The sequence below is a fragment of the Bactrocera tryoni genome, unplaced genomic scaffold, assembly GCF_016617805.1.
Source record: "Bactrocera tryoni isolate S06 unplaced genomic scaffold, CSIRO_BtryS06_freeze2 scaffold_243, whole genome shotgun sequence".
In the NCBI taxonomy this organism is placed as follows: Eukaryota; Metazoa; Arthropoda; class Insecta; order Diptera; family Tephritidae; genus Bactrocera; species Bactrocera tryoni.
In genome coordinates, this window is record NW_024395970.1 from 304356 (window position 1) to 448534 (window position 144179).

Below are 144179 nucleotides of genomic sequence, written 5' to 3' on the forward strand. Positions count from 1 at the left end.
ATACTGGGGTACACATATTCGGTATCTAGGGTCTTGAACAGTTTTAGTTGGATTTGAACAATTTTTGGTCGTAAGGTGGCATACCTTAAAGGCATTTTTCGGGCAAAGTTTTATTCTGTTACATTAATTACTTCTTGATTTGTACACTGGAAAGTGAAGAATCAAATTGAATTTTAAATTGTGTTATATGGGAAGTAGTCGGGGTTGTAGACCGATTTCGCCCATTTTCACACTGTGACTTAGGAATGTGAGCAAAATACTACGGATCAAAATTAGTCAAAATTGGTGGGGCGGGTTCCGAGATATTGAATTTCATCCAAAATTGGGCGGTGCCTCGCCCATCAGCTCCCATAGCCCTCTAATACCACCTCGGGTATAAAATTTAATGTCTCAGGCACATTTAGTTGATTTATCGTAATTTTAGTAGTTTTTAACGGTACCGTTATATGGGTTCTAGGCGGGATTATCTTTCAGAGTGTCGATAGTGGTGCTAAAGGGCCTTGTCGTGAGCTAATTGTAGTTTGTGTGGTTTAGGAGATACATATGTACATTGACCCAAATAGAAGGGTGATGTCTCGCCCGCTTTTTCAAAATATTTTGCCCACAGGTGCCCCTTGCTACTGCGATCTCCTGTGCCACACTATAGTTTTATGACTTAATTTAGTGCTACGTTTCCGATTAATGGCGTTTTATGGGCGTGGCAGTGGTTCGATTACGTCTATCTATGAACTCCGCCTTACTTTTTTGCTAAGGAACACGTCCACCAAGTTATATCAAGAAATCTTAATTTTTACTCAAGTTATAGACAGTCATCCAGATGTCAACTCATCTCGTCATCCCGATCATTTACTTATACAAGGTGCTCTCCAAAGTACTTTTTGAATCTAGCGCCCCCTGGTGACGCCATCTATATGTCGACTGGTGCGTTACAATCTGCTATCTTTATCGATTGTCCAGTGAGAATTTCCTGACATTTTATTGATTGAAAGTGAAGTTATTGTGTTTTAAGTGTCAGTATGTTTGTGTAATCGGTGCGAAAATGAGCTTCGAACAAAGAGCCAACATTAAATTTTGTTTTAAAATTGGTAAAACTTTTACCGAAATGTTTCAATTGATGAAACAAGTTTATGACGATGATTACCTATCCCGTAGCAGAGTGCACGAGTGGTTTCAACGTTTTCAAAGTGGTCGTGAGGACATGTGGGCCAATCAAAATCCGTGATCACCGAAAATTCCATCGAAACTGTGCGTGAATTCATCGAAAATCAGCCGAAATTCAAGTAAATGGAATTGAACATCTCCAAAATATTAATTTATCGCATTTTTACCTAACATTTGGGCTTACGAAAGGTGTGTGTACGGTTTGTTCCGCACAAATTGACTGACGACCTAAAATTGCTTAGAATCCAACATTCGAAGCACAATTATTTGACCAAAAATCACATTTTAACCATTAACCACTCCCCGTATTCACCTGATATGGCACCGTACGACTACGAAAAATGCATTTACTCATGAAAGGAAAGCGTTATGCAGACGTAGAGACCATTCAAAAGGATTCCACTGGCATACTGGCGGCCATACCGGCCAACAAGCTAAAACACTCGTTCGGCATGCTTTTGGACTGTGCAAAAAGCTGTATTGAAACAGAAGGAGACTATTTTGAATAAAATAAATTTATTTTGCCAAAAACACCATTTAATCTGTTTTTTTAAGTCCTGTTTACTTTGGAAGGCACCTTGTTTATATGTATTTATCGGTATAGATGATATTCTTTGTATCATATCATTTATGTGTTCCTATATTGCGAGAAAATAAAAAACTGAGCATATGTCACTCGTTTTTATAGTCCAACAACCGTTGTTGCACACTAACAACTTATATGAAAAGAACAAATAATTTTTTAACAACACAAAAAATAGTTATAATCGCTATTTTAGTTAAGTTTCTATAATAAAACGATATTTACGGATATTATCCTGTGGTGACTCCACAAAGGAGGCGTATTCCACATGACATAAAGTTAAAAACATAAAAAGTATATAAAAACTTATGATATAATAAATTAATTATGAAGAGAAAAGCTGTTGAATGCAACAAGCAAGTACCTGCACGTTAGAGATTATACGACGTACACAAACATACATGCACACACAAGTATGCGTGCACGCGCCAGCGATAGTTAATGATGAATGTTTATGAAAAAAACTTAAATATCTAAGATAAACACAACAGTGTAACATTTTTTAACCACACCACCACACAAGCAAGAACATATATATATATGAACATACATACACACACAAGTGTATAAAACTGTGTTATTACTGCAACGCTTCGACATAAATACACACGCGCACTCACACTAACGTTCGCATGTCAGCATGGACGGCGAGGGCGTATGAGCAACATCCCACCCACAATGAAACAATCAAAATCGCCGCTGGAAATGTGAGCCAATGGCAATGCTGCTTATTTAATTCCAGCATCCAAAGCCGAGTTCGTTCGTTGCATATAAAAAGACGTATCCTGTTTGCGGTAAGCATCATTCAAACAAGTGTGCTTCTACGATACAGTTGCAATAACCAAATAACTTCCACTAGTCCTCTTATACGAGTCGAGCACAAGTGACAGTTACTTTTGAATTCCTTCAGTGCAACTCACAACTGTAAACACAAAAAGCAACAGGTGCGTAAAATACAAGAATATTGTTTGGTTTCTAAGGTGTTAACGGCCAAACGGGTGTGTGTGTGGTTTTGAAGAGTTTAAAAATTATGGAGAATAAATAAATGCTCCTTAGCAGAATGTTTTGCTCATATTTTTGCGAATTACATGAAAAATTTTGGGACTTCACAATAAAAATGTGTTGTTTATAGAATAAAAGTGTAAATATCTACGTACAACTGATATTTAGCTAGTTAGGAGCCACTAAAAATATGTATCCAAAGAAAGAGCGTAAATATAAGTTATTTTGATTTGAAGTTTGTGAAGAAAGTTAATATAGATTAGAATAGCGTAGTAAGCGTTTTTCAAAGAGTTTTGAAAAAATTCCAAACGTACATATTTATATAAATATAATAGTAAACTGATCAAATAGATTTTGCAAAAATTAGAAATTTTTAACAAGGAAGGAGTTTTTATAAACGAACTATGTTTTCCGATAATTTACGCATATATTTAAGTTAAAAAGTTTATTTTCAAGAATGAAATTAGTAGTAAGTTAGTTATAATACTTATTTTTATTCATGTTCTGATACCTTGATTTCTGAGTGTCATATTTATATGCTTCAATGCAGAACGCTGACATTTTTCTTTCCACAAATGCCTATTTCTGGGCAGACCCAGAGGAAAACTGGGCCGACTGATAAATTCTGATTTGAAATAATATTCAAATATGAGTATATTGAAATTATGAAGCAGTTATCAGTTGAAGTTGAGTTGCGAAAGTTGCATATTGAAATGAGTAGCAGTTATCCCAGAGAGATTTAATTGCATTGAAATTGTATGTATGTATGTAAGCAGCTGCACATTTATCGGAACTGCCAATATGGGACCATATAGCTGCCATACAAACTGAACGATCGGAATGAAGTGATGGTATGGAGAACTTTTTCATTTGATATTGAGATATCTTCATTAAATTTTGCTTAGGCAACGTTGCAATCTCTTATGAAATTGTTAAGATCAAGTTACTATAATATCTATAAAGTTTCCATACAAACTGGTCGATCATAACAACTTTATTCTTGTAAGAAATAGAAATTGTGTGTTTTGAAGGGTATTTTAGCTTCGTTGCAACCAAATTAACGTTTTTTCTTGTTTCTCACTAAAATTTGAAAGGAAGAAATTGAACTTATTATTTAAATATGAGTATTTTTAGGTTTTTGCGGATTATCTACTTTACATATGTATATCTTAGTTTTTGTAATTTTGTTAAATAATACAAAAAAAAAATTTTTAATTGTTTTAGGAAAAAAAAATTTTAAATTTAAAAAATTTAATTTTTTTTTTGAAAATTGTTTGAAAATTTTTGGAAATCACTTCACTACACTTTATATCACAGTTTTTGTATATCTGGTTTCTATAAAAAATTAAATTAAAAAAAATTCTAAAAATTTTGAAACAATTTTTGGATATTTTTTTTCAAAATTAAGTTTATGTAGTAGTTTATGAAAAAGTAAATGTTTTTGAATAGCAGAAGAAAAATTACGAATATTTTCGTTTTTATAAACAGTTTTTGGAATTGAACTTATTGTTTAAATATGAGTATTTTCAGGTTTTAGCGGATTAAAAATTAAATAAAAAAAATTTTTTTAATTGTTTTTAGGACATTTTTTATTTTTGAAAATTGTTTGAAAATTTTTCTCTACACTTTATATCACAGTTTTTGTATATCTGGTTTCTATAAAAAATTAATTTTTTTTTCAATATTTATAACCAAACGGTTTTTTGAAAAAAAATAGATGTTTTCGAATCTAAAATCGTTATTATTTTTAAGATACCGTTAATGAAAAACATAGCAGAAGGAAAATTATGAATATTTTCGTTTCAATATTATTTAAAGTATGATGACAAAGTTAATTTAGCGAAATTTTCAGAGTTTTTGAAAGCACTTAAATATTGAATAAGGACTTCAAACTTCAGACTTCTCTTAATATCATAGTTTTTGAATATCTGGTTTAAAAAAATTAAATTTTGCAAAAAAAATAATAATAATCTGTCGAAAAAAGAATTTAGAATTATTTTTTTTTTTCAAATTTATAAAAAAATTTGAATACAGGTAATTTATAACCATTTAGCGTGTTTTTGAAAAAGTAGGTGTTTTTGAAACTAAAATCGTTATTAGTTTTGAGATATCGTTAATGAAAAACATAACAGGGGAAAATATGGCTATTTTCGTTTAGCTTATTATTTGAGAGTAGGACGACATTGTTAATTTACCGAATTTTTCAGATTTTCGTTGGAAGGGAGCTTTTTATTATTGAGGAAGGACAGTTATGTGCATACAAAACCTCACTGCATTTTGTGTTTATCATTTGGTTGTTGTGGTATAGAATTAAACCAATAACTTATGTAGTATACGATTTCGTTGAAAATTCCTTTCAATTACTTTTCTCCAATGCAAATGTATGTAGATACATAGCATGAAGGTAGCCTAAAATGGAAAACAACGTATCATCAAAGAAATTGAGTTTTATATTTTGCATTTTAGGTGACAATATATTATATGTAGCATAGATTTTTCAGCTTCCGCTGTCAGACCATTTTGTAACCAAAATTCAACTTTTTTTCAATATGAGTAATGTCTTTTGTAACGCTTTTCCTTCACCTGTGAACTTATAAAAAGTGAAGTTACATTATTTTGAATTTGAGCTGACGATACATACATATATTAAACACAGCATATATGCTTTCTAGGTACGTTTGCCCTACGCTGCCACAGTTTAATTATGTAAGGCACTCGAAACTACAGGAATTTATGCAGGTGCATGCATTGGGGCATATATACATACATATGCATATACAAATATCATATATTTGTATGTGTGCTTAAATGCGTTGGTACAGCACAAACGGAATTTCATTCTAAACGTGACAAATGCCTACGAGGTGTCAATCAGCACTTCTGTCAATATGCTTCTAACCCTTTTTCGGGCAATTATAACACGCACCGAATCACGTGAGCGCATAATTATGTGGGTATGCGAAAGTGATTAAAAGCCACGAAGCTGGTGGAATTAAATACAAACAAGGAAATTACTAGAGAAATTTTGTTATAATTTTCATAGATTACAAAACATATTATGATAATAGAAAATGTATTTGTAGCAGTATTTACCGCTATAAATATGCTATAATAAGTGATTTGCATTTTGAAGCACGAAATTAGTTCAATTGTATACTTTTTGGCTTTTCACTGCCACAAAATTCACTGAACTTCTGCCTCCGCCCTTACTTTTCAACATTTATCACACATTTGCAATTAGAGTTGCATTACAGAGAAAGTTCAGTGGAACGCGGTAGTATTACTTCCAAAATTACTAGAAAAAAACAAGAGAAAACGTTAAGTCGGTACACCTCAGTAGTGCGTTGCGATTTTTACAAGGGATAAAAATATCGAACAAAGAATTTGTCTCGAATTTTGTATTTCTAACTAAATTTCATGTGCGGAATCATGGCAAATGTTGGAAAAGGCTTACGTGGATTCGGTTTTAACAAAAACATAAGCCTACGTGATCGTTGAAGACATGCCTCGTTCTGGGCGACCTTCGACCTCTTCAATTGATGAAAATCTTAAAAACGTCAGGAAGTTTTAGAGAGATAGCAAGAGAGCTCGACATCTCTCACGAATCGGTTCGAATGATTTTGGTGGATATTTTTGGTATGAAATGCTTTCTTGCTCGATTCGTCCCGATAAAGCTGAATATTTTTCAAAAAGAGTACGTTAAACAGGTCTCTTTGAACATGCTTGATCGTGCGAATTCCGATCTCACATTCACGGTGAGCATTATAACTGCCCACGAGATGTGGGTTTATGAGATTGAAATGCAAACAAGTCTACAATCATCGGATGGAGGGAAAAAAATCGAGCCGAAATAAAAAAACCACGGCAAAGTCGCTCAAAAATGAGGGTGATGCTCAATGGTTTTTTCGACATTCTTGGTTACGTCCATCATGAATTTGTTCCGGAGCGACAGACGCTGAATAACGAATTCTATTAGGGTGCATTGAGGCCTTTGTGTGAGAACATCCGTCGAAAACGGCCGGAATTGTGGAAGAACAATTCATGGATTTTATACGATGATAACGCACCATCGCATCGATCCACGATTGGGACCAAATTAAAGCCAAAAACGCAATGAATACCAAAGATCAACCACCATATTCACCAGATTTGGCTTAGTGTGATTTTTTCTTGTTCTCCGAACAATCTTTACTTAGTAGAGTTTCCAACATTTTCCTTCGTATAAATGTTTTGGGTATAATTATTGCGCAGCCGTCGAAATAACGGGAGAAATGCTTTAGTTGACCATATTACTGCCCCTCAATGGTAGAGTGTTCAGGGTATAATTATTCCACAGTCATCGTAATAACGATGAAAACGCTTGAGTTGACCATATGACTGCCACTCAATGATAGATGAGTTAACATCCCGGCGGAGACGAATATAAAAAAACCCTCCCAGTAGCATATCTAATAATAATCCAACATTCACCAAGTCAATTTAAAGCTTGTAAGGATGATCTACCAGTTGTAAGCGACTTTGAGCGTGGTATGAAAAATACGACTATACATGTTGCGTATGCATGACCGCCAAGTAAATACTATTATTATATACATATAAGTATATATTTTTATATGAATAGAAAAGGCAGTAATGAGATTACAGTCAACCTTCGCATTCGTGTTTCAATCATTTGCATGCCCTTCGGCCTTTTAAGCGACAGCTGTTCGTATTATACGCAAAGTAAATCAAATTGCTGGCATTAAATACGCCTAATCTGCTCAAAGTATGCAACACAATGTTGTGATCGCTAAGCAACCGATAATGACGCGCTAATGCGCCATAAAGTATGCAACACTTTCATCATTTCACACTATACCAAGCGCAAATCACGTGCACGAGCCGGAAGCTGCGCTTAAGAGCGGCACTTTATTAAGATTATTGCAGAATTTAACTTCCAGTTTCTAACTTATTGTCATTAGCACTCGTCTTTCCTGTTGTACGCCTTTGCGGCCGTTCCGCAACACCACCTGTACTGTGTAAACAGCATATTGATAGCGTGCAGGTTTCGCAAAATGCAATCGTGATGGTAATTTTTATCCATTATCCTCTTAACCAACCGTCTTAGTGCCGTTAGAAGTTAGTGGCAGACGAACCTTCGCACTCATGTGTATTCGTAGTGCGTCGTATGTCATTTGCCAGCTGTCAACAACACACAATACAGTTGTTTGCCGGCAAGGAAACGCGTGCTGTACTTATGTGTGCCTTGACTATGTTGATATTAGTCCTTGCGGGCCAGTGAGCGGTAGTTTTTATTTTAGAAATAAAGCATTTATGGCAAATTTAAACTCGTTAGTGACTGGGGTTTAGAGATTTTATTTTTTATTGAGAGTATAATGAAGCGAAGCTTTGTTGAGTAAATGCTAAAGTTTGAGTGTCACTTCTTTTATTTTATTACAGGCCTTTTGTTGGTATTAGTCGAGTTTTGAGACACTAAGAAACATATTGTTTAAGCATTCAAAAGAAAAATATAGTAAATTAATTAGCTAGCTATTTTTTGTACTGAAAGTTAATTTATGTATTCATTATAATTTCAAATACACACTATGCTTTACAATATACATGCATATGCAATGCGAGGAAATGCTTTTGTTTCGAACCAGCAAGTATCTAATACCTCTAACTTTGTTACTGGTTTATGAAAAATTTTCTACCAACTCAGAAAAAAAGCGCATTAAATATTGTGATGCCGTGGAAAGTTTAAACTGTTTCTCTCTATAAAACTTCGCTTGAGTTTAGAAGTAGTAGGAAGTAGTAATGAAACTCAACGGGCGATGAAGTGTACTTTAACGACAGCCATTAGCGAGTTATTACATCAGCTAAAGCCTTACTTAGTACTACTATTAGCGCTACACTCTTTATTGTCAATGAAGAATAAGATCAGTGGTTACTACAAAATGGTGCGGAGTTGGTTCCATATTCCAAAAATACATGTTTTAGGTGCCCAACTAGCTTACACTTTCCTACCGGGTGTCTACTGAAAGCGTGTATGCGACTGGCACTGTTTGTTGAAGCTCCAAACTGTCTCGAAAAAAGTCTAAGTCTAAGCATATTTATCAGCCTACAATTTGTAGCTTTGAGTGTAAGTCCTTCTAAGCTGCACTATGTACATAAGAGTATGTGCAAATATACATATGCATGTCGTTGCGCACGTTCTCGCTAGTTGCTAGTTGCATTATCTATATTTTCGTTCGGCATTCACCTGCATAGGTGTGGTAGATGCATATACGGTCGCATAGGTGTGTAAGCATTGTAACAGCGCCAGCCTTGATTTGATGGATCATTTGCACTTGCCTGTGTTGGCATTTGCTCTATTGACAGTTAATCCAATGCAAGCATGAACAGACCGGCATATTACCCTGTAGCATTTTTATGACGTGAAGGAATAAGTCCTCTTTACTAAAATAAAATTTTATAGGAGCGATCATAACTCATGAATGTATTCAAAAGAGAGTTGTTACGTCATCTTATGATAGAAATTTAGTATTTAAAATAAATCCAATTAAATTATGCACAATATTTGATGCGCATTGTCATATCATTTATCTTTGGTATACTAATATTATAAAAAGCAACGATTTGACTCTTTTTTTGTTTGTATTGAATAGGCTCCGAAACCACTTGTTGGATTTGAAAATTTCTTTCAACGTGGGTTAGCTACGTTATCTCCGTTGAACATAGGCTATGTTACTACTATGAGCAAAAAATAGTAAGATCTTGTTCATAATTTTAATTTATTCTTCAAAATATATGTATATTGTCTCTCTCAAAGTAATCCCCTTTGGTCACAAAATAATTCGTTTTCCAATCCTCGAAACAGTTAAAGTAAATTTCCGGAATAACCTTCAATGCGGAAGGCAGTTGATTGAGATTGTTGAATAGACAGAAGTTACACGGAGCTCAATTTGGCGAATTCGATGTTGCGGTACGATATTGGGTCAAATTTGGCGAAAAACTCACGATTATTCAATGCAGTATGCGACGGTGCATGATCCTGGTGCAAAAACCAAGAGTTGTTGGTCCATGATTCCGTCTTCTTTTTACGAAAAGCTTCGCGCAAACGACGCATGACACTCAACTAGTATTTCTTGTTGACAGTTTGGCCGACCGAAAGAAATTTGGAGCGCACACTTCGATAATCGAAGATAATTGTCAACAGAAATTTGATTTTTAACCTGCTTTGACGTGGTGTTTTCGGTTTCGGCTCACCTTTGTGACGATATTCTGCCGATTTATCGTCTGTTTCCGGGTCGTAAACATTGATCCAAGACTCATCGCCAGTAATAACACGTTGTACGACATCCTGGCAGTCGGAAAGCATTGTTTCACATACGTTAACGCGAAAAAATGAGTGATTTTGAAACCAAAAGTGCTTTTACTTTTCTTAGGCCCGAATGATCTTTCAAAATAGATTTCACTGATCCTTCCGATATTCCAACGACGCCAGTACGATCTCTGACTGTTAACCGTCGATTCTCGAGCACCAATTCCTTTAGGCAAAGATGTCACTGACATTCATACCAAACCTAGAAAAAAATATTTCGACGAATGGGTTTTCTCGCGAATTTTAAATTAAAAATCCTTACTATTTTTTGACCACAATAGTGTGGTCGATTTTTGAAAATCTTTTATATTAATTTTATATATTTATATTAATTTTAAGTTAGAATTATTAAGAATCCCGAGTGGCAGTTGATTGCCTTCAAAATAGCAAATGACAACATGTCACTTGTAACCTTTGAATAAAATACCGTTATATGCTTCACAACTATATTTATCTTAAAGGGTTTGCATAGCATAGCAAATTGGCACACATAACCTCCTTCGTTACTATAGATTGTGCATCTTAAGTTAATATTCTTACCTATTCAAGAAATATAGTGACGTAAGAGATTTTTTTTTGTCACCATAGTGAGTGAAAAAATCTGGAACTATGAAGTGTGAGGGCCAAAAGTCAATTAAAATTGAAATTAGTAAATTGTTATAAATAAACTACTGTCTGATTCCTTCATTTTCTGAAAATCGAACGTAATGTGATGAGCAGCATTTAAACCGTAGAATCTCTTGGTTTTTGTATTCAAAACAAAAAAACAGGTTCATTGTATGTCATTATAAATATATTTTGCCTAGCAGAAGTCTTTATAGAAATATTACAACGTGCTGTATATTATATTAAATCTTAAAATAATTCATTATTGCATGGGACTTTTGCCACTCTGCCTTTTGTAGATATATGTATAAACTGATTAACACATTTATATTAGGCGCCTTCGATTCACTTCTTCTCTGCTCGTTACGTGTGAGCTCTGCATGCTCAAACAACTAACTAATAACAACAATAGTTGTGGAGTCAAATTTAATAGAAGTGAAACGTGTAGAATTAAGCTCGCTCGCTCTTCCATCGCTGTTTGATTATGTCAGCCTACGTATGGGCATAATTCAAACATTGCTTGTTCTATTCGCTTATTTCCAAGGTATGGCGTATCGGAGACAACTATTAACATTTCTCCATATTAGCCTCATGCAATTAATAGTCGAGTCTTTATGGAGATTAGATGATTTATTTATGGCATATAATCAAAGCTGCATTTGCAACCGACCCAGCGATGAATAGTGCTAATATATTCACATATTTAGTAGAAAATGAGCAACAAATTAATGTAAATGCTATTTGATTGAAATGAAGAAAAAATTTGAAGAATTTAAATTGCACATACTTTCAAATATAGAAAAAAAATGCAATTTTTTTGCATAACTTTCTGAGAAGTGTGCTAACATACATTCATGTATGTAATATTATTATTATATTTTTATTCTAATTGCAAACTAAAACGAAGGGAAATATTTCTACAAGTTCAAATTCTAGTGTAATTTATTCCCAGCAGGAAAACAAAGATAAATCGAAGGTTAGATACAACAGCAAAGAAAGCTGTAACTTCCCCCCTCATTTTGCATTGGGGAAGCAAGAAAAATAATATCCTTGTTGCACCAAGAAAAGGAAACTTTAAGTATATTTATTGTGGTAGAATTGACAGAACTAGCACAAAGTATGCAAATAATACCGCAAAACAGACAAAGGAAAAGTTTACTTAAATAGAAAGGAACGAAGGGGTGATGTTCATATTACATTACTGTTATTTTTGTTGATTTATGATTTGTTTATACATACACATATGCTGATAGTTTTCTCAGCATTTCTAACTGGAGGCAAAAACCATGACCTAACATTTTCTATTAATAACGGTCACATCGTTTCTACGAATACAATGGATTAAGTGGCTTTATACACTTAGATTAATGTTTTTAAGGAGCACCAAAACAAAGGTCATAAATAGAAGGAGTTCAGGTGTAAGGCAGGAGCGTTAACTGTAGTAAAACAGCTGCTTATGAGTTAGAGAGAGAGAAAAGGAGCGGGCATGTTATTTACCTTTGTGGAGGCTTAGATTTTTTTGTCAGTTTTGTTTTTTTTTTCGATGAACTATAAGCATAAATTAGACGGTAACGGTAATACCTACCGCATTCACCATGCGCCAAGTCTTGAAAAAGACCCGTGAAAAGAGAATCGAGGCACACCACCTCTTCGTCGATTCGTCTTCGATCGTGCTGCTTTTGATAGCACGAAAAGGAGCTGCCTCTATGCCGCGATGTCTGAATTTGGTATCACCGCAAAACTAACATGGACCTCAACAACCGCGCCGTTAGTTCTACTTTATCCAGATTGGATAAGGAAGCGAAACAAATGGATCTGGTAGTGAACGAAGGCAAGACAAAATATCTCCTGTCATCAAACAAACAGTCGTCGCACTCGCGACTAGGCTCCCACGTCTGTGTTGACAGTCATAATTCGCGGCTTCAGTTCTTGCCTCAATTTGAACTTGTAAGGATGTAGGCCAAGACCTTTTCGCAAAATTCGCCACAACGATGTCACAGAGATGCCCAACGATTGAGAAGGTGTGAGAGACTCATTTCGGTCTTCCGCACTTCTTTGTCTCACTGGCATGGAATCTTTTTGTGCTGTGCCTTTGAATTCAAACTCTTCCACTAGACGCTCAATTGTTGATCTGACAGGACGATTTAAAATTGAGGCCACTGACTCCGAATTTCGGTAGTAAATTTTAATAGTTGAAAAACCCGTTACATAAAATATTATTCGCTCTTGCGAAAAAACTTTTTATATAACAAAAAATTAACAGTATATTAAAAAAAAAATATTTAGAACTATCACACAAAAGATAGTGCTAGGTAGCCATTACTCAAAAACAGACATCTTTTTTTATATGCTTTCAGCATGTCAAGCCAAATGTTCGTAATCGTTTGCTTCGCCACCCTTTTGATCGCCGCTGCGCAATCCAGCAACGCTATGGCTGTGCCACCATTCTGCCAATCGGGCATGGTGGAGGATATGCCACCACACATCCAAAAAGTCTGCTCGGCACTCAACAATTCGGAACAATTGGCTACAGCGTTGAAATCGTACTTGAATAGCGAGGCTGCAGGTAAAATATTTACTTTTGAGATTTTTGAAAATTTCATAATGAACTCATGCGCTAAATGAATGCTCTCTCACATTAGCTCTGCTTACCGATCAGGCGCCCTTGAAGCGTTCCGATGTTGATCACGTTTTCTTGCGTTTCGGCAAAAGGCGTTAAATTTCCAGCGCCGATAATGTTGCCACCGCCACCAATACATATTAACCAACAGTTGACCGTTGATGGACGCTATGATTTGCAACACAAACACACACACTCAAGCACGACCGCCATGTGAATAACCAACAATAACAAACGACCAATTATTGCAAATGAAAATTAAAAAAATTCGCTTTAATTTAATCAAAATTATTTAACCATAAAATAAATTAAAAATTATAGCAGAATTTTATGGCAAAATAAAAAATGCAAGCACTAAATTTGCAAACAAAAATATTTTTAAATAAAAAAAATTATGAAATTTATTAAATTAATTATTAGACTAAACAAATATTTTGTATGTATGCATAATACAAATTCTTCAGTTGATCTCTTTATAATGAATTACAATTTTCTGTACTTGTGCATCTGGAATATATGCTTATATATAACATACGCGTATACACATCAGAAATGTTGGGAGCTTGTAAAAATCGAAAAAAAAATAATTATAAAACAATTTTTAAAACTAATTGTTGTTTTTATTGTTTATTGTGTTAGGCAAAATGAAAAAACAAATAAAGCAACGCATATTGGAAAACAGAATTAAAAAGAAAAATAAATTAAAAATATATTTGCTAAAAATATATAATATAGCACGAGGGAGCGGAGACCGCAGATATTTATGAATAAGCAAAAACATATATACACATATGTATATACATATATCAACGTTTGTACTCACTAATAAAAGGCATCATTGAACCCAAAAAATTTTACATTTAACATTTTTGGCGCATATAATAAATATGTATGTAGTTATAAGTTATCGGAAATAATGCAGACCCGCAGATAAAGATGTATTTTGCAACAACTAAATATAAACATATGTATATAAATGTAATAAAGTTATTATTTTCAATAAAGTGAATTGTTTCCTCTCAAATATTACAAACAAAAAAAGTTTTTTTTATTTTGGTAGAGCCACTAGATAATCGATAGAAACTCACAGGCCGACAGTATATCTGACAAACCAAATCCAAAAAAATCGTTCTTCTTCCTTTCTATTGGCATAGGCACCGCTTAAGCGGTTATAGCCGAGTTAACAACAGCGCGCCAGTCGTTCCAAGCGAAGTCTGGTCCTTTTCCACCTGGTCCTTCCAACTGAGTGGAGGTCTTCCTCTTTCTCTGCTTCCCCCGGCGGGTACGGCGTCGAATACTTTCAGAGCTGGAGTGTTTTCGTCCATTCGGACAACATGACCTAGCCCGCATAGCCGATGTCTTTTAATTCGCTGAACTATGTCAATGTCGTCGTATATCTCATACAGCTCATCGTTCCATCGAATGCGATAGTCGCCGTGGCCAATGCGCGAAGGACCATACATCTTCCGCAGAACTTTTCTTTCGAAATCTCGTAACGTCAACTCATCAGATGTTGCCATCGTCCTCTGCACCCTATAACAGGACGGGAATAATCAGTGACTTATAGAGTTTGGTCTTAGCTCGTCGAGAGAGGACTTACTTTTCAATTGGCTATTCAGTCCGAAGTAGCACCTGTTGGCAAGAGTTATTCTGAGTTGGATTTCGAGGCTGACATTGTTGGTGGTGTTTACGCTGGTTCCAAGATAGACGAAATTATCTACGACTTCGATGTTATGTCTGTCAACACTGACGTGGGAGCCAAGTCGGGAGTGCGACAACTATTTGTTTGATAAAAGGACATATTTCGTCTTGCCCTCGTTCACCACCAGACCCATCTTCTGGGTGTCCTTAGCCAGTCTGGAGACTGACGCGATTTTTGAGGTCAATGAAATCAATATCATCCGCGTACGACAGCAGCTGTACACTCTTATAGAAGATGGTACCTTCTCTATTTAGTTCTGCAGCTCGAATTATTTTCATCAAGAGTGAAAGAAGTCACACGATAGAGTTTCATCTTGTCTGAAACCTTATTTGGTATCGTGTGGCTCCGGAAGATCCTTCCCGATCTGACGGAGCTTTTATTATTGCTTAATGTCAGTTTACATTGCCGTATTAGTTTTTCGGGGATACCAAATTCAGACATCGCGGCATAAAGGCAGCTCCTTTTCGTGCTTTAAAGCAGCTTTGAAATCGACGAAGAGGTAGTGGTCTTTCACTGGTCTTTTCCAAGATTTGGCACATTGTGAATATCTGGTCAGTTTTTGATTTTCCAGACCTTAAGTCACACTGATAAGGTCCAATCAGTTTGTTGACGGTGGGCTTTAATCTTTCACACAGTATGCTTGCTAGAACCTTATATGCATTGTTGAGGAGGTTTATCGCACGGTAGCAGGCGCAAATTGTGGGGTCTCCATTTTTGTGGATTGGGTTGAGCACACTTAAATTCCAATTGTCGGGCAGGCTTTCATTCTACCATATTCCACAAAGAAGCTGATATATGCTCCTTATCAGTTTTTCGCCGCCATGTTTGAAAAGCGCGGCCTCCAATTCCTCGGCTCAGGCTGCTCTGTTGTTCTTCAAACAATTGATCGATGGAAACTCACAGGCCGATAGCATATCTGACAACGAAAAACTTCCCAAAAAACCATTCGTACGCATGCAGTACTATCTAACTCATAACATCGAGACAAATGCATGGAGAATAACAAAAAGCAAGACTGAGAGTTTCTGCCAAAATGCTTGAAAACAATGCAGTTTATAGGTTATGCCACTTAGGCGTAATGTACTGTCTACTTTGTTGTTGCAGTATTAAAATAAGGAAAAACGTTATATCCGCTCATCGAAGCTAGAATACGCTTCAGAAATAAGACAGTTTCCATACAAGAACTTGATTTTGATCAGTCAGTTCGTATGCTACCTATATGGTATAGTGATCTGATCTAAAAACAAAAAATCGAAAGTTGTAACACTGGCTGGGATAATGTTCTAGGCCAAATTTCGTGAAGATATCTCGTCATACTTATAAAAAAGTTTTTGGTTATGATCACTAAATCTTTACCTATAATTAATGAAATTACGTATAATTAAACACTTCGAATATAAGATTTTTTTTTTAATTCAGCTAAATACGAAAAATTTAATATTAAAAAGATGGACATTAATTATACAGCTAGACATGAATAATATACGGATAACAATACTATTACAATACATACATAATATATCTAAAAAAAACTTTTTTTACGGTTATTTAAAATATTGTCATACGTTTTTAGGATTAACACTAGTAAATATGAAATATTTGACTACTTATTCATGTGGTAAGATGTGGTAAGTAGATATTAAGAATAATAGTTTTAGTTTGGAGACGATGACATCAACACAAACATAACCCAAAAGTGCAAGAGGCCAACATACATGAGCACAAATATGCGCATGAGCGGATAACGTCGCAGGAAGGCGCCCAAACGTATACCAGCAGAATCGAGTGAAGAGTAGACACGTTTAACACGACGAGCCACACGATTGTCGAAGGGATTCTCACGCATCAGAAGTGGAAACTGTGCTTTAACTACAAATATAAATAAAGTGTAAGATAATAATGTGAAAATCTATGTAAATATACATAGGTGTACATGCAGGTACTTACTGTCATCGGTTGTATTGGAGAGCAATGAATTACGCGAAACTGGCTTATTGTTATATGCATATTGCTGTTGCAGTTGATCTTGCATTTTCTCCAGTTGTATGCGTAAAGCATTCCGCTCGGATGTGATGCGTTCCACAGTTTGTTGTTTATCCACCAATGTTTGTGTGAGCACCTTAATGCGTTCATCAAAAGTATCTACCGCTGCACCATCTGCGACGTGCATTGTTGCGTGGCGCCGTTGTACCTCAGCACGTAGCTTTTCTAATTGTGCATCCTTTTCTTGAAGCCGTGTCGCAGCTGCAGCCATTTGATTACTGAGCTGCTGTCGTAATTTTGCCAACTCTTGCGCTTGTATACGTTGTTCGGATTCAGTTGCGAGTAAACGTTCACGTTCTGTACGCAATTCTTTTCTTAAGGTGTCTTCTGCGGCGCGTGTACTTGCAATATATGTGGTGTGTTGTTCATTAACCATTTGCCAATCACGTCGTAATTCTTCTAATTGCATACGCAATGTACGACTTTCATCTACGGTTTGCTGATGTTCATGCTTTAAATCGTCCAGCTCCATTTGTACCAAACGCAAATCATTTTCCTCTTCGCTTTTTGTTGCTGAGCCAGCCGACACGCCATTTGCCTTTAGTTCGGCTATAAGATTGTCCTTCATTTGCAGTGAGTGCTGCGCTTTATGTCGGTATTCTTGCAGTTCCTTTCGGAGCTGCTCTGTTTCCATCATTTGCATTTGTAATTTATGCGCCGTCTCCAAGTACTCTTGTTGCAGTTTAGCTAAATTAGTTTCGAGCTCTGAAATGGTGTGGGCATTTGCATTGTTAGCACCCTGTGCTTTGCCCAGTTCGTATTGTGCTTGATCACGCTCTTCGGTTAAACGTTGTAATAGTGTCTCCAAACCTTGTATTTTTGTTAGAAATGCGGTTTTTTCATTATCACGGTTTATTTTTGTCAAACGTGCCTTTAAGTCGTCACGTTCGTTTGTAATTTCGTTTAATGCAATTTTAAATGCCATCAACTCTTGACTTTCATGCGTTCCAGTTAGAAGAGTTCCTTCAGTAGCCACCTTATTCAGTAAGCCATGTTGCGGACTTGTTTCCTCCACTTCAATCGCCACAGCATCGGGGCGTGAATTAATGGAACTGCGTCGTGAAGAGACAGCAGAGTTTATGTGCCATTCAACCTTATCACTTGCTTCCACTGATTCAGGCAATGCAGTGCGATATGAAGCATTTAATACATCTCTATCACCTTCTACTGATGTACTCATATTGGCATTAATATTGCTTTTTGCTTTGATTGGGGAAAATGCTGCTTTCAATGACAATTTACTATTGGATAAGTTGCGCCGCATCGTTTCCAAAGCACTACCTTCGCCACTATCACCATCGCCACCTGAAGTAGCTGCTACTTGCAATGCTGTAGCGGCATTTTGATCTAACTTGTTTAAAATGTTTTCGGCTTTATCTGCTAAGCCCGATATCCAAGCCATTTTTGTGTTGTCGTGGCGTTAAATAGTGAATTTTCGTTTTTAGTTGAAAGTAAACAAAATATGTTTTCAGTTTGACACTATCAAATTGTTTTTATTTTTTAATGCGGGTGCCAAAAGGGGTATTTAGGAGAATCAGCTGATTTTGGGAAATACTTAAACTTGTATACTAATGGTGCAGTTAGACTTCACCGTATACGCAACAGACGTAGTAGAATGAGCAGAAGTTAGTCTAGCACTTCATTATACAGTGGTTGCCATATTGCTTGCTTAGCTTTTATTTTTATGATGACCAGGTCTATTTAGTGATTGTTCAGTTGTACCACACACCTTAGTTTTTCTGTTTAAAATGTTCATTATATTTTCCTTATTTGGCATTATGAATCCGAAAAGGTAACTTATGATTGGTAAACAGCTTGAACGAAAGAAGCTCATATTTCTTGGTATTTGCTGTTTGTTTTTAGAATCTTACTATTTGGATGATGAATTGAAAGTGGAACTTGTTCAACAGCACACTAAGGTGTCAGCGTCGCATTATTATTTTAGGGTTAAACATTTTTTATTGAAAATGGGGGATAAGATTTTATTGATTCTATTCAGCCCATTTTTCACATATTATTTTTAGAAAAAGACTCCTTTCGAATTTCTATAATATAAATATCTCACAGATTTACCAATACTTTCAATAAGTAAGTTTTTGTCATAAGATTACCCACCCCAAACGCACTTATCGTGCAACGTTTTATCCCGTTATATTAATACAAAGACCAAACTCTACATGTCCCTCATCATTCTCGTCCTGCTATATGGTACGGAGGCATGGATAATAGCATCATCTAGTGAGTCAGAGGAAGAACTCCACTTCGCTGAAGAGATAAGACGGAGAAGGACCACGCTGCACTTGGTATCTCGAATTAACGCCAAATATTGAAAAGAAGTTGTTAACTCCGCTGTAACCGAGTAAGCGGTGTCTACGCTAGTCAAGAAGAAGAGAAGGAAAATGAAGGAATCATATGTAATTTAAAATTGTGTTATATGGGAAGTAAGCGTGCGTATAGTTCGATTTCCTATAACATATTAATTACAGAAAAATTTGGTTGAAATCGGTCGAAAAGGTTTCGACATATGTGATTTCACCTAAAAGTAATTGGAGCCATGCCCATTGTCCAAAATTGATATTGGCTCTTATAAAGCCATCTCACACCAACTCTAGTATACAAATTAATGTCTCTAGCGCAGTTATTTATTGATTTATCACTGCCAGTTGTTTATAAGAAAATCGTTATGTGGGGAGTGGCAATTTATTTATTTTCGATTAATGGCATTTTGTGGGGGTAACTGCAGTCCGATTACGCCCATCTACGAACTCGTTCTTATATTGCCACAGAACATGTGTACTAAGTTTCATTAAAATATTTAGATTTTACTCAAGGTACAGCTTGTACGGATGACAGAAGGACCGACAGATAGTCAACCGGATTTCCGTTTGTCCTGCCATTCTGATCATTTATGTATATATATGTATAACCTTATATCTGATTCGTTTAGTTTTAGGAGATACAAACAACCCTGGCACACCATTTGCTTTCATCGTTTCATTGTTTTAGTATGAACTGTCATGTAAAGCGAGGAAAGTTGTATGTGAATGAGCCTTTAGTTTGTCAACCAGTGATCTAGGATCTAAAAAAATGTTAATTTTAAAATAATTTATTTTTTGTTCTTTATTATATGTATGCTTGGGATTAAATTTTAGTTTTCAAACCGGTATCTGCAATTAAAAATTTTTAATCTGGTTTATGGGAATACGTTTTTTTCAACCCGTATTTGGGATCAACATTTATTTTTAGTTAAGATTTTCGGGATTACAAATTAAAAAAATAAATTTAATTCAAATGCTCATTCTACAAATTTTTAAGCATTATTTGCAACTCTGTTATGAACATATGGTCATGTACAAATGCTTACCTTATTACGTTAGCAGTTGCGGACAAAATGTTTATTTTAAAATGTACATATATATTAATTTAAGTTTTATAAACGTTATTAAAACCACGAAATTGTTTAAAAATATGTTTATTGAGTCATCTGTAGTACAGGTGTTATTTATTTTTTTTACACATAAACGAAAAATAGTAAAAGAGGGATAAAATTAAACAAATCGACTCATAAGAACAAAAAAAAATTTAAACGAACTAAATAAAATAACTTTCGTTAGAAAAAATAAAGCAATAAATTCGTTTCAATCAGTAATTTTAAGTTTGTGTCTTGAATCTTTAGTATTTTAATTATTTTATTTCAATTTATAATGGTTTAATATAAATGTGTATATAAATCAGTCTTCATAATAGCTTGTACGTATTATACGTACTGGAGTGCTGTTGTTTTCGATCATTTGAAATAAACTTTCACATTAGTACATTTTAGGTAAGAAATTTTTGTTCAGAAGTTTAGTCAACTATTTTTTTTTATGAAAAAAGCGATATTATTCAATCGAGTAAGCTTTACAAAATGATCTGCTTTTCAACTCAAGTTTTTTCTCTATTTTTGAACATCTTTGTTTTATGCCATCGGGTTTTTATGCAGGCGCTTTAAGAATATTTGTGCTATATGTATTATTTCCTAAGAACTCTTTCTAATAAAGCAATTGTTGGCAATTACAGCATTTGCTGCGTTTTAAAACGTTTATCAAAATGTGTGTTTTCTGTTCTTTTAAGTATTTTTTCTTTGTCAGTTGTAATAGAAGCTTTGCGCTTTGTTATTATAATTTTTTTGTACTTCTTCATTAGATAAATTTGTTGTTTTCATATTTCAATATTAAAATCAGTCTTTCACTATATACTTAGTTGATATTTTCTTTTTATGAGCTTAATCGCCAAAACATTTTTCGCAGAGAACGTCTGTCAGACATTCAGTATATGTTGCACCCGAAATTAGTTGATTCGTTTCTTATATCTTTTTAGTTAAAATTTTGCTTGTAATAGCAAGCGTGTTGCAGAAATGTCTTTTCAGATTTTATATTCAGACAACCATTACTTTTGAGCTGTTTTGTTTGTTGTTATGAATATTTTAGTAACAATAGCACGCTGTTATTATTTCTCATATGTATATTTTCGTTTCTTAATTTTTTATTTAATTCATACTGTTTATCTATTGCACTTATCTAATGTCTTGGTTATTTTTTTGATCAAAAAATCATAAATTTGTAATAATAAATCAATGAGATACAAACAGAAACAGTTGTAAACTTATATATTGGCATAATTTTAACAAAAATTAAACAAGTTCAACAAAACATATAGATATGTATGTATGTAATTCAAAGGAATTTAAAATTTACCATTCCTTGGTTTATCCATTTTTGAATTCTTTCTTGCATCCGGGTTGAGCAAATATTTTATTTTTTGTTTTTAATTTTTTTCTTTGTTTCGTTTATGGCAAAACTTTTTTATATCACTTATAACGCCTTTTCAGCCTGTAAAGCAGAGAACTAAACTAAGAAGTTATTTTTCTTATATGTATGTATGTATGTAGGGAGCAGTGACTTTGAGCATTGCGCTCTTCAATTAATCACATTAATATCACAGTTTGTTATTTGCACTTACCATTCTTCACTTTCTATTAGTTAAGTAGATTTCTTTAATATATAATTTTCGTTCAAAAAAATATACATATAACTCGTTACAGAACGAGTAAAAGTTTCGTGAATTATTAACAGTTAAAAAATAAATATGTCTGGTACACTGTATGTATGGATCATTTCAAGGTAATTTTCTTAGATAGTGTTCTGATATTTCCAAAAATTCAATTACCTCGTTAATAAATTTCGGGATTTAAATTAAATGAATCCTTTGCTGCATATTTTAAATAGTACAATAAAAAATTTATGCCCATATTGGATTTCAAAAAATAAAAAATTACTAATTCAATAGATTTTGCAATTTTACGATTTTAACACGAATAGTTCTGTGACAATATGTTACAAGTAGTTAGAGGTAAATTTTTTTGATCTCTAATAAAAATTGAGCATTTTCAATACATAATTCGTTGCTTTCAACTGCGAGTCGCGAATTAAGTAAATTGGAATAACTTTAATTGCCGCCATTAAATAAAGCCGACTTACGCTACTTTAACCTACTGTTGATGTAATCAATATTGGTATAGGTTTCATTCCGGGCTATACTTTTCCACTGTGTTCAAATGGATTGACCTTGATTTTTTTTGATATTTTTAACACATGTTTTCAGTTGAGTTCAGGCTCTAATCGCATATTTAGCTACTATGAAATTTCAAGCAGCAATTAATATTTGCAAAACATCAACGTTACACTGAAACTTGTTTTTTATGATACATATTAACGTTGAAACACACTGTTTCTAAGTGTTTCGAGTATTTATAAAATATATATTTTCACAAATTCGATTAAGGTGTTTAATACTGATTTATGTAATTTCATGTTCTTCATAATCTGTTTTTAACCTTAATTGACTTTAAAGCACTTTTTTCGAAATGTTTTTGTTATGTATTACTTATGAAAACTTCCAATTTTAAAATATTGAATGTTTCTTCATGCTCCTTTGTCATATCTTGTTATGGCAACGTATAATTATTGAGATAATTATATCATTAGATTTTTTACAACCCCAAGATAAGAAATTAAATTTCAATAAAAATATTCAAAAAAAATATATATATGTTTGTACGACCAGATAATAAGACTCGGTGATCACTTAAATTCTACTGTAAAATAGTTCTTCTTTGAGAAATTTGAGGGTTAAGGAGGTCTGCTGTATAACAGTGGTGGCTTGATTTTTGTCAGCACTTGCATAAATTTTTTTTTGTTTTGTTTTTTGTGTCCAAGGATTGTAATTTCAAAACTTTTTTAATTAGTCTAGATCAGGATTACAAATCTTTTACTTCAAAATTGTTACTCCCAAAATCGAACATTTTCCAAAATGTGATTTGAAATTAGATTTTAAATTTTTATAAAAAAAATTTAAATTGAATATTTGATTTTTAATCCAAGATGTTTGGGATTAAAAATGTGATTTTTTAAATTTAGTAGTGAAAATTGTAAATCTTATTTTTAATATCAAAATCAGAATTAAGTTTTGGATTAAATATTTTTTTTTAATTATAAGCATGAGATTATAATTTTTTTTTTTTTAATTTTTAATTACAAGCTTGGAATTTTGCACTTTTTTCTTAGTTTTCAACTCGGTTTTTGAATTAAATATTAATTTTTGCGATTAAATTTTTTTGAATCTCATATTTCCGGTATTTGGTACAAGAAATTTAAAAATCACTTTTAATTTAGATTTTGTGGATTACAAAAACATATTTAATTCAAATGTAAACACAATTGTTTTTTGTATTATTTGTAACCCTGGTCTAAATCCGACTTTATGTAAAATTGTTTATTAAATTAAGCGGAATCTCTAATGTAAATGCGTTTAGCCACCTTTTTAAGCGTTATGCTGACTTTTTTTTTCAAAATTAAACTATTTTGTGTAATTTTATCACAGAATTGTTGCACTCAAAGCACTTATTCTAAAAGTTAGCATTATAAAATTAATAAAACAAAACTGACATAAATGTAAAACATAAAAGTTTGTGAAACTTTGCTTTCACACTTATTTTTTGCTATGCCAAAGCGAATCGTTGCCGCTGCATTCACAAACATATTTGCATATATTGATTGCTTAATGTAGGCGCTGTTATTTGCGCATTTATTATCGTTTGTTGGTTTTTGTAGTTTTATTTTGTTCTTTTTTTTAAGATGGCTGTAATTTGGAGTAAAATTAATGAGTTACAACAATTTGGGTACTACTAGCTTTTTATTGAGTTTTAGCTTATAGTTTCTGTGTTTTCGTAGTTAATATTTGAAGTTCTAACTTGTAGCATTTCTAACATACACGTTGTCCGACTTGGATTAAAATAATTGCTAAAATGTTCTACAATGCGTTTATGTTTTGAAGTGTGCTTGCTTTATATTTTCCCATATAATATATACGTTTTTAGAGTAACACACCTGCATATTTTGTTTAACAGTGTGTTATCAATTATTTTATATGTGTGGAAAATGAATTGAATATTTTAAGTTTTTATACAAAAATGTATGTATATTGTTAAGCCATTAAACAAAAATAAAACATAGTAAATTTGTCAAATTCTCTTAAAACATACAATTTTCTGACAATTTCCGCGCAAGAAAATATCAATTTTAGCTTAAAACTAAATACCTATAGCAATTTTGAGGTCACTACAATTATTAACTAGTCTATTAGTTTAATACATTCGTTCATGCTTTCGGCAAAAGTTGCTTAAATAATTTAGCTTTTTCTTTAGATTGCCTGAACTGAATTATGAAAACAATAATAATATGTTATTTACTCCTGAAAATTAAAAATAATGAGTATAGGTGCAATTCATGTGTTGTTTATTGCATAGTTATTCAATAAATTGTATTCTAGTCAAAATTTTAAAATATATATCGAAAATCAATTGTCAAAAGTTAGCCTTAAATATAAGCTAAAATAATTCATGAGAATTATCTGGTTATTTGCATAGCAAGTTACTTCTTTTGTCCGTTTAGTTTTTGCTTTTTTTACCGGGTTTTGTTAGAGGATTGTTTGATTGATTGGGACGCGAATGGAGGGAAGAGTACGGGACAAAATTCGTTTTTATTATGTTGTAAGTTATGACAAAAAAAACTTGATTACTTTTCTTTCTTAACATTAAACATCTAGTAGATCAAATGGATTATACATTATGTTGCTAGAAATTGCATATGATATCTTAATGCACGTACACACATATGGATATATTTAGGGTTTTCATTAACACAAGTACTTTTAATTCTTGTATGCTTCACCAACAATTTTTTCGACGTACTATAGTATAATCACCCATATACATATAGTTTTTTAATTGTTTCAATTTTACTTAAATCTAAACGTTAAATAATGAAGTTAATTTATATGCTCATCATATTTGGCATAAACTCTTACGTGTTTTCACTTTCACATTCTATTCACACAACAATTGCAACAGTTACCGATTCCTTCCTGCAAGTATGTATAATTTGGAAGTCTTTTTACGCACAGCGTTGAATTGTGTTTCATCGTCAAAACGGTTTAGATTTTTGTTTTAATAATAGCCAGCTGCATTTGAATAACCTTGCTGATACTGTGAATCTGTTTTTAGACGAGTTGGAAAGAATTGTCAATAGAATTACAAAAAAAAAATTAACAATGTTTAAACTAAATAAGATTCTTCACAATTATATTATTTTTACGAAACTTGATTTAATTTTAACTTATGTAAGTGAAACTTACCATAACCAGCATAAGCGCGTTCATCATAAGCTTGCTGTCCATGCTGCGAGTAGTCTGCTTGTGGTGCTGTATTATAATCAACAGCTGGCGCACCATACTGCTGGGTATAATCTTGGCCGTACGTCTGGTAACGCGTATCTTGTTGCGTACCATAACTACTAGAACTGCATAAATAACCAAAAATATATACACAATATTTTAACCACAGAATTTATATAATTCATACCTATAAGTCTGATATTGGCTTTGATCGTATTCGGTCCCTTGTGTGGAATAAGCACTACTAGCCTGTGGTGCCGCCTGTGCATGTGTAACATACCCACTTTGTCCATAGCCATTATAAGATGATTGTGCGGCTGGCGCAGCATACGATTGAGCATACGGATCGACTGCTTGGGACTGATCATGTGTGGCATAACTATGATGGCTATATATAAACATATGAACAAAATTCATAAGTTTTATAAAGGTTTAATTTTAATAATGTATACCTTTGTTGTTGTTGATGGTGACTAGGTGGAGCACCATAACTAGATGGTGGAGCCATTGGAGCTGCATGTTGCATTGGTTGATGATACTTCGGTACCATTGGTCGTTGTGAATATGGACCACCCTCATAACGACCACGCTTTGGTCCAGGCGGACCACCTGGTGCACCACGTTTCAATGATGGTACCGGTGCAATTTGTGTATTAGCGCTATGCGGTTGAGAGTGCATAGGAGCACGTGAAATCGATTGACCATAGCCACCACGCCCACGTGGTGGACCTCCGCGTCTCATCGGCATTTGACCATGTTCTCCACCAGGACCCATGCCATGCATGCCACCATTTATGTGTGAATTATATCCACCACGTCCCCGAGAGAAGGATCCGCGTCCACGAGGTGGTCCTCGAGATGGCATACCGCTTACACTACCATTAGAACTAACTGCAACCGGGGCTGCAGCAATGACTTCAGGTGCTGTAGCGCTACCATTATTTGTTTCTGCCAATTCTGGAGCTGCGCCGTCAGCTGCTGGGGCTGGAGTGGCTGAGCTTGCTGTTGGTACAGGTGAAACTGTTTTATTGTTTTCTGCACCCGTATGTTGCTTTGCTATTGTGTGTGTATTGTGAATGATTTCATTGATATAAACAAAAATCTAATATATACTGTTATACTTACGTTGAGCATAAATGGGAGGTCGGCCACCACGCATTGGTGGGCCACCTCCGCGTGGCATATAACTTCCACGACCCTGATAACCTGAACCTCTTGGCGCACGCATACCACGTCCACCCGGCCCCATACCTTGAGGTGGAGGTCCACCACCTCCCATCATACCACCACCACGACCCATATAATGGCCCCTACCCATGCCTCTACCGCGACCGCGCTCAAAGCTTCCTCGCATTGGTCCACCTCTGCCGCGATAACCACCACCACGTGGAGCTGGTGGACCAGAGGGCGCAACCATTCCTGCTGGGGGTGCTTCCATTTTTATTTCACTTCAAATTTTAGCTAATAAAACCTGTAAACTGCTTCTTATAACAGAATTATTTTCTTTTATGTGTACTTTTATGCATACAATCAACCCGGCAGTTGTTCAGAATGAAAAATTTCTTATGCAATTATATCCTTATAGAATTAATTTGTTGCGCACTGCTTACTTATGATGCTAAGATATACACTTATTAGGACTTTTAATATAATTTAAAGTAATTTTCTGCACTTTATTCCACAAAATTAGGAGATTTATTGGCAGAAAAAATTGCAGCACTTAAGAACTTTGTGAAAAAATATGGCGTCGCACTTGATATCGATTTTTGCTTAACAGGGATGTATTTAATGCATAAAGACCGCCTCTCCAATAAGGTTGCCATTGCCATACATCAAGGTTAAAAATTCATGTCTATTTTTTCATTTTATTTAAAAATCAAACAAATATTTTGATAAAGGAGAGAATGCATTTAATGTTTGCTTATATGTATATCTCTATATATTTTGTTAATATAATTAAAACATATGTAAAATTTTATTTATTTATAATATTTGGAAACTACGTATGTATGAATTAATTTCCTACATGGCTCTCTTCACTGATCCCACTTTTGACAGCTTTTATTAAATATTTTGAGAACAGTATGCATAGATTTTCCTCACAATAAATTTCCGTGTTGAAAGGAGGTGCGGTTTTCTTTTAATTTCCAAAAATTTGTGCTAATTACTTTTGAGTATTTTACCATATTTCGTTCCAGGAAACCGAGGGTTTTCTTACTTTTATAAAGCAATTGTTGTAGTCGGCACACATTGCTGCAAGAAAAGGAATTGCTTTAAGGACTGCTAGCAACGTGTGTTATATCGTTCGCCAAAATTCAGAGCCATTTGTGTCTGTATGTTTGTGTAAAATAAATTTAAATAAGTCAGGAGGCGGGGGAGCACCTGCAGTGATAGTCAGCAGCTGTTAAAATGCCAGGCAAAGTCGGTGTGAAAATTAAAGCTGGGCGCAATTTGCCCGTAATGGATAGAAGTAGTGATACCACCGACGCTTATGTGGAAATCAAATTGGGCAATGTTACACATAAAACGGATGTCTGCCGTAAAAGTTTAAATCCACAGTGGAATACTGATTGGTAAGTGGAAGTTGCGACAGAGAACCTACAGGTTATATGAATTTACTTCTTTTATAACTCTCCAAATTTAAAGAATGTTGCAATCTGTTCAAATTTGATAACTTGACAAGATAAGGTACTCTAAGCGCAGAGATAGTTATAATATCGATATTGTTATTGTTTTGTAGTGGTTAAATAAATAAATTCCACATTTCTTCATATCTTATTAGGTATACGTTATAAGTTTAGGAAAATGTTTATACCATGAACGACATATGTTAATATTATAAGTTTGCTACAAAGTAGGTAACATAAAGGAAGGGAACATAGAATAGATGATATAGTCATGTCGACATACAAACTGAATGCTCAGAAGCAGTTCTTGCCTAAACTTGACACGGATTGCTTTATATGGCCCACTATAGCATATAGATGACTAAAAACTGACCGATCGAAAACAAGTTTATGTATAGAAAGTTTTTTTTTATTATAGCAACCGAAGTTAAGTTTCTTGTACTAATTAAATCTTTATATAGGTTTCGCTTCGAAGTGGACGATGCGGAATTACAAGACGAACCGTTGCAGATACGATTGATGGATTATGACACATACTCAGCGAACGATGCCATTGGAAAAGTGAATATAAGTTTAAATCCCTTATGCTTGGAAATGTCGGGCCCAACGACACACGGAAAGGGTACTGTATTATCTGGCTGGATACCTGTTTTCGATACCATGCATGGCATACGCGGCGAAGTTAATGTGATAGTCAAAGTAGATTTATTTTCTGATTTAAATAAATTTCGACAGAGTTCATGCGGTATACCATTTTTTCACTGTAAGTTACATTTTATCGATTGTTTTTCTTATATTGAAGATGTTTTACATTTACAGCACAATGTATACCTTATGGGTATCGCGCACAGATGATACATGGTTTTGTTGAGGAGCTGGTCGTCAATGATGATCCTGAATATCAATGGATAGATAAAATACGTACGCCGCGCGCTTCCAATGAGGCAAGACAAGTGGTATTTCTGAAATTATCGGGACAAGTATGTGTAAAACAAAATAGGGCTAAATTTTTAAATATTATATGAGTTTTTCTTATATGTGTGACTACATATTTTACTCTGCTAAAGGTGCAACGAAAAATGGGTCTAAAAGCTATTAATATGGGAGCAAATGCTGTTATTGGCTATACGCAATGTTTCGACTTGGAGGGCGATGTAGGTGTGGTGGCGCGTGGAATTGGCACTGCAGTGACCTTGATCAAAGATACAAGCAGCAGCCAACCAGCTGCAGGCACAGCTGATAATACGCTAATTGAAGAGTGAGTATTTCCTTTTTATAGCTGGCGTCTCTGTACTTTAATAGAAATACATTTTATGTGCCTTTATTCGTACATATGTGTTTCTTATATGTTTTTCCACATACCTATGTTCACTAGGTGTGTATATTGATATTTATGTGCGTGTGTGTATATATCCCGTTTGTTGCGTATGTAGCAACATAAAGCATTTTTTAAAAATTGCCGCTGTCATCACTGCTGATGATATAAGTTTCTGAGCAAACAAATGTGTACGCACACAGCTGCATACAAGCACAGACAGATGCTTATGCAGTTATTTTTGCCACAATTGCATGGACATAGGTAACACATATTTACAAACATGCTGAAATAAGGCCAAGGACATGCATATGCAGATGTATCTCATTAAAGTTGATAGTAAAAAATCATGACAATATTAGAATAAATAAGTGGAGTAAAGGAAAGTGTGATGATTTGATATGTATGTACCACATTTATTCACGTTCATGTGTATGTATGTATAACAAGATAAATATGGCGCTGGAATCGTGTCGAAATAGTTTCCACCGCGTCGTATAAGTAACATTATTAACTAAAATGTTTATATATTTTGCGATTTGTAGTGTTTTAATGTTTATCTTTTTCTTAATTATGTTAATTACATTGCTTCTGTCATTGATGTTATAATTTCAACTTTTTAATTTCATTAGAGATTTAACGGTGATAAAATTCAAATAATGTTTAGGAAGAGTTTATTTCGTATTAAGGATGTAAGTTTGACGTTAACCGATTTTAATTAAAAAATAATAATTTGAAACTAGAAAAAGCGTTAACATAGGCTCCACTGAAGCTATAATACCCTTTACAAATACAAAAGAGTCTAACACAGACTGGATTTTATCGATTAATTTTATGCTATAGTAGTCCGATCTAAACAATTTCTTCAGAGATTCTACCGTTGCCGTAAGCAATAATTCGTGCCAAATTTTGTAAAGAAAACTCGTCAAATAAAAAAAATGTTCAATGCGAGAACTTGATTTTTTCCGTTCAGTTTGTATGACAGCTATTTGCTGTCGTGATCCCTTATCGACAATTCCGACAAATGAGCATGTTTTTGATGAGAAAAGGGCCTATGTAAATTTTCGGATCGATATCTAAAAAAACAGGGGCTAGTTCGCGTATATAAAGACAGATGGACATGGCTAATTGGACTAATCTTGACCCGCTCATCATTTATACCATATATGTACATACAAATATACTATATAGGCTGTCCGACGTTTCTTCTTCTATTCGATGCCCAGGATGTAATTAATTAAATATGTAAAAAAAAACTACAATTAACCGAAATATGAAATTATGTCCTTAATTATTTATTTATAAATTCTTATGTCGGCATATCAAAACAAAACTTCATCCAATTTAAATTTTCGTCCAACTGCCACCAAGTTATTTCAGCATGAAAAATCGTCTATTTATGCTAGTTATCAGCCTGATTTTGTGCAGTGTTGTATGTTTTTATATATGTGTGTGTGTCCATCAAATATTATACTATATATTTATTAATATATTTTCAAATACAAGCATAATATTAAATTTATAAATATCTTTTCCCTCTCCTTTAAAACCACCAAAAACCAAATCAAAATCTTCTCACCCCAATCATTTTGTGCGCTGCTAATACAAAATCTTTAACGATGTATGTATGTAAATAAATTCAAATTATATAATTCTTTTTATGAACTGTCCATATATTAAACTCGAATAACTTTCATCAATGTACAAATAAAACGCGTAAAATTGCTTGAAACAATTTGTTATAACATCAAATTGAATTTTGTTTTATGCAAATCAAAAATTTATTTGTTGTTCTGTATTGTAAATCCTTAATGGCTCGTATAATCGCCACTGCGTTCGCATAACCTATGGGTTTATGTGCTTGCGTACACCATATGTACATATGAATCATTTAACCTGCTCGTACTGTGTTCTTTTCTCGTTACCGTTATGATCAATAACAAAAATTACGCCCCTCTCCTTACCCCTTGTGTGAACTGATATTGCCATCAATTTTCATTTGAAATGCCAACGCTGTTGTTGTTGGCTGCAGACGTACAAAGAAGTACATAGAATTTCTGACAGGGTCGCACATCAATTTGGCCGAACAACCGCCGCCTTGTGAACTGCAAATTCACAAATCACATTCATCGATACTCTTCGATTTGCAGCACGCCAATACGGGCGCAATGGAAGATAATGAAATTATGCACGATCTAATGCGACAGGAGGATGAGCGCGGTGAGAAGCCGGCGAAAAAGTTACGCCATCATATGAAACGATTTACACACTCTTCACGAAATATACTCAACGAAAAGTATAATGCATTCATGCGTAAATTCGGTGAGAGCGTCGAGTCCAAGTCGCCGAGCAGCACTTCACGTTCGTTAAGCAGCCTCTGCGCCAGCGGCGGTCTGATAAAAGATGACGCAACTACCTCAGGCTCATCAGGTCGCAGTTCCACTGGCACCGCCTACGACCTGCGCCGGCGTCCCAGCTTCAAAGCTAAACATAAGATGTTTGGCGTTGGTGTTGGCGGTGTCACGACCAAGCCGTTCTTGCAACGTCAATCGACGGTGAAGCGTAGTGGTGGCAGCGGCGGTACAGGTGGTAGCGCTACCACCAATCCGCATGCCATTTTGCGCTCGGTGAGTGCCGAATATAATGCGGCGAACAAGACAGGCTCACCGATAATCGCGTCGATATCTGAGTATTCGGATAGTACACGCTCCTCGCCAAACATTTGCGGTGACGGCCACGATGATATCGATTACGATGAAGAGCGGTTAGCGGCTATGCTTGGTAAACAAACACAGTTCTATTGTAATAAAAATTATGATTATAAAACACCATCGCTGGCGAGCGGTAGCTGTGATCGTAGCGATAGTAGCAGCTGTGTTGATGTGGTAGCCGCTATTGGTGGCTATCATCCATTTGGTGAATTCTCGCAACACGAGCCGCATCAGCTACAGCTGAGTGTACACGACACAGCCACGATTTATTCATGCTCGCCGAATACGTTTTCCCTAAGCAATTCAGACAGTTCTGGCTCGGAGGCAGAGTTGGCGCGTGAATTGGCGCGCGGCGAGGCGGTGGAACATGTGAAAATGCAGAAATATTTGAAGATATGCAAGGATACCGAAGAAGTTGATGCCAAGTGGATACAGCCTAGCGAGTTGGAGAGTTTCGATGACAGTTTAACCGATTTAACACCACGGCGCTCATTGCTGCGCGACCTGAAAACATTGTCGCAACATGTGCAGGTGCAGTTATGGACGAGAAGACAGTGAAAATTTCGTAAATATGAATATGAATATTCCCCAAAGCTTTAAGTACCCAAATCGTTCTGTAATGATAGAAAGTTTACTGTTTAAATATGTTTTTTTTTATAAAAATGATTGAAATGTCGACAAAGCTTATATTCGAATTACTTTTATCAATCAGCGCGCCAAAAGTTATGAAATAGTTAATTTCATTGCCTAAAATTAGGCGTTACTGTAAAAAATCCAAGCTAATTGATTCTTATTCCAAATTTATTTGCTAAAAAATATTTTTAAGAAAAGTTATAATTTGGTTACTAAAAGTTTTTGAGAAATATTTTTGGAAATATTCACTGTTTTCGTATAGTGTAACGGATTCCATGAAATCTCTTATAAGTACGTCCATTCAAAGCCAATTGCTTACCTGCCTTGCTGCTTATTTTCCAGGATTTTATACACTCAAAGCCAAAGAAAGTGGAAATATCACCAACGCCATCGCCACAACAACAACGTCGCGCTGCAGCGCCATCTCAGGAAACAAATACTTTGCTCCTACAACCGCCGTCAGAGGAGAGTAAAGCATATTATTCCTCACAACCGGAGATTTGTCTAAATTGGGATGGCGATATGTGCGCTCCACCACCAACCACACACATTTCCCATTCACGTTCGCTCATCAATCTTAGACGCAGCGACGCCAACTCGCCAACAACAACACTTAACATTGCTAATGCGCCAGAGTTTGACTTAACCACCACCAAAGATGATATGCACGCTACTAATGCCTATGGCTTTGGTTACGTTTCGGATTCAGATTCCAGCTCGGCTTATCTGCCAGTCACTGTTAAATCATTCGCTAGTAATGCAAAATGTCCTGTATTTAAAATTTGTCCCTCCACCCCCTCACCTTCGGAGACTGATTTGAAGATATCCTTTATAGAAGACGATGCCTCAACTGTGTTGGATGACAGCGCCTCAGAAACCACCGAGATACCCACACCGATCTTAGGCAATAGTACACTTAGCATAGCTACCGTTAGCGCTGCGCCACCGCTAGACTTCATTGATGTTATTGCTAATTCCCCTGTAACTAGCAGAAAGTACGTAGTAGGCAATACATCCAGTAGTAGTATTAGTAGTCCACAGCGCTCCCCTAGTACTCCCAGTGTTCCCAAACCATATTATTCAAATGCAATTAAAAAGTCTACTAATCATAATAGTAATAATATTGTAAATTCACACTTGCTTGCACCACCGCCATTGCCATTGCCATTACCATTGCCGTCATCGCCCACGCTATCATCATCGCGCTCGCTATCGTCAACGCAATTGTTCGTAAACGCGCCCGTGCCTACCTCATCGCCATGTACACCGCTACTTTGCACCAAAAATCGTCAACACCGGTCGCGCGAATCTCAATCGCCACATCATAGGTCATTGAATGAGGTGAACGCCGCAGCAGTAGCTTCCAACAACGCCTTAGTGGCAGCAGCGGCCGCCGCGTCGTCCGGCATTACAGATAGTCCCAGTTTGAAACGTTTCGCATCACCAGCACAGGCCGCTGTAGTGGCAGCAGCTGCCGCCATGCCCAGCGCCAATACATTAGCCAGCGCGCCGTCGTCAGCATCACTTGTACCGGGGTCCAGCAGCAACGGTGGACGTGCCAAACTCAGCGCAAGTCCGTCGAAGTTGGCATTGAATTCAGTAGGTGCGGCAAGCGCAAACAATCCAATAACATCAACTGCGGGCACAGCACTTAACACGAGTGTTTCATCAACGGCCTCGACCACAGATGGTGGCGCAACAAACTCAATACCAGCGCCGTCGAAGGATTCAATGCCGACGGAAATGTGTCGACGCTCATCCGACTCAGACTTGAGTATAACGCCAAAAGGTAAGACTGATTTTCATGTTACCATTTATACCTTAACTGATTACAACAATTAGAGCTTTTTAGTGTGTGGCGAAAACGAGTGTGTATGCCTGAAAGTGTGCTATCTTTATATATAAATATATATTATACATATGTATGTAGGTGCAACCTCAATATAAATAATATATTTACTCGCGAACCAGAAAACATAAAGTTTAGCAAAAATATGCAGTATACAGCTAGTTTAATCGAAGTAAATTATTTCAGCTATTATCTTTCTTTATCGGTTTTTCCTCCAAAAAAATTTTGCTGAGTTCGGTGGAAAGTATTCTCACATTTTTTCCTCTCCGCTGGCACTAGTGTGTCGTATTCCGTCTGTTCCATATATATTTTTTTTTTTTATCAACTTCCATTTCTTCGAGTCGTCTTATCATCCCTATTTTATGAGGATTTATTACTAATGCTCTCGCTTTCACTTTTTTTTTTGGAAACATTTCTATGGCTTTGTTGGAGTTAGTAAGTCAAAAGGCATCACTACCGTCGCAAAAACGCGAAATTCCGCACCTTCAAATATTCCTGTAAGAGGGCGGTCCGTAAGTGTTTATTACAAATGGTGTTGTATTTCCCGACATTTGGCTCGGTACAAATTTTGCAGAACATCTTTGATGTGGCTTCGGCTCAAAGTCGTATTTGATCAATTAGGTCGCGGCGAAGGCGGAGAAGAGCTTTTTCCTTCGTCAAATTGCACGTTTTTCCGGCGTTTCTGAGCAAATCGAAATACATCAGCGGAGTAGAGCTCCGTGACCGTTTCATCTATTTCGGTGTAGATCACACTTTGTGTACCCCAGAAAAGGGGTGACTATTTCCTTTCCATCTTCGCCTTCTTCAGATCGGTTTGCATTTGCCAAATATTTCATATGACCCACACAGTCTTTTGAGATGCCTACTGCCGCAACTATTTCGCGTATCTTCAATCGGCACTCTGTTCTGATATTGAACTTTTGTCACGTGATTCTGCGTGCTAACAATTGATGGGCATCTGAGAGACGTGCATACACGCTAAAACTCGTTAAACCAATTTTTGACGGTCGCCATCAAAGGCCATGAGTCGACGTATTAAGCGCCCAAAGATCACCCTAGTATTTCCTACTCAGCCTCATTATTTTTTAAGTCCTATCGTTAATTTTAAAAAATAAATATAAAAACAAAACTTTTTTCTTAAATGAGTTAGTATGACTGAAGAGCTTTTATAGAGGTCTGCCAGCAAACCAAAAGTTGAATTATGCCGATGTATTAATTAAAAGATACTGACACAAAGAGATAAATATTGAGGAGTTAAACAAAAAATCAGCAATAATAAAATATTATGATTCTGAAATATAATTTCTTAGTCAATTCTTTCTTAATCACTTTGGCAATTTTTATGGATATTGCCAGCATGAACTAAATTTTTCTTCCCGACTACCGCATTTCTTTGCCATAACAACTTCCGAGATACATGTATTATATTATTAAGATAAATCGTTCTATATTTTCTTGAATAACCACTGATAACTGACCGTATTATCAGCGGTTTAAATGAACATAATCCTCGTACTCTTACTGAAATAACACCCGCAATTTGTTCTCTCCCCATGCTATCCGCAAAAAAAACTAAACATTTGTCAAAATAAATACAGTTTTACATCGCAAAAGTAAGTAAAAAAAATATGGTCTTGTGCCTGTTTTATTTTTGTCTCTCTGTCTTTGCGCTCGCTCTATTTTACCCGTAATTAATGTTGATGTAGTGTGTTGCTGTACTGAAATATCAATACAAAACAATCGTAATTTTTGTCTAAGCCTAAGCGCATAGTAAAGCGACGAGGTGCATGAGCAATTCACTTTAATCGTAGTGAAGCTCGTCTACAGCTCATCCATTGTTTGCTGTCAAAAAAATTTTAATTGTTGCACTCAAAATTTTGTTCGTGTAAAGTTTGATCTCCATACTACTGTGAGCAAAAAATAGTAACACTTTTTAATTTAAATTTATGACTGTCAGTGACAACGGTGCCAAATGTCACATCCAAATAATCAGTAGTGTGTATACTCTTGTCTTTCTGAAGTACATAAAGTGCATTCGAATTTTATGACGAGTGAAATTATTCAACAAAGAAGTTCCAATAATTTTTTTTTGCGGAATCAAGTTTTTGGTGCCGAAACGTTTAGAATGTTGGAAAAGGTCTTCGGTGTTAATTGTCGCGAGTAAGGGTTTTTGATTGGTACAAATTATTCAAATAGGGTAGAGATTGCGTTATCGACGAACCACGTCCAGGACGGCTATCAATATCAACTGATGATCAACACGCCAGTAAAATAAAGGAATTTGTGCTTGATGATCGACGATTAACAGTCAGAGATCTTACTGGCATCATTGGTATATTGGAAGGATAAGTGAAAACCATTTTGAAAGATCATTTGGGCCAAAAAAAGTGAAAGCACGATTGGTTCCAAAATCGTTAGCTTCGTGTGACTTCTGGATATTCAGCAAACTCAAACGACCGCTCCGGGGAAACCGTTTTGAGTCAATTGAAGACATTAAATGTGAATCGCTACGCACATTGATGGCTATTCCGGAAACTGACTTTAACAGTTCGGAAAAGACGTTACCACAAATGTCATTACTTTCGAGTGGGACGACATAGATTTTGAAGAATAAGTTAAGAATTCTGAAGTTATGAAGAGAGTCTTACTATTTTTTGCTCATAGTAGTATGTATGTCAATCAGAAAAAAAACTTCACACAATTATAAAAAAAGGTTTTAACAATATAAGAAAAAAAGTTAAAGTACCAGTCCGGGTCAAATATGATCTTGAGGTATTTTAGGGAATATTTTTTTTTTTAAATTGTCATTATATAACTTAAATATTATATTTAATATCATTTTATTATATTTAATTGTATATGTTTAAGCTATTATTTTTTCCTCTCGCTCTACTATGGCTTGTGCTTTACTCTAATAAATATCGATTTTCGAAACATTGTATCGATAAAAAGTAGATGTTTACATTTTTCATATTCGCTGTTCTTTTTAAATGTTGTTCGATGTATTATATTCTATATACATTCAAACTGAGTCTATAAACAAAGATTGCCTACAGTTTCTACCCAAAAAATGTGTATAATGTCTTGAACCAATCTTATTATTTAAAGCTAAACTCACATTAAATAACTGCTTGATTCTCTAATTTTCGATTTCGATTTTCGTAGTCTTATCCTTGCCTAAAATGTAAGTCGACCAGCTGATTGTTAGTGTGGGTAGGTAGGTTTCTGAATCCGCCTTGCCCATTCTTGAAATGTAGAATTCGTGCTTATAAAAATCAAAATTTATTATAAGAACCAATTCTCCGATTAAAGACAATATAATAGGAAACTTGTAAAATAGTTTTAGCAAAACAACCGTTTTAGAGCTGGAAATAATACTAAATCTTCACTATTCGTGGAGCATTTTAATGAACTGAAATTTTTGTTGTGCCTCTTGTCATGATATTCCCTTTCATATTAATATTTTTTGATATTTTTTTCCAATTGATCAAAATCATAAAGCACATACCCAAAAATTCTTCAAATATTAAATGTTTCACCTTTATTATTGTTCATCATAACATATCGATACTCAAAAAATCAAAAGACGATTAATCGATGCCATTTGTCACAACGAAATAGCGGATGTTTATGTTACTTTTGAACTTTAAATCTAAAAAGAAAATTATAAATCAAAATAAATTATTATATTAACTTCGATACCTATGAGTGGCAAGATTATCTATATCAATTTTTAAACTTACATTCACCTAATGGGAACTGGGACAATGAGAAAATTGTATCTACTTGTCTTTGCTAGTAAGGGGTATATGTTTAATATTGTATTTGGTATGAATGTGGCATGTTGATTATTTTATATGCATACATAATTATAACTCCTCAGAGCATGCGCATATTTTTCTTTCAAGTACATTCAATTAACATCCAAATAACTGTCCATATCAAGTCTTTTACAACGTACAAATGCATACATATTTGTACACCTACATATATTAAAAAATTAATAATTATTGTTAACTATTTTTTTTTGCTCATGACATTCGAAAAACATTTACATATGTATCTACATATTTCATTCGGAATTTAGATGCGAGTAAATTTTAGGGAATGAGAATGAAATCATTTTCAGTATCAAAAAAAGCAGTTTCTACTTCTTTCAACAATAACATACAGGGTTTGTCTGGAAAGTAATAGGGCTCAGTCGATTCAAAAAATTTATTGAACCAATCGTTATAGTTTTTTAAAAACTTTCAAAATTGGGTCTGACCTCTTCCTGGCCCTCCAAAAATGTCTGGTGCCACCGAAACACACCATTTTTTCCACAATTGACTAGCCGCTCGTTCGTTAGCTAGGAACGCCCTCTACCGAATCCAGTCGGTGCGCGCACGCTCCGAAGTACAGTCGCGGCGGAAGAAAATCAGTCTTATTATTTTCCGGACAAACTCTGTAATTAATCGACGATTGTCTGTGTAAATCTGCTTCTTCGGGATTCAGCTGAACTTCTGTTATTAGAAGGCTACACAGAGTTCAATTTTCGATGATTCGTTCGAGCATTTCGACAGGTAACTGGCGAATAACACGCGTGATGTTCTGCTCCAAAGCCTGAATCGAAGCGGCATTTTCCACATAGACTTTATGCATTAAATATCCCCACAAGAAAAAGTCTAACGGTGTGATATCATACGACTTTGCTGGCCAATGGACCGTCCCAAAACTTGAGATTATCTGCTCACCGAAGTGTTCCCCCAATAATTCCATTGATAGATGCGATGTGTTGGAAGTGGCGCCATCTTTTTGGCGCGATAACGGTCGCCATTGACGGTTACGTTCTCACCGACAACATTTTTGAAGAAATATGTACCGATGATTCCGCCGGCCCACAAACCACACCAAACCGTTGTTTATTTCTACATGAAATGACAGCTCTTGAATCTCTTTAGGTTGCTCTTCTTCCCAAATAGGGCAATTTTGCTTGTTTATATACGCATTGCGCCAGAAATGGGCCTCATCGCTGAACAAAATTTAGCTCGAAAACTTCGGCTCTTTAATCCAATTTAAGAGCTCGGTGTAAAATGCGCCAAGCCGTTCCAAGCGTCGGCTACGGCTGCTTAGTTTTTTTCACTGCGTGCTGCACGTGGTTTATTCGGTCCAATATTTTCCAAAAATGAATGCTGGATCTCAAGATGGGTCACCCATCGAATAGTTGCGAATAGTTTGCTCAGTAGGCCGATCATGTTGACCATAAGTTGAGCGAAGCGCGTGAAACACATTTTTTACAGAACGTGAAGAAAGGACAAGATCTGGGTTATAAAGCGGCGAAGGCAAAACTTCCCAAACATAATCGCTCCATACAGCGATGTTCCAACTTTTCGTATTTCAATTGCGATTCAAAAAAGTTCTCGGAATTTGCAATTACTGCTTCATTGCCTCTTTTTCCAGAGATCGTTCTATTGCGGTCTGAGCACAAGCTAAAATCGTTGGCACGGTTCTGCAGAATTCTGTGGTTTGCATCCGATTTTATTTTACACTTTTATGAAATCCATTTTCTACAGATATTTCGATCTTCATTCACTTTTCGAATTTACGAAATCATCGGGTCCAAGTAACCTCACTTTCTTCCGGTCAAGGACTGCTATCTCGTCTCCATTTCTCGTAGTTACTTCAGGAATGTTTTTTGCCACTACAACAACTGGTACAGTGCGTTTTTATATATGTATATTTTTTTATGGTTGCCGTTCGTTAAGCCCATAATTTCGAAAATGCACGATGAGTTTATGTATCCAGAAGTCATGCAAGCTATAAATAATAGTCATATCGTGCTTGTGTAGAAATCAAATCGTACACTGTACGCTACTCAGTAGTGAATTGATGATTAAAATTTTTTAAGGCTCTCTTCAAGCAAGCCTTGTTTCATGTCATTCCATCAAAAAACTCAAGACTTCAGTAATATTTATCCGTATATGTGTATGTATGTATGTATGTAAGTCGGTGTTACATCTCAACCAGTCTGTTGCATTCCTCAATGTAAAAAATTATTTCTGCATACAAACGCACACAGTCACGTCCCCACAAAGTCCTACAATCTCTGGTACATGTTGATGAATGTTTTTTATAAAATTTGTGCATTATTTAACAAATAAAAACCATTACTAATTTTGCATTCCTTTTGTTTAGGAAATTCATTGTGTGTGGCCAGTGAACGTCTGGTAGCCGCTACAGCGTTGATGCGTCTCAATCAACCGTTAGGCGCTAAAAATGCCAACACCGACGGCATGGATGGGCTGTTGGAGTATCCTTTCCTAACCATGACAAAATATCCTCCCGGTTTCATATTGCATCTGGGTGCTACTGTAGCCGCGCGTTCGGTGAAATTATTGGAACGTGTTCCCAATCCCGATGAGCCCGAGGTGCGTGACTCTTGGTGGACCGAATTGCGTATGGAAATACGTTCGCATGCGCGTGCGCTGGGTTGCAATGTGGTGCTGGGTTACTCCGAAGCGACGACCATTTCGTAAGTGACAATTCTAAAGTTTCTAAAGTTAGTTAGTAACTCAAATTTGAAATATTTTTTTCTTCATCGTACAATTTTTTCTACTTTTCCAGTGACGATGTTTGCGTGCTATCTGCTACGGGCACAGCGGCCGTTATTAATATGGCCTACAACCGCTCCGTATCCCAAACTGATATGCTCAACGCAGCTGTAAAGCCCGTCGGCATTGGTTTCGGCGTGGGCAGTACAGGTGGCACAATGTCTGCATCGCTCGAAGAACGCGAAACGCTCAAAGATATGCGTAACGGCATTGCAAACGAAACAATTTCATCGCTGACGAAGGATACAACAATGTCCTCATCACTTGGCACCACAATACACGGTTCAGTGGGTAAGAAGAATGCAATATCGGCCAGCATGGGTATCGTGAAAAGTTCCGCGTGTAGCGTCTGTCATGTGCCGTACAATTTGGCGTCGGTGCCGTTCAATGTGAAAATGAAGAAATGTGCAATCTGTCGGAAAGGACGCGTACCAGATGTGTTGTTGGCGACACTCGAAGTGCCTGAACGTCTTCATGTCACCGGGCGTGGTTGCTTCATGCAAGCGCAAGTGGTACGCGCTAAAAAAGACTTACGTTCAGAACTGAATGCTAAAGAGATATCGGATGGTTTGCCATTTCTGGAGTACGAATTACATCGTGTGCTAATCAATAAGTTGAAGGCGAAGGGTATGAATGCCATATTCGGTTTGAGAGCACAAGTAGCCATTGGTGAGCGTATGATTGCGCTGATAGCGACGGGCACAGCACTTTTTCTGAGCGCTCTACCAGTGCCGCAGGTGCCGAAAATAGTGGCTGGGAATTCGTGGACCGACAAGCAGAAATTGAATGAATTGCAAAAGAAATTGCAGGAGACATTCGAACGCAATCAGGAAATTTATCAGCTCAAATGTATAGATCCGGATTTAATAGGCAGCGGTGTGGCAACGCTCGACAAACAGTCCGATACCGATGAGTCGGACGATGAAGTGATCGAGATCGATTTGAATTGTGGCAATAAGGACACGTGTGTGCTAGAAGTAGACGACATTGAAGATTTGGAAATTATTTCGTTGCTTATGGAAACATATCCGCCAGAAGGTTTCCACGTTGTCAACACGCAAAGTGTGCCCGGTATGTTGGAAATGGAGGCGGTAAAAAATCTGCAGATGTTCACGCAAGTATGGCGAGCCAAATTGGATGTCAGCCAAAATATTAGTGGATTCCCCAAACACTTTCAGCGGTGAGTATGCCAATTCTTTATATGAAACAATAAAAAATTGCATTGAAATTATATTTTCAGAATTTTGCAGACCATTTACTTTAAACTGCGCACAATGATACCCTGTGCCATTTGCGATTTGAGATTCCGACTCGATCTGCCAGAGAGTGTAAGTATTTGATTCAGGTTACTACCTCTCTCTCTCCATACTCGCTTTTCATTGAACGCAGAAAAATTTATTTAACAACCTTGCAAACCCATAGGATCAGATACAGCTGCTGGTCACTGGCATGGCACTGGGTTTGGATGATGCAAATAAATTTAAATATCGTCGCAAAGCGGCGGCAACCAATTTTACGAATGGCACAGCAAACGATGCACCCGATGCGAATGGTATGAGTGCAGGCAATAAGCGTACGCTACAGGAGGAGGACTACATTTTCCCCCTAGACGAAGATCAAATGGTGGAGACACCAACACCGACTTCAAATCTTCCGCCTTACGGTATGAATAGTTTCAAAATGGCGAAAACATCTCCATCACGACAGCAGAGCAAGAAAGGCACTCTTACTAACCGCAACAATTACGTGAGTATTTACACTTTATACAAAAAAAATATTTGGTTAAACTGTTTATTTTTATCAGTTCCCATTACGCGATCGCTATGGCGTTGATATTACACCACTCAGTTTTGTGCCAGGCGGTCGCATTGATAAATATCTCGGTAATTTGAACTTCTTTTTTATTCGTGAAACCACTTCAATACGAGAGAATGGCGGCATTAGCGGTTTTGTGCATTCGTTTATAACGGAGGTAAGTAACACAGTGCTGAAACAGTTTATAAATTATATAAAAGCTCAAGGAAACCGTAATTTTATAAAAAAATAGTACTGAAAGCGGACAAAAATAATTTATACTTTTAGGAAACTGATTCACTATTTGGCTACAAAGTTTCTTACACCTAGAAAGAAACATCGGAGACCCTATAAATTGTATATATAAATGATAAACGTGAAGAACTTAGTCAATTTGGCCGTGTCCGTCTGTCTGTGTGTATATATGCAGAGTAGTCCCTCAGTTTCTAAGATATCGCTCTGAAATTTTGCACACTTTTTTCCAAGAATCCTTTCCTTATTTTTCGAAACCGCCATATCGGATCACTGCAGCAAAAAAAAATAGAACGATCAAAATCAAGTTCTTGCATGGAAAACTTTTTTTTATTCAATAAGATAACTTCTCGAAATTTCGTATAGATATTTGCCCAAGTGGCAGTGCTACTATACCCGAATACAATTTGTAGCTCCGACCGCTATGGTACATAGCTGCCTTACAAACAGAACAAGTCAAGTACTTGTATGTAACTTTTTTTGTGGAGGAAATGATGTTTTTGTTTATTTATTTGTTAAATTTTATACTAAACATAGTTTTTTCTGGTCTGCATCAATTTATACTATAATATAGACTACACATCTCATAGCAGAAATAACTTAAAGTTTTCCCTTAAACATGTATGTATAAATAAAAAACTCTTAAATACAGTAATGCTCTGCAACTTTGGCATCACATAACTTAAAAATTTTAAAATTTAGATTATGTATTAATAATATAATCCTTTCTAATTACACTTTGGCATCACATAACCTAAAAATTTTTAAATCTAGATTATATAATAATTTAATGCTTAATAATTATACCAACTGCATTACCTTTCAGTTACTGGCGGTGGTTCGTGCACACATATCAGCACTCGGCGGCAATGCTATGGTGTCATTCTATATGAGCGAATTGATATTAGTCGATAACCAACATAAAAATCAAGTAAGTACCACGCATACCAAATCAATTTCGTACAACAATAATTTTCAATATTTACCGTTCTACAGGGACAATGTTTGATTAGCATTGGTGGTGATGCTGTCTACGTTTCTTATCACGCCGATGACTGATACACGCGCCTAAAAGGCATATAGCGCTTATTTTTCACCAATCGCCCGAAAAGTCTATACTATTAGACGAAGCTGGTCTTGGAGAAAATGATGAAAGCTCAATAGCAACTTAAATACATTTCAAATGTTATGAAATTGCTAATCAAAACAAACTATAAAAAATGCCAAAACTATACTTTTTGTCCAAATGCTTTATACACGCCTATCAAGAGTGTATATGTATATTAATTTTAAAACTTTAGTTTACCCAACATTTCTTTCATTGTATACAACATATTATGAAGCTTTGGTTCGCAGTTGGCAAAAATTTTAAAAAATATTATTGGCCCGATTTTGAAAGAAAACAAAATCAAAAACAGTATGAAGTGCAAACATTTATGTAAAAAAGTAAGCTTAAAATATATATGAATGCAATCCAATGGAAATGCCTGCTCTCTTCAAAAATCCAAAAATAAAGTGAAATTGTAAAGTAATAGAGATAGAATAAAAACTGTTATGAATTTGCATGCTGTTTGTTTGCCTGCTTTGTTGCTATTATTGTACTTAAATTGTCAAATGCAAGCATATAACTGTTAATTTTGAAAATTGCTTAGAAAAAACTGTAGTTAATGCAAAAGATATTTACATAGTTTTTTTTAGTTAGCCAAACAGAAATGAAACATTTCCAATGTTCACTGACAAAAAAGAAATGCTTTAAAAAACGAGCTACTATAAAAAGTTTCAAAGAAGAAATAAATAAAAAATAGAAAAATTAAATGCAACCTTTAGGAATTAAAATTGGAAAAACCTTATATTTGCAATCAACTTATACTCACCACAAGGTGTGTAAAACAAAATGAATAAAAATCAATAATAAATAAAAAAATAATAATAAATCGCTAAAACGATATTATAATATACTTAGATATGCTCGTATAAATTATTCGGAACGATATACTATAAATGATGAATTTGTTTTCATTGACATGTACTATGTAACTGTTTATTGATTTGTTTACATTTTATGAAAGACATTTTTTCATACCCCATTTATTTTATGCAATAAAGGAAGTAATTAAATAAAAAAAAACCTATTCATGTGTAGTTAAAGTTTTCCCAATGTTTTTATGATTGTCTAAAAGAAAAAAAGAAGTTTATAAAAATATATATTTTTTTTTTTAGTTTTCTTATACTTCTACCAGACTTTTTAAAGCCATATAATTGTGGTTTAAATATTGTAAATTTTTTGCTTAAATATTAATACAAAATAGTTTCTTTAAAATAACTCAACAGCTAAGAACCAACACAACATTTTCCTTAAAATAAGAATACAAACATCTAGTAGGCTAAATTAGAAAACTCTAAAAAGGTAGTGGGTCTTTAAAAAAAAAACCCTATCAAGATATATAACTAGGCTACCAGTCAACGTGTTTAACGTTCAGTCATTCTATTTACCGATACAAAAATCTTTAAAAACCACATCCAGAATGTCATCCGAACTCACATGTCCCGTTATACGTTCAATGCATTTCAGTGCATTTCGAAGTTTCTGAGCCGATATTGCAGTATCTGGATAAATATCTGGCGCATATTCATTTAAAAATATATGTATGTGTTCAATGCAGCGTTCTAACTGTTGGCGATAACGCGCATGCGTAATGCGTGGATGTTCGGCCGTAGGTTCACCGCAGCTTTAGGGTATGGAAAAAAAATAAATTGTTTACAGAATTACAAAATATTTACAATAAATCACATTAACATACAGTTCACAAAGGAGTTTTTCGAAGTGCCGTAAAAATGGTTGCACAATATCTGTAGCTGGTTGTTTACAAGTGATTTTGAGCACACTATCAATTTGAGCCAACTTTTGCAGATCCGCCGTTGAAAGCAAATCAATTTTGTTCGCTATGAGTTGTATACGCTTTCCAATTAATTTATTCGCATCCAAGTCTAATTGCTGTAAGTAGTCAGTCTGATAATCTTGAGCTGATTGTTTGTTGGTGGTAATATTTCGAAGTAATTCCCGGGCGTCTGTTAGTAGTAGTATTAAATCGGCATTCTGTAAGCATTCTTTTGCTCTGCTTATACCTTCCAATTCAACCACATCCTTTGTGTGCTTACGCAAACCAGCGGTGTCTGCAAAAACGACGGGGTAGCCACCAAAATTATGTGTACTCTCTATGATGTCTCGAGTTGTACCAGCAATTGGTGTTACAATGGCGATTTCTCGCTGGCAAATCATATTTAGGAAACTACTTTTACCAACGTTTGGTGCGCCCACAATCGCAGTACGCACACCATTCCTCAGCATTTCACCCTGACGTTGGTCATTCAAATGATCTCGTATTTCAGTTATGATAAGACGTAACTCTTTGGTTAACTGCAACACCACATCATCCTCAATATTTTCTTCTTCGGCAAAATCAATATAAGCCTCTAAATGTGCAGCGCAGCGTATGAGTCGTTTGCGCCAATTGTCGTAAACTCGTGAAAGTGCACCTGTACTTTGGAGCATAGCCTGTTAAAGTGTGTTGATGTGTTATTATCTGTGAATATACAATGAGAAATATTTACTCGACAACCTGCTTTCGTTGCGCTTCCGTTTCAGCATGTATTAAGTCCGCTAATCCTTCCACCTCAGTCAAATCAATCTTACCACCATAAAATGCACGTTTAGTAAACTCACCAGCAGTTGCTGGCCGCAGACCTGGTACTTTGCCTAATGCATCTAACATTGCTGCTATTACTGCCAATGAGCCATGTACTTGAAATTCACATGAATCTTCACCGGTAAAAGAAGCTGGTGCTGGAAACCATAGGACTAAACCCTTATCAATTATTTCTTTTGTGTCAGGATGATAGATAGACCTAAGATAGGCATAACGAGCTTTTAGTTCATGTCGATTGCCGACTAGTGTTTGTAGGGCATGTCTGGTTTGCGATCCAGAAACGCGAATTACAGAGACACCGCACTTGCCATAGCCTAAATTAAAAGATTTTTGGTAACCAATAATTTTTGTACGATGACTCCTCCAACTAACCTGAACTCAAGCTAAATATAGTGTAATCCGCTGCAGCATTTGTTAAATTACGTGAACACCGACTAGAGTATTTAAAAGATTTTGCCATTTTATAGACGTGATTCATTTTAAGGTACTTGGTTTAATTGAAATAAATATAAATATTTCTATTTCGGGATGTAAACCACGGTAGAGGATGTAAACATTCAAACACGATGTAAACATTCAAACACAAGTTTACAAAAATACATACATATGCACAGCTGATTGGTGTAGTGCCTTTTATCGATATCTGTACATATATAATTTTTTTTCGATTTGTATTCACAATTGTGTAAAAGCCAAGTATACGAATATTGTTGAAATGATTTATTATAAATTCGTTCTATTCCAAAATTATAATAATAATGATGCACTTTATCAAGCATATTCGTCATATTTTGCCTTATTTATTTATTTGACACGTTATAAAAAAATCTTCTACTTTTTGTTGTGCTGGCAACTCCAATAAAAATATGTAATCAAAAAACCGTTATTTCCAAATATTTAAAGAGTTTTATTATGGTCATATTATTTTTGTGATTATTGAAATCTTTGTCAAAAGTTTTCGGATAAAATCAACAAAGTAATTGCCATATGTCTGCGATATACATAAGAATATCTCCAAATTCCAGCTATTTTTATTTGTATTTACCTTTATATTCTTATTCTTCAGTTCTTTTCTATTCATTTTTCACATGAAGGAATTTCGATTTTTGTTCGGAGTTCGTTATAGAACAAGGATTAAAATATGTATTGTTGTTATAAATACATTTTGCCTAAAATAATTGTATAGAATATAATTTTAAGACAAATATTGAATATAAATCAATAAATTTTTTTTTATAATTACAAAAATTCCTAAAAATTTTGTGTAATATTCATTAAATATATGGCAGCACAATTTGTTTGATTCCCTTTTACTCCAATTAGCCTTTCGAAAGTTACTGTCAGACGGTGTGTATGCGTAAGCAGTCCCACAGAAATATTCGCGGCGTGGAGAAAAATAAATTTTAACACTTAAAGAGGTGAAAAACGCAGTGTATTTTGAAAATTATGTAAAAAGTTGTACTTGAAACGTGTGTCTGTGTTATATGATATCAATTTGTGTGAAATTAATATGCATTTAGTGGAAATCAATTTCCACAATGCATTGAATCGGTGACCTACGATAGTGTTGGTCTAAAATGGCGTCGAACTTCATGGAAAGTTAAATGGCGTCCCATTAAAAAGAACGGAAAAGTACACATTGTATAAAGCAAGAAGAAAATTCTAATACATAATTTCCACGTTTTTGTGTATTATATTTTGATTTAGTAAAAAGAAAAAGAAAGTTTTTATGGTATTTCAGAATATGGTGCAATATTTGTAAGCAAAAGGTGTAAAAAAGGAAGAGTGAGGAAGGAAGGTGTTACGAGAATTGTAAAAATCAAATGACTCGTCGTAATCACAATCGTTGGCTTCGTCGCAATCGCCACAGTTTATGTATGTGTGTCTCGTACGTTTTTGAAAAACGATGCTTGTAGTAAAAGTGAACAAAAAAGAACAGCGAAAATAAGCTAAGTAATAAGTGAATAACTAAAACGTACATATAAAAGTAGAAAAGGCGACTTGTTAACGTCATCGTGTCATACTGGTAATTGAAATTTCGTATTAAAAATATTTTTATGTACATTTATGTTTTATAAGTGACCGGATGGTAAATTAGTTGTGGTTATCAAAGGCCAGTTAGATTTTATTTTCCCAAATAGCGTAGTCATAATGACAACCTTGGGAGTTTTGTTCGATCTTCATGCTGCCAGATCAAATATTCCTACCGAAAATATTTTTAAAAACTACCGAAAGTCCTTACAGGGAAATGTATTGTGAAATTAGATGGTTGAAATTGGATACGACCAATGTCTGGTTAGCATTACTCTGCCAGTTCAGTTGTGGTCACCTTAACCAATACTCCTTTTGCTGCTAACAAAACATAGAAAAACGGACTTTTGATATGGTAGTGTGAAAATCTCGCGAGATTTCCGTTTGTACAAAACTGAAAAACAAAAATTGTTTACTTTACATTTAGACGTACCCTGGCAGCACTCTTTTATTTTTCCATTATTATTATTATTTAATCATGCATCGTAATTTATAAGATTTTTTAACCTACACTAATTTCACTTGTTTTAAAGGAATGTGTGAATGTGTGCATGTTAATGTCGTCTGTTCTCTGTCTGGTGTTTGTTGGTGTTTATCATATTGGTTCGTGCGACCATTCCCACGACTGTCTATGTGTGCCTTTGATTTTTCTTATTTTTTCCTATTTGCCAATTTTGTACATAGCATATAATTGTTGTTACGAACGCAACAGAAATTTCGTATTTGGTGCGGTGTGGTATGTGGGGTGCGGTCGTCAGTAGAGGACAGCTTCACAGGTAGACGATGGTTTATTAAGCAAGGAAAACATTGCAAAATCAAAGAGAAGGGTACGTGGAACCATGTATTGAGACGCTTGAATTTGTATTAAAAATAAAATAATGTGTTGTGTCGCCACCACAGTCGCCGGTTTTTCTATTGCATTTTCTTAATTCAATTTATTTGCTCGAAAATCTAACTAATTGTTTGATTTTATTTGTTAGAATGGATGTCTGCTAAGTGCTGTAGATTGTTGTTCTAAAGCGAATTTTTATTTATTTTTTACACATGTTCAATATATGCAAAGATTTTTTTTTAAACTCATAATATTGTTGTACAAATCTTTAGAAGCGACAGAAACGCGCGCTGAAAAGAAATTTCTGATGAAGTACATTAAGAATTTGAAGCTAATAAATATATATTTTTATGATGCCGCAAAATGAAGAAACAATAAAATATGCAGGCAGTCTAGACTGCAATATAAAATTTTGTATACTGAATTTCTATGTCAGCAAATTTATATTAGGACATGCCAATTTAATACGAAAATATTTTTATATTTTGCTTATTAATAAATAAAAACATAAAAAATCAAAGTTGAAATTAGAAACAACTAGAAGAAATTTTAACCTCGGCTGAATAGAAACTTAAATACCCCTCCCAGGTCAGCTTGTATGATAGCTATATAACATACATATGTACATACATATATATGTAGTTGGCCGACCTATACAATTTGTTCCTAGATTGTAGCGAAAGCTTGGATAATAATCTGTACCAAATGTTGTAAAGTTACTTCTCAAATAAAAATGGTTTCCTTAAAGGACTTGAGTTTGATCGGTCAGTATGTACTATATCCGCGTTGAGTATCTTCTTGGAGAGTAAAAAATATGTGCAAATTTCGGATCAGTTCAGGCGGTCAAATAATCCCAATTGAAAAAGTTGGTCACATCCCTCAATTGTGGCAAATGTATACTTTGAATAAGCAAACATAAAAAAAACGCATACGCATATCTAAAAACTGATGGAGTAGTTCATGTATAGGCAGATTGACAGACAGTTGGACATAGCAGTACTTGTTGTGTAAATCTGCCGCCAAAAACAATTAAACGGAGTAAAGATGTGAATCGGAATTTCCTCGTAAAGGCTTAACTATTCTTACAAACGAATTTGGTTTGAATCCTTAATAGGGTAGAAAATTATTGGAATATATTAATGATTATAAATTTAAAAATAGATAATTTTCGCAGGGTTTCATTAAATTTATTTAAACACACTATATTTTTGCAACTAAATTGAATATTTCTGTGATTTGCTATTCACATTTTGCGCTGATTGTTGTTTTCTTGCTTTTCTGCTTTTAATTTGCCCCATTTTTTATTTTTAAAATTTAGTAGCGCGTTATTCATTTGACCTGCAGACGCCCCAGTAGCAAAAAAAAAGTTGTCAAAAATAAAAAAGTAAAAATATCACAACGAATTCCAAACGTATACAACAATGCTGAATGTATTGTACATGCATACAAACCATGTTGCAATGTCGTGGCGAGCAGCTCTTGTGTGTGTTTTTTCTATTGCGGCGCCAATAATACATCTCGCGGTCCGTTTTAGTGCACTTCAATGACTATGTCTATGTCTGTGCATCTGGCGCTCTTTTTTATTTTCATTATTTTTATTTTCTGCAGTCTGTGAAAGTCGAAATTGCTTGACTTGGCCTGGCTGCTTGCTGAATGTTTGGATGATTCGTTCTTTGTTAATGTTAATGGGGGAGCGTCTCGTAAAAATAAGACGAGACATTTTCCTTACTTACCTCCACCACCTCCCAAACTATTTAAGGTCTATCTTTGGTGGTTCCTTCTCATTATTTCAGTATATAAATTGGTATTTTAAAAGTGGGTTTCTCCCCTATGACTGGCTAGCTGGCTGTCGGGCTGGCTTATTGGATGACTGGCTACGTACGGTGTGTCTCATTCGACTGTGCCAGCGCATGGTGAATTGCTAAAAGCACGTCAAAGAATCATGAAGAGTCGCCGCTCTGCGTTTTTGGGTGTTCGCGTGCTATTGTGGCTATTTGAATTGCTGCAAAGAGTCAACCGCCACATGTGTATATATGTATATATGTATGTATATATCTTTACACATGCATACAGTGGTGGCCTTATAATTAGAAACGATAACCTAGAAAAAATCAAATCACTGTATACTTTTTTTAAGACGCGCACTGTAAATTATATGCCCCGTTATTCGTAGTGTAGACTATGAAAGTTATTGTTAAATAAACACGTGACTATTTCCTGATTGGTTATTGAAAAAATTAAAATTATTTCCCGATTTGTGTTTTTTGGCTGGCCACGTAATTAGAAACGCGCAGTTCTTTCTTTACATTCACAGATTTTTTTGAACTTAGCGATAAGTGAGTATTTATTTTATTTTATTTAAAACGCTTTAACTATTAGAATGGTGCTATCAAAAGGAGGAATTGTCAATGTCAGCTAAGCGCACAAGGGTTTGCTTGCTCCAAAAAATAGTATTTGGAGCTGTTCATTTGTATAAAAAAAAAAAAAACAAAGAAATTTGAAATCCCTCCCAGGAAGACCAGCCTTCGAAAAACTACTCCAGCAGAAGACCGGATAATTTGTAGGACGAGCAAAAACAACCCTTTCATGGCTTCGCGTGAAATAAAGGCTGAAGTTGGACAAGAAATTAGTGTAGAAATGTCAGCTCGGACGATAAAAAGGCGTTTACATGAGTCGGGACTTCTTGTATAAAAAAAAATATTAAGAAGCGGTTGCGATTTGCAAAGGAAATACTGAAGAAAGATCCCCAATATTGGAATAGAGTTCTATGGAGTGACGAATCTAAATTCAATTTATTCCAGTCCGACGGAAAATCGTATGTAAGACGTCCTCCCAACATGGCGCCGAACCCCAGGTACACTGTGAAAACAGTAAACACGCTAGCGGACTTGTTATGGTTTGGGGCGCTTTTCCTCTCGTGGTGTTTTCCCAATTATGCGTGTTCAAGGGATAATGGACCAAAATCAATAAAAAAACATTCTGGAGAATGTAATGGAACCGTATTCCTGTTAGAATATGCCAGTTCATTACATTTTCCAGCACAATAATGACCCAAAACACACTTCAAGGTTAGTGAAAAGCTAGCTTTCGGATAAAAAAAATTGATATTTTGGATTGGCCTCCGCAAAGTCCTGATCTCAATCCAGTTGAAAACGTATGGGCAATTGTAAAACGTGTTTACCGCGAAGGGTAGACAATGTTGGTAAAAATAAGGAGTATCCAACAAAACAGTAAATAATTTAATCAATTTTTTCAATTTTATATAAATATTTTTAAGTTGTTACTCTCGTTTCTAATTATATGACCAAATTGAATTTGGTGTTCTTGGAGTTTACTCATTTTCTTAAAAATATAATTAATGTTGTTGTTTTTTTTTATGTAAAACTCAAATAAAATCTGTTACTTTGTTGATTCCAATTTACAGTTTTAATGTGGCAATCTAAACTTTTAAAATAAATTAAAAAACTATATGGAGCAAAGACGTTTCTAATTATAAGACCACTTCTGTATATGGTTAGCAAGTTGCCAATGAGTGCATCCATTGATGCAAATTTACGCTTTGTCAGTCTTTTTATGTTTCGCTTTGACCAGCTCTGCTTTCATTTGCTCTGGTCCGATCTATTCTTGTAGGCATCTTAGTTTGCCGGTGTCTGCAACACCATGTCTTTATAATGTTAAGCACAGTAAAATTGCAGTAAAAAAAAAAACAAAAATATGCAGAAGTGCACAAATAAACAACTAAAAGGCCGCAGAGTTTTTCTCATTTACGCTTTATGTTGGCGTTGTTATTGTATGTGAAATAATGTTTTGTTGTTGTTTTTTATATTTTAGTACTGTTGATTGCAAATTTCAGAATTTTACGATGTTTTGACGCGATGCTGATATGCCGGCCGTAGCAATAAATGAAAACCAACTGCGCCTGTAACTAACTTTTCGATTTATTTACGTTTAGTGCTTTAAGTCAACCAATAACAAGTGATTCGTTGTATATTGACTACTCAAGCAGCGGCGGCAGCTGCTGTGTATGTCCTTCTTTAAAATTTCAGAAAATAGCCTTTTTTATTTGCAATAAATATTAACGGGTTTATGTTTGTAATTGCTTTGCCGGCATATCCGGAGACTTAACTTATCTCAATAAAGTTGCCAGACCGAAAAAGTATTATAATTTTTTCAATAATGAGTCTATTAAAATTGTTTAAGAAAAATGTGCGAATTGAAAGAAAGAAAGGTTCAAGAAAAAAGAAAGTTTCACATGATAGTGAGAAGGCAAAGTACGTTGTAACCATTCTCAAGAAAGACCCCTTCATAACGGACGACGAAACTTACGTTTTAGTGGACTTTTCTCAGCTACCTGGAAAGGAATTTCATATAGCCGATTCTCGCGGAAATGTTGCTGAAAATTGCAAAGCCAAAGAAAGGTGACCAAATTTCTAAGAAATTTCTTGTGTGGCAGGTAATTTGTAGTTGTGGCAAAAGAAGCAGGGTATATAATTCTCGATTTCATTAAAAAAATTCAAATAAAATATTTTAGTTTATAAAAATCGAACTACTGGTTTATAAGTTTTTAACTTTTTTGTAAGGGACAATTTTACCCGAAGCAGTCCTTAGTCCATGCAGGAGAGATGCATGCATACATTGAAACTGAAAGAGCTAAACAACTTAGATGTTTCAATTATTTGATTTTTAAACCTACAAAATAAAAGCTCATGTGAAACTCAATTTTACCTTTACTTGGAAACTTTTTAGATGTTAGTGAAGTATATTATATCACCTTTGGAGATTGGGCAAATAAGGAAACGTTGTTGGCAATTCTATGTTTTTTTAATAAATAAAATTATTTAAATACAATATTTTATTTAAATTTAAATAAATTCTTTGTTTAAATTAAATATGCAATTAATTTTCCAATTGAAATATGGCATCACTAAGTTTGAAGTGTTGCTCGCAACATCGACGCTTTTGTTGACGCATTGTTGTTTTGGCTTATGCTGTCAAAACTGCCATTGCCCTACACTGTTGAGGCTTTGTTTATGTTTCTGTTTACTTCGCTCAATCAATATTTATGATTTTAACTTATGTGGAACTCTTGTACTGATTTCTTTAGACGGGTAAGGTTATTATAAATTTTGAAACAGGTCGAATTCATTGAAAGTGTTAGTATCCGCATTGGCGCATACGAGTTGAACTTTCCCTTTTTCAGTTCTTGCTCCTTATTCCTTGTTTTAACCAAATATTGTAAACATATATGGCTTATCCCTCTGGGGTCTAAAGTGAAAATTACAGCGTAGAGTATTGTTATTAGAGGAAAAATACTCTTTGAAGCTAAGGGCACTAAGTGCAACCATTGAATTTTGGACCTGAAATCAGTGGTTTATTGTAACTTTTTAAATAACTTGTTCTAATTTGTTTTGGATTTCAAGTAAATTGTGTCGAATTGATTGTTATTCCCACTTTCTTAAAATTTGCTGCTGTTCAAGTTTCATTTGTCATGCAGAAATGCATATTTGTACATACATAGATATAGTATGTCTGAGGAACATGATAATGATGATGATGTTGTGTCTGGTGTGCCAACGGCTGCGTTATTTGCAAAGGACAGTTTGATTAACTTTTAATTAGTCGCAGTGGTTCCGTGTTGTTGTAATGGAGTGGAGACCGCGTTTCGACTAGTCGCCTTATTAATTGACATTTCTTTGCTGAACTCTTTGTTTTCACACATGGAGTAAGGCATGTGTTTGTACATATGTACAACATAAACTTCGTAGGAGGCACTAAAGTCATTTATCGATGCTATAATTTAATCTAATAATTATCAATTTAACTCACCGTGTGTTATTTTAGTATTGGCTATACCCATAATTAATGTTAGGAATCTATAAATTGGCTAATGATTAACTTAAAAACCCCCACTGAGCTGTAGTAATAGCCTCGCTACGACGGCAACAACAGCATGCAGTAATTGCAGCGAAGTGATTATTCACAGCAATGTGGTTTCATCCGTGTGTGTCAAGCCACATTTTCAAAAATATTATCAGTGGAATAATTGGCGGATTCAAAGGTTCGTCTGGTGCCCACATATATATATATCTACATACATACATATGTAAGTGTAAATTTCGTTCAGGAATACGACATTTACTTAAATAATCAATAATAACTAACGAAGTTTTTCTAAATCCGATTATGCAGAATCGACTGCGTGGGAACCAATTTTCTATATAATTATTTTTTCGTTAACGTTTTCATGTTGCTGTTGTTGTAACGAGTACCTATACACTCCTTTTGGGAAAGTAAACGGGAAGCCCAGGAAACGAGCTATTGCTCCAAATTTCCAAAGTTTTCTCACTCCGAGGGAGAGATTGCATAGCTTCAGGTCTTCTATTCATTTCGCCCGCTTATGCTGATTGAAGTCGATATCCCTTTTGCGGAGATCACAGGGATCGACCTGGCGTAAGGTGTCGCGCTTTGCTAAGACTGCTGCTTTTGTCGGGAAGTTATGTCCTAGTTTTTGAATTGTAGGAAAGAACTGAGAAGTAGCAGCACCGATCACGTTACGGAATTGACGTTCGCCAACGAATTCGTTCATAGGAATAGATAGTGCGTGGCAGGTTGCTCCCAGTAAATTCTGTGAAGCCTTCTTTGTTAGTTTTGTTAAAATTAACGTGGGTGCGGTTGTCCACAGGAATCAAGTCTGGGGTTTCCTGATCGAGATTATTATGGGCAGATGGTCTTATGCGTGAGTTATCAAAGGTCGACAGGTTATGGTTTATCAGACCACTACTAGCTATTGTGATGTCAGGCGAGCTGTTTTAACGGTTATCTAGACCGCGTTAGGATGGTGCGGATTATCTAAGTTGTCGTCGACGCCATCTAACGGGAGGTCCAAGAAACGTGCTGTTTCGACGGGGTCGGACCAAAGGGAAAAGGGTCTCAGATGAGTGGGGTTGGCGGAGCATGCATGGCTGAAGCTAACCTACTTGCTTTACCGAGTCACAAAACTTTTCAAGAACCGTTTTTCGATCCAAAATTTTGCTATTTAACAATTTTTTACCGACTTACGGAAATATCTATCCAAATTAAATGATTCAAATAGCTAATAACAATTCAAATACCATAATTACACTATCAAATTATAAATTTTGTAATCTTAAAATGAAAAGTCTCGTTAACCTATATTTTTCTCTTTGGTTTTGTGAGCTGGCATTACTCAATTGTGTTCAAGTGCAAAATATCAGCATTTGATGGACAAATCGGCTGGCGAGTCGATCAAACACAAGCCAGTACACTTAGCTACACATATGTAAATGTACATATACATACATACATATGTAGATATGTAAATCCGTACACGGCCGTTGTCGTCAGGGCGTTCTACTTTTGCTTTTGAAAATGCCCCCCTCCACTTCACCAAACCAACATACATACTGCATTGCATTTGTTGTTGTTCTTTTGTACTGTCATCACCTACATTCGAATTACTCGCTGATGACAATTCGCACAACAATGCAATGCAATTCAGGTGCAATCGAAAGCGATTTTCGCGTACGCTTTGCCTCGTGCCACATATTTAACGTGTTTTTGTAATAAACAAAAACAATGACAATTGCTTTGTGCAATGCAGTAACAAAACAACAAACGGCGCGAATTGAGAAGCGATAAATTAAAACAACAAAAATCGCGCGTAGTTTTTACATAAAAAAAAACTTCACCCGCGCTCACCGAGCGGTTCACCGCCTCAACGACTCACCGGCACCAGCGTAAAATGCGGCTGTTGTAAACAAAGTGATTCGACTGTAGTACATATATTTCGTTGATAAGCAGAGGCACGACGGTGCTGAAGTCGAGGCAACTGCCGAAAATTCACATATCAAATATATAGAGAGTCAGGTGCACCACTGGAAACCAAATGAATAATTACTGAGCTTATGAATTTTCTTATTATATATACTACATACATATATACATCTGTACTTATGTACATATACATATATCGTTTACATTTATTTGCACTTTTTCGTTGGGTTCGGGTTGATAAACTATCCTCTATTTATTGTGAAATTGTATACGTTAACGTAGCCAACGCCAACACCAACTGTTATGCCAACAAAAATAACAATTTATAATATAAATAAAACTATTAAGTGTTGACAGTGACGATTTTAGCCATATTTGCAATTATATTTGTTAATTTAATATTTTGTGTTTTACTGATAGTGACGATAAAGACGAAGCGACGAGAACAACCGATCATTTTACTGTCATGCTATGTACATACAAACATACACACAAACCTTAATACACGCGTGTGTACATATTTACTGTAAGAGAATCGGGGCGCCATTAAGGGGTGTATTGTTTCTTATTGCTGTTTTATTGTGATATACATATGTACATACACTTTGCTTTTGTGATGAATGCTTGTTTTCAAGTTGAGCAAGAAAAGTGCTTTCAGAACATTATTTAGTGAATTTTTGATTTTGAGTATGGTATGGTAATAATTTCACCTACAACCTAAGTTTCTAGGAATCACATTAAATATTAATTATAAAATTTTTGAAATGTTACCAAAGATTCAGTATTATTTATTTTGTTAAAATATTTATATCCTAAACAGGGTATATTAAGTTTGCCACGAAGTTTGTAACACCCAGAATGAAGCGTCGGAGACCCTATAAAGTGAATATGTACATATAGAAATGATCACTATGTTGAACTGAGTCGATTTAGCCATGTCCGTCTGTCTGTATATATACGAACTAGTCCCTCAGTTTTTAAGATAACGTTTTGAAATTTTGCAAACGTCATTTTCTCTTCAAGAAGCTGCTCATTTGACGGAACTGTCGATATCGGACCACTATAACATATAGCTGCCATACAAACTGTAGGATCGGAATCAAATGCTTGCATGGGATACTTCCTCCTTTGACGATATATCTTCACGAAATTTGGTATGAGTTATTGTTGATAGAAATAATGTAATATCGGAAGAAATTGTTCAGATCGGCTCACTATAGCATATAGCGGCCATACAAACCGAACGTTCGGAATTCATGGGCTTGTATGGAAAACTTTCTCATTTGACATTGTATCTTCACGAAATTTGACATGGATTACTGCTTAAGGTAATAATATAATCTCCGATCCGATTGTTCAGATCGGATTACTATAGCATATATGTACATGGATTCCAGAACAAACTGAAGACATATGTAATTATTAAAAGAAATGTACCTGTGAAGGGTATATTAGTTTCAGTGCAGCCGAAGTTAACATTTTTTCTTGTTTTTTTTTTACTGAGATCATTTACTTCATTAATTTTCAGTCTTATAAGGTACACATAAGGACATAAGCACCGACTGAGCACACTGCAGTACGTCATTTCGGCATGCTTCTTTCTAAGGTTAAGAACAACAGCCAGGTATAACGGAATGAACTCGGTTTTTTTATTTGGTCATAGGCTGATAACTCGACAATATTCAATAAAATAAGCTGAGAAATGTTTTGTTCCTTTACTACAATAACCGAATTAAAGAGCTTTTCTTTCTCAACAAAAATACACACATCTGAACCAAGTTTTTATTTCAAAGCTTAATATGAAAAAAACCAAAAACTTTTTGAAATTACTTTTACATTTAAATCGAAAGAGTTTAACTTGCATTGTCTAACTACTTCCTAAAAGTGCATTCCCGTATGATCAATTCTGCGCACTGTTTACGACACAGGTATACAACAGAAAGCAGTATATACTTCCATACATATTGGTTGATACGCATTTAATTTGAGTATGATGACAACAACACACTCACAGTTGTTTTGAATGAACAATTTGAAAAACTAAACGAATAAATAAAAAACAGTTATATATGTACATACGTGTGGAAATTTTCGTTTTATTCGCTGTCAACGTAACGAGAGCTAATGACGAGCTGCACGCGCATGAAATGCATAAGAGTACATACTATATCTACACATTAATATGCGTCGCTCAATATTGGTGCATTTGCATCAGTATGCACTTTTTAATTGTGCCCATATGCGACAGGTGTTTTATAGGAATTCAAACTATGAATTTTTCTATGATAGCGTTTCTGTAAAGCCATACAATAATAACTTTAATTAAATATGTATGCAATTTGTGTCTATCATAATATAGTTCGGAGAAGACGTTATGAAGGTGTAAATGGTGTCAAGTGGTCACTTTCACTATAAATGTATGAAATAATATTTCATTTAAACTTATTTTTATAAATATTACATAGTTTTCATTCAGGGAAAACGATAACATCAACTACAGCAGAATAAACAATATATCGAAATGTTTCGACTTCTTAAATAATAATAATTTGAAGCACCCTGTTTACATTTACCATCCTCATTTTCTTTGTTTCCTTAACAATTAAAACAAAACTCGCTCTGTATGTACAAAAGAAATGAACTCTTTCTTAAAACTGTTCCATGAATCAGATTTGATACAGTTTTACCTAAAACTAATCCCATAGAACACAAATTATTTGCATTGTGCAAAAATTACTGGTTGTGTGTGTAGAAAATTTGGCACTAGCTCTTGACCTTTCTTTGAAGGTCGCTAGCCACTGGACAGCAACGAAGGATACCATAAATTGGTTAACATTTAACTACACTAACTATTTTCGTTGACTTTCTTCGCATGAAAGGATGTCTTTGCAAATTCGTAGAACAATAACTCGTCGCGGGTGGTGCCGCATGTTGAATGGTTTGCTCTGCATTATGCTTTGTTTAGAATTTAAAGTTACACTTTCTAGCTTGTGGGCGTGTTTGCTTTAATTGTTTTGTACTTTATTTTTATAAAAAGAGCTCGTACTACATAAGTGGGTTGATTTCCATTTTAGATTTCTACTTAATCCTAAATTCAATCCATTTTTATGCAAACATACGATTATTATCCGGCCAAGAACTGCCAACTCGGCACCATTCTTTGAAAATACTTCCAGAATATTTTCTGCCGCTACAACAACAACAGTGGCAAATTTACGAGTAATAACATATTTTTAATATTATATTCAATGATTATGAAATCAATAACGTTTGCAGAAAGTAGACTTCAGTGACAATTATACAAATTTTCACAAATAGTGAATATACACATTGAGAATTAATATGCAAATTTTTTTAAAAATTGTTCTCACAAATTAGCATGAAAAAACCGACTAAGTTTTTCGCAATAAATAAACGAACGTTAAATTCACGGTATCATGTTGACACTCCGCCCAGATTTCTTAGCGTTTTTTCTTTTAACCTCTCGTGGTGTAAGTAAACTTTGGACTATTCTCAAGGCCTTGTCTTATCCGATGAGACATGAGGACCGAGTTGAAATTCAGTTCGATGGCCATGCCTCCTCGGACCCGAACTGGCTGCGAAAATGCAAGAGATTGCGCGCCATTTACTTTCACCTTCGGCCTCCGGCCACTAACACGCTCAGGATCATAACCCTTAGTCAGTAGAATTCTCTTTCTGTGCTTCGATAGAAATAAGGGCGGTTTGTCGGTATTTTGATTTAGCTGCATATTTAAATTTTGTCAGTATTTTGATGTGTCGGCATTTTGAACTTCGGTATTTTAAGTGTATCCCGCACAGCACTTTGCATCATTAACACCCAGATAGTCTAAACCGGAAGGCGCCCTGTGAAAAGACGATTCTCGTAGTATTGGACTTGTCAAAAGCTTTAGACATGGTCAACTCATAACGCTACTTGAGAACATAGAACCATCCACGCACTCTCGACTGCAGGAGAGGTGAATCATGAACTACCTGAATGATCGGCAATCATCCGTACTGTTTCGAAATCAAAACTTCAACTAAGAAAAATTAGAGAGAGGGCTGTTGATGTTGTTGTAGGGCAGAAAACATTTCTGAAGTAATTTCGAGAAATGGTGCCGAATTGACAGCCATTGTACGAGTACTCTTTTATGCTATAAGAAATTGACCTGTGGAGGGTATTTTAGCTTCAGTGCAGCCTAAGTAAATGTTCTTCTTATTTTATTTTAATTTTGCATGGAATAAATACAACTAAGCCAAACTAAAATAAAAAATTTGGAATAAAATTAATCAAAATATTCTGTGGTTTTTACAATGAAAACACATAAACGATAAAACCGATATCGTTTTGCGGTTGCATTCAATGCTCACCAAAGCAAAGGGCGGGCAATATAGCGATGATGAAATTGTTATTGCGCGAATGGGGTGTTAGGTGCAGATGTGGCACTACAGTCGCCAGCGATCGCATCCGATCAGCGGCGTTTTATGACTCTTCTTGACGCATAGTGGCTTTATGGCGGCTGACTTTTGGCGACTGGTGGTGACGGCCATTTGGTATTTTGTTTGTTTGACTGCTGATGCATATACATAAGAGTATATGTATGTACATATGTATGCATCAGGTATTAGTGGTGGCGTGCGGGGGCATTCTTGCTACGACGAGTTATTTTGCGCCATGAATCATTTGCGACATTTTAGACTTAACGCGTTGCGCATGGTAATGTGTGTGTGCTTGACTTATGAGCCGTTTTAAAATTGTTCTTGCTGCTGTTGTAGTTCACTGTTTGCCATTGTGATGTGCGCGAGGTGGGCAGGTACATATACACGTAAGTGTGTTCGCACATACTCGTACACGCTCACGTTTTAAGCGGCAACGGTAGTAGTGTTTGTTTGTTTGTTGTTGTTGTTGTTGGTATTTGCTGACTTTTCTGTAGTATGTAATTTAATTTTGTTTACCTTTTTGGTAGCGTAACAGACTCTTCAACTAATAATATTTCTTCACTTCCATTTCAGAGACCGAAGTGCACTGAACGAACAAACGTACGGGCGCTTCATATGACTCGCCTAGTAGTTGCCGTATATAACTACATGCATATTTGCATATCTATAATTGTTTTGGAAGAATACTAACTCTGAAGAAGTGTAACATAATTAAAAATTAAATCAAGAAAATAAAACAACATTGAGACGAGGATCGGAATTTTTGCGAGCAAGTTGAGAAAAAGACAAGTCCCAGCAATGGAACAGTGTCTGTGGAAAATTTCTACGCATCTATTGTTGTTGTGATAATAAAGCACAAATAAGTCAGTGAGTGAGGTCAGAGCGCGTTTACAAGCTGTGCTTGTTTACATTGCGGTGTCGGTGTCGTTCTCTTCGCTAAAGTTTTCGCCACTTTTACATTCACCGCATCGTCGTATCAACGCTGTTTGTTGTTATTCTGCGTTTGTTTTTTTTATTTTCTTCTTTTTTTTGTATTGCATTCCGTTTTGTTCCATTGTCGCTTTGGATGCCAACATAATCATTTGTGTGATAAGTCAACGCGTTGTTATCAATTTTGTTTTTTTTTTGTGATTTGTGTTTATTGGAAAAGGCCTCACCACGAATTACCTGACGTTCTCTTCGTCGCGGCGGTCAACTGTAGTCGCAACAAGTGGTGGTAAAACACCAGCCGCCAGCACTACAGCGCTCGCCACATCAGCAGGATCTGTTTCTGCTTCATCGAGTGTTTCGTCGTCCTCGTCAGCGCTTGGATTGCTGAGTTCGAGTTTCGTCGCCACATTCTCAAATCCCTTCAGTAGCAGTAGTAGTAGTAATAACAGTAATAACAATAGTAATAGTAACAACACTGCCGCCTACGCGAACATAGAAGACCCGGCATTAATAAGAGGAGCAGCAAACTCTGCTTTGCCGCCAACATCGTACTACACAAAACCGCAACAGCAGCAGCAGCAACAACAACAACAACAACAAAGTTATCAGCAGCAAACACAAAATCGTTCGTCAACTGCTACAACAACGAGTACTTATTTTCAGCACACGCCAAACAGTAGTGGCAGCATACAACGTGCAACAATGGCTGCTAGTGGCACAGCTGCACCGAATAGCAGCAGCAGTACAGCTGCGCTTGGCCTATCGCCCACATATGAACCGCTTGGCGGTGGTCCACACGCTACCATCGTTAAGGAGGGTTGGTTACAGAAGCGTGGCGAACACATAAAAACCTGGCGTTCACGTTATTTTATACTGCGCGATGACGGCACCTTGATGGGCTATAAAAGTCCGCCGGTGAATAATGCACCCGCTGATCCATTAAATAATTTCACAGTACGCGGTTGTCAAATTATGACAGTCGATCGACCCAAACCGTTCACTTTTATTATACGCGGTCTACAATGGACCAATGTTATCGAGCGTACATTTTGTGTGGAAAGAGAGATCGAACGGCAACAGTGGACCGATGCCATCAGGTGTGTACAGCAACTCGATTGCTATGCTTCTATATTTATAGTGTCTAATATTTATTATTTACTTATTCCTATCTACAGAAATGTAGCGAGTCGCTTGAGTGAGCTGGGCGAAACGGCCATGTCACCCTCGACCTCAACAGACATGTCTGATGTGGATATGGCATCTATTGCCGAAGTGGAACTGCGTAACAGTTTTTCAGTGCAGGGCACAACGAAACGCAGTAGTGGCGGCGTTAAAAAAGTCGTAAGTATTACAAAACTATACACACACACATATTTGGTTAAAATGGTTTAAGTGACATGACATGGCATCAGTCAAAATCTAGCTTTTGTATGGAAAGCGTTTTTATTTGTCAAGATGTTTTTTTTTTCTCAAAATTTTGCTCGATTTATTTTCCACGTTCTAAGTTGGAATCTCCAAACTAAGTGTTAAGGTCGGTTATAATCAACGGTTAGGTTATAATTAAAATCAAGCTTTTGTATGGAAAACATTTTTTATTTGGGAAGGGTATTAATATTTCGGTGCAACCCAAGTTAACGGTTGTTCTTGTTCTAGTTACAAAATTATTTTTGGTAAAAATTGCAATTGCAAGCATTTTTTTTTACTGTTTTCACGATGTTATTCGGGACTAGTCAGTAAAAACATTGCCGTAATTACTTTTTTTTATTATTTTCACGGTATTATGTCGAGTCAGTAGAAATGTTTTGCGTCATTGTTTTCACGATATTAAGTCGAGTCAGGTGAAATGTTTTGCGTCATGAACGTTTTATTGTCAACTCGTTACAACGTTGTTGCCTTTTTTGTTATCGACATTTGCTGATTATTTTAATAAAATACATTCTTTGTGTAAAATAAAATAATGAAAATAGGTATTTGCTTATAATGCAGTTTAAAAAGTTGCAAAATTAAATCTTTTACAATTTAGCTTCATATTTAGCGTCAAACATAACCTCAATATTGTTATCGTATAGGTATTTGCTTATAATGCAGTTTAAAAAGTTACAAAATTAAATCTTTTACAATTATGTGAAGCTTCAAATATAACTTCAATGTTGTTACCTTAGTATATTTTAATATGAAGCGCAACACTATAAAATTGCGATTACAAATGTGACATATTACAATGTTTATGTTATGATTTATGCTTTTCTACACTTTCCGGCTGAACAGTCTCGAGTTGGTTGAATTTTGCGGTTATAAAAACAAATAATTTGATAAATTTTGCGAACCAATTTGTGTGTATATATGTATGTATGTAAGTTAAGACAAACCGTTGGAAAGGTTCAGATTAAAATGGTTTAATTTTTATGTCTAAATACAACTGACTATATTCTCTTTGAACTTGACAAAAATCAAAGAGAGAAGAGTAATGGTTTGTCTTTATTTACATACATATTTTCTAATTTTATTTTTATTTTTACATGCAATTTGGGTTTTTAGACCAATCCATTTTCTTTGCTTTCTTGCAGACGCTTGAAAATTTCGAGTTTATAAAAGTGTTAGGCAAAGGCACATTTGGCAAAGTAATTCTGTGTCGTGAGAAGGCCACTGCAAAGCTGTATGCAATTAAAATTCTCAAAAAAGAAGTTATCATACAAAAAGATGAGATCGCGCACACCATCACCGAGAGTCGTGTGCTGCAAACTACGAATCATCCCTTCCTAATTGTAAGTTGGCACGACAGGCCCGAGTTATTACAAATAAGAAAATTCTAATATAATGAATTATATTTTCTTCTTCTTCTTCCATTTATTTGCAGTCACTTAAATATTCATTTCAAACAAACGATCGTCTGTGTTTTGTGATGCAATACGTAAATGGCGGTGAATTATTCTTTCACTTGAGCCGTGAACGTATTTTCAGCGAGGATCGTACGCGATTCTATGGTGCTGAAATAATTTCCGCCTTGGGTTACCTGCACTCGCAAGGCATTATATATCGTGATTTAAAGTTGGAAAATTTATTGCTAGACAAAGATGGACACATTAAAATCGCTGACTTTGGGCTGTGTAAAGAGGATATCACATATGGTCGTACAACGAAGACGTTTTGCGGTACACCCGAATATCTGGCGCCTGAAGTATTAGAGGACAACGATTACGGGCATGCAGTCGATTGGTGGGGCACCGGTGTCGTCATGTATGAGATGGTGCGTACGCATATTTGTCGGCGTAAAATATTTGAATTTTATTTTTTTGTTTTATATTTTCAAATTTTGTAACATTTAAAATTCTATTTTTCTTTTTAATCCGAACTTTTATATTTTTTGTCTTTGCACAGATATGTGGACGTCTTCCTTTCTTTAATCAAGATCATGATGTACTCTTCACACTTATCTTAATGGAGGAGGTGAGATTCCCCCGCACAATTTCTGATGAGGCGCGCAGTTTACTTGCCGGACTTTTGGCTAAGGATCCACGTCAACGTTTAGGCGGTGGACAAGATGATGTCAAAGAGATACAAGCACATCCCTTCTTTGCGAGTATTAATTGGACGGATTTAGTGAATAAGAGGGTATGTTGTTGTGGCGTTGCACATTTTTTTTTTACACAGGAATGTATATTAATTATATTTTGTTCAACTTCTTGCAGATAACACCGCCTTTTAAACCACAAGTAGTGTCCGATACAGATACACGTTACTTCGATACAGAGTTCACGGGTGAAAGTGTGGAATTGACGCCGCCAGATCCTGCTGGTACATTGGGTTCCATAGCAGAAGAGCCACTTTTCGCGCAGGTGAGTTGTAGGCAAAGTGAAATATTAGAAATTTTCGCGAATGCAACTTAAAAATTTGCATTGAAACCGTTACCGTAAATTAAAGTAGTTTCGGTTAGTTTCTCAAAATTTTAAGATGTTTTGAGGCCAAGTAGGTCAACAACTCCTAAGTAAACCACTTATAACCTAAACATCACGATCTTCACTGAATACCCATTCTTGCGGTCGTAATCGTCCCAGATGGAATAAGCTTGCTTGTTAAAGCACCTGGCTTTACGGGTGTAAGCTATACTTGAAAGAGTGGTTCCACTACTAATACCTGAGAACGACAGCCGGTTCAACCAGGATTTTATCCGGCCATCAGCTGTTTTTTCGGTGATCTAAAAGAAAAAAAAACCTGCCAACTTAGGGGTGACATATCGTGCGATAACTCTCTTTCGTACACTTGAGGCTCATCCTGTCGCTGACCACTCTTCAAATACCCGATGTGTGGAAAGTCGGAATAGTGGTTTCACTACTGAAATCTGAGAAGCTTGCCAACTTATCGTCTGATAACTCTAGTTCAGACACTTAAGGCCTTGCTACTCCCGACGTTCACTCAACACCTGAGTCTAGCAAATCGACAGCAAGACTTCCGCAAAGTGCACAATACCACGACAGCGCGCAGCTACTACATAAACGCCCAGATAGTTCAGAGCCTAAATCAAAAGCCAACCTGTGAGATTTCGATGATCCCACGAATCCCACTACAGTCGGGTCCAAGTAACCGGAACGGATCCGGTTTTTTATTCAGCCAAGAACTGACAACTCGGCACTATGCCTCGAATTTACTTTAGGAAAGTTTTTTGTCGCTAGAACAATAACTGTATAATCTCCGAATAATTTTTTCAGATACGATCGCTGTAGCTTAAAGCTGCCCTACAAACCTATCGATCAAAATCTAGTTCTCGTGCAGAAACTTCTTATAATTGTAAAGCGCAATCCCGTTACCCCGTTTAACATTTTAGTGTTCGTGTTTAAAAACGGCGAATGTTTAAAAAAATCAACTCGTGCCTAACCAAATTTTATTCATTGATATATATTATATAAATAATTAAATAAATATCTCTCATATTTTCCACACCAACAGTTCAGCTACCAGGACATGGCATCCACATTAGGTAATTCATCGCACATCAGCAGCTCGGCTGGTCTTGCATCGATGCAATAGAATCGAATAAAATGCGTATGACGTTATAATCGCCAGCGTCGTTACCAATTTGTTGATCGTCCTTATGATCATTACTGCCATCATTGTCATCAGCATCATCGTCATCCATATTTTGAGAAGCAACAACTACAACAACAACAACACCAAATGCAAAATAACAAACCAACAAGCAAAGCAAGTGAAGCAGCCACAATTGCTGTTGAGAGCAAATTCCCTAACGTCGATGCTGCCGCAAGCCAAGTCACCGCCACAGCGCGCACACCAACACCACATGAAGGACAAAAACAATATTGTTTTGGTCTTATCAAAATTGTAGCGCTCGCTTAGTTTGCGCGCTGCAGCAACTTTTCTACTACTAAGGCAACATGAAATAATTGCATGATAACGGACTACAACAACGCGATGTGTATATGCACTTGTCAAATGCGTCTGAGCGTCCACCGACCGATGATTCATGGGTCGCATTTTCATTGTACTGAAAGCGTGTGTATTTTTTTACGTTTCTCATTGGCGCTGCGTAGTTGCGGCGGTGACTGCAGCAGTTCTTGAGATACTCACTTGTCAGCAGCAACAACAACAACAAACAGACAAAGTAAACAAACAAAAAATATATAGCAATGGCAGTAGTGGACGTAATGGCGCGCACAGCCGCATCTGCGAAATGAACAGCAGAAACAACATGATAAAGAACAGTTTATATAATTATAATACAATTTAAAAGTAAAAGTAATAAATAAAAAGTTTAAATCGCTAATATACATATACATACATCATATATTATATACATATATAAATATAATTATAATATAATGAACGGCAACAATTACTGCTACAACTACCAATATTAGTACATATTGCAACTACAACTACTACTATTAAATACAAAATAAATAAAAGTAATACAATTAAAAGCAAACATACAAACCAATAAATAAACATAATTTATTTTTTACACTACAGTTACGATTGCAACTACAATAATAATAACTGAAAATAAAATTACAAGAAAAATACACAAGAAACATTAAGCGATAATATAATAAGTGCATACATACTACAATTTATTATTATATACATATATACAAGAAATAAATAATAAAAATGAAACTAAAAAAGGTAATAAATTAAAAAATAAAAATAAAATAAAATTGATAACTGCGAAAATGGTTAAAGTTAGTTATAAACAAATTATATATACATACATACATACTACTATTATAAAAATATAAATGAAACAATTTAAATAAAATAACTAGTTAATTTAAAGACTCTTTCTGTGCTGCACTGCTATTATTTCTGTTTTCTCAAAATAATTATGCAACTAATGTACAAAACCCAAAACAGCAACAACCACAAAATTTAACTAAACACACATAAATACACACATAAAAATATATATGTATCTACATGCGCGCATACTTTTGTAAACTCTGCAATTTTTTGTTTGTTTTGATTGTCGCAAAAACTTTTTTGTTTATACTTTTACATTAAAAACCGTTAAACCGTTGTGCTGTGCGTTTGAAATTAATGATTTATAGACGATTTTTATGTTTTTTACACAACATTTTTCCATATTCAGTTACTTTGTAACATTTATGTATGTGAGTATACACACACACACACAGACAAAAAATAAGCAAAAAACCAAACGTAAACAAAAAGCAAAAGCAGTTATCTATAAAGTTGCCAAGGCAGTAGAAAAAAGAAACGAAAAGTTAATAATAAAGGATGCTACTACAAAAATATGTAAATTATTTCAAAATTTGCTAAACATTTTTGTAATATTTAAAGCAACACAAAAACAAAGCACTCGAAATGGCCGACACCAAAAACAATGCTGGAGCATCAATTTTTTGCAGCGTTGCAACGTGATATTTTAAAAGCTGAATGCGTTCCAATGCCTGTTTGGGATGAGCAACTTTCTTTGCATTTGACGCCGAATTCAGTTTAGCGCGGCAATGAGTGGATATTACAGCGCTGCTGTGGTCGTGGGCCATTGCAAGCATATACCGTTAGTACGATACAATGATACAAAAACAAAGAAAAGAAAAAAAAACATTTTTTTTAGCAAACGTAATGTACAAACAGCGAAAATATATAATTTACTGCGACCATGCCACAAGCATAGTTAAATATCAACTAGCGTAAATAGGTTATCAATTGTGTAATTTGTTTGATTCAAGAAAAGAAAATACAATAATAAAATGTGAAAAAAACTCCCGAACAACACAAATGTTGAAACATTCACCAGTTGTAAATGTTATTTGTTTGTTTTCCTCATGCTCATTTCACCATTTAACCACATACACAGTACAACCATATATACATACATACATACATACATATATACATACATATAATATACCGCCAGTTGTCGTTATTAGTTTCAATTATTATATTTTTTGGATTTCGGAAATATTTGTTTTATTACTGCGTTGTTGTGCGCTCTACAACAAACATTTAAAATAAAATGTTCACAAACTAAATTTTTTATGTCTAAAAATTCTAATCTCAAAATCATCCCACACAATTCGAAATTTTAAAGCGGTTTTTAGTGGCATCGATATAAAACTTCTTTTGTTTATTTCTGATTTTCAACAGCCAAAAAGTTGATTGAGGTTATGTTAACTGCAACTAATTACTTTTGAAAAACTATACGTTAAGATTTGCTTTTTTACTTTCGAAATCAATGCCGAAAAATGCCCAAACCGCAATTTTTTTTTTTTTTTTTCTTTTTAAACATTTTCAAAAATCCTGGATGTTAAAAACTTTTTCAAATTTTTGCACAATTTGCACATTTTGTTTTAAACTTTTTCTGAAATCATGGTTGAAAACTTTTCCGAAGATTCGTTAATATTTTGAAAATCACAAAACCGCTATTTTCTAGGTATACTATTTCAACATTTTTATTTTAAAAATCACAAAAAATTTCAACTTAAATAAGGAAATTCCGAAAATTCCGGACCAAACTCGCATTTGATGTTTTTTAAACACAAATTCGGTGCTGAAATATTGTATTGAAATTTATAAATATTTTCGAACTAGATTGTTTATAATAAAAGTGATTTTCGAAGAATATCAAAGTTGCAGGTATTTTTTAAATATCTAAATAATTTGAAAAGTCAGAATAAATGTATTATTGAACCAAACAGTAAATTGACTTGTACTTTAAAAAAGCGCTTTGGAAAACTGTTTCAATATCATTTCATTGTAATTTTTCTAGTTTGAAACTTTGTAAATTTTATAAATATAATAAATTTCGAAATAGAAAAACAAAACATTTCTCGAAATTTTGTAAATATTTTTACACTGAAATATTTATTATTTTAAATGTTTGTTAAAACAGATTGACAATTATTTTTTTTATTTTCAAAATATTTAATGAAATATTTTTCGAAAGCAAGATTGACAATTATTTTTTTATTTTCAAAATTGTTTTCGAAAAATGTTGAACCGCTAATTTTACAATTTATTAAAATTCGCATATTATCGAATTCAAAAATAATTTTGTTAATTTTTTTTTTACCATGTTTGTTGCTAATAATGTTTCAGACACCTTTTTTCAGGTCAGGCCAGGTTTTAAGTTAAAAAAAAAATAAATTAAAAAAAAAACGTTAAGTTACAGCTCGAGAGGCGCTAAAAACAAGAAGCAATTAGTGAATTGAATATAACTAAAAATTATTACTAATTAAAGAAACTGTAAAGGTTATGGCGTCAAAACTAACCTCAAAATACATATGTCCGAATCACTGACATTTCGAAATAGGCATGCAATAAATTATTACAAAAATTATTCACGAGTGCTGGTTTTCTCAATACTATAAATAATAAATAGAGTAGAGTACCGTTACTTTGTTGAAAACTATAAAAAAAAAACTTTGCAAATCAAAGCGACTGAACAAGTGATGGCAGTTGAGGGCACTGTTCCACAAAACATATAGTCTTCGTCGAATAAGAGGCAGTTCTAACAAATTATTAAAAAGAAAAATAAATAAATAAAAATTAGCTTGAAATCATGCGCAGAGAAACGAAATGTAATAAAAAAAATTTATATGAAATTCAAAACATAAATAAGAAGCAACTTTTTTGATATTTTTATACACGCAATGAATTAAAAAAAGTGAATTATAGATGAACCAAAAAGAACAAAACAAAAAATTTATTAATTAAGAGAAAATAAAAATTTTGATGAACAAAAAAGGATTTGAAGCAGCGTTCAAGAGAGCGGAAGAGTGGCTAGCAGAAGGTTTTTCAAGAAATCGGGCATAAATTAATATTAAAATGCTTGCTGTGGAAGCAAAAAACTTAAAAAAGTAATTATACTTACATCATAAATTATTTAATAATTGAAAATGTTTAATGCTGAGTAATAGTGTAGAAATTGCAGTATGAAAAAAATTAAAGAAAACTACATTTTGGCTTAAAGTTTAAGATTAACATAAAAATTAAACAATTTTGGCATTGCGCATAGCGTAAATGAAGAAAGGTTTGGCAGAAAAAAATGCGAAGACACTGCAAATAAAACGCGCAAAATATTTATACGAACTAGTAAAGGCAAACAAAAATTTAAATACAAAAAATGAAATGCTTTAAAAAGGACTTGAGATGCGTTAAATATACGAGAAAAGTATAATTTTCAAAAGTCGAACACAGTAGTATACAAAATTTTTCGAAAATAAGTAAACTAAAAATTATGATAAATTGCTTTGTGCAAGAAAAATATAAATATCTATATATTTTTTTGGATTAAGTGTGGTAAATTAATATAAACGTAAGAACAATTTTCGGAACTAGTAGTGACTGTAATCAATGTAATGCTTTCAACTAAAATTTTGTTAATTTTAATTTTTTTTTTTCAAAGTAAATGCGTAAAGTATGCATTATAACATTTTCTTCAAAAGTCAAACACAGCTGTAAACAGATTTTTTGCAATTGCGGTAAACAATTTCAACTTATGTTACATTTTTTCGTTTAAAGTGAAAATATACTTTAGTATATGCCAAAAAATATAAGTTTCGATAAAAAAAAAACACTTAATATAAATTCACGATTTTTGAAAATTAATTTTTTGTCTTTTTTTTCATTTAATGGAAAAATATACTATAGTATAGCTAAAAAAATTTAATTTTCATAAAAAAAAAAACAATTTTAATATATATTTACGATTTTCGAAAATTGATTTTTTGTCGGCATTGATAACAGAAATGAAAAGTGTAAGCTTTCTTTTTAAGTAATTCTTACTACATTGATTTTTTTTTCGTTGCTTGCACAGTTGTATGGAACACTTTTTGAAAATAATTTTGTAAAACAAAATGTAATGTAATACCATAAACTAAAATTGTTTTTAGAAGTTTTTAGCTATTTATTTTTGTTTGGGTCAAATACAAGTTTGAAATACAAATGTGAGCAGTCGGTCCGCAAAAATATTTTTTTCGTCGAGGCAAATTGACAAAAAAAAGAGTAATAATATAAAAGTGTGTAATCGGTCCGCAAAAAATATTTTTTCGTAGCGGCAAATTATAAAAAGATTAAAAATTATAAAAATTTGCAATTTTCAGTAGTTGCCACCCATTTACTCTTTAAAAAAGTAACAAAGAAAGCTTTAGATTAATTTCGAATTTTCTTCGACATCAAGTTTCACATGCGACTGCTTACTTTTAGCTCTGTTATAAAGAATATAAAGTCGCAATCAGATTACTGGATGCCACTTAGCCGTGTGTATTTTTATTGTTTAACACTATTTCCCCTCTTATACAATTTAACCCCTATACACTATATACAAATTTCGAACATTTTGCGACAAGTTGAAGAAGCGCCTAGTTCAGTAAGTTTTACTTGTTTTTAATTTTGAAAATATTTATTTTAAGTAATGTAAAAAAACAAATGCATTAACCAAAAACAAATTGTGTATAATTGCAAATTTTGGAATACAGATCAAATAAAAAGCGAAGTTCGAAAAATTTTATAAGTGAAAGTCTATAAATGAGATTGTAATAACAACAATGCAATGCATTTAGAAAATGTATGGTAATATTTGATATTTCAACTGAAATTTAGGAGCGAGCAAGTAGCGTAAATAGAAGCATATGCCGAGAGTGTGTGGGTAATAAATTATCTGCATATTTATTTATACATAATAACAATTATACATGTATACATGCAACATACATATGTATATGTATATATAATGTATAAGATAATTATGACAATTAAATATATATTATACAACAATAACGTAAAACAACGGAAAGAGAAATGAAACGTATATATATAGAAGTGAATCTTAACAAACAAGAAAAAACCAATAAATTAAAGAAATCGCGTAAAAACATAAATAAAAATTGTAATAAAAAGACAAACAAGGTTTTTTTATGTTCAATGTGGGATTGGAAACTGCTTGGTCGATTTTACTGTTGAGGGTTCAATTTCTAAAATCAATTTCACAGGTTAGAAGCTTGTATGTAGGTCTCCAAGGAAATTGCAGAAAAATAAATAAACCAAACAATATTGTTGTGTTTTGGCAACTTTTAGTGAGGTGTCTGGCCCTCATAACTTCAAAACTTCCGTAAGGATGCATTTGAAATTTTGAACGCTCTCTCTGTACATACATACATATGTATGTAATTTACTAGGAGTAATTTTCATATTTTTTAATAATTTTTATGTCATCTAACGAACTAACATTGATTTTTTCATTTCGGATGATAAACGACCACCGGTTCTACGTTACCGGGGTTGACACGTATTTTTTCCGGCCAAGCGCTGTTTTTTCGGCGATCTAGCCCCGTTTGGATCGGTGATTTTTATATTAAGCACCACACAACGCTCTTTTTTCGAGACACGTTCAAACAGTTGCTGCATCACACATTTTTTAATATTTCTGCATAAAAGGTTTGCATAACATGCTTCGAATGTCATACTTGAATGAAGCATTGGTTTTAATAAAGAAATTTTCACTGTGTTGTCACAAAACTTCACAAAAACTTGCAAATTTCTTGCACAAATTAACCCCACATTCCTTAGCAGATTGAATTTCATTATTTCAAAATCACTTTTCATCACAGTATTACAGTTTAAAGCTTTCGATTTTATTTCAATCTTATTGAATTCGTAAACATTACATCAATTTTGAATTTTCTTCAACAGTCTTACGCCAAGAGCATACCTTTGGCTACTTCTTTGGCTTTATCAGCGCCTGCCAATACCTCAGCCAGTTTTAAACCGAAATCAAAAGCTGTACCAGGACCACGGCTCGTAATTAAATTGCCATCTTGCACAACTTTTTGATCGTCAACGTATCTATACAATATGATAAAATTTATGTCAATATTTATTTATGTCTTGATTTACATGTTCAAACAGTGTACATACTTGTATGTTTCTACCAATTTGTCCTTAACCGACGGATATGAAGTCAAATTTTTGCCAGTGCCAATGCCATGTGCTAAGAGTGCTGTTGGTGCCGCACATATCGCCGCCACAATGCGTCCTGCCGCTTCTTGCTCCTTGAGCAGTGCACCAAGTTCGGCACTTTCAGACATTGCCTTAGCGCCACCAAGACCACCGGGTAAAACAATAGCATCGTAAAGGCCGCCCTTAGCTATATCAAGCGATGTGTCTGGTACAATGCATACATCGCGTGAGCATTGCACTGCATCAACACCAGCCAAGCCGGCAACGGTGACCTTAACCTTTATGTAGTTGTGTGTGTTGCTTGTGTTTAAAAATAACCCAATATATTACTTTATCGTGGTTTCACTTACCCCGGCGCGTCGCAAAACATCTGCGGCTATAACGAATTCCATCTCTTCGGAGCCGGGTGCTAATATAACCAATGCTGTTTTAGACATGTTGCAAGTAGAGCTGTAGCTGAGATTCCAATGAGTTTTACTCGAAAGTACACCGAATTTAGTTTTTGTTGCTGTACTTTTTTTGTTTGCAAACTGTGTACAAATTTTGTTTAGTTCGCGATTATTAAATAATGACCTTCTCAAGGCGACAAACATTTGTTTTTATTAGGCAGAAAATATTTAGACCAGTGTCAAATTGGCATAATCAACTGATTTTGGGATATTTTTATTAGACGTTGCCAGGTACAAATAATAAGCAGAAATGTTTATACAGAGAACGTTTCAGATATCGTAATTTTTCGCAGGGGTACTCGGCCAGAGAACGTAAAGTATACTTTACGTTCTCTGGATAAACGTTCTCTGCCTATTATAAACGTTCTCTGTCATCTTCTCTATTATAAACGTTCTTTGATATACGTTCTCTGTTAAAAGTGTAGCTGCCGCAATATTGGCTACTGTTTAGCAACATTGTCTCTGAAACATGTTTATCAGCAATGCGATTTTTAGTTAAGGATGAAAGGCTTAGCTCTTGTAAAACAAGGCCCATTTGATAATTTTTATATATTGAAAAAATAGTACATCATAGTATGAGATTTGAAGAATATTTTGTAAAAACGGAGCTCTTCGGAAAGAGTAGAATTGAATTCAAAAAATTAAAAGAAAGAAAAACTCCTTTTACCCACATACTTGTATACATATACATATGTACCTTTTTTATTCTGCCTAAATATTCAACATAACCTCAAATTAGTTTACGTTTTTTAATCAATCGTTTAATCAAATTGATTTCTGTGAGATTTTTATGCGTATAAATATTGACATAATGGCATTTAAGTCTCATTAACTTATTTTCCAGCACATTTTTCTTCTTATCAGCCTTTAAGACTTTCACGTTATTGGTCACCAACTGCATGTCTCTACAGCGTCTTGGATTAATGCGCCAAACGCCTTTGACACTATGATTGATACAATGATTGATTGATCGTTAGATGCAGCATTTGATATGCTGTAGGAAGTTAAACTATTATTTTCTAACAATTTTAAAGTTTTTACTTGAAATTGATAGTGATATTACAGAAATGAACGCTTTTGAGTGGTTTCTTCAATGAAATGTTGGCAAAAGCGTGTGATAGGATAAATAACAAAGAGGTGTATCTTACCCTGAAGTCCATAAATAACCTTTGTTCAACCCTCAAACTCTGTTTTGAAAGAAAGATTGAACGCAAATTCGAATTTGCGATTGCCTTGTCACGTCTGCCACAGTTGGATTAGCTTAGGTTAGGTGCTGATTTAGCCAAAATCGATAAATCTCACTTGCACAGATTTTCGTACTTTGTGTTACCCAAAAACTACTAAAACCTTTTTCCATGCAGTTTTGAAAAAAAGGCATACGAAAGAATGTTTAGACGTTCCTCATGTAAACCTTTTGAACAATGTCCAGGTAGAACATTCATAATTGCGGAGAGTTTGACTTTTCTAAGAGCCAGTAGTTCGGAAGAGTTCTCACGGTACATTCTGGGTCAGAAGGATCTTGCTGAGTTCATTGAAAGTCCAAGGGACCAACGCCAGGACGCAAGAAGACATCTGAAAACCGACTCGCTTCTAATTGGATGAAATTTCGGTAGGCGTGCCCTCCCCAACAACTTTATCCGCTCATCCATACAAGTCTAATACGGAAGAGGCTTGAAGCCATTTCTAATGAGATCACGCATTCTTCGACTATACCTAAAACATATGATTGAAAAGTAATAACAGAAAAAGTGAGGTTATACATACAGTATTCTACAGCGAGTTCTACCAACGCGTCCGTTAGCTGCTCGCTGCATGAGCCACGTGATTGCTTTGATTGATTGATCGCATACTCTTATGCCACTGACACATCGTGTGCGCCGCAGTGCGTTCGGTGACAACTGTTGCAAGTGATAGTTGCGCTAGATTGGGTTACTTGGTCATTGGCTGACTTGAGCGAATGTCAACCTACCGATGCGCATGGGTGTGGCTAAAATGTGAGTTAAACGTTGCTTTGAGAAGCACATCAAATGGAAATGCAATCCGCAGTGGAAAGGAATATTCAAGCGAGGCTAATAATCAAGTAAAATGCTGTGTGAACGCGCTGGGAGGAGAACGCTGTATAAGTGAACTCAGATGCTTCGGGAATAGAGCAATTAATTAGGCAAGAAAAAGTAAACAGTTCGCCTTCTTCCTAATATGTAGGAACGGAGCAATACACATGCGCCTTAGCAGCAATTGCGGAAAATTGTATACAATTGCGGCATTAAGCGCTAATTAAGGTACCAATCGCTCGAGGGAAGAAGCGTCAAAACGTGTAAAAGCAATAATAAAAGCAATAAAAATAATAAAAGAGAAAAACACTCGCACTGCGCCGAGTACATGCGCAGCATTGCAGTCCTGCTGCATACGTAAACTCAATGCCGCACAAAGAAAAAAATGAAGATAAATCAAAAATATGGGAAGCCGAAACTTGTGTGAGGACTTGCACAGGTTGCATATAGTAAATTTCGGCCACTAATTGGCCATAATATTATGTTGTCAGTGCTTGGGTCGAGATAACTTGACATGACAGCGATAGGTGGAGCATAAGCGGCAGTAGGCTGGAATGCGTGGTTAACCCTATCGGGCGACTAAATTGGCGTGGCGTGGCTGAAAAACATAACAACAACAACAACAGCAACAATGATTAAACAACCACAAGAAGAACGCAAACAAAAACTGCAGAAATAATCAGCAGAAGAATCAAAGAAATCAACACAGCACGCAGCAAGAATTTTTTCATTGGAACTTAATCAACAGTCGCATCAGTAGTCAGTGCGGCGAAAGTCCGAAATGCCGAAACCGTACCAAAATGGGCCGAAAAGTGCGCGCCACGACCGAGAGCAGTGTAAAAGTGTCCAAGGCAATTGCCAAAAATGCATGTAAACCTGCCATAAAAGCAGTGAAAAACAAGCAAAAGAAAGAAATGCAGTGAAAAAGTAAGCAACGATGAAGTTCGTGCGGAGTCGAACATTCAATACTTTTGATAATTCTATGTTCGGAAATAATTACATTTCAAGATGTCTGCAAAAATTGTCAACAAAAATATGTGCTTGGAAATCAAAATTCGTTATTGGAGGATATTTGGGAGCCAATTTGACTTAAATTAATTTAACTACGAGGTAGGATAATGTGACAAAAATTCACTGATACCAGAGCCCAAGCAGTAGATTCGTGTTTGACACGGTTTAATCCAGAGAAGTTTCTGTATCGTCTCGGGATCGTCGGCGCAACATGGTATATGTCAAAGATCCATAATCAGTTGTAATAGAGAGCATCACCCAGTGAACTTGCTCTAAAAAGATGAAGACTATTTTAACTGTCAGAAAAAGTGATGTTCATCACTTTCTGAGAGTCACAAGGTAGGATTTCGTGTAGGGGAAGGGTAACACGGGTCGATGTAAAAGTTATTTGGAACGTCTCTTTGAAGTTTACCCAAAAATTTGAAAACAGAAGACAAATACCCAACATGCCTAGATGGAGATTTTTTGATCTCTTTGTAGTTAGTGTTGTGTTAGTTCTGACCGAAAAATTCCATCAAATCGGTTTGAGTTCAGGCATCGCGTGTACGTCAAAGGGAAGTCGATTATCACCGCCCTACATAATAAAGTTGGGACAAGAACAAGACGAGAATTCACTTTAGCGGCATTCATTGACGTGGAAGGTGCATTCAACAACGCTAGCGCGGCTGAAATATTACCGGCCATCGCTCCTTTTGACATTAATCAGAACCAGTTTGGTTAAGCCATATGCTAAGTAATAGACAAGCCATATACTATATAATATAATATAATATATGGGCAGGATATCAGAGTCACTCAGCAGATCACTTGTGACTCTCTGCAAGGCGACATTCTATCCCCCTTTCTTTAGTTCACTTGGACGATGAATTAATATCTTTCCTCGACTGGGAAAACTTCAAGATCGTCTACTATGTGGACTCCACGCAGACCATCGCTGTCCTCCATTGAAGATTGAATCTTAATCGCCTATCCCGGCGCATAGAAAGGGCCCTTGAGATTTCCGCCAAATGGCCATGGGACTGGTTTATGGACTAACTGTTAATCCGGAGAAAACTGTCTCTTCCCAAGAAGGACAAAAAACTTCGCAATTCAATATTCTTATTGAAGTAGAACTTTTGTATTCTCGAGCTCTGTAAAATATCTTAGCTTAATACTAACGTATGGTGCAGTGGTATTGTAGATGGCATTAGCTTGACGTATTAAACCCCTGGAACACGTGCAACGGTGCCGCTTGATGGGAATTACAGGCGCAATGAAAACTACGCCTACTATGGCGCTAAAAACTATACTTGACATCTGGCCAACTCATAGAGAAGATTGGACCAATGGTTCTGTGATCGATAGTTCCAACTCCGAAGTCTACATATTTGCTGACGGGTGAAACGCTTGGCACGCTTATTCTGTAGTAATACAATAGCTTCAAATTAAATGACTACAATTCAGTATTTCAGGCTTGTTATTGGCATAAGAGTAGGCGTTAAGTGAGCTTCTGTTCTAACCAGCAAGTCTTAGCAGCGTTAGGTTATGCAGCAGGCAATAACTAGACTTTTAGTAGATAACTCGGTAACAACTGGGTACCCAGGCATATAGGAATAGAAGGAAATGAAAAGGCACATGGGAGACAATGCCAACAAGCAGCTTCAGGCCATTCAACACCATCAAGGGTTGTTTGAAGCAATGGACCCTAAGGAACATCTCAATTTGGGCAACAGAGATGAAAACAGGTATTTTACAAAATCCACTGAGTTCCTGGATAAGGCTTAATTTAGTTACCACCCGGGACCACAACAGGCGTAAGTACGGCCGCATGAGGTCTGGCGCTCTTGCGCCTCCCTTTTCAACCAACCAGCCAACCAAGGCTACCATTGGCGTTGTCATGCTTAGACAACTTTTTTAATATTCTGTCTGTGAAAAATGTCTTCAATTCTTGACGTTTCGACATTAATCGCAGAACATTTGTCAGTCGTTTTAAGAAACACAGTTATGTGGTGCATCCGCACAAACAAGACTGACAGTTGATCATCCAAATCGTTGCGTCTGATTATTCTGATAATTTTGATTAGCTTAACTCTGTACCGCTTCAAATAACCGTTATGTGAACAATGCAGTTACACATTGTGCAAAATGTTGCGTGTGTATAAAAAAAAAACAGCTAAACACGCATGCGAAAACAATCAAAGACGTCCATTAAAGGTGCTGGATAATGTGTGTGTGTGCATTGATTGCCGCTTGCTGTGGCGAGTTCTTGTTGCTGCTGCGGCAAGTTGTTCATTTCAAAAATGATGACTGTGATTATGCAACTAACAAATGCACCGTGTCTTCACAAGCATATGCGTTGCACGATAAGCGTGTAACTTTCGCGTACGCATGTGGGTTGAGACTGAAAAGTCTGGCTTTGCTTGGCTTCCAGTGCCTTGGGTTACTTTCGGGCCCTTGGGGAATTTTTGGCGAATTAACAGAATTGTTATCGAACACTGAAAAACTGAAAACAATGTTTAATGAGTTGAAAGCTGTGCACGCAGCTTTCGTACTCGTTATATGCCTGATTTACAAAGATTAAATTACAATGAGAGCTGTGGTGGTGGTGGCGCATATTTTACTCGTATCTGAGATATATTACGAAAGGTTCTTTCGGTGAGAAGAAAACTCTTTTTATCTAAATTTTATTTTACTTTGACGTAACTTAAGTCAAACTATAATGGTTTTCTCGAGCTTGGCAACCTTTCAGATATGGCTTGGTTCAATAATATTAACAACATTAAAAGTTTCGGACTGGTCACTTTTCAGAATCATCTAGAAATTATCTGATGTACGTTTGCCTGGAAATGCCGTATTCGGAAAATGTTCTACGGATCATTCTGAACAACTTTGCCTAAGCTATGAATAGCTTGGTATGCAGTGCCTGCTAATTCCTTTCGATGTTTTCGAGCCGTCAGTGTACCACTGGAAAGTGCTGCTTCTCAGTAGTAGGAACAGCATGTAATTAGTCCACTCTGCCTCATTACTGAGAGTAACTTTAAACTTCTTTGTGAAGTTAACCCTCTTCGTAACGCCGTCTCTTGGTAGAAGGGCCAGTGATATGTCTTCCCTAAAGCCTTCATTGAAAATATGTGAATTATTTACTCCTTTGCCAAACCCCTCTTTCTTCAAAGAGCAGCATGATATGCTTCGCTGTCGGTTTTATCATTAGGTGCAGCGGTGTGAGATCCAGTATGACTTCAAGTGCTGCGGTTGGGCCCAGAGACAGGCGAGTCTTTGCAGCTTCAATATTTGAAGACCTATCGAAATCTGTGTTGCCTTCGATGCCAAATCAATCGCTCCTTAAGTGAAAATAGGCCTTGCGATCATGCTATACAGTAGGGTGGGTCGATTCCGGACTTTTTTCGATTCGGGATTTCTAATAGTGCGGAAAAGTTGCCTTAGTACTTCCTGATTCCAATGCAACTTTTCTTTTGAGATCGGATTGCATCTTTAACCTCAACTCCGGCTTTGAAATTTCGAAAATTCGCCTAAAATCGTGAAATTGTCTACCTAGCGCCTGAAATACGCATCTCATGGCAAAATGTATAAAATAAAAGTTATTTGTCACGTCATTTGCTACCGAAATGGTATATGTGATCATGGCCGAAGGACGAACCGTTCCCGAGATACGAGCGAAAATGCGGCGCGCCACAGCGCAAGGTGAAAATCGGCTTGCGGCCACACTTCTTGACGTTGATTTCGCCGAGTGCTATCACTCACATTCATTCACCTACGCCAAAGGACACGTTCGGATAGGTCTCAACACAAATATTTTTTCATCGAGTTCCTTCACTCTTGTCGGTGATTTCGCCGAGTGCTATCACACTGGTTTGTCGCTGCCACCTTGCCCTAGAGTTTCCTAAAGACGTCCCAGTTCGTATTTCTAGGGATACGAATCAGCGGTCGGTCCCTGACCTTGCTCTTTAGTGCAAATCACATGATCCTGTGATCTGACATTGAGGGCTCTTGCGACAACCGCTAGAGGGATGTGTGATAACTTCTGTATATCAGCAGGGATACGATTCGGAAAATTGTTCATTGGGTGTGATCACAGATGTTAAACGGAGATATTTTGATGCCTGAAATTTACATGAAAAGTTTTTCAATGAAAATGAAAATTTTCTTTTTGCATGCTCTTTACCCTTGTGCATTTTTTTAAGCAACGTTATTGTTGTTTATTTTTCAATTTTCTCCTCTTTCTATTTCTTTTTATTATTATATTGCCGTTTTTTTCCCGCCTTTGCAACAGAGCAATGACTTATGTGGCAAGTTTGACTTTTATAGCTTTGGTGCAAAAATTTCAAAATAAACAAAGGCGAAGAAGAAGCCGACAAATTGTGGCCATACAGATTCTTGCAAAAACAAATGATGAATGAAGGGTATTGACGGAAAAAGTGATAGATTGCTACTTAGTTTGATGGCGGTACATACTTACAACTTTTTACTTGCCCACAAATCAACCGCTTCAATTTTGTTGCAGCAGTTATGCATAGTGAGAGTGAGAGTTTGTCGTTGAAAGACAATGGAGGAAAAACTTCAATGCATGAATATGCTTTTTTGCTTGTTTTTGTTGTTAGGCAACTGTGGAAATGAGGCTATTAAAACTGAAAGGGAAAATGTTGAGTTCATAATTGCCAATATTTGATGGAAATTTACAAGCGTATGCTTTTATTAGAAGGGAAATGTGGAAGGGTGTGGCTTAATATGTAAAATATTGGAAAAGAGTTTGGGTATTTGGACGAAGGATGTTACGGCACCAATATGATTGCAGATGAACTGTTCTCAAGACACTGGTGTCTACATAAACTAAACGGCTCTAAGTTAATATTTGATACTTCATTTTAGTTGAAAAAGGGACTACGAGAATGCAAGGCACTGGTAGCTTGGGTGAATGGCTTTTAACGATTTAGAATATAGTATGAAATAAGGTAAAACGTTAACTTTGCCTGCACCTAAGCTATAATACCCTTCACAGGTCCATCGATCAGTTTCAATGGCAGCTGTATTCATAGTTATCCCATATCGACAGTTCCGATAAATAAACTGCTTCTTAAGGAAAAAGGACATGGACTGAGTCAAACACCTTTGTTTCGAGCTCATCAACACTTTAAGTATTCTGGCGTTTTTGCTTTTCAACTAACACTGATTTCAAAAATATGTCTCTTTTTCGTCAGGTAATGGCATTTTATGAATCTCGTAAGGACATTCTGTTCTCTATATATGGATCTATGCTCCTATGCTGCCAAACTGTGTGAAATACGTAGGCTGCCTTTTATATTTCGGGGTTTGACAACCTTATTGTTGTTCCATAGAGAGTTCGGTTTGATGACTCCAAGATCTAAGAAATTGTACGCCGTCCTTTGAACGCTGTTGTGTTTCTTTGCAAGTGTGGTCTTTTCTAGAGCCCTTCAGCACATAAAGACTCCATAGAAAATAGTGAGCTTGACTATGGAGTCGTAAAGCTAAAAGAATATAAGGCCATCGATGCCTTTTATGCTCTCTCTTCGATATTATCCTTCCATGAAAGCTACCTATCCAGGATGAGCTCTAGATATTTCGCTGTATCCACCAGCTGTAGATGGATATCTCCCATTTTCAGCAGCGTTTCCACCGGCATCTTATATCTTTTAGTAAATAAAGCTATCTCGGTTTAATTTCGGTTGACGGCGAGACCACTTCCTTTGACCTTAAGTACTACGCCGTCTGCATAGGCAATCACCCTTCCGCCACGATGCCCAAGCAGGTCGTGACCAGGATTCATAGAAGAGGAGAAAGAATTCCACCTTGTGGGGTTCACCTATTCACATTTAGTCGAGCACGTGCTCTACCCCATTCCGTTTCAACCTCCCGGTCGGACAGAAGACTGAAAATGAGTTGTCTGGGGTTTGATTCAACACCAGGAACGTCTAGAGCAGTTACGACTGCTTCCAATAGGACGTTATTGGAAGCTCCCTCAATATCAAGGAAGGTCCTGATAGCGAATTCTTGAACCATATTTACATCCTCAAGCCCTGACATATTTGCGCTTCGTAACTTTGACTCGTCTCTAGGCCCCCGGGATGTAACTCAGTCATATGTAGTTCGCGTAGATAGTTACCAACCAGTTGTATGACAGCTTAACAGCCTGCTGCAGTTGCACTGGTATGATGCCATCTGCTCCCGGGTCTTGAAAGGTTTGAACGAATTGATCGCTCAGCTCAAGTGTCGTTCATCTAAAAGGTCGCAATCCCCTTGCAGCACTCTGAGATATCTCCCTCTAGAGAACGGGAAGTGAGCATCAAGAGCATTCGAAGTGTATCTTCACTGCCTAGGGCTTATCTTCATGTTGGATCCCACACAATTTGTCAATCGACTGTAATGGTGTTTACAGATAAGCCGAAAAATTTGTCGGCCAAGAACTTCCAGGCAAATGGTTGCTCGTTTTTTAGGAAAATTGGACTTGTCTCAGCGATACCACTATAGCAACGCAGAACAGTAAACTCTGAGTGTTGCATTACCATCTGTTTACCAGTTGACTTTCAAGAAATCAGAAACACCAACCGCCGATGACGGATCATTACACCTACGAGTGGTACAAAGCCTTCAAATAGGGTGGAGTGATCGTTGAAGTCATGGTCTTGACGACCTTCGACCTTTTCAACTGATGTGAGTATTAACAAAGTGAAGGAAATAGTGCTTGAAAATCATTGGGCAAGTGTTCGAGAGATGGCAAGAGAGATCGATATCTCTCGCGAGTCCGTTTGAATGGTTTTGTTGGATATTTTGGGTATGAAATGCATTCCTGCTCGACTCGTCGCGATAAAGCTGATTTTTTCCCAAAAGGAGTACCGTAAACAGGTCTCTTTGGACATGATCTCACATTCATGGATAGCACTACAACTGCCGATGAGACATGGACTTATGAGTTTGACATGCAAACAAGTTAAAAATCAACGAAATGGAGGAAAGAAAACGCGCCGAAACCAAAAAAACCACGACAAAGCCACTCAAAAATCAAGGAGATGCTCATTATTTTTTTCGATATTCCTGGTTTGGTGCACCATGAATTTTTTTTTGAGGGCCAGACGGTCAATAAGGTGTGATAATAACGCACCATCGCGTCGAGTCACGATTGTGACCAAATTTAAAGCCAAACCCGCAATGAATACTATCGATCAATCACCATATTCGCCAGATTTGGTTCCAGGTGATTTTTTCTGGTTCCCCAAACTTCTATTGCCGCTTCGTGGAACCCGTTTTCAGCCAATCGAAGAGATAAAACAAAATTCGCTGAAGAAGCTGAAGGCCATCCCAAAAATGGCTTATGGAAAGTGTTTCGAGGACTGGAAAAATCATTAACATAAGTTTAATACATCTGGTGGCGATTATTTTGAAGGCCACAAAATAAATATTGATGAATAATTAATATTTTGCGATTTATATTTCTGATGATTTTTCTTATAAAAGGTGAGGGATTCAACTCGTTTTAAGTCCTCCAATTAAAAAGCTAAGACTATTGAATTTTGTATGCTCTCGAAATTTACGTAAATGTGAGAATTTAAGTAACCAACGGTTTCATACGAATTTAGCCCTACCCTTCGCTTTTCACCATGAATTCCACATAATTCACAGAGCACACAAAATATGACATTTGCAAACTTAACAGAAAGTGGAAGTATGAATTGCGAATAAAATATGACGCATATACATATTAAACACACATACATGTATATATACATATATAGATGAGTATAACCGAGTGTAAAAATGCATATGCGCTGACTTGTCACAGAAAGCGACAATGATTTTGTGAAAGTGTTTACACTGCAACTGCAATACTGCATACGTGTTTTTCACCCTACACACCCAAGTGCACACACACACAAACGAAAAAAACAAATGCACAAATAGGCATAAGTGTGTGTGTGTGTGTACCTACCGCTATGTGAACTACGTTGGCCTGCTGGCCCATATTGTGCGCAGGCGCTGCGATCAGACACCAGAAAACAATGGTTGCACATACAAAAAAAATAAAAAAAAAAAAATAAAAACAAACAACAATAACAAAATTTTGTTATAAGTAATGTTTACATTGTTTTTGTTGTGCATTGTTGCACTAGCCGTTGCGCGTAGCTCGTATAAATCATCTCGCGATTAAAAGTGACAATTTCAACGTACGCACATGCCACATAGCCCGGCGCGAAGCCATGCGCCAAGCGCAAGTTCGTTGCTTAAGTCTTTTGTTTGAACACTACGAGATGCTGCGCATAATGAGCAGTTACTAGCTACTACTTTTTCTTGCCGTTTTGCTGCAGCATTGAAAATATTTTTGTTTTGGATTACAAGTGTTCGAACAACAATGAGAAATTCCCCGTTAAAACAGCAACAACAGCTACACTAAGTATGTAGGATGAAAGCCTGCGCTTAACTAAATGCACAAAAAATACAAAGAAATCGTTTGCCTGAATATAAAGCATCGTCACACAGTTGCGATGCGGCAATTAATCATGCGTACTTACTTAGCGGGCAATGCTGTGGCGTTGCTAAGCCGTTTTCAGCTAGTTAACTGTCACAAATACGGCATGAATGGTTAAGAGGGCGAGCAGCTGTTTTGCTGCAAAGTCGCCCAAAATGTGTTCGTAAGAAAATGTTAAAAAAAAATAAAATTAAAAAAAATTAAACAAAAATGTTAAAATAAAAAAAACACCAAAGAAAAAAAAATTAAAAAAAACACCAAAGAAAAAAATTAAAAAAAGGTATTGTAGTGTTATATAAAAAAATTTAGTATCTACACAAAAAAAGATGAACTAACATTAAGATTACAAAAAAATTATGTAAAAAAAAATAAGTTACAACAAAACATTGAATTTGTTAAAAGAAAAATAAAAATAACAAAATAAAAAAAATATATATATAAAAAAGAAAATTAGTTAAAGGCGTGTAAAAGCCGGAAAATGCATTTGCGGCATTCGTGAGTGGCCCATTGCTTTCCAATTAGTTGCATGTTTCTCTTTGTGGCGGCTTACACTCACCTTAGCTACGCCCATTGTGTATTTTCACCTTTTCGTGGATTTGTGTTTTTGATTTATTTTTGTTGTAAGTCAAGCATACAAGGCTGTCATTGAAGCACATTTTCGTTATTTTTGCTACAAAAGTTAATGTTGAACAGCTGATCTACTGAAAACAGAAATTTTTAACTTCAGCTACAACGAAGCTAACCATATACAGGGCTATTTCTTATACCAATTACATTATATGTTAAACTAAATCTGAAAGTGCGTCTGTCCACAGTTTTGTATCTTCTCGCAAGAGATTTGATGGTTCTTTTGAGCCACCTTGTTTGGCCTAAACAACTTTCAAGCCTATTTAAGGCTATTTAATTAGGAAAACAAATCGTTAAGTTTGTTTGACAGCTATGTGGTATAGTGGTCCGATCTGAAAGTGTTATTCCATTATTGCAGCATTGCTTTGGGCAATAATTCATCTAAAATTTATTTGATTTACATCATATTACAGATAAAAGTCATCTTATTTTCCACCTTGGAACCTTATCTGTTTCGAGACACCCAACTGCTTCATTCGTGGAACAATTGAAGGCTCAAACCCAAATGTATTTCTGCTCAGATCTGAAAACTATTTTTATTGAAATATCAACCATCGTCATTCTAATTTCTTCGAAAACATATTTTCTTGAAATTTTGCAGTAACAACAGTTTTGAACGGCTTGCTGGAGTCTGGGAATTTAAGAAGAGCGAGGCACATTTCATTATCACTCGGCCAAACTTTAACTTAAAACGGTACAAAATACATTTTTTAAATTCAAAAATCTTAGTTTAACTGTACTATTGAATAAAGAGGAATTCGGCCATGTATTTTGTAGATATAAAGTTTGAATAAGTCCAAAAATATAAGGAACTTGCAAACATAGTCATGCAAGGAAATACAACTCGGATTGCATGATTTATTAGTTGGAAGTGGAGTGGCCCCTCCTTAGCTGAGTGTTTTGAAATTAAAGCCATTAATATGCCAGCATTAACACCAATAACAACATCAGCCTCGAAATCCAACGCAGAATAACTCTTGCCAACAGGTGTTACTTCGCACTGAGTAGGAAATTGAGAAGTAAAGTCCTGTCTCAACGAACAAAGATCAAACTCTAGAAGTCACACATTATTCCCATCTTCCTACTTATTTGATACAGAGGCATGGACGTTGAGAACATCTGATGAGTAGACGTTACGAGTTTTTGAGAGTAAGGTTTTGCGGAAGATTTATGGTCTTTTGCGTATTGGCAACGACGAGTACCGCAGTCGATGGAATCAAGAGACAGGAAGACAACACTCCAGCTTTGAAAGTTTTCGTTTCAGTACCCGTCGGTGGAAGCAGAGGAAGAGGAACACCTCCACTCCGTAAGAAAGATCTGGTAGAGAAGGACTTGGCTTCGCTTAAAATCATAAGACTATAAATCCATTATAGTAATATAGAAAACAAAGGTCAAAAATTAAAGCAACGGTTTCTAACGCGAAAAAATAAAAAATAAATTCTCCACTAAGAAAGAATCATAACATTATTGCGCATGAGTTAGAATTCGTGTGAGCACAGCTTTGCACCACAAGTGTTTGAATATCTGGTAAAGTTTGTTCGATTCGCTGGTGAGTAACGCTTGGCAATTGAAATCGAATAGATAAAAGGAAAAACTTACGGCTTTATAATAAATGTGCATTTCGATGTTCCACCGACTACGTCTCTCAGATGATCCAACCGTTGAGTCCAAATTTCGATGATTCGTTCGAGCATTTCTACCAGTATTTGGCGAATGACACATGTGATGTTTTGTTTCAAGGCCTGAATCGAAGCGGGATTGTCCTCATAGGCTTTAGTCTTTACATATTCCAACAGGAAAAAGTGTAACGGTGTGATATCACACGATCTTGGTGGCCAAAAGATCAGCCCAAAACGTAAAATTATCTCGAATTTTCTTTTTTATATACAATTGAGCCAAAAATGGGCCTCATAGCTGAACAAAATTTGGCTCGAAAACGTCGGATCTTCTTGGAACTTTTCAAGAGCCCATGGAACGAAGCGATGTCGTTCGGGAAGGTCGAACGACTTCAGTTCTTGCACAAGCTGTAGTTTGTACGTTTTCAATTCAAGATCTCGATGTAAAATGCGCCAAGTCGTTTCATACGTCAGTCGGAGATCCTGCGAACAGCACCGAATCGACTCTCCACGATCTTCATGTACACTCTCAGCTACTCAGCTACGGCTGCTATATTTTCTTGACTGCGTGCTAGACGTGGTCTATCTAAACAATATTGAACAAAAATAACATGACAGATTGACATGATGCACGCGTGATCTGTTGAAAAAAGGCTATTGAAAACAGTGCCTCCACTTGGATCACCCGTCAGAAAAAATGTGCAGTTTATAAATATATATAAAAAAACGTTATAAGAAATTAAAATAAAATGCTGTGACATAATATATTAGATTGTCAAATATCTCCCTTCCGCCTTTTGTCTTTTGAATTTCGCGGCTATATATAAAGCTCCTATCTGGCAATATTATACATCTTTGAAAGTTTGGATATTGCGTTCAACAGTTATAGTCGTGTAAACATGGAGTTCATTAGCGCTGAAATTCGCGCTATTTGATTTGACGCAAAAAACCTTCTGGACCGAATCAACGCCTGCGATAGGCTCCTGAAACGGAACGAACTCGACCCATTTTCGAAGCGGATGGTGACTGGTGACGAAAAATGGATCACATACGTCAATATCAAGTAAAAACGGTCGTGGTAGAAGGCCGATGAATCGTTCCAAGCAGTGGCCAAGCCGGGATTGACCGCCAGAGAGGTTTTGCTGTGTGTTTGGTGAGATTGGAAGGGAATCATTCACTGTGAGCTGCTCTTATATGGCCAGACGCTTAGTTCTACCATCTACTGCGAACAACTGGACCGCTTGAAACAGGCGATCGACCAGAAGCGTCCAGAATTGGCCAACAGGAAGAGTGTAGTGTTCCACCAAGGCAACGCCAGACCACACACTTCGTTGATGAATCGTCAGAAGCTACGGGAGCTCGGATGGGAGGTTTTATCGCATCCACCATATAGCCCGGACATAGCGCCAAGTGATTACCACCTGTTCCTGTCCACGGCGAATACCCTTGTTGGTGTCAAGTTGAACTCAAAAGAGGCTTGTGAGAAGTGGCTCCCCGAGTTCTTCGCAAATAAGGAGGGGGGCTTCTACGAAGGGGGTATTATGAAGTTGCCGTCTATTTGGAAACAGATTATCGAACGAAATGACGCATACTTGAACTAAATCCGATTACAGTTACACTTTTTATAAAGCATTGAATAAAGAGCCAAAAGGCGGAAGGGAGATATTTCATGTATACAATATATATATATATTCTATCTGATTAAGTAAAACAGTGACTAAGTACAGCGTCTACCATATGGACGGTATGTTGGGCATGTTTGTTTGCGGATATGCGTAAAATTTTGTAAGTGTGTTCAGTAAGATTTGTCATTTCATCATGTCAAGTTTCACTTTGATACAACGCTTCCAGTGGCTACTGTTTTTTTTTCACCGAAAAGCCATCTTCTCAGATGAGGACCATTTCTTGCTTAATGGCTATGTCAACAAACAAAATTGTAGCGATTGAGTCAAATCCTCGTGTGGTCCGGGAAATGTAATTGAAGGAATGTATAAACAGGTATCTATATAAATATAGCTTGCTGCAAACATAAACCGTCTAAAAATTAAGCTCTCTAAAAGAGATCCAAATAAAACATGCGTGCAGTTGCCACCATACCGCATTTACAACAAATTTATTTAATTTTTATTATTTTAAACTCCAATTCGCGTTAATTGCTCAACACCTGCCTCGATTTTGGGTGCAGCATTTGCGTTAAAGCTCTCGCAAGTGAACCATTTTGCACAGCTGAAAAAAGCGCGCTGCGCACGCGCCTACTTTCGCTTTCAACACACACACATACACAGCCAACGCTGCTCGGTTTTACAGCCTGTATGTAATTATCGTTGTTGTTGCATTTTATTGCCATTCCATGTTGTTGCTGTCGCTGTCAATTTGCTCACAAGCTGATGTAACTGCAATTTCTTTCAGCAACTACACGGCGCGCCAACTGTTGTTGCTGCCCATTTTCGCTTGGTTTTCGCTTAATTTCGGTGCTTTTTATTGCCACATTTCAATTGCAGCAACGCCGCGCATGCGACATGTTGTTGCAGATTGCACGTTTTATCGGTTTGGTCGCGTTGATTTTCGCTTCTATTGACGCAGCTGTTGTTAGATGTTGTGCTTGTTGTTGTTTGTGGCTGTTTTACAACAGCAATTTTTTTTAGACGCAGGCGCTCTTAATTAATTTGTGCCCCAATGCCGGCTAACAAATACACAAACACACGCACACCCATACATAATCTGTAGTAAATTAATTTAGGTGTATAGGTATGTATATGTGCATAATATATGTATATGTATATTATATATAATATGTATATATACATGTATATATTTGTTTAGTATTTAAAAGCTTCAATTGTTGTTGGCGCGTTTTGCTTTCTTGTGCTTGCTTGCCAAGTAAAGGCATTAACTGCGCATGCGTTTAGTGTCAACTTGTCACGTGTTTGTTGGCCGCATTGCTTTTGTTGTAACAAGTTTTTAGTGTTATTGTTTTTATGTGTTTTGCTTTTATATGGAAGAGGTATACAATAAAAATCGTAAATGGTAAACTCGATTGGTGGCATTAACGGTATTTCTTTACCCTTTCTTTTTGGTGCGTTTGAAGAATTCGTTTAGCTTTTGTTGCATAACTCGTGCGCGCATTTACTTTAACAAGACAAATGTATACATATGTATATGTATACCCTAAAGCCCGGATATTAAGTTTGCCAAATTTGCAGAAGGCAATGTCAGGGACCCTAACCTAATCTAACCTAACCTAACGCTATAAAGTATTTTTAAGAAATTTATAAGAAATGGCGAGTAGATTTAGCCACGTCCGTTTGTATATGTACTTGGGAACTAGTACTTTAGTATTTGAGACATCGATCTGGAATTTAGAACACGCTTTATTCTTCTCAAGAAGTTTATCGTTTGTCAGAACAGCTGATAACAGTTCACTATAGGACTGCTGCCATACAAACTGATCGATCATAACAGAGTCCTTGCATAGAAAACTTGTTTTTATATGCCAAGATATGGCATGGTTTTGACTAGGTTAGGTTACAGGGTTTGTCCGGAAAGTAATCGGACTGAGTCGATTTAAAAAATTTATTGAACCAATCGTTACAATTTTTTAAAAACTTTCAACATAGGGTCCTTCTGCGTCGATGCAGCGCTGCCAGCGCGATTTTCAAGCATTGAAGACGTCACGGGAGGCATTCTCCGGAATAGCCTTGAGAGCTGAGGTGCATGCTGCTTGGATACCGTCTTGCCGTCTTGGATTCCTTACAATACTCAAAGATGCATGATTCGTCATCTGTGATTGCGTTATTCAAAAATTGTCACTGTCTCACATGTTCAAGTTTTATTGGCACACTTCCTCTCGCCGCAATTTCTGGTCATCAGCGAGCACTTTTGGGACCATCTTCGCGCAAACCGTGCGTATGTTCAAATACTCTGTCACAATGTCATGAACCACAGATTTTGATAAATTTAACATCTGCGCAATTAAACGAACACTAAGTGGACGGCCTGAGATCAAAACTTTGCGCACACGAGTCACCTTGGCGGTGTTTGGCGAAGTCGCAGGTCTCCCAGCACGGTCTTCATCATACAGTCGAGGCGGAAGAAAATCAGTCTCATTACTTTTCGGACAAACCATGTACGTTAATCTGTTAGGCCAGTAAGCCATGCATAGACCAATTTTAGTCCTTTGCGATGACAGATGGAGTTCAGTTGCTAAATGCAAGAGGAGTAGTCATCCTTTATGATATCTGCGCTTGACGCGAATTTCAACAGACTTTGCGGACTCACTATCGATACCTTCTCTAGTGTATCATACCGTGGGGACCCCAGATGCTTACAGCGTAGTCTTGTCAATGTGGGACAAGTGCACAAGAGATGCTCTATGGTTTTCCTGGTGTCTTGCTCTGGGCAGTACCTGTAGTTTTCTCGTTTCCATCTTGCGGTCGTGTTTTGATTTTCTTTACCATGCTTTTGCCAAGATGATCATATAGGCAACTTTTTCGGATGCTAGCCACACACCATTCTTGGCAATTTCGTCCACTTTTTCGTTGCCCTCCATGCCTTTATGGCTTGTGTTCAGTGTGTTAATGGCATGTAGGAAAGAATATTTTCATTTTGAATGCACAGGAAATACCCGAACACCCGATAGCCCCGATTTATGAGGAAAGACTACGAATCAAAGCACGTTTAATAACACAAACAGCTGACATATTCACTAAAATTTTTCTCTCACATGAAGTGAAGTGCTAACTGCTAATAGCAAACTGTTTGATCACAATTGGCTTTTCCAAAAAATATTTAGTGTTGGTCCCGAAATAGTTTGTATATATCGGTCTCCGCAGAGGATTGCGATTGCGATTCTCGAGAGAAATGTTAATGGGCTGTAATGTAGACTGAATTCCATTCCATCGTGCGAATAAAAGTTGACTTTTTGGTACACCGTATAGAAAATAACTTGGCTAAAACGTTAGTGGCACATGAAATGATGGTTCAAGAGATTACGTCAGTAACTATGAAAGTAAGAAGAAAAATTTACATTTAAAGCTCTAATTTATAACATCGTCTATGAAATTAGACTAGATTTTTATTATTTCTTACTGGCGTAGACACCGCTTACGCGGTTATAGTCGAGTTAATAATAGCGCGCCAGTTGTTCCTTCTCTTCGCTATTTGGCGCCAATTCGAGATACCAAGTACAGCCTGTCCCTTCACCACCTAATCGCTCCAACAGATTGGAGGTTCTCCTTTGCTTTCAGCGTGTTCTTTTCCATCCGGAAAATATGACCGCTGTCTCTTGATTCGCTTTGCCAATTTGCAAGAGATCATACATCTTTCGCAAAACCTTTCTTTCGAACACTCCTACTGCCGACTCATCAGATGAAGTTATTGTCTATGCCTCCGTACCATATAGTATGACGGAAATAGTGAGGGACTTGTAGTGTTTGGTCTTTGTTCGTTGAGAGATGCCTTCACTTTTCAAATACCTACTCAGTGCAAAGTTACACCTGTTAGCCACAGCAATTTATTTATTAAGTTAAGTCTATGTACATTAAGTTAATACTGGCTCCAAGAAAGCCGAAATTATTTACGACTTCAAAGTTATGACTGTTAACAGTGACGTGTGAGCCAAGTCGCGAATGCGATGACTGTTTGTTTCATGACAGGAGTTATACCTTCATATATATATAGTACATATGTACTATATCCCACAAAGAAGCTAATACCTGCTCGGTATTTCAATGGAACCTCCGCTCCATCGTCATCGATTGGGTAATCGGCTTCATCATCTCCAGATGTTACACTTTCACTGCCATTCAGCAGGCTGGAGAAGTATTCCCTAAATACATTCAGTATGCTCAGAACATCAGCCACCTGATCACCACTTTGGGAGAGACCTATAAGAGTATGCTTCAATCTTGAAGCATTCTGTTAGTCTTTCGTAGAATTTTCGGGCATTATCCCTGTCAGCTAACTTCTCATGACCTCCACGCATTTCGGCCTTTTTCTTTATTGTCTGCATATGTTTTTCGCTTCCTCTACAACTCACGGTATCTATACTACCCCAATCGTGATGTTGTTGATCACAATGATGTGAGTTAGGCTGTCCATTTTCTCTTCACTGCAAAACGACAGTCCTATCCAATGGTTTCGCTTGCAGCTGTAACGAGCTTGAAATGGCATCCCACAGTCCCTTTATACTGAGTTGGTGATGAGCGTGATCAGAGAGCAGGATTGCAAGTCGAGTAGAAAACGGTCAGTTGTGATTGCAGCGTTTCGACGTCGAACCTCCCTTGTGTTTGTTGACGTGCACAGAGGCGGGTGCCTATCTTGGCTGCAAAAAGATAGTGGTCCGAGTCGATGTTAGACGATTCCACGACAGTCCGGTCTACGTAACCTTTTTCCGGTCAAGGGTTGTCAACTAGGCAGAATCCTGCCGCTGCTACAATAACAACAACAACACTGGGCAAGTGTCGCCTATCTACCACAAACATCTGGTTTTGAACTTTTCGATCCGGAGAAAACTAAGTAGCTTGATGAATTTTCTTGTTCTGAAATCTAGTACTACAGACAATCATATTTTCCCTGGCTCGGCGAAGTCGATCTGCCTCAAGCTATTATATTTGGAGAGGTTCCTCCATGGAGGCTGAATTTTCCAACCAAAGATACCTTCTTTTCCCAAGAAATACCTTAAAATCTAAAAAAATAAAAGCTCCAGCCGCTTTTAAAGGCATCTTGTTTCATTTCGTCTTTCTCTTCTGTCGGAGCGTGAGCACAAATCAGTTTTTTGTTGAAAACTTTAGCTAGCTCCATAATGAACAATTCTGAAGTTTTACGATCTACTCTCACAATGTTAAGTGCGCTCCACTCAATGCGTTTCATGGGAACTCTATATTCACGGTAAAACACAGACATAGAAACGCGAAAATATAATTTGTATCATTAACTAAAATTTCATAATTTAATATAATTTGATTTGAATTATCTTGCAGTTAATTAAATAAATTAGTTCGCATTTATCTTTTATGTAATTTTAAATCATCTAAAGTTTGTAGATACAAGGTTGGTTTGATAAATCAGTGCATAAACGAAATTCGTATATAAAGAGTGATCCATTTCGAGGTTCCCTACTTTTTTGAAGAAAAAACACAGAAACTTCAAATTTAGTGGGGAATTTTTGTCATCATTCCAAAGAACATTTTTTGGCATTTATTTTTTGAGGACTATCTCTTTCAAATTTTGGCTGCGGCTACGTCTCATATGGTCCATTCGTTGAATCCAATTTTCGAAGACTCTATATCGCATTTCGACTGGTAACTGGCGAATGATACTCGTGATGAATCGAACCGGGATTTCCGCATAGACTTCCTTCCTTCCAGGAAAAAATTTAACGGTGTGATATCACACGATCTTGGTGGCCAATCGGCCGGTTCAAAATACGAAATTATCTGCTCAATGAAGTGTAATGTAAGTGAAGTAAATCCATTGATTGTTGCGATGTGTGGAAAGTGGCACTGTCTTGTTGAAACTAAATGTCGTCGAGATCCCAAGTTTAAATTTCAGGCATCAAATAGTCGGTTATCATGGCGCTATATTGGTCGCCATTAACGGTTACGTTCTCACCGGCATCATTGTTGAAGATATAAGTACCGGCCCATAAACAACACCAAACCGTTGTTTTTTCTGGATGAAATGGCAACTTTTTAATCTCCTCAGGTTGCTCTTCGTCCTAAATGCGGCAGTTTTGCTTGTTTACATACCCATTGAGCCAGAAATATGCCTCATCGCTGAACTAAATTTGGCTCGAAAACATCGGATTTTCTTGGATCTTGGAACAAGAGCCCATAGACTGAAGCGAAAGCGCTTGGGAAGGGCGAACGGCTTCAGTTATTGTACACGCCATATTTTGTTTCCTTTCATTTTAAGATTTCGAAAAAACTGCACCCAGTCGTTTCATACGTCAGTCCGAATTGCTGCGAACCGCGCCTAAACGACTCTCCACGGTCTTCGTCTGCACTCTCAGCTACGGCTGGTAAATTTTCTTCATTGCGAGCTGTACGTGGTCAATTCAGTCGAATATTATCCCATAATGAATGCTGGGTCTCAAAATGGGTGGTGATGTTACGAATAGTATGCTCAGTAGGCCAATTATATTGACAATAAGTTGAGTTAAGCGCGCGAAAGGATAATATTTTTAGCGATTTTCAGCGGAAAGCTTGATCTTCTTGACTTATCGAAGTGCTCTTGCCGCTGAATATTTTTGTATGACACCGTTTACAAAGTTTGACCTTGATTTTCACTTTTTATTGCAATTAACATGCATATTACTTCCTTGGCTTGCCAAATGCGACACGCATGCGAAATGACTTTAAGTGCCGTGTGCCAACGAGCTGAGAATTGAAATCCACGGGTATTTCACTGTTTTTATCCAGCATGTAGGCGTGTGGAAATGTAAAACTTCGCATAACAATGTGATAAATGGAATTATGTAAGCGAACATAAAGAGTGTTAATTGCAAGCAACAAGTGAGTGCAAGCAATTGTCATATACCACATACATACCTATATATATATTTATCACACTGAAATAGTCAGCCAGCACGTACCACAAGCGCATTCACAAAAGAGAGGGAGTTTCTGATGTGTGAATCACCATGAATGCAGCTCATTGTTTGCAACCCAATTTCATATGAGCTGAGTTGGGATTGTCCCAAGTGTAGTGGGCGTGTTGTCAGAAATTTTAATTTCTTTGTGCGTGAAGGTCAAATGTTTTGGTCGGTTGCACTGTTTTTCAGTTTTCAGATTTTTTAAGTGTTTGATATGAAATGATTCACATATCCATGCGTTTTCTTGTTTATTAAAATTTAAATTGGTAGAAAGTATTTGTTTTTGATTTCATCTATTCCGGATGGGAGCCCTGTATATATCCGGTATGTATTAAGGAAACACTAAAACCTAAATTTCTACGAACGCTCTCGTCGGTCAGTCAGCTGTATTAGATGGAAAGTGAATTGAGTTGTCACATCCGAGCAACTCAGTTTTTGAACAAATTGATGATCAGGTTGTCAAAATTTACTTTACGACATATTTGTAGCCTGTATAAACTTTCCAGAAACTCACATTTTTATTTTGCACTGCAACTTGTCTCTGGTGTTTATGGAATACCAACTATTTCGGTTTTTTCGACGGAAGACTCGCTTCCAGTGTTTTAGACGTGCGTACGCTCCGAGGTCCTAACATCGACTCGGACCATCATTTTGCTGCAGCCAAGATACGCAACCACCTCTGTCACGTCAACAAACACAAGGAAGGTTCGATGTCGAGAAGCTGCAATCACAACAGATAGCCGGACGATTTTCTACTCGACTTGCACTCCTGCTCTCTGAGAGCGCTCGTCAGCAACTCGGTATAAAGGAATTGTGGCACGGCATTTCAAGCTCTTTACGTACAGCTGCAATCGAAACCATTGGTTTTCTGAAAAGGTAAAAGGCTGCTTACCCCGCAACGTTACCAGCGACCACAATACGTGCGGGATGGGATAATTACCGAGAGCCGAAGAGGGAAGTGAGACGCATTTGCAGACAAAAAAAGAAATATGCGTGAGCACGAAGAGCTTGACAAGCTGGCCGACAGAGATGCTCGAAAATTATACGAAAATATGCGGCGACTAACAGAAGGTTTCAAGACCGGATCATACGCTTGTAGATAGTAAAAATCACACTAAAATTATTACCCGTCTGAAGAACAACAAAGCAGCGGAGACCGATGGATTGCCGGTCGAGCTATTCAAATACGGCGGCGAAGAACTGATAAGAAACATTCATCAGCTTCTTTGTAGAATATGGTCGGACGAAAGAATGACCAACGATTGCAATTTAAGCATGCTCTGCCCAATCCATAAAAAGGGAGACCTCGCAATCTGTGGTAACTTCAGTGGTATAAGCCTTCTGATCATCGCATATAAGGTTCTATCGAGAGTGTGATAAGTGTGAAAGAGTAAAACCCACCGTCAACAAACTGATTGGACCTTATCAGTGTGGCTTTAGACCTGGAAAATCAACAACTGACCAGATATTCACCATGCGCTAAATCTTGGAAAATGCCTTTGAAAATAGGATCAACACACTACACCTCTTCGTCAATTTCGAAGCTGCTTTAGACAGTATAAAAAGGAGCTGCCTTTATGTTTGAATTTGGTATCGCCGCAAAACTAATAAGGCTGTGTAAGCTGACGTTGACCAATAAGAAAAGCTCTGTCAGGATCGGGAAGGACCTCTATGAGCCATTCGATACAAACGAGGTTTCAGACAAGGCGACTCCCTTTCGTGCGACTTTTTCAATCTATTTTTGGAGAAAATAATTCGAGCTGTAAAGCTTAATCAAGTTGGTACAATTTTCTAAAAGAGTGTACAGCTGCTGGCGTACGATGATGATATTGATAATAATGTAATGGCGAATATCGCATTCGAAGGAACGATGAGCGGGTCGAGTTATACGACGACATTGACATAGTTAAGCGAATTAAAAGACAGCGGCTACGCTCATGTTGTCCGTATGGATGAAAAAACTCCAGCTCTGAAAGTATTCGCAGTACCTGCCGGGGGAAGCAGAGGAAAAGAAAGACCTCCACTCCGTTGGAAGGACCAGGTGGAGAAGGACCTGGCTTCGCTTGGAATCTCCACTTGAAGCCACCTTGCGAAAACAAGAAACGACTGGCGCGCTGTTGTTAACTCGGCAATAACCGCGTATGTGGTGTCTAAGCTGTTAAAGAAGAAGAAGAAATTCTTATTAGTCGAATATAAATAGCTTGTAGTGAAAAACAAACTATTTCAATTGAAACGCTTTATGAAATTCTAAACCTTCTTCTATGTTTTGTGAAAAGTTTTCCAACGAAAAAATTATAAGTCAGCTAATCAGCATTTCCTACTGCTTTAATGCCGTTAAGTCACCTGGGATGAAGCTGTGCTATATGAATATATCTACAAGCATACTGAAAAATACAATTGCAAGCAACGAAAGTAAAAAAAAAAACACTCGAAGCAATACGAGTGTGAGTAAGTGGCATAATACCGAGCGTCGAATAGGCGTAAAACTGAAGGTGACTTGCGAGAGCCAAAAATGAAAGAAGAAATACTAAATTTACAGAGCAGAAGAGTGCCATGAGACTTCGGTACTTTAATACCCACCTTATTGCCTTTGCTTATGTGTACATATATATGCTTTTAGATTTCTACGAGATACGTGTTTGCCATAGTCCAGTCAGGCAGTGCTCAACCCATTGATGGTCGAATGGCCAGGTGGCGTTATAGTGATTTTCGCTGGTGGTCTATTAAACCGACTGACCGAGTGGCAGTTAGAAAAACACATACACATCCACGAGCATACATTAACACGAGAGTGCGCCAGGTTGGTAGTTGGCCGAATAGGCGTTTAAGCAATAAATGTTGGCGATTAAATTTTCCCCTTTTTTCTCACACTTTTCGCTCAGTCATAGAAGTGTGGCATATGTGCTGCAAAGTGTTTACGGAAATGTATAAAATTAATGTTGCAAGTCTATTATGATTGGCTGTTTTTTAAGACCTTTTAATTGACTAGAATGGATGCTCACACCAAGTTGGTTACTTCTTGAAGGAAGTCGAAGTGACTGGGAGAATGCATATAATAAAATTCATAATTTGAATGCGTCTGGAGTCTTAAATCTTCTGGTTAATGAAACTATTTCAAATTTATTTGGGTTGACGGCTATGTCGCTACTATTCGATCAGTTGGATAACATGGTGAGGTATTCTTTGGTTAGCTCGTAGACTGTATTTAGAAAATTTTCTTTAACCATAAGAATAATGTCGTCAGTGTAGGCTGTCATCCGTCGGCCTTGTTCCTCAAATTCTTTAAGTCGATCGTAGCGGGGAAAGAATCGCACTCTGCGGACTAGATCTGTTAACCTTTCAGAATGTCTTTGCACTACCCTGCTCTGCCACGGCCGTCGCAGAGACGACTTTATATAGTATGAGGTAAGTATCTCAAACTCTTCGTTTCCACCGCCTCCGGTCGCATATTGTCGAAGGTCCCCTCGTTGTCGAGAAAGGTGCCTACAGCTAATAACTTGTGCATAAGGGCTCCCTCTAGCCATGAGACTACATCGTGCCAAGCAGTGGCGACCGATCTGCCCTTGTTGTAGGTATGCTGAGCCTTTAACACTTTACCCCTCGGTATTCTGCTCCTAATGCATAGATCCATGAGTCTTCCTAATGGCTTCAACAGAAACGAGGAGAGGCTAACGGGCCTGAAGTCTTTGGCATCGACGTGACACCTTTTCTTGGCCTTCGTTCCCTTAAGTATGCTGATCCTTTAACAGCTTACCCCCTTGTTATTCTGCTCCTAATGCATAGATCCATGAGTCTTCCTAACGACTTCAACATAAACGAGGATAGGCTAATGGGTATCAAATCGTTGGCACCGAGGGAGATCTCTTTTCAGCCTTCGTCACCTTAACCTAGGGCCGGCCCGTCCATATAGTTAAGTTAGGCAATTGGCTATAGCAAGAGTATTTTATGGCGGCATTTTGGCTAATTTTCTTCAAATATTTATACCCTGAACTAGTTGTTAAGACAAAATAGGCTGAAGGGACGGAAAATTTGGCATTTGCCTAGGGCGATAAATAGTCTCGGGCTTTCCCTGCCTTAATCTTACACATTTCATGTAGATGGGAACCAGCCAGCTGCATGACACCTGGATCGTCCGCTGCTGATGCACGGTACGATGCCAACAGGTGCTGGGGACTTAAAAGGTTTGACTGAAATTGGCGCTTAGGTAAGGTTACGTTCGTCCAAAAGCTTCAATAAGTCCCCTGCTTGTGACTCTTTAGATAAAGGGTTTAACAGAAAGTGAATATCTCGGAGAAACTACAACTACTTCTCTGGCTGCTGGCAGTCTAATCACAGAATTTTTCGCTAGAATGCGCCTAACCGTGAGACCTCATGACACTTTCGCAGAAGACTCTTTACAAGGCTCTCTTGGCATTCTTTAACTCAGATTTTTACATAGCTATTTCTGCCTTTTAAACGCTCAATCGTTAATAAAGCCACTTCTACGGGTTTTTTGAAGACTCTTCCCCTCGAAGATCGGATATCCGTTATCTTTGATTTACCTTTCTGAGTTTTCAGAGGACACTTACTACCTTCAACAGTTTTAATTTTATATAACGAACTATGAAAGCAAAATTATAAATCTACAAATATTTCTTCTAAAAAATTATATCTAATGGATCTCGGATTCGGAAATTCGTTTTGTACATAGTAAGATAGCGACATAGATGGTTCGCTGATACGAAGAGTTCGAAATAGGTATGTACATATATGTTAAAGTGACAACAACGACAAACAACTCCAGTACCATCAACTTAACAAAGATGGAACTCTTAGCATGATCCATGTTCGTATGTCAATCTGTTCCTCGATGCGACAGTAGGCACAACAATATCTGGATAAAGGTGAAAATCCTTTTCTACACACCCACACGTACGCACAACTGGTGATTTTGTTAGCACAAATGGAGTAATCAAATAATTAGTAGAACGATGGACGCCAAGTAAAGTGCCAATCACAGGCTGTGTTGCGGGCGTTGCAGCCACGTCTTTGCAACGGTACTGGGTGTTGCTGTAGTTGCTATTTATTGCATGGCCATTACGGATGCTGTTAGTGTTGCAGATTGTTGTGATTATCATTGCTGCTGTTGTTGCTGTGTTGCGGTGATGAGCTGCAGCATTTTTGACTTTGTAGTTGCCACAGTGTTGCCATTGCTGATTTTTATTTGTTTTTGATTATTTACTCAACGAGTGTAAGTAAACGTTGCGCATGCGTTCATACAGTTTGCACAAAAACTATTTGAGTGTTCATTATTCGCACACGGAAAACGTGATGTTGCATAATGCAGGTGCAGCGGTAATGCAGCACACACGTACATACGGATATTGTAGACTCTCAGCGTGGATTCAACTGTTGGCAAGAAATTTTCCCTTGGATCTTAATTGTGGATATCGCGGCGCATATTCTATAGATTGTGGTATCTATGAGAAAAAAACGTGGTTTATAAATAACAGTTTGAACACCCAAAGAGTTTAGTGCGGTAGTTCTCTCAAGGACCGCACGAAGTACCTGGGGGTAGTCTTGGACAGCAAACAGCTGTGGAAGCACAACCTGAAGGAAAGAGTGAGGAAAGCTAGCAATGCTTTATATGCTATTATAAGACCAATTCTGCTCTACGGTGCAGTAGTATGGTGGACAAGCGTACGAAAATCCACTTACCGGAAGCCAATGATAAGGTTTCAGAAGCTCTCTTCGCTCTGCATAATAGGAGCTTTAAGAACAACTCCAATGGCGGCTCTTGAACTGGTACTAAACCTGCGACCTATAGATCTCTTCGCTAAACACTGCGCAGCTAAATAGGCGCGATGACTACTGGCTACAGGAGAATTTACATATAGAACCTTCGGGCATAGCTGGTGGGTAATGGGGGCTGGGAAAACACCGACTACATGATACCACTTTTTAACTGGGAAAGAAGGTTCAAAGTAAACATAGAGAAAGAAGGCTGGCGTAAAGGTATGTTAGCTACGCTCAACACTAAACATCTACATATACAGATGGCTCGAAAATGGAAGATGGAGTTGGTGCGGGGTATTACTTTCCAGAGTAAGGCATAAGGTAACCTTTTAAGTTGCCGGACCACTGCAGTATATTTTTCTCTCTGAGGTCTTTGCTATTGCGTAAGCCGTGGAGCTAGCCTCTAATGCACCAATGCATTGCAGGCAATTTCAGAGTCAACATATACTATACGTAGACAATCAAGCAGCAATCAAGGTAGAAACTTCGTATCGCATATCGGCCAGAAATGTCTTGCGAAACAGGACGACAGTGGAAAGTGATACCAGAAGCAAATAACTTCACTTCTGCTGTGTGCCAGGCTTCAAAGGCATCGAGGGCAATGAAATAGTGAACGAGATTGCCAAGATTGGTGTACGGCTAACATCCGAAAACGTGATCAACATTGGGAAACTCATGCACTGTCTATACGACGATTTTGATAGAGGCATGGCAAAGTTATATGCAAAACGCTAGATCGGAAGTACAAAAAATTCCTATTAGCACTCGACAAGTCTCTTTTAGGAACATGATGGAAATACTAACAAGTTACTGTCTGGTGCGACATACGACCGCAGGATGAGGCTGACTGATTGAGAAGACTGCAGGAAAACTCTAGAGCAGGATACCAAAGAAACAATGGAGCATCTCTTGTGCACTTGTTCCGCATTGACAAGACAGCGCTGTAAACATCTGGGGTTCCCAAGATATGATACACTTGAGGAGATATCAAGAGTGAGGCCGCAGAGTGTGTTAAAATCCTTCGATCAATCACGAGGTCAATTTTTTTTAGAAGAACTGTAAAAAATTTCACTAAGATCGCTTTATTAGTTTCTGAGAAATCGTGCCTAGCGAATTTTGAAAATGATGTTCAGAGCAAAACACGATCGAAGACTGAAGTAGCTGGACGGGCCGCTCTCCCAAAGGTTCAATCTCTTACACTTTTATTGCGATTGCCTTGAAAATTTGCGAAAATATTTTAGACATTTCATAGTATTAAAAATACGATTTCTTGAAATTTAAAAACCCAAGCTTTGCCATCAACACGCGACTCATCCAGCGTCTCTGCTGTGAAAATAAGCAGAAAGGCTTAGCTATTAAAGAAAGAAAGTTTGATAGGGCTTTCTTCTTCTTCTTAATTGGCGTAGACACCGCTCACGGAGTGTGTGCCTCACCTGGAGCACCATGGAGGATGGAGTCATGTGTAGAAGTTCACGCAAGTGAGGAAAGTTCTCTGATCGCCATTCACTTGGGAGTGGCCAGAAACGATTCTTTTACACATGGCTCAAGCAGCTCACACTTCCCGGCCTTTGACCAAGTTTCCTCTGGGTAGCCTAAGAGCATCCGTTTGAAGGCGAGCTAAAGTGAGAAGGCGAAACATCCCCTACATAGGGTTGTGCGCTGGGTTTGAGACCCGCCACGTAAAAAAACACCCCCAATGAAAAGGATAGGGTATTCAGTTTTAGGTTTTTTGTTCGATTTTATTACAGTATAGCTGCCCAAAAAGATAGTTAAGCTTGTCTCTTTGTATCACTGAACTCGTCTTCAGGCGTAAAACTAGTATGTACTCACTGTGCGCATGAAAGGATACATTTGTTGTAGCCTCGTTGTCTGATAAATCAACTTTTCCTTACTGTACTGGTATGCTCTTCTAGAAAACCTTTCTGATTCTTGGCTCTGGAAAACCTTACTGACTCCTCTTTTATTACATACTACTGTGATCAAATTGAAAGGTGAATTTTTAATTTATACTACGCGTGTTTTTCGAAACGATAATTTTTTTTTCTATAATTTGGTAGTACTGTTAGTGACATCTAGGCTAATTTTCAATTCCAAATATTCTTTAGTATTTGAGATACCCGTCATTTTGTGACCTTCCCTTTAGAAATTCGATTTTTATACTCTCGCAACAAAGTTGCTAAGGAGAGTATTATAGTTTTGTTCACATAACGGTTGTTTGTAAGTCCTAAAACTAAAAGAGTCAGATATAGGGTTATATATACCAAGGTGATCAGGGTGACTATTAGAGTTGAAATCCGGATGTCTGTCTGTCCGTCCGTGCGTGCAAGCTGTAACTTGAGTAAAAATTGAGATATTTTGATGAAACTTGATACACGTATTTCTTGGCTCCATAAGTAGGTTAGGTTCGAAGATGGGTAAAATCGGCCCACTGCCACGCCCCACAAAATGACGAAAACCGAAAACCTATAAAGTGTCATAACTAAGCCATAAATAAAGATATTAAAGTGAAATTTGGCACAAAGGATCGCATTAGGGAGGGGCATATTTGGAAGTAATTTTTTGGAAAAGTGCCCCTACTAAGTTTTTTGTACATATCTCGGAAACTGCTATAGCTATGTCAACCAAAGTCTATAGAGTCGTTTCCTTCAGGCATTTCCATATACAGTTCAAAAATGGAAGAAATCGGATAATAACCACGCCCACCTCCAATACAAAGGTTATGTTGAAAATCACTAAAAGTGCGTTAACCGACTAACAAAAAACGTCAGAAACACTAAATTTTACGGAAGAAATGGCAGAAGGAAGCTGCACTCAGGCTTTTTTTAAAAATTGAATATGGGCGTGGCGTCGCCCACTTTTGGACCAAAAACCATATCTCAGGAACTACTAATCTAATTAATTTTACAGCAAAATAAAAAAATATGTAAATATGTAAAGGATAATGAAATCTCGATTATCACCTGCGAGAGTATAAAATGTTCGGTGACACCCGAACTTAGCCCTTCCTTACTTGTTACTATGTCGGAATTTATTCAACAAAGAAGGGCGATAATGCACCATCTCATACTGCATTGGTTATTCAGCAAATTCACTTACCACTTCGAGGACACCGTTTTGACTCAATTGAGGGTATAAAAGTTGAATCGAAGAAGGCCCTGATGGCCATCAAGACGGAGGATTTTTCCAAGTGCTATGAAGACTGGAAAATTCGTTAGCATAGATGTATTGCAGCGGGAGGGGATTAATTTGAAGGAGATGAAATGGACAAAATTCAATTCTTTCAATTTGATCACAGTAGTACTGTTATTATTACTACTGCCGTTAGAAAAAAATCATTTCAAATTGATTGGGCCAAAGGTGTATCAGTCCTCCAACGAACATAGATACATGTAATTTGTAGTTAGACCTTTGAAAGGTGTTGGATCATTAGTATGTGAATTATATTATTTTGAGTTAAGCAACTTTTGCTATTGTGAAAAATTGTATTAGAACAAATTTCACGTTTTGATAAAATATTGCTTTTTGAAAGGAAAAAAATGCGGTTGAAGCACAAACTTGGTTTGATGACGAATAACCCAGGAAAATCAACTAGGGAGGATTGGGATGCTAAATTTTGATGTGGTGAATGAGCACCGTCGACGGTGAACCTAAAAATGTTTTTTCTCGTCGAAAGCATCGAAAAAGTCCTCAAAATGATTTCGGAAGATCGTAAAGTGTTGTTCGAGATAGCAAGCATTTCAAAGATATCAACTGAACGTTTACATTACATATATCGTTTACGAAAAACGAAAAACGCAACAATCGGCTGGGAAGGTTATGGCGTCTGTATTTTTCGATCAGCTGGGAATAATTTTTATTGACTACCTTAAAAACCATCAACAGTAATCAACAGTGACTATATATAGAGTTGTGAAACGGCCACATTTAAAGCAAAATAAAGAGGTGTTCAAGTACTTCAATGTACCGTGTCACAAGCCAGCAAAAACGATTCCAAAAATTCATGATTTGGAACTCGAATTGCTTCTATATCCATTGCATTTTCTAGATCTGATTCATAGTGACTATTTCCTTTTCTCAGATCTCCAAAGGATTTTAAAAAATTAAAATTATTTTAAGAGCTACAGTTACTTTAGTGACGCAGTACCTAGCCTGGTTCGGCCGTATCGAATATTTTAAACGCGTTTTTCTCGAAACTACTTTTTTCCAAACGGTACCGGCTATATCAAGTTCTATACAACCGATTTACTTGAAATTTTGTGTGAACCTTCTTTATATAATTCTTTATCGTTTCCATCAGCATTGGGTCAAAATTTTTGTTTTTAATATTTTGAAAAAATTCAGGAATTTCAAAAAGAAAGCGTAAAAAATGATTTTTATTTTCAGGCAGTCGCCATTTTTCAAAAAAAAAAAAATTTTCGTGTTCCCTGAAATTCTTTTGATTTTTTTTTCCGACCACTGAAGAGTCAGGTTCAATGTCACCAGGATGCGCCATTTTTTTACACCTGTCTCTGCCCCCCTCTAATTATTTTAATTTTCAATATTTTTTTGTAAAATTTTTTTTCTGTATTCTTAAGATATCAATAAAACACCATAAAAAATGGATACTAAAAATATTAATTGCCCTTTTTTAACGACACTTTAAAAATTACCTGAAATTCATGCTTCTAGAGTAGAATACCCCCTTAACCTCCAAGAATCAAAGCCATGGAAATACCATAAGATGTAAAACATTAGCCAGAGGATCGGAATCTAAGCAATTTTATATATACATATAGGTAAGTTTATTATATATAACTCATACACTGACCGACAAAATCGACATAAGATTTGTTAGAAAAACGAAAGTTATTGTATGGAGTATATGGGAGTTGTATTATCAAGCCACATACTAAAAAAATGTTTCATTAAGGTACCTCACATACAATCACTAATCATATGGATCAAAGTCAGCCACTGTGACATAGGAATATGAGAAAAAGGCTATGAACTAAATCTAGTCGAAATTGGTCGTTCGGGTGCCGAGATTTGTGATTTCACCAATAAGTGGTGGTGGGTCACGCCTATCGTTCAATTTTTATACCGGCTCTCATAAGACCCTCCCATACGATCACGGGGGTAAAATTTAATGTTTCTGGCGTAACTAGTTATTGATTTATTGCGCTTTTAACAGGTTTTTAACAGTACCGTTATATGGGGAGTGAGCACAGTTATCTTCCATTTTCATATTTGCGCTGACTAAATCTAGCTGTTGGAGCGTTAGTGGTTTAGAAGATATGTAAATACATTAAACTCATTAAAGGACGGGGCCACTCCCACCTAAAAAAAATTGTTCACAAGTGCCTCTTGCTACTGCGATTCCCTGCACCAAATTAGAGTTTTATATCTTAATTTAGTGCTCAATTATGGCACTTTATAGCTGCTCGGTTAATACCGATTTGTGGGCGTGGCAGTAGTTTTCTTTGTACTATGGAACCCCTATACTTAAATTACACGGATAAATAGACACTCAGCCGGATTTCAACTTTTCTCATCACCCTGGTAATATAAATATAACCCTATATCTATATCGATTAGTTTTAGGTGATCCGTACAACCGTTAGGCAAACAAAACTATTATACACTGTAGGAGAAGTTTGTAGGAGTAAGCAAAGGTATCGAAGAGTTGTGGGTCCTTTAATCAGTCTATGTATTACCCTTGAAAGGAACTTTATTGACTGAAAAAAGAGAATTTTGCGTAAAAAGGAAACATTTTACTATGGTAGCCGAGGGAATTTTCAACTGACCTGTCATGCCACCACAAAGGACATTCTCTAAGTGCGAGTCCCTATTTTAATTTGGTGAGTTAGTTTATGGAAACGCTAGTACTTAAGTTTTATTGCCGGTAGTGAAGTTAATAACGGTTTTTAGATTAAAGCACAAGCGTTGCATTAAAAGTAAAAGGCCAATGTTTATCAAGCCCCGCTTGTATATATTTCATTCCGTAGCACTATTTTGACTTACCCTGTTTTCCTAACAGAAAGTAGGCATACTGCGTTGCACTTTAGCTGCCACAATGTGTGGCGTGAGTTGCGGTACACATCGATTTAGACCAGCGGTGGGTCTTCGCATTGCTTTCTCGCTTTTGCTTTACTTTATTTTCGTTGTGCTTATTTTGTATGATTTTTTGTGTATAAACGAGCGTATGTACCGCTGCTATATATGGTGTCACATCTGCATATTGTTCGTCAACGGCGCATGCGCATGTTTGGTTATGCTTTTCATTTCGGCAACTTTACTATTTTATATTCGTATTGTGGTTGGCGCTTTGTTTTTGTAAAGAAATTGTTGCAACTTAAATATTGCCGTTTACGCCATGTGCGTGACATTTGTGGCAAGGCTGTTTGTGGGCCACGTTAAAGTGGCTTAGTTTGTTAGCCTCGCGTGTGTTCGTTTGTTCATTTCTCGGACATGGAACTGCACTCCTTTAAAGCCACATTTAAAATGGTCAGTAAATTTTGTAATATCGCTTGCTTTTGCCATATTTGTATTAGTTGCACATTATTATTGTCAAGTGGATATGAATAAGAGTTATGTAAATGTAAATTATGGCTCATTTCGAGGTCATTGGGTTGATGTACACGCACATATAAGGAAGCGGCAGTTTTCCGGATTGGCAAAAATTGTGTCATAGTTTGGGAGTTATGCAATCAGACATTTTTCTGGCGATTGGAAACATCAGTCCAAAATGAAAAAAAATTTCATGGATTTCAGGAACATTCTCCCACACCAGGAAAGTAGTGTACACCAGAGACCACAAAATTTCGAAACAGCGGACTTCACATGGTCAAATTGCGCTGGAGGCGAAGAATGTCCTATTGTCTCTATAGGAGGTGGTCACCGTTTATTGGTATTCATATGTTGGGATCTAGAGTTATTTCAAAAGAGTCACACCTCAACTGTGCCGAATTATTGGATCAATTCAACGCCGAAGTGCAACAGTCACATTTAGCGAAGAAGAAGCGTTATTCCCTTTTGGCAATACCTCGGTCCACATTGTCGCCGTCGCCACAGTCAAATTATGCTTCGAACCGCTATCTCAGCAATAATATGAACGAATTTTTTCAAGAGTATAATGCTCAAACCTATAACATTGATAGTAGATCCCAATCAGCACGTTATGGTTTGCGATTTTCGATACACTTACAATCTTCTACTTCCTCTTTATTGGCGTAGACACCGCTTACGCGATTATAACCAAGTTTAAAACAGCGCGTCAGTTGTTCTCCCTTTTCGCTATTTGGCTCTAATTGGTGATTCCAACCACAGAACCTTCCTCTCGAAAACTCGTAACACCGACTCATCAGATGTTGTCATCGTCCATGCCTCTGCACCATATAGAAAAACGGAGAGAACTTTACTTCTCAACTACCTACTCAGTCCGAAATAGCACCTGTTGGCAAGAGTTATTCTGTATTGTGGTTGGTGTTAATGTTGGCTTCAAGATAGAAGAAATTATCAACGATTTCGATGTTATGACATTCAACAGTGACGTGCGAGCCAAGTCGCGAGGGCGACGACTGTTTGTTTGATGACAGGAGATATTTCGTCTTGTCCTAGCGACCCAACAACTTATCGACAGAATTTTTGTAGTATGATTTGTCATTTGCTTCGAAATAGGCCTACGTCTCGGCGATCATATTCGAGGAAATTTTCTTGTCAGCGAGCAATCTTTAGAGATTTGAGAACAGAACATTCGTGCTGGGGAGCATATCTGACGATATGATAGATGCGGAAGCAATTTGAACTAACTTGTGACATGGTGCATAGTCTTGCTCAAACAGCACTTACTTTTTCTTCAAATGCGGCCGTTTTTCGACGATTAGGTCCTTCGAACGGGCCAATAACGTTATGCCACAGTCGCTGTTGGTGGACATTCCTTTTTGAAAAATAGTACATGCGCATTCTAAAATACGGAGGCCATAGTTTTGCCAGCCGTCTTTTGTGTTTTTCCACGGAATGAAATGATGGAGCCATATTTTATACATTGCCACATATCGCCTCAAAAACTCGAGTGTATTATACGTGAACATCTCCAAAACTGCTCCGAATCATCATTATTCTTTGCATCGCCTTTTAAAAATTTCTGAGCATTATATGGTACATATTTTAAGAGAGGATATTTATTGCTCTGAATCTGAATCACAACTTTTCTTGAACGAGTCGACAGTCAATTTCCGGAATAACCTTCAATGCGCGTAACTATTCACGTTTAATGCCTTCAATTGACACAAAACGGTTTCCCCACAGCGGTGGCTTTGCTGAAGTCACACGATGCTAAATCAGACGTTTATGGTGGTTGCGCCACCGCCATTGGTTGAAAATTTGGCGAAAAATTCAAAAGAATCAATTCAGTTTACGACGTGATTTTTTCGGCTTTAGCTCACATTTGCCATGATATTCGGCCATCTGGGTCATAGCATAGATCCAAGACTATTATCAAGCACTAATTCCTTTATTTTATTGCCGTATTGATCATCAGTTGATGTTGATGGCCGTCCTGGACGGTCTACAAGACGCCCTAATTTCCGAGAGCTCCATAGTCCACCATTGAGGTTTCCCTCTGCCCTTCGGTGTTTTGAGTGGACAGGAGCTCTCTAGTGCAGAAATGCACGCCGAGCTGAAGACTTCGACCCACCCGTCCACCACATCGGAGGTGCCCAAAAAGTTCACCCCCGGTGCGCGTGGAAGAGTTGCCGAAGCCTCTTTCGGTAGCCTTCCCAGTCCGTGTTCCTCGGATTTCTGAATGATTTCCTAGGCGGACCCTCTCCGTCTAAGCTAAAACCGATATACCTGTGATCAGAAAAGGAGTGATCATCGAGGACCCTCCAATTTGAGATCAGCGGGGCAATCACATGAGAAACTAGGGTGAGGTCGAGAACCTCCTCCTTGGATGCGGTCACAAAAGTTGGGGAATTTCCCCTATTACAAATGCGATGATTTTCGCTTACAATAAAATCAAAAAGCGACTCACCTCTATTATTTGTGTCCGAGCTGCCCCAAATGGAGTGTCGCGAGTTGGCGTCCGAGCCGATGATGACGTCGGCACCATTCCGGGACGCTTCAGCCAAGGTCTTCCTTAGCAATACGGGAGGTGGCTCCACCGCATCATCATGCGGCATATACGCGGAGATAATCCAGACACTCCAGTTTTGCTGTTACTATGTCAGCATTGCTAAAATTAGGTAAAAGAAGTACCGTTAATTCATTTCTGTCCAACATACAGGCTCTGTTTCTACCTGCATCGTTGGCCGCCAGCAGCTTATGCCCTCACCTAAAATGTTCGTAGAACGCTCTGAAGCCATCAAAGTGGGTCATGAACGGAGAATTTCCTAGGCAGGCCCGCCCAGCATATGTGCCTCTTAGTATACAGCTAAGTCAGTATTTGCATATGTATTGAGAGGCAAATAAATTGTATGGAAATGGCACATGAAAGTGCCGCCAAGAAATTGTGAAAAACTTTCGATTTTTCCTGACACTGCGTTTTAGTTATGCGACTTGCCGACATTTATATACCTTACATTATTTTAGTTATTGATCTTTAATGCTGCTGTCATTGCTTTCTTTGGCTGCCTTCTTTACAGCCTCTACTACTCAGCGTCAACCTGCGCCTATGTGCAACTTAATTACTTAACGCTGTCAAAGCAGGTGCCGAAATATTGGGCACGGCCTATCCATCAGCGATCCCATCAGTTGCAGTTGCATGTCATTTTTCGTTTTGTTTACCTTGCCTCGGCAGTAACCCGCTGCCATTGGGTGTAAATATTGAACATTATTATTGACATGCACTTGCTGGTAGTAAAAGTGTGCAAGTAAATAAATAAAAAAAAAATATAGTAAGTAACAGGAAAGTATAGAAAACGAGAAAAAACATTAACTTCGGTTGCACCGAAGTAATAATACCCTTCACAGGTACGAATGTATACAGACGTCATTATTCCAATACTAACTTTTGGAGCACTGGTTTGGTGGTCAGCGTTAAAAAACTAAATGGAATAGAAAGAGGCACAGGGGTTGCTGGGGTTATAAAAATATGTTCTAAGACCTAAGAGTTAGATAGCCGAAATAACAGCATGTTCCTACGAGGAGCTTAACAAGCTCCCGTATTACATAGACCCACAGACAGGTTTACGCGGAAAGGAGCAGCACGTTCCGATATCAGAATAAAGGAATTAGGAGATTGGAACCGAAAAGCGCCATCCTGAACCAGCTAAACCGAAGTAAATAAATTTTATCCTCTCAAAGTTCGATTTCAATAGTCAATTTCAGGTGAGTTAAACCTCTAGATGTGAATGGAGAAGAGCTCTGTGTAGCAGAGGAGGATACTACTCCAAAATAGACTGCGGAGTAGGGCGGTGGTATGCTCCAATGATTTCTAAATTAAACTCTGCTAGGATCTTCTAACCGAAAGTTCTAGGCATAGATAAGTTCCGTGTAGTTGTATTGAATAACTACTGAAGGATGCAGAAAATAACCATATACATAGATAGCATGGCGACATGTGTTAGCTGACTTTGTTGGTGCCACAGATTAATTCCAGTGTAGTTACCAATCGCAAGTGCACTCGCAGGTTAACTCCACTATAATTCGGGTTCCCTGAAATTAAAAAACAAGCTGCAAGATAACAAAGCAGATATGACCCAAGTATGACAGGAATAGAGCCAAGGGCTGATTAAAGAGCTCCAGATATACAAAGTCGTGGCTACTGTAACTGGTACTGGGTACTGGTTATTTGGAAAGCATGCTCTAAAAACAGGTCAGACTTATAACAATATTTCTGCAGCTGAAAGCAAGAAGGATATATGGAAACTGTTTTTCACTTTATCTGTGATTGCTAAGGTTTATCACAAACCCGAAACATAATACTTGGAACTCATCAGGTTCCAAGCGTTGAATGGCTGTCCACAAAACGCATAATCGATATACAAGTAGTTTAATTGAGAGCAGCAATGACTCGACGATGAAAACGGATATCTCGTCAAATAATGAGCTATATAGTCCGATATCGGCGATTACGATTCTTAGGGAAAAAAGACCGTATGGAAAATTCCGGATCTCAATAACTTAGAACTAGTTCGCGTATATACAGACAGACACACATGGCTAAACTGACTCAGCTCGACTTTATAGAAACTTCGCCGTTTCCTCTTTGGTGTAACAAACTTCGTGGCAAACTTAATACACTCTGTTCAGGGTATAATATTACGCAGAGCAGAAGATGAAGTTGAGGAAAAATAAACAAACGAATAAAAACGAGCATTTAAGTTGAGTGCAACACACGGTTATGAGCATGAATGTTGCTGCAATTTCATATTGTAAACGAAAATGAAATGGAAATGCAAATGTAAATGGAACTGATGATGATGATGATGCCATGTGAGAGCAAAAACCAACAACAGTATTGATGTCACTGTTCGCTGCTGATTGCCGCACACACACATACATACACAAACACGATGCAGCAGAGCGCAAGTTGTTCTTAATTTCTATGCATATTAGCTTTTCTCTTCTTGATTATTTGCGAAAGAAATTAGTGAAAATGTGGAAAAAGTGAAAATTATTAAATACTTGAACGGTGAGATAAACTTTTAAAGAGTTGCGTTTGTTATTTATTGTTCTTATTGTTGTAATATACATATAGCAGACATTCGTGTGCATTCGCTTTCGGTTATAATTTCTATACAAATATTGATTGAGTACTCAGTGTCTGCTGTAATTCATACCTTTACTTTGAATTTCGTTTCTGCTGCATTTCTTGTAATATTATTTAAGTTGTTTTTTTTTTTTTTTTGCTTTACGGTGTTTTGGTTCTTCACAGTTGTAATTGTCATTGGCGCTGATTTTGTACACAAATATTCATTTAAATTAAATTAATACCATAAATTAATATTTAATGTGAAACAGATTCGGCTCTATTAAGGGGTGATCTATTTCGAGGTTCCCTACTTTTTTTAAAGAAAAAACACAGAAACTTCAAATTAAATGGGGAATGTTTATTAAACTTTACATATTTAGACTTTACATATCCCCACAGGAAAAAGTCTAACGGTTAGATATCGCTCGATCTTGATGGCTAATCGACCGGCCCAAAACATGAAATTATTTGCTCACCGAAGTGTTCTCTCAATGTGGCGCCGTCTTGTTGAAACAAAATGCAGCCGAGATCGCGAGCTTCAATTTTTGACATCAAATAGTCGCTTATCATGGCGCAATAACTGGCGCCATTGCCTTTTTCGTTCTCTGCGGGATTTTAAGTTATATGGACCGATGTTTCACCGTCCCTTAAAGCATACCGGACAGTTTCTTCTGGATGAAATGGCAGCTCTTGAATCTCTTCAGGTCGCTCTTCGTCCCAAATGCGGCATTCCAGCTTGTTTTCAAACTCATTGAGCCAGGGGCCTTAACGCTGAACAAAATTTGGATCGAGAACAATAGATCTTCTAGGAACTTTTCAAGAGCCGATAGAGCGAGGCGATGTCGCTTGGGAACATTGAGCGGCTTCAGTTCTTGCACAAGCTATATTTTGTACACATTTAATCTAAGATCTCGATTTTTCGATAAACAGTACTGGACAAAAATAACATGACAGCTTGACATGACTCACGCGAGATTTGTCGAAAAAAGGCTATTGAAAAAGTAGATCTACCGTTATAAAGAAACCGTTACATTCCTGCTATTTCGGATTGAAACAACTGACCTATTTGACACTGTAGTGTTTTAGGCTATATATAGTACCCCACACTGCTTAAATTTTTTATAGAAAATATAATTTAATTAGATTTAAATTAAATGAAATCTTACATTCCTAGAACTTCTCGAGCGAATTTTCTATGCTTTTAGTGCTTAATATTAAATTGAAATTTTTTGGCTACCGCAGAAAGATGGCGAAATCGGATCACAACCGCGTCTTCTTCTTTTTTGCTGGCGTAGACACCGCTTACGCGATTATAGCCGAGTTAACAACAGCGCACCAGTCGTTTCTTCGTTTCGCTACGTGGCGCCAATTGGATATTCCAAGGACCTTCTCCACCTGGTCTTTCCAACGGAGTGGAGGTCTTCCTCTTTCTCTGAATCCCCCGGCGGGTACTGCGGCGAGTACTTTCAGAGCTGGAGTGTTTTCATCTATACGTACGACATGACTTAGCCAGCGCAGCCGCTGTATATTAATTCGCTGAACTATGTCTATGTCGTCGTATTTCTCATCCAGCTCATCACTCCTTCAAATGCGATATTCGACGTGACCAACGCGCAAAGTGCCATAAATCTTTCGCAGAACCTTTCTGTCGAAAACTCGTAACGTCGACTATCAGTGTTGTCATCGTCATAACTCTGCACCATATAGTAGGATGGGAATAAAGAGTGACATATAGAGTTTGTCTGTGTTCGACGAGAACTTTACCTCTCAATTGCCCATTCAGTCCGAAGTAGCACCTATTGGCAAGAGCTATTCTGCGCTGGATTTCGTGGCTGACATTATTGTTGGTGTTGATACTGGTTCCATGAAAGACGAAATTGTCTACGACTTCGATGTTATGACTGTCAACAGTGACGTGGGAACCTAGTCGCGGCATAAAGACAGCTCCTTTTCGTGCTGTCGAAAGCAGCTTTGAAATCGATGAAGAGATTATTTCACCACAAAGAAAAATGAGTGACTAGGTCCATGAAATGAAAAAATGGCTATTGTCGATTGGTCGAAAGAAATATAAACACAATAGGATAATGGTGCTTCAAAACACGTCTATGACAACGTGACAAATAATGAACCGTGAATTTTTACATATGAGCCTGAAAGTAAACTGCAGTCGACTGTATGTGTGTTTCAAAATGAGCTTAATCCAAAAGATTGTCTTTTTTTAGAAAAAAACTGAACATGTCGCAAATAAATCAGAAAAACCAACTGCCGAAGACAGTTCACTTTACATTACAACGAATGCGAGCTTTCACACATCCTTTCAATGGATTTTTAAGCACTCAAAACATCAATTTGATGACTTGGCACCTAAGACCTCTTCGTATATAAAAAATAAAGTATGAGGTAGAGGAAGAGGTGGTTCAGAATGCATGATTTTGAGATATATCAATCAAAGTGGCAAAAGGGTTTCGACAATTGCTTCAAATTCATGCAAAAGTGTATAGATCTAAATTGAGAATATTTTCAAAAAATAATAAAGCGATTTTTGATGATTAATATTTGCTTTTGTTCTCTAATCCCGAATTATAAAAGGCAACCTACGTATAGTAATTTTCCTAATTCTTCAGTATCAATAGTCAGAGTTCTTACTGGTATCGTTAGAATATTGGCAGTATAAGAAACCCATTTTGAAAGATCATTTGGGTGTAAGAAAAGTGAAAGCACAATTGATTCCAAAATCACTAATTCTTTTCGAAGAACGGCGTCGGGTTAACGTCTGTGAAACAAAGTTTTCCCATTGTCCAGGATATCATGAAAGGTTTTATCACTGATGATGATTCTTGGACCTATGTTTACGATCCGGAAACAAACGATCAATCGGGCGAGTATCGTGGCAAAAGAGGGCCGAAGTAGAAAAAACCACTTCGAAGCAGGCTAAAAATCAAGGTTCTGTTGACAGTTATTTTCGATTATCGAGGTCTCGTGTACTCCGAATACCTTCCGGCCGGCCAAACTGTCAACAAGAAACTCTATTTAAGCGTTATGGGTCATTTGCGCGAGGCTGTTTGTAAAAAGGGGCCCAAATTATGGACCGACAACTCTTTGCTTTTGCACCGTCGCATACTGTATTAATTCATAAATGTATTGGGCCGAAGGGGTTTGTTTGGAGGGCGACGAAATAAATTGTGAAGAATAAATTCCGAATTTTAAAAATATGAACAAAGTCTTACTATTTTTGCTCTCTTAAATTCTATCTGAAGATTCTATCTAAAGAGATGGAAGACTCTTTTATATTGTCGACCGACTTCGAAAAAAAGATGAAAAAATACTTGTAGCATTCAAGAGAACTGTTCTTCGCAAGGGCATTGGAGTCGTCCGCGTTAATATCGATAAAGATGGAACTACGAACTGTAAGAGCTCTACGGCGACATGGATATAGTTAAGCGCATGAAAATGCAACGAATGCGCTGGTTGGGTGATTCGTTCACATATAAGATAATGCTTCAGCGAAAAGTTCCTTCGATTCAAAGCCCATGGGTGGACAACGAAAGCAAAGACAACCACGCATCCAATAGAAGGACCAAGCAACTGTCGTAATCTAGCGAAGGATAGAGACAACTGGCGACGTTTTGTGTTCTCGATCCAAACCGATCCACGGTAGTTGTGCAAAAGAAAAGGAATATAAGATTATAGCAGAGACCACCGTATCTTCAGATAAATAGAGGTAAAGTTATAATGTTTTCTGGTTACGAGGGTTGTAATTATATTTCTATTACACTAACCTTCTCAGTGCTGATGATGTTATTCTCCGAAGGGACTTATAAAATTTAGTTGGAATAAGAACTTGGATTGAGTCAGTGTTTTCCCTTTAGTAACTCGAAGAGACAAACATGCTAACACTAAAATCATCAGAAACTGTAAAGCGTCGAAGCAATCTTTGAAGCGAAAGCCATGTCTCACTAATTGGAATTATTTTATTTGACAACATTTTGTTTCGCCGATAAAATATAGATGCAGTCATGGTATTTGCGATATGACAAAACTTTGCTCAATTTGCACTACATTTCTACAGCAACAACAACATGGCTTGAAAATACTACATATTTTATATTTTTTTTGTTGTTTTCATTATCAATGCATTTTAGAGCCAGCCAACGGGGACCACTAACGCGGCTGAAAGTCACCATGCCACCGGGTTGTTGCTGCCACAATCCGACCATTGCAACCCAATAAATACGAGGTAGGTGCAACAAAAACAAGAAGCCGCGAAGAAAAAAGTGTAACCAGTCAGCATTATAGTTCAATCGGTCGGCGGCCAAGCTGTGAGGGTGAACTTGCCACAAGCGTGGTAAAAACAATAGCGACAACATGTTGCACAGTCGAATAGGAATTATCAGAGCAATTGTTGGTGGGATACAACAACAACAACAGCATTATACGCCATAAAGGAAAACAATAACCATGTAAGAGAAGGCGGGCAAAGAATGCTGTCAACATGAACACGAAGTTTGGCACACACATGTCCGCCAAACAAGGCGAAAAGTCATTGTGACGGTGACGCAGCTAGTTACAACAACACAACATCAACTACCGTGGGTATGCTGGTTTGTAAAAAAAAGCTTCTACAAACGATTTTTTTCAGCATGTGGCATATGTGCAACGAACGTGGTGCAAAAATAGATCAGTGTTACAAGAAACATGGTCCAACTACCTTTAAAGGTCGCCAACAATTGCTGGTAACTTTGTTGTTCACTGTTGGTGTTTTTGCTAACCTACAATTGCCAATTGGCGAGTGAGTAACGCGGCGTCTATGAGACAATATAGAATTTATGGTCTTCATCGAAGAGAAAGAATAAAGAAGAAAGTCTGTAGTAGTGAGCATATATGCAAAGAAACCGCTACAAAGAATATTATGGTTTATAACTTTAGTGTTGAGCTGTTTAGTCGAAGAGACCGAAACCAATACCGTCATCTTCCTCGGACTTCGACTCCTCCTTTTTGACTTCTTCCTTCTTTTCGGCAGCGACGTCAACACCAGTAGCTGGAGCAGAGGCAGTAGCAGCAACAAACTTGCTAGCGTTCTCGGTGAATTCCATGACGGTAGCTGCTTCCTTGCAATCCACTTCGGCTGCAACAGCAATACCCAATAGATTATTGAACCAATTGGCAACACTGTGTGGCAAAGCAATAGTTGGGTAACCAATCTGTAATCTTGGAATTTTGCACACAGCTCTTCGGGCTTGGTCTCCAAGATCTCAGATGAAAAAATGGAATCAGAGTTGTACGCTTGGGTTATGGGCAAACAATACGAGATGAGTTTCTACATCCTTGAAACAGTCGCAGTAAGATTTTGCTACAATCCTTTGCAGTTGGCGGATTACAAGGTCTCAAGCTCCATCAAGCTGACATCCAGGGAGACGAGTTCGCGAGACTATATGAACCATCAGCGCCAATTACAGAAACCCAAAAGAGAGAAATAAGAGCTTAACTCTATGGCAGCAACGGTGGCAAACCTCAACTAAAGGACGGTGGACCCACAGACTCATACCTGACATCCACACGTGGATAAGTAGACAACATGGGGACCTGGATTTCCACCTCACCCAAATATTAAGTGAACATGGGTGCTTTAGAGGCTACCTATATAAATTTCAAAATGACGTCAGTCCGTATTGTTCGATGTGTACGGAGTCAATAGAAGACTCTGAACACGTATTTTTCTATTGTCCTCGGTTTCAAAAAATAAGGGAAAAGTTAAAAACAGCACTAGGTGGTAGTTTAATGGTGGAAAGTTTGACTGCACTTAAGTGTCAGTCCTCTGAGAAGTGGAAAGCTGTTCGCGAAGCGGCAGCTTCCATCATGACAATATTAAGACAGGTACAGCGGAAGAGGCGCCAGTCCGTCCGTGCTATAGAAGAGACGTAAAATGTTTTGTCACTCCCATGAAGTAATACCTTATCTGGTGGTTTCGTGGGAGAGTCTTGAGCTGGGAGTAGGTTAGGTTTAGCGGGTTAAAGTCCCGCACTTCGGCTTTCGATGCTTCCTCCTACTTAAAAAAAAAGGTTTCAAGCTCTGTCTTCTTTTAGAAAATACCCCGATGCAAAAATTGTCACACAAATGCCTCTTCTATTGTGTTTTTGCTCTGGTTCTTGTTTTCATCCTTGCTTGCCACCTGTCCTCTTTCAGACCTTTTTTTTTTTACACTTTTAAGGCGGATACCACTTTTCGCTTCAACGATTCGATGAGGTTGTGCTTTGAGTACACTGAATAAAGGATCTTATTCCGTTTCTGATTCTACTCCGTTGTTGTTTGTCTTTTATTTCTATATAACGGGCTGATGTAGAGTGTGAAATGTTTGGAAATTACTGCTAATTTGGGTAAATGTGAGACTTATCGGCTATCTGGTAGGTTTTTGATGTGTAGTTTTCTTTGAGCTTTTCGACGTTTTACCTTGATTGTGTTGTAGTCTCATCGATAAGCTTGATCTGATAGCTGTAGGAATAACTTTTTTGGAAATAATTTGTTATTTTGATATCTTTTAATTATAAAGTGGCATAATCGGTTGGACTTTCTAGTCTTAGTTCTAACCAGGTTTCAAGCAAATGTTAATCTCTATTTTGTAAGAGAAGAGAGAGATGTCGAACCTTCTTTGTGTTTGTTGGCGGGCGTTGTTTGCTGCACAGAGGCGGGTGCGTATTTTGATTGCAACGAGATATTGGTCCGAGTCAATGTTAGGCCGGCGGAGCGTACGCACGTCTAAAACACTGGAGACGTGTCTTCAGTCTATCACAAGATGATCGATCTGGTTGGTGACTTTTCGATCCGGATACAGCCAGGTAGCTTGATGAATTTTCTTATTCTGGAATCTGGTACTACTTATAACTATATTTCGGGCCTCGGCGAAGTTGATCAGCCTCAGCTCATTTGGGACCCCGACCGTTGTGCCAAAGATAACCTTTGCTCACTGTGGAGTTAAAGTCGCCAAGCACGATTTTGATATCGTGGTGGTTGAAGCTCTCATAGGTGCGCTCCAAGCGTTCATAGAAGTCATCTTTGGTCACATTGTCCTTCTCTTCCGTCGGAGCGTGGGCGAAAATCAGCGATATGCTGAAGAGCTTCACTTTGATACGGATTGTGGTTAGGCGTTCATCCACCGGTTTGAATGACAGTCCTCGGGGACGGAGTCTCTCTCCCACCACGAATCCCACACCGAATTTGCGCTCTTTTATATGACTACTATAGTAAATAGGAACTACTCGTCTTAGTCCTTGTCCCGTCCATCGCACATCTCGGACAGCGATGATGTCAGCCTTTAATTTTACGAAGACATCAACCAGCTGGGGATAATCTCATTCGAGGCTGTTGTGTATTTTTTACGGGGCGAGTTCCAAACCCACCTTAGCTCTCCTTCAAAGTGATGTTCTTTGGCTACCCAGAGGATACATGGTCAAAGACCGGAAGTCACTACCAAGTGATTTGCGCTGAGAGAACTTTCTTTTCTTGCATTTGCACGTGGCTCCATCCTCCTCTACAAGTCCCTCATTATTCCAGTCTTGCTGTATGATGCGGTGGCATGGACAATGACGTCATGTGATGAGTTGGTCTCAGGAGTGTTCAAGAGAAACGTTTTTCGGAAGATTTGTGGTCCTTTGCGTATTAGCAGCGGCAAATATCGCAGTCGATGGAGCGAGGAGCTGTACGAGATATAGAGCAACCGTGACACAGTCCGGATTATTGCGATTTCTTTAGCTTTGAAAGTAATAGATTCAGTACCCGCCGGAGGAGGAGGCAGACCTCCCCTCTGTTAGAGAGACCAGCTGAATAAGGACCTCGCTGCACTTTTTATCTCTAATTTCAGTAAGCTGTGCCTACGACATAAAAGAAAAGAAGAGAGCTCGTCCCTTGTTGAGTGCCATACAATGTTTTTTCTAAGTGCGTGAGATCAAATGACACCTGCTATATGTAGTGTTCAAATGACATGTTTCACCTCTAATAATGATTCAAACAGTATTTCTCGCTGTGTAGACGATTTTATGTTTCTCTCAAGAGAGATCCACTTACCATAAACATCGCTGTTGCTGTCCTCTCTATATAGGAGAATTCTCCTATGAGTTAATAACACTAACGTTATAACTCTGCTTAGAACGAAGATTTATTTTGGGTCGATTGCATGTTTGAATGTTAGTCAGGTGCAAAGAGAGAGCATGGGTCGACAGGATGATTCATCAGCTGCTTTGAAGAAACTTTTATGAATAGTCTTAGTCTAATATTATTCAAGACACATGAGATATTGGATCAATTTGAGGATTCCCACGAAATAACTCCTATTTATGGCAAGTCAGACAAAAAAGTATGTAATTTCTTATTGAGTAATTGTATCGGACTTTAAATTTTGATAGATGCCACATTTCCATATACACGCTACAAAATATCTATAGTATGAACCTCGCTATGTCCATAATTCATTTCAGAGTTTTTGTGCGGTATTGGTACCTTTTTGCTGTTGTTGCCAAGTGCGTGCGTGAGAATACACAATGAAACAATTATCTTGCAACAATTTGTTGCATAGCAACATTTTCCTAGTTGCTCACAACACACACAAGCATACCTAAGTTACAAACAAAAAAAAAAAACAAAAAATTGCGAACCAAAATATTTAGGTCACCAGCTGTACGGCCAACCACACTGCAGTTGAGCATGCGCCATGTTTTTGTTGTTGCTGGCTTATTGTGATGTTGCTGCCGATTATTGGCGTTTATTATTGTCGGTCGCGTTGATGACTTTAAAAGGTGATCGGTGTAAAGGAGCATGCGCACACGCCTTTTGCTGAACTTTGTTGTTGTTGTTGCTGTAGTTCTCACCAAGTGCGATTGACCAAACAGTCAACGAAATTGAATGGAGAAAAGAGTTTATTATGAAAAAGTGTCTGAAAATATTAAGTAGCGCATAAAGTTGCAGTCGGCGCACATAAATTCGAGAGGATAAAATTTCAGGCATTCTTTTTATGGGCGACGAGGCGCATATACGAGCTTATGCTACTTTCGTTGAAATCCTAAAATTTATTGTGTGGTGAAAATGGGTTGGTCAAACGCAATTGCAATGAGTAAGAAGGTCGTTTGGTGTTTGATATACCCTTTAAAATAACTGACTTCAGCACATACATATATGAATGTCTACAAGTTCATATAAGCTATACCCGTATTTAAATTTTCAGGTTATGTTCATTTATTAAATGACTTGGACCCTGTTTCATGGTGCTCGAAAGTAGAAGAGGTATTACAAAGTTTTACCTACAGCTTGCATCTTGGTAAGGCACTATAGAACCTTCTTTAATTACCCAATGCCATAACAAATTCTATTACGTATCATCAACATCAGATCGGCAATGAGTTGGAGTTATATTTTCCGCTTCCGATCCAGAATTGGACTTCATGTGAGATCGGTGAGTTTCAATATAACACCAGCACTTTCTCTGGTTGTTTTTGCCAATATCTAGACCCTCTTCAGATACCAAGTTAGTTGTTATCGAAATTATCTAACGGGAGGCTCGAAAAACGCGCTGTTTTGACTGGGTAGGACCATAGGGAGCGGGGCGTTAAATGGTTGAGATTCTTAGGAGGTGATTGAAGTCATGCGCGAAGTTATTGTACGCAGGATATGTATTTGATCTGTCGGGTTGGATTTTGATTAGGTAAGAGTTTAACCTGCTTTAATACCCAGAACGAGTTTAAGCAAATTTAGCTGTAGATCTGTGAAGAAATTCGAAATCAACGTCTGGGTGGTGCTTTGACTTTAAGGCAATTCAAAGTTCAGTCTACATACGCGAAGAAACTCGAGCTCCTCGTTAACAATGGTTGATAGTTTGACTCCAACTAGGCCATTCGCTGGGAGGGAGTCCGTGGAGGTGATAATAGATCCACTGAGAATGAAGCTCAATAGTCCCGTGAATGGAGCTCAATCCGTGTCTGAAGTTAGCTGCGTTCGTAGTCTGTTCTATGAAATTTTCTATGTCGTCGCCGTAATCATGTTATACTGTTTTTATAATTCTAGGAGGCAGTTCCGCTCCTTGAAAAAAGCACCCTTTGCAGAAAATGCTTGGAGAGAAGTCCATTGTGTTCCATTAGTGGAAGGATGCAGGCCTCACTATGCAAATGTTCGTTGGGAGGCATCAACACACTATAGTGGTAACAAAATTTATAAAACTTGGTATGAACCGAAAGACTACTGGAAAGATACTTATCCTCACCACTTTTCTCTAGCTAGTTGCAGGGGTTCTGATCGCAAGTTGTGCATTTGATGCCGATGTGATACGAATAATATCTAATTTCCCTAATTGTGGTAAGTTGCCTGGAAGATGACTGGCTCGCTACTCAACTTTTACGAGACTAAGTTTGAGATACTTTGAAGTTCACACCGTCTCCTATTCAGAAGAACCTTCTCGAAGCTCAGTCTATTTCCACGTTAAATTTCGAATTAATCTAAAACGTTTCGTTGATATATAGCGGCTTCATGAGCATTTAACACTACAAATGACTTAAAATCATCTTTTAAAGCGAAATCCCTTTAAAATTTGTCCTAACCGCCAATCTCACCATCTGAAATGTATATAAAGGTAAAGCCAATTTCTTAAGATGGTAGTTGTGATCCTGTGTATGAGCTTCTTCTGACGCGGGTATAAATTTGATAGCTAACGGATTATTAGTTTGTGAAATATATGAATTTGAGAGTAGCAACTTTTGTTATTGTGAAAATATTAGCATCGAAGATGTTGTACACAGGCGACGCCTAAAAGAAGTTGTTACCGAAGAAAACAAAAATAACGTCTACAAAATAATTTTGAATGACCGTAAAGTTTTCTTCACCAAGACAATGAACCGTGTCCCTAGTCAGTGAAAAAGATGTCATAACTCAATAAATTGGGGTTCGAATTGCTTCTAGATCTGACTCCACGTAACTATTTTCTGTTCTGAGATCTCAAAAGAATGTTCGCTGGGAAAAATTTTCGTCCAATGAAGAGGGGAACGTCAATGTAAGGTCTTTTTGAAAAGCTGGAAGGTCGCTTCGCACAACTTATGGTCAACATAATTTGCAACACCATCACCCATTTTTAGATCCAGCATTTATTATTGGATAATATTCGACCCAATAGCACACAGTGAGCATACACGAAGAGTATACACGAAGACCGTAAAGAGCCGATTCGGCGCCGTTTCGCAGCAACTCGGACTGACGTACGGGACGATTTGGCGTATTTTTCGCCGATATCTTAAATTGAAAGCGTACAAAATACAGCTTGTGCAAGAACTGAAGTGATTCGACCTTACCAAGCGACATCGACTCGCTTTATGTGCTTTTGAAAAGTTCCAAGAAGATCCGACGTTTGTGAGAAAAAATTTAGTTCAGCGATGAGGCCAATTTCTGGCTCAGTGGGTATGTAAACAAACAAAATTGCCACATTTGGGAAGAAAAAAACCTGAAGAAATTCAAGATCCAGAAAAAACAACAGTTTGTTGTGGTTCATTGATCCATATTCCGACAGTTATCGCGCCATGCTGCTGAAATTGAAGCTTGTGATCTCGGTGACATTTGGTTTAAGCAAGATGGCGTCTTTTCCTAAACAGCGCAGCAATTAATGGCTTTATTAAGAGAACATTTCGGAGAGCAGATAATTTTCCGTTTAGGGATGGTCGATTGGCCACCAAGATCGTGTGATATCACACCGTTAGACTTTTTCCTGTGGGGATATGTAAAGTCTAAAGTCTATGCGCACAATCGCGGTTTGATTCAGGACTTGGAGCATAGCATCATGCGTGTAATTCGCCAGTTACTAGTCCAAGTGTCGAAAATAATCGAAAATTGAATTCAATTGATGGACCATTTGAGACGTAGCCGTGGCCAATACGTTCTTTCAAATGATAATAAAGATTCTTCATTCAATTTGAATTTTCTACTTTTTCTTCTTTAAAAAAGTAGGGAGCCTCGAAATGGATCACACTTTAGTATCACTTTTGTGCACTTATTTCGCCGTGTTCACAATATCTCTTCTCCGTTTAAGGGTATAGAATTTAAAGCCAAATCACCAAGCACACTTCCTCAGAATTAATGACTTTGCTGCCCTTTGGAGCGTGTACGCGTACGCAGACGCGCGCACATTTATTGCGCGTGACCTAATTCACTGCAGATATGTTGCAGATGTTGCAGCTGCCAATTAATGTGCAACAGACATCAGTGTTTTTCGCTATGTTTAAAGCAGTTTGACTTAAGCTCCCAAGAAGTAAGTGAAAAGAAGTAAAGTAAAAAAATTGTTTTAATGAACCTCGCCGTCAAGCGCAAGCAATTTAGGCCGATGCCTCAATCATTTCATTGATAACTTTCGTTGCTGAAAATACAATTGATGACCTCAAGAACATCATAAGCTTGCAAAATCTTCACTTTTCGTATAAAGCAGTATCGGTCTTAGTGAGCCGCAGAAGGCGAGTTCAACTGACTGATTGAAGATTTGACAGCTGCGGAGACCCTATCAGTTCTCATTTAACCGCTGATCGATTTGGCAAGTTGTGAATTGCATAAATTTCTCTTCTTTTTAAAGCAAGGGCATTAAATTGCACCGCTTCCAAAACGCAAAACAAAGCAACAACTGTGTCTTAAAACGAATTAGTTTAATGGTTTCGTGTTCGGTTGGGTGCATGGTCACCGGCAGCTCATAAATATTTATGTGTATGTATGTATGTATGCCCTGTTTACCCACTGTATTACATTTTCGGTTGACCACCACTGACGCATGCACCAGTGCTTACAGTTAATTCCTGCCGCCAGCATACATTGCATCAGCGATGTCTAGAGTGTTTACTCTTAAGCGCTTTACTGAGTATTTGCGATTTGATTTCCTTTGAGAATTGATACTACGAAGATGAGGAGTTTTGAAAGGGTGAGCCATTTTGAGGTTCCCCACTTAAAAAAAAATACAAATTTAGTGAAGCATGTTTATTTTCATTCAAAAGTACAATCTTTCTCATTTATTTCTTGAAGATTATCTCTTTCAAACTTTGGCCATGGCTACGTCTCAGACGGTCCATTCTTTGACTCCAATTTTCGCTGACTGGCGAATGACAAGCGGAATATTTTGCTCCAAGGTCCGATTCGAAACAGGATTTTCTGCCTAGACTTTAGACTTTACTTATCCTCACAAAAAAAGGCGAATCTTGATGGCCAATAGACCGATCCAAAACGTGAAATCATCTGCTCACCGAAGTGTTCTCTGAATATATCCATTGATTAATACGATGTGCGAGAAGTGGCGCCGTCTTGTTGAAACCGAATGTCACCGACATCACGAGCTTCATTTTTGATATAAACCGGTGATTCCACCGTCCCTCAAACCACATCAAACCGTTGTTTTTTCAGAATGAAATGAAAGCTCTTGAATCTCTTCAGATTACTCTTCATTCCAATTGAGGAATTTTTGTTTGTTTATATACCCATTTAGCCAGAAATGGGTCTCACTGCTGAACAAAATTTAGCTCGAAAACGTCGGATCCTCTTGGAACTTTTCAAGAGTCCATGGCACATCAAGTGTTAATTGAGCCCGATAGGGCTGCACTCCTACCTACCATAGAACATAGTGATGTCGCTTGGGAAGGTCGATACGATTTTGTACGCTTTTAATTTAAGATATCATCGCAAAATGCTCCAAGTTGTAGAAAACTTGTAGAGATCGGTATTTTTATATTTTTGGAATATATGTATGTATTTCACTTACCTCATATAGGTAAACAAAAGAAACCCCGACGTATTAAAAATTATTTGATACTCGCTAAAAATATAAGAAGTAATTACTTGATGACTCCATCACAACTTGGAATTGCACTACCACTCGTGAAGAGTCTGGAGATTGAAACTTGGATGGGGATACGCAACTGTGTTGGCTTCAGAACTTTGATGGAACTCTGGATTCGTTTGATCTTCTTCTAAGGACAACGATGGTTGAAGAATATATCTTATAGTGTTTTTGGCACATCTTCCGTCTAGATGTGCACCACCGGGTAAAGATCAAAAACTGCAGGTCATTTCACTAAGATATAGGCGGAAATTTCATCAGAACGCAGTTTAGGAAACCCAATCATGAATAAAAAACTGACGCAGTCTCATCAGATGTTGTCATCGTCCATGCCTCTGCGCCATATAGCAGCTCGGCAATGAAGAGTGACTTGCAAAATTTGGTCTTTGTACGTCGACAGAGGACTTTACTAGTCCATTGTCTACTCAGTCCGAAGTAGGGCCTGTTGGCAAGAGTTATTTTGCATTGGATTTCAAGGCTGATATTGGTTTTGGTATTAATGGCTCCAAGATAAACGAAATTATCTATGACTTCGAAGTTATGTTTGTTTGATGACCAGACCATTCCTTATTCATTCTGGAGAAAGCAGAACCAACGGCGCGGGTGTTAGGGCCAATGATATCAATATCATCGGCGTGCGCCAGCAGCTGTACACTCTATTTAGTTCTGCAGCTTGAATTTTTTTTTTTTTATTGATAATTCTAATACCTTATTTTAGAACGATAACGGTATATCGATTAATTAATGTTAATGTTAATGCAACAGTCATAAGAAATTGGATTTTGAACTCATTGACCATTCTGCTTCAGCACTTCAACACGTAAAATGCTTTTTAAGCGCGAATCGAGGCAGAACCAAACTAAATATTCTTGCCCGAGTAATTAACGAATAATTAAAACACCCACATACTGCGGCTGTAAACTAACAAGGTGCAATAATCTAATTCGTGACAGTAATGGGCCAAATTGCGGGAGTTCCAGCTAAGTGCTGGGAGAAGAAAATCACCAAAATAAAAATAAAAGAAATAAATTACAAAAGAAATGGACTGACGAGAGCAACGAAGCATTACAAGAACTGCAACAACAAATTTACTGCGGATGCCATGGAAATGCAATAAAATAAAAATTAAGTCGGGCGATTAACTGCGAATGCGGAATAACGGTACGAATTGCCGAAAACTAATGCAACCGAATTGCAATGAAAAACGCCGCAAAAAAGGGAACAGAAAGTCGCTTGGCGAGTGTGGTTTGTATAAATAGGTGAGCCGCGTGGCAGCGGTAGTTGGTGAGAGGTGGACGCGCAGGCAGTTAGGCACGGCACGCCTGGACGCATACGGACACACACACACACAATTAAAGGGAGTATGCCGCTAGCTGTGTGGACACATTGCGTGCCAAGTGCGATGGATCAGTGCACTTTTTCTGAATTTTGTGCTCAGCAGCACAAATTGGTCAGTGAGCATTACAGGTACTTAAGCAGCAAAGCACCCAATAAAAACCACAAGTGCACACATACATAGTCAGGGGGCACTAATGCGCTAGCTTAAGCAGAGTGACTGCTGCAGTGGCTGCAAGAACGAATTCGCACACAAAATAAATTACTATTCTTACAATGTTGTTGTGCAACAATTAAATGTGGGCGCTTGCATTAAATTGCGAGGGATACGAAAGAATAAAGCTTGACTCTTGAATAATATATAAGGCGTGTCTTGAAAGTGCTTTTATTGTAAAGTGGTAGTTTTGTTGGTAATTAGGTTAGACTAAGCTAATATTTGACTTATTACAGCGTGCTATAATTAAATAAAAATATCAATGAAATCATTTGCTTTGTGGTAAGGCGAACCGATCCTTCAATGGGTTGTGCGATAGGTTTGGGCCCTGCCAAGTAAATAAACACCCCCAATGAAAGGATCAAAACAGCTTCGGAAGAGATAGCTCTTTTTTGATTTAAGGGCATGCACCTGGAATGTCCGGTCCTTTGATGGGGAATGTGCCGCTGCTCAGCTGGTTGATGTCCTCGTAAAGGAAAGCCTGACATCACCGCCGCCCAAGAGGTGGGATGGATTGGACAAGTACTGAAACGAGTAGGTCTATCTTACATTTACTACAGTGGCCATATAAAGGAGCGCAAATTCGGTGTGGGATTCGTGGTGGTGGAGAGACTCCGTCGCCCTTACTTGGTCCGGCATTCATCCGGTGAATGTCAGTCTACCCAAAATCTGCATCATAGCGAAGTTCTGCAATATTTTGGGGCCACGCCCGAACGGAAGAGAAGGATGTTGTGACCAAAAATCCGGAGCACACCTATGTATGAGAGTTGTCACCGCCACGATGTCAGCTTGTACGATGAGGAGTGCCGTGTCGCAGTGGAGAAAAAAAATACTGCCTACCTCGCAATGCTACAATCGACCACGACATGTGCGGGATGAGATAGGTTCCGAAAACTTAAGAGGAAAGCGAGGCACATTTGCAGACCAAAAAAGAGTGAGACTGAATTGCGTTAATACGAAGAGCTTGAAAAGCTGGCCGACAGGGGTATGCTCGAAAATTCTACGAAAAGAGGCGGTGACTAACAGAAGGTTTCAAGACTAGATTCGTGTAGAACCCCCAGAGGTGATCTTGTGACTGATGCGTAGAGCATATCAAAATTATGGAGGGAAAATTTCTCTAGCATTAAAGGCAGATTGGCGAATCCAGTCGATGACGATGGAGCAGACGTTTCATTGCCCGACAGTGAAGTTCGAATAGCAATTACTCGTCTAAAGAACAACAAAGCGGCGGGGCCGATGGATTGCCGGCCGAGCTTTTCAAATACGATGACGAAGAACTGATAAGGAGCATGCATCAGCTTCTTTGTAGAATATAGTGCAACGAAAGTATGCTCAACGATGGAAATTTGAGTGTGCTTTGTCCAATTCACAATAAAGGAGACCCCACAATCTGCGCCAACTACTGTGGGATAAGCCTTCTTAACTGGCATTCAGGTTGAACAAAAAAGTGAAGGAAATGGTTCTGGTAGTGAACGAGGGCAAGAGGGAATATTTCCAGTCGTCGCATCCACTTGGCTCACACGCTCCCACGTCGCTGTTGGCAGTCATAACTTCGAAGTCGTAGATAATTTCGTCTATCGTGGAACCAGTAACACCAACAACAAAGTCAACCTCGAAATACAAGCAGAATAACTCTTGCCCTCAGCTGCTACTTCGGACTGAGTAGACAATTGAGAAGTAAAGTCTTCTCTCGACCAATAAAGACCAAACTCTACAAGTTTCTCATTATTGCGGTCTTACTGTATGGTGCAGAGGCATGAACGAAGACAATATTTGATGAGTTGGCATTAGGAGTTTTCGAGAGAAAGGTCCTGTGGAAGATTTATGGTCCTTTGCGGATTGGAATAGGAAGACCACCACTCCGTTAGAAAGACCAGGTGGAGAAGGACCTGCCTATACTTGGTATTTCAAATTGGTGCCAAATAGCGAAAAAAAAACGACTGTTGCGCTGTTGTAAACTCAGGTATAACCGCGTAAGCGGTGTCTAGTTCTCAGTAGTAATTTTTCACAGGTTTCCACTAATTTATGTGAGTCAACATCACACAACAAAGTGGAAATAGTTTACAGAAACATGTACATACATATATAATCAAGTTGGATTTGTTAAATGTTTGTTATTTACGTTCACAACTCCTTCTTCACTTATGCCAGCAACACTTAAGTATTTCACTCTCTTTCCATTATTTAAGCCAACAACTTCTATGCACTCAGAGATGTTGCTGCTAATGATTTAACAGCGTATATGTCATTCAACCTTTAGCATACAACTACAGGTACATTACGTGTCATAATCACTAAGCCAGTAGCATGACGAACCCGACGAAAGACATAACTACATACGTATATATGAACCTTTCTATAAGTGATTTTAAGTCTTCTCGAGCCATCGAGCGATTTGTCACATTTTTGTGAAATCTTTTGGTCGCCTCAGCAGCGTAAGAATTCCTTCTTTTGCCACAGTCGCAAACATGCAACATTCTAATGTTGCCACACCGTTGCAATATGTGTACATTTAATCACGAATGCAGTTGCCGTGAACGCAAATACTTGCTGTCGCCAAATGTACTCACTAGGAAATTCTCTGAATTGGTGCATTGCTTCCCAGCAAGGCGGTCTCGCCCTTAGTCGCGTTAATTGCATGACCATTTTTGCCGAGTCCATTGTTACATTATGACTTGTAGTTAAGCTATTCCGTTGTCAGCTCTCTGTGATCCAAAAACTCGATTCTATGTTCTAATTTTACAAGAACTTCACTAGTTTTAGAAAAAGTTGAAGTCTTCGAGAATTGTATTTCTTAAGATTTCAAGCCATCGAAAAGAAAAATGCCCGGAATTAGCGAATAGACAGGAGGCAATGATTTTCCATCATGAAAACACTCGGTCTTATGTTGCAAGAGCGGTTAAAACTACTTAGAAACACCTTGTTTCTTCTGACTACCATTTGTTCCGTTCATTGTAGTATTATCTTTCAGGAATACGGTCCACATCCGAACGTGGTATCGAAAATTGGCTTAGTTCATGCTTGGTCGCCAAGGCGGCTCAGCTCTTGTGGGATGGAATTTGCAGTTTGCTAAAAAGATGGAAAATTGTTACCAACTTTTCTTAAAAAAAACTTTAATTGTTTAAAAAAGCTCGCGCGAATATTATTATGGACCTGATCGAAGAAGCAGAACTCAAAAAAGTTCAGCAAAAGCATTCCGAATAATTGGAAATCAAGTATTTTTCTAATAGTGAGACATAATAATATTGAAGGTATGACTAAATAATTTAATGTACATATCTTCCAAACCGCTGAAAAGCAAAAACTTCAAGTTTAATGGGAGATGTTTACTGTCATTCGAAAGAATATTTTTTAGCATTTATTATAGATTATGTCTTTAAAATGTTGGCCGCGGCTATGTCTCAGATGGTCCTTCCGTTGAGTACAATTTTTGAGCATTTCAACTGGTAACTGGTTTTCCTCCAAGGCCGTAATCGAAGCGGGATTGTCCGCGTAGACTTTAGACTTTACAAATTCCCACAAGAAAAAGTCGAACATCTATCACACGATCTTGGTGGCTAATCGACCATCTCAAAACGTGATATTAGCTGCTCACCGAAGTGTTGTCTTAATAAATATATTGATTGATGCGATGTGTGGGAAGTGGCACCGTCTTGTTAAAACCAAATGTCGCCTACATCACGAGCTTCAATTTTAGGCATGGAATAATCGGTTATCATGGTGCGATAACGGTCGCCATGTATGGTTACGTTCTCACAGGTATCATTTTTGAAGAAATATGGACCGTCCCACAAACCAAACCGTTGTTTTTTGGCGTTGGTTGGTGTTTGTGTACATTCTCAGCTAAGGCTGCTATATTTTTTTCACACGTGGTCCATCTATGCAATAATGAATAAAAATAACATGACAGCTTGACACGACTCACGGATGATCTGTTAAAAAAGGCCATGGAAAAAAATACTTATACTTGGATCACCCGTGATTTGACCAATTATAACAAAATTTGGTGTGTGTGGTTATACTAAAGTTGCTATTAAGCGCTGTAAAAATGGACGACACAGGATTACAATTATATCTACTTTCACTTTTCAAGGACTCAGGCACTAAATATATTGACATCCGTGCATATCTTTAATTTTTTACCGAACATATTGGTCAATGTGTGAAGTCTCGTTTATAAATTCGAGGAAAAATATTTGCGATGACAGCTTAGCCATGTGCCCACATATTCCTGCTATAAATATTTTCGAACTTCCGATTGACTTTATACCTATTCTAGTTATCACTCAATATGTAAGGAATCTTAAGAAATTCAGAAAATAAATGAAATCAGGTCAATACTTCCCCTAGTCCCCATATACCTAATATGCGGATTTTCATTTTGATCCGCTTTCGCGTGCGGAATCGTTGTGAATGTTGGAAAAGGCTTAAGGTGATTTGGTTTTATCAAAAACTCCAGCCGACTGTTGTACGAAGCCTTCAAAGACGGTCGAGATATCGTGGAAGACATGCCTCGTTCTTTTCAACTTGTCCTCGATCTCTTCAAATCATAAAAATGTTTAAAAAGTAAAGGATATGGTGCTTGAAAATCGTCAGGCAAATGTTAGAGAGATGTAAAGAGAGCTCGACATCTCTCGCGAGTACGTTTGAAAGATTTTGGTTGATATTTTGGGTAAGAAACGCGTTCTTGCTCGACTTGTCCCGTTAAAGCCGATTTTTTTTTTTAAAGAGCACCGTAAATATGTAGGTCCCTTTGGGCATGCTTCGTGCGAAATTCCATATTCATGGAGAGCATTACAACTGCCGATGAGACATGGGTTTATTAGTTTGACATGCAAACAAGTAAACAATCAGCGGAATGTAGGGAAGAAAACGAGTCGAAATCAAACAATCACGCCAAAGCCACTGAAAAATCAAGGTGATGTTCATTGTTTTTCCGATATTCGTGGCTTGGTGCATCATGAATTTGTTCCGATGGGATAACGGTCAATAAATAGTTCCATTTGGCCGTATTGAGGCGTGAGAACATCCCTCGAAAACGGACAGAATTGTGGAAGAAAAATTCATGGATTTTCCACAATGAGAATGCACCAAAAATGCAATGAATACCATCGATCAACCACCGTATTCACAAGATTTAGCTCCTTTTGATTTTTTCTTGTGCCCCAAACTGAGCTTGCCGCTCTTTGGAACCCGTTTTCAATCGTTCGATCGAAGAGATAAAACGAAATTCGCTGAAGGTTATCCCATAAAAAGGTGTTTCGAGGACTGGAAAAATCATTGACATAACTTTATTAGTTCTGGTAGGGATTACTTTGCATGCGACAAACAGTTTTCGGGTACTTTTTTGTTACAATGTATATGAAACGAGGGCAAGACGAAATATCTCCTGTCATCAAACAAACAGTCGTCGCATTCGCGACTTGGCTCTCACGTCACTGTTGACAGTCATAACTTTGAAGTCGTAGATAATTTCGTCTATCTTGGAACCAGCGTAAACACCACCAACAATGTCAGCCTAGAAATCCAACGCAGGATTGCTCTTGCCAACAGGTGCTACTTCGGACTGAGTAGGCAATTGAGAAGCAAAGTCCTCTCTCGACAAACAAAAACCAAACTCTATAAGTAACTCATAATTCCCGTCCTGCTGTATGGTGCAGAGTCTTGGACGATGTCAACAACGGATGAGTCGACGTTGTGAGTTTTCGAGGGAAAAGTTCTGCGAAAGATTTATGGTCCTTTGCGCGTTGGCCACGGCGAATATCGCATTCGATGGAACGATGAGCTGTACGAGATATACGACGACATCGACATAGTTCAGCGAATTAAAAGACATCGGCTACGCTGGCTAGGTCATGTTGTCCGGATGGACGAAAACACTCCAGCTCTGAAAATATTCGACGCAGTACCCGCCGGGGGAAGCAGAGGAAGAGGAAGACCTCCACTCCGTTGGAAGGACCAAGTGGAGAAGGACCTGGCTTCGCTTGGAATATCCAATTGGCGCCACGTAGCGAAAAAAAGAAACGACTGGCGCGCTGTTGTTAACTCGGCTATAATCGCTTAAGCGGTTTCTACGCCAATTAAGAAGAAGAAGTATAAGTATGTACCTTATTTATTGCTCAATCTGCGAAGTTTCTTAATTTGCAAATTGCGAGAGTATAAAATGTGCGGTTAGACCCGAACATAGCACTTTCTTACTTGTTTTACATAAGCTTTCCTACAAGCCATGCTGTAACAGACACATTCTAGTGTAATCAACAGATCCACTGCAACTCCACATGCCATGCGGCAATAAGCCAGTGTAGGCTGTCTGATTTTGCGTAGTCTCATGCCATCTGGCAATTAATTAATAACTTAAAATGTTACTTATTTTAATTTCTTAAGTATTTGTTTACATACCTATATAGTTATTTATAAGTTCATAAATATATTTTTTATTTTTGCAGTGGATTCTTAATAACTTTGGTGTTTAAATACGTAAGAAAAATTTCCGTTGTCATAATTCGCGTTGGATGTTGTTGTTGGTTTTATTGTGCCATAGCACTACTTCTACTCTGCAAATATAACTGCCCGCCAGCCATGCGCATTATTTGGCCTAACGAAGTGTGAAGTGCCTCAGATTTCTTTTTTTACACACATTTTTGTTTTTTTTTTTTCGTTGGAAATTAAAAGCCGTCAATGCACTCTTAAGCACTTATGTTGTTGTAGGCATAAGCTGTGTGCAAAAGAAATTGCATGCAATAGAAATACTCTGCATTGCATTGGTTAGCCATTCATCTATCAGCCTGTCCGCCCGTCCGTCCGTCCGGTACGCTAGTTGAGTGGCCGCAGCGGCGGCGCGACTAGACAAAAATCTTTACGCTTCAGCGCCACGCTGGTTATTTCATTCAGCGATTCTCCATGCACTCACTCAGAGCGGCGTCTATTTTATGCACAAATATCTATAAATAAACTTATTTGGTAGCTTGCGTGTGTGTGTTTGCTGGTGTGCTGCAAGTAATTCATTAATAGTAAAAAATAGGTCATAAACCTAATAGTTATTATAATTTGATTATAATATTTTTTAAAAGACTCTAAAAGCGGTTTAATAGTTGGTGAATGCGAGAAAAATACTGCAAATAAAATTCTTACTGTAAATTACCAATTACATTAAGGGGTTATGTGGCAGACGTTGTAGAAAGTAAACTCATTTTAAAAACATTTTTTCGTCAATGTTTTAGTACAACTTTCGCAAAATTTTGTGGATAATAAGACTGTTTAATGATAAACTATTTCCGATGCGTTTGCGCTCTTTGGTTTCAGCCTAAGCCGGAATCGATGAACATGTTTTGACTCTAATCACCGTCAATATAATGCGGGATATCTCAAAAGTTACGGCTTGGTTCGAAGAGATGTTCTGTGGGAGGTAAATGTGTACTTGCTGTATCAATAAAGTCCGCTATTTCACCAGTATGTCTAAAAGTGTGAGATCCAAGTTGTTTTTGTCTTCAGCTGGCAAAGGTGGGCCATTTGTGGAGGAAGTATTGAGATTATGCTATCTCACCTTCTTCCATAAATATGTATATTCAATCTTACTGCATGAATCCCGATCGCACAGAGACCAGTTAGAACTCCTTCTTCTTCTTTACTGGCGTGGACACCGCTTACGCGGCTATATCGGAGTTAACAACAGCGCGCCAGTGGTTTCTTCTTTTCGCAATTTGGCGCCAATTCGAGATACCAAGTGCAGCCAGGTCTTTTTACACCTAATCTCTCCGACGGAGTGAAGGTCTTCCTCTTCCTGCGGATTATGGCTAGCTCATCAACTGGAGTGAGTGTCAGGGCTCGGCGACTGAGTCTTTCTTCCACCACGAATTCTACACCGACTTTGCGCTCCTTTATATGAACGCTATAGTAAATGTCACAAGAACCTACTCGTTTCCCTCCTTGTCCCGCCCATCGCAATTCTTGGACACGAGGACATCAACCAGCTGGCCACCGGTACCTTTCAAAGTTACGGACCGATTATTCCATGTGCATGCCCTTAATTCATAGGCTTTATTACGTTTGTTGTGGTCGTCATCAAAAGTGGGGTTTTTCATCCGAGGTTGATGTCTCCTTTTCATTAGGAGTGGTGGGTCCCAAACCCAGCGCACAATTTCGCAAGGTGAGTAGTATAAAGCTTTATACACATTTATATAGCGGGTCGCTTGTTTCAAAACTGACGCCCACTCGCAGCCGCACCTTTGATGAACAGATGTTGCAATTAGACTCCAGTTCAGTTAGTTAGAATGGGGCTGACAGATTGACAAGACTGCTGGAAATGTTTAGAACAGACCACCAGAGAAACAGTGAAACATCTCTTTTGCATATGTCCCGTATTGGCAAGACTACGTTGTAAGCAACTGGCGTCCCCAAGATAGTGAGGCCACAGAGTCTGTGAAAGCTCACGTCCTAAAGGATGACTACTTCTCTTGGACCTAGGAACTGAACTCCATCTGGTATCACAAACGACCAAAACTTGTCAATGCGTGGCTTATTGTCTACCTCTTTAACCTAACCTAACTATTGTTTTATTGAGCCAAAGAACTACCTTTGTTGAGAGTTCCCACATTTTTGTCAATGGCTCCTCTGCAGCAGTACAGAGCAACCTATACCTTCCTTGTTTTTTCCTCGATGTTGGGTTTCCGCGAGTGCTTCCAGTTTATGATAAGTTAAGCCTCAGGTGCTTAACTCTGTCAGAAGGCCGAAGACGCCTCCCTCCCATTGATGGTATTTTGTATTACAGTGAATAAAACTAGTTCGCTTTTGCTAGGGTTTCAGCAGCCCAGTTGCATATGATGCTAGGTACCCCTAAGTTACCTCGTACACGGTATTCCGAAATTTCTTCTCAACCATGAGAGCTACGACATTCACGGAGGCATGAAAGAGGTTAAATCAAGTAACACAGCATTGAATTGTTCTTGTAGGAGGTAATAGTAATAGTTTTCTTAGATGTTTATGGAGTCGTTACAGAAGTAGAATAGAAAAAATAAGAAGAAGAGCAATACTGATGAGGTATTAGACGCTTTACTATTTTAGGAAAAAATTAAAAAAATTATCCTACAATAGCAAAGTCAAGAATTGGACTGTGCATTCTAAAGGAAGATAAAGAAATATACTCTTAAGTTTCGTAGACAATAAAATGTAATCATCTGCAATGGAAAAATAATTCTAATAAACGAAAAAGCTCTAGGATTTTTCCAAAATTCATAAATTAGAAATTATATGTAGAGACTTCAGCAAAGGCGTAGTTCTTCATTGTTTTCAAAACATTTAATAATTTTTAATCGCTTATACTAATTAAGATGCCACAAACAGCTGTGTGAGTAAGCGAGATACCTTTTGACTATCAAAATCTTCCTAAAAAGACCACTTGGCCAACCTAATATTTCTATGCGCTGCAAGCGCATTTCAAGAACAACCTCAGAAAGTGACCGATTTGTTGTTGACTTGTCGCAGTTGTTAAGTCACTTTGCCACATAAATACGTCACATGATTATGCAGCTACACACATACTTTTATATATGTATGCATACATAAAAATGCAAAAGCCGAAACTTGAATACCTAAACAGCTGCACGAGCTTAGTGTGCCATCTGCAACACGAAGCTGCGCTGAACCACATTTGAAGCTGTATGGCGTGTATATATGTATATTTGAAGAACTTATATACATATACGAGTATTTCTGTATATACATATATGTGTGTGTGCTTGGAGATTCGGCATGTGAACTTGATTTGCAAATTTTCTTCAATGAAATTCTTCTTACTGCGACTGCGATGAAGCTTTATAGGCCTCGTTGTTGGCTTGGACGCTGGCAGCGCTGGAAATTAGACGAGATGCTCGATCTTATTTGAATTTCAGAACGCATATGTAATATCTGTCAGTTACGTCGCTATATACATTAGGGTGATTCAAAATTTTTTTAAATTTTTTTTTTCGTTTGGTACTCTGAAAAATAGGTTTCTACACATCTAAGAAAGCCTCTCCAAGCATGAGTTCTTAATTGTAACGGGAAGGTCCTCATACATACAGTTTTCTATTTTTTTCTTATTATCAGATAGAAAAATTTATATCTCGCTTCCAGCTACTTGAAAAAAAATATCTTGTTCCTTAGATTTTGTAGGAAATTGAATGCTCTACAAAAAAGGTCTCCACGATTTTTTCGTAAACCCAACCGTTTAAAAGATATTAAAAGTTGAAGTTTGATATTTTTGGCAAACTTTTTTATTTCTTATGAATTTTATAACTCAATGAAAAAAAAATTATTGTGAATCATTATGAATGATGAAACTCATAGGTTTTTGGAGGGGCTTTCTTAGAGGTATCTAGGAACCTACTTTTCCGAGTACCAAACGAAAAAAAAAAATTTTTTTTGAATCACCCTAATATACATATACATATATGCATACCAACTAATACAGATACACCATGTAAAATTTATTTGTTGCAAGTTCGTCTGTACCCATTTGCTCTGACGTAGTGCATTCTTGAGCATTTAGCTACGGAGCAAACGTTTTTTCACCATACGAATTTGCGAATATACATTTACTGAATTAAGACGAGCAGTTAGAAGATTTCTTAAACATTTGTAACTAATAACAGAACAAGTTCAACTATTTGGTATGGAACCACGATAGAGTTTAAGATCTGGTTACTTAGACTAGGGTTTTTATCCGACCAAAAACTGTCAACTGGGCATCACTGTTCGAAATTACTTCAGAAATGTTTTGATCAGATTTTCTTCGAAAAATCATCTTCCGCGATGAGGCTCATTTCTGCCTGAATGACTTCGTCAATAAACAAAATATGCGTTACTGGTGAGGCAGCAATCCACACGTACTCTATGAATGACCATTGAATTCCGAAAAAATTACGGTTTGGTGCGGTTTATGGATCGGCGGCATCATTGGGCTGTACTTCTTCTGTGATGCTGAAGACCGACACGTTACTGTGAATGGGAATCGTTACCACTCAATGATAACCGAATATTTTTGTCACGAATTGGATGATATGGACTTGGATAATATGTGGTTCCAACAAAATAGCCTCACAGGCCACATAGCGAATATCACAATCGAATTATTGAAAACCAAGTTTGGTGAACGTGTTATCTCACGAAATGGCCCAGTTAATTGGCCGCCTTGGCCGTACCGTCGTTGGACTATTTCCTGTGGGGCTACGCCAAGTCAGTCCATGGTCTATGCCAAGAAGCCAGCGAGATTGATGTACTTCGGTCGAATATCGAACGTGAAATTGCAGCAGTATTGGGTTGATCGTCTGGCCTTCTACAAGCGAGCCCATTTGTAGTGCTCATATTGAAAAACCCGTTAGCTGCAATACAAATGAACCGATCGGAATCAAGCGCTTGTGTGAAAGCTTTTTCATTTGACGAGATATCTACGCGGAATTTTACTTGGAATATTGTGTAAGGTAATGGTACTATCTCTGAGGGAATTGTTCAGATCAAAACACTGCAGCATATAGCTACCATACAAACTAATCGTTCAAAATTAAGTTCTTGTAAGGAATCTTTTCCAGTTGTGAAGCGTCCGTTCTCCTTGCTGTTGGTTAGAGATTTGGGCTCAGAACCATGATATCTAAGCCATGGCTGACAGAAGCTTGCCACCCACTGCTAAACCCACAAACCATTTGCATTACGCGAGCATATCAGGCTGCACCACCTCCACATGTGTATTTATATAGCTACATACACGTATCTATGTACAAACACATGCTCAGCCACTTGTTGCATAAACGTTTCGTGCCATTATGATTGCTGTGTTTATTGTTGCACTTTTTGTTGCTTTTATTTTGTGTCTGCAATGTGTTGCCGTTGTTTGCTTTACGCGCGCCTATTATATGGACACTGCCACTGTTGCAGCAGCAGCAGAAGCACAACAACCATAGAAACAGTAGTAAAAGCTACAGCAACAACACACACCGCAACCAGCAGCATTTACAGCTGCTGCAGCTGTTGCGCGCCAGCGACGACGTTGCACGTATTGCGTTGCAGCAAATTCTCACACTCACTCCCATTTTACGCGCCATTGTTGCAACATTTAATTCTCAGCGCAAATATGCTAGGTTGCAGGAAAATATGAAAAAGCGAAGAGCTGAAATGGCAAGATAAATGAGTTGGCTGTGTGAGGAACATGCTGGCAGCAGGTCGAATGCTGTTTGTTTGCTGCTGCTGCTGTTGCTGTTGCTGTTGCTGTTGCTGCTGGCTCTGTTGCAAGTGCGTTGCTTGTTGCTGGCGGAGTTGCGCTGCAATTTCGAATTCTTTACGCTCGCTTCTGCGTTGCGTTACCACATGTACGCCACGCTGCGGCAGGCAATATTTGCGCTGAGTGGCAACTTGTAGAGCACCGGCCGGAGCAGCTGTTCGCTATGTTGCTGCTAACCATCTACATATGTATGTAGACATTTGTAACTGGTATTTGCGGCGTGTTGCATTTTCTTAGCGCTTGCCTTTTTTCCGCTAATTTCTGCAACATTGAATCACTCAGTTGTGGACGCCGCATGCTAGTCGTGCTGGCCAAGCGCGGCATATGCAAGAAGTGCTGAGGCCCCATAACAACAACAACAGCAATAAAAAAATTCTACTAATAGAATCAGCAAACATTTGGACGTCGCCAGCGTTCTTGGCGGTGGTTCTGCCAATATTCTAGTGCAGCTGCGTCGCTGTCGTCGCCGCCGAAACGCGTGT

The 144179-nt window shown here is 37.3% G+C and overlaps 7 protein-coding genes across 12 annotated transcripts; 3 read left to right on the top strand and 4 right to left on the bottom strand.

Moving 5' to 3' along the window:
* Nucleotides 1-2532: 2532 nt before the first annotated feature.
* LOC120780243 (dromyosuppressin) lies at nt 2533-13632 on the top strand. Its single transcript, XM_040112502.1, has 3 exons — nt 2533-2688; nt 13073-13281; nt 13358-13632. The coding sequence occupies exons 2-3, from the start codon at nt 13074-13076 to the stop codon at nt 13432-13434; spliced, it is 285 nt and encodes a 94-aa protein (XP_039968436.1). The 5' UTR covers nt 2533-2688; nt 13073; the 3' UTR covers nt 13435-13632.
* A 2838-nt stretch (nt 13633-16470) lies between these two features.
* Nucleotides 16471-18571, bottom strand: LOC120780245 (golgin-84). Its single transcript, XM_040112504.1, has 2 exons — nt 16985-18571; nt 16471-16906 (listed from the first exon to the last, which is right to left on the bottom strand). The coding sequence occupies exons 1-2, from the start codon at nt 18480-18482 to the stop codon at nt 16692-16694; spliced, it is 1713 nt and encodes a 570-aa protein (XP_039968438.1). The 5' UTR covers nt 18483-18571; the 3' UTR covers nt 16471-16691.
* Nucleotides 18572-24294: 5723 nt separating this feature from the next.
* LOC120780242 (hornerin) lies at nt 24295-27613 on the bottom strand. 2 transcript variants are annotated; one of them, XM_040112500.1, is made up of 5 exons: nt 26978-27290; nt 26305-26908; nt 26040-26240; nt 25814-25977; nt 24295-25672 (listed from the first exon to the last, which is right to left on the bottom strand). In XM_040112500.1, exons 1-5 carry the CDS (start codon nt 27288-27290, stop codon nt 25626-25628), a joined length of 1329 nt encoding a protein of 442 aa, XP_039968434.1. In that variant the 3' UTR covers nt 24295-25625. The 2 variants fall into 2 exon arrangements, with proteins under 2 accessions (XP_039968434.1, XP_039968435.1); XM_040112501.1 differs by having other exon boundaries at nt 25626-25672; nt 26305-26854; nt 26978-27613.
* A 329-nt stretch (nt 27614-27942) lies between these two features.
* On the top strand, nt 27943-45302 carry LOC120780248 (C2 domain-containing protein 5). Of its 3 annotated transcripts, none has more exons than XM_040112510.1 (14): nt 27943-27979; nt 28051-28425; nt 28941-29242; nt 29299-29459; nt 29547-29737; nt 31827-33036; nt 33481-34927; nt 41162-41498; nt 41591-42757; nt 42818-42905; nt 43000-43323; nt 43382-43549; nt 44450-44554; nt 44620-45302. In XM_040112510.1, exons 2-14 carry the CDS (start codon nt 28262-28264, stop codon nt 44680-44682), a joined length of 5727 nt encoding a protein of 1908 aa, XP_039968444.1. In that variant the 5' UTR covers nt 27943-27979; nt 28051-28261; the 3' UTR covers nt 44683-45302. The 3 variants fall into 3 exon arrangements, with proteins under 3 accessions (XP_039968444.1, XP_039968442.1, XP_039968443.1); XM_040112508.1 differs by lacking the exon at nt 31827-33036 and adding an exon at nt 36586-36600 and having other exon boundaries at nt 34467-34927; nt 44620-44682; XM_040112509.1 differs by lacking the exons at nt 27943-27979; nt 31827-33036 and adding an exon at nt 36586-36600 and having other exon boundaries at nt 28007-28425; nt 34467-34927; nt 44620-44682.
* Nucleotides 45303-45607: 305 nt separating this feature from the next.
* LOC120780249 (tRNA modification GTPase GTPBP3, mitochondrial) lies at nt 45608-47877 on the bottom strand. The gene is made up of 4 exons (XM_040112511.1): nt 47703-47877; nt 47244-47644; nt 46425-47179; nt 45608-46352 (listed from the first exon to the last, which is right to left on the bottom strand). Exons 1-4 carry the CDS (start codon nt 47806-47808, stop codon nt 46109-46111), a joined length of 1506 nt encoding a protein of 501 aa, XP_039968445.1. The 5' UTR covers nt 47809-47877; the 3' UTR covers nt 45608-46108.
* Nucleotides 47878-48671: 794 nt separating this feature from the next.
* On the top strand, nt 48672-69434 carry LOC120780237 (RAC serine/threonine-protein kinase). 3 transcript variants are annotated; one of them, XM_040112493.1, is made up of 9 exons: nt 48672-48748; nt 49072-49356; nt 63001-64454; nt 64533-64698; nt 65925-66122; nt 66215-66604; nt 66736-66969; nt 67047-67193; nt 68302-69434. In XM_040112493.1, the coding sequence occupies exons 3-9, from the start codon at nt 64060-64062 to the stop codon at nt 68380-68382; spliced, it is 1611 nt and encodes a 536-aa protein (XP_039968427.1). In that variant the 5' UTR covers nt 48672-48748; nt 49072-49356; nt 63001-64059; the 3' UTR covers nt 68383-69434. The 3 variants fall into 3 exon arrangements, with proteins under 3 accessions (XP_039968427.1, XP_039968428.1, XP_039968426.1); XM_040112494.1 differs by having other exon boundaries at nt 48680-48971; XM_040112492.1 differs by having other exon boundaries at nt 48680-48962.
* A 6014-nt stretch (nt 69435-75448) lies between these two features.
* On the bottom strand, nt 75449-76427 carry LOC120780240 (protein dj-1beta). The gene is made up of 3 exons (XM_040112498.1): nt 76146-76427; nt 75754-76073; nt 75449-75681 (listed from the first exon to the last, which is right to left on the bottom strand). Exons 1-3 carry the CDS (start codon nt 76386-76388, stop codon nt 75531-75533), a joined length of 714 nt encoding a protein of 237 aa, XP_039968432.1. The 5' UTR covers nt 76389-76427; the 3' UTR covers nt 75449-75530.
* Between the last annotated feature and the right edge of the window lie 67752 nt (nt 76428-144179).

What these genes read in the sequence shown, in the direction of transcription:
- LOC120780243 (XM_040112502.1), top strand. Translation starts at nt 13,074, where the DNA reads ATGTCAAGCCAAATGTTCGTAATCGTTTGCTTCGCCACCCTTTTGATC. An exon ending in CTTGAATAGCGAGGCTGCAG is followed by an intron (nt 13,282 to 13,357) that starts GTAAAATATTTA and finishes CTCTCACATTAG; the next exon opens with CTCTGCTTACCGATCAGGCG.
- LOC120780245 (XM_040112504.1), bottom strand. Translation starts at nt 18,482, where the DNA reads ATGGCTTGGATATCGGGCTTAGCAGATAAAGCCGAAAACATTTTAAAC. An exon ending in CTCCAATACAACCGATGACA is followed by an intron (nt 16,907 to 16,984) that starts GTAAGTACCTGC and finishes TTATATTTGTAG; the next exon opens with TTAAAGCACAGTTTCCACTT.
- LOC120780242 (XM_040112500.1), bottom strand. Translation starts at nt 27,290, where the DNA reads ATGGAAGCACCCCCAGCAGGAATGGTTGCGCCCTCTGGTCCACCAGCT. An exon ending in ACCTCCCATTTATGCTCAAC is followed by an intron (nt 26,909 to 26,977) that starts GTAAGTATAACA and finishes CACACACAATAG; the next exon opens with CAAAGCAACATACGGGTGCA. An exon ending in CACCATCAACAACAACAAAG is followed by an intron (nt 26,241 to 26,304) that starts GTATACATTATT and finishes GTTTATATATAG; the next exon opens with CCATCATAGTTATGCCACAC.
- LOC120780248 (XM_040112510.1), top strand. Translation starts at nt 28,262, where the DNA reads ATGCCAGGCAAAGTCGGTGTGAAAATTAAAGCTGGGCGCAATTTGCCC. An exon ending in CTTGAGTATAACGCCAAAAG is followed by an intron (nt 34,928 to 41,161) that starts GTAAGACTGATT and finishes CCTTTTGTTTAG; the next exon opens with GAAATTCATTGTGTGTGGCC. An exon ending in TCCGAAGCGACGACCATTTC is followed by an intron (nt 41,499 to 41,590) that starts GTAAGTGACAAT and finishes CTACTTTTCCAG; the next exon opens with TGACGATGTTTGCGTGCTAT.
- LOC120780249 (XM_040112511.1), bottom strand. Translation starts at nt 47,808, where the DNA reads ATGAATCACGTCTATAAAATGGCAAAATCTTTTAAATACTCTAGTCGG. An exon ending in TATATTTAGCTTGAGTTCAG is followed by an intron (nt 47,645 to 47,702) that starts GTTAGTTGGAGG and finishes CTTTTAATTTAG; the next exon opens with GCTATGGCAAGTGCGGTGTC. An exon ending in CGGAAGCGCAACGAAAGCAG is followed by an intron (nt 47,180 to 47,243) that starts GTTGTCGAGTAA and finishes ACACTTTAACAG; the next exon opens with GCTATGCTCCAAAGTACAGG.
- LOC120780237 (XM_040112493.1), top strand. Translation starts at nt 64,060, where the DNA reads ATGGCTGCTAGTGGCACAGCTGCACCGAATAGCAGCAGCAGTACAGCT. An exon ending in GTGTCGTCATGTATGAGATG is followed by an intron (nt 66,605 to 66,735) that starts GTGCGTACGCAT and finishes GTCTTTGCACAG; the next exon opens with ATATGTGGACGTCTTCCTTT. An exon ending in CGGATTTAGTGAATAAGAGG is followed by an intron (nt 66,970 to 67,046) that starts GTATGTTGTTGT and finishes AACTTCTTGCAG; the next exon opens with ATAACACCGCCTTTTAAACC.
- LOC120780240 (XM_040112498.1), bottom strand. Translation starts at nt 76,388, where the DNA reads ATGTTTGTCGCCTTGAGAAGGTCATTATTTAATAATCGCGAACTAAAC. An exon ending in ATGTTTTGCGACGCGCCGGG is followed by an intron (nt 76,074 to 76,145) that starts GTAAGTGAAACC and finishes AACTACATAAAG; the next exon opens with GTTAAGGTCACCGTTGCCGG. An exon ending in AAATTGGTAGAAACATACAA is followed by an intron (nt 75,682 to 75,753) that starts GTATGTACACTG and finishes CATATTGTATAG; the next exon opens with ATACGTTGACGATCAAAAAG.